The following is a 144,179-nucleotide window of genomic DNA, read 5'->3' as shown; positions in this document are numbered from 1 at the left end:
ATATTTATATATTGCATCAAACTTTGAGTGTAGGGGAACCACAAAATATTCTAGACCAATATGTATTCCATGAAACTAGACTACTTTACACTGTACGTGTATTGGATTGTCAAAACATTTAATGTGATAATTTGAGGATAAGTTAAATTTGATATGGGCCAGTGAGTTTTATTTGTCAGCATTATTTTTAAAGTTTCATTCCTGTAATATATATATTCTACAATTTACACCTTTTTAGTGTAATTGTAACAGTTTTTGTACTGAATAGTAACATGATAACAAGAGACCACTCCTTTCAGCAAGCAACATCAGTGATTAAATTAAATGAAGACTTTATTTACAAATAACACTGACCTTTGGGGAATATCATCATTCTTTTTTACTACAAATAGTTAAGTATACTTGTTAAATGTTTATAAACATTTGTATTATAATAAGTATTATTTTTTATTTTCTTAATCTTATTTTCAGAGATGACTTCGGAATGGGAATGGGCATGGGTGGCCGCAGTGGAATGCGAGGCGGCAGAGGAGGCATGGGAATGGGGGGTATGGGCGGCATGAGGAGCGGCGGCATGGGAGGAATGGGAGGAGGGGGAATGGGGTTCGGTGGACGAAGTGGAGGTGGCGGCGGCGGAGGAGGCATGGGAGGAATGGGGGGAATGAGGTGAGTTTGTTGACAGAAATACATCCACAAATAGATCCACAAATTCAATAACGACCAAACAACATTTTCAGTTCCCAGTTTTGTATGCATCACAGTGTTTTGATGTGATATTACTTTTTCATTGTGTGCATGGACAGCCACACTTTCATTTTGTAAAGGTGGTTATCGTGTACAGATTTTGGTTATCCTTGCAAAAAAAAATTAAACACTATTTTCTTGTAAAATCTGTTACTCTACAGTTGGGTCCTTATTGAATTGTGTTGCTAATTTTTAATTTGTTATCTGGCTTTGATTAATCTATACTTTGTGGCAGCATTACCTTTCTCTCCATATATGTATTATTTAGTTTTGGATATAAGCAAATTTTAGATTAGGCATTTTAGAAGAAATTGTAAGCGGGTTCTTGTACAACTTGTCAGGTATATAATGTTTGATGCCATGGTATTGGAGGTGTGGGGGTAACGCTTAAAATCTAATTTAAATGACAGGGTTTTTTTTTGTCCTGATCCCTATGTCATATTTTCAAAATATCAAATTTTGCTCAAAGAACTGGAATCCAATCGACGAGTCCAAACAAAATGGTAAATTATGATTATACTTGAGAGAGTTGTGGTTTTGCAGTACTTCACACCAATCTGCTTATGGATTGAACGACTGTATATTTACTTTTGTGTATAAAATAGTTTGCCCAGCAAGATCTGTTTTAGCAAAAGTTTATCATTTTATTTTAATTGCACCAAAATGTTTATTTTTTAATTCAGTTCAATTTTAAATGCTTATGTTGTTGTTGTTTTTCAGAATGAACAGTGGTGGAATGGGCAGAAATCAAGGTAAGAGATGACCCATAATAATTAAATTTCTGTTGCATTCATTACATCGTCATCCCATTGGTCCAGACATAGCAACGGGAGTTTGTTCATTTTCCGATGAATGTAAAAATTATGTCGTCGGGGAACGTCATATCTGATAATGTCATTTTATATGGGCAAGTTGTCGAGTGTTATTGTTTATGGATAAAAAATAATTCAAAATAAAGTATGATGTTTTAGTGTTGTTATTAGCGTGTATGATTCAAATTTACTTATAAGTATTGTCTGTTATTTCTTTTACGTTCATCTGGGTATGAAAAAATAATAATAATCCGCAAAGTTATGTGAGAACGGCTTCTCCGATTCACACAGTTTGCGGATGATTTTTTGGTATACCCCGATGAACATAAAAGAAATAACAGACAATCCTTAAGTAAACCAAATGTTTTTGCTTTTTTTTAGGTGGTTTTTTTTGTTATAATTTTAATTTTTTAAAAGTTATTTAGAGATTTTCATTGTAGTCTTTGAAAAAATGATATCCTGCAATTTTCCTTTTGAAGTTGTTGGATCTAAATGATGTGTAATGAGTGTCTTTTGTAGTAAAAAATTGATGATTGATTGAACATCTTTTTTATTGCATTCATGTTATATAAAAAGGCTGTCTCCTAGATGATTAGATGGTATTAGATTCTCTTTTCCTTTGTTTCAGGCATGGGTGGTGGTGGTTTTGGACAGATGGGTGGAATGCAAGACTTTGGTGATGACATGGTAAGGTTTGAGGAAATGTAGTAGTAGAATATAACATGGTACTCATTCAGAGCTGCATAGATTTTGTTTCTTCTTCTTCTTCTTCTCTCTCTCTCTCTCTCCACCCCCCTCCCCTCCCCCCCCCCCCCCAAAGAAAACCCGCACACAAAACAAACACCAACTTTTTTTTAAATTAATAAATGTTTTGGATATGTTTTATTACACAACAGCCTTTTAGCATGTAGAGATTCAAAACGTTTAGTGCTACATGTCAGAATATTTTGGTGCATTCTTTGCTTGTTGGGATTAGTTGAATCGCTGAACTATTATAGTTATTTCTGGGATGTCATTGATTGTTTGTTTTGGTGTTGGGGTTTGTTTTGTTTTTGGGGGGGAGGGTATATTGATGTTAATCACTTCATTTACACATTTACTTTAATTTGTCACCCAACAGCTGATGTATATTTTGTGCTGGGATGTTGTTAACATTCATTCATTGTCATTAATGTTTTTAACAAGATGTGCGGTTTACCTTGCTATGTTGAAAGACTAAATTGGTGTAATTCTTGTTACAGGGAGGAATGGACCAGGGTATGATGTTTGGAAAGGAGGAAGATGAAGAAGTAGATTCCACTCAAGTTACCATTCCAAAAGATGTAAGGTTACACTTGAAGAGTTCATTTCTAAAACGCTATATAGGCCAATTTCCAAATTTGAGAGTTATCAGTCACAGTATACTGATGGTAGTACAACTCGCCAGTGTGACAGTGTGTCTGTGAAAACGCAATCTATCCATTGAACAGGGTCTTAAAACTCATCTCAAAATTATGTAAATGGATAGATCGTGTTTTGGAAATTAAGTCTTCACTTGCTTCCTTCGTCAGTTACAAATATTTTTTGTATTCAGTTGGAAAGTTTTTTTGTTTGTTTTTTTATAGGGCTTCATTGTTATTTGTTACTTAGTTAAGAAACATGGCTACCAAATTTTAAAACATACTTATTTGTGTTTATTGGAAATGAGAAAAATATTGTATGGTAGTAAATGTAAGATTAATGGGTATTACTATAAAAATGTATTAGTTGCTTTAGAATAAAATGCTATAATTTAGAAGAAAATAAAAAAACACTTCAACATAATGGTTAGTGTTTAAATTTGTTTTTATTCCATTCATTTATGTAGGCTAAATACGTTTTTAACTTGACAGAAAAATGTCAAAATCTCACCACTGTTTTTTAATCGTACATTGATAACCTTACCAGTATTTAGTTACAAAATATTACTTCACTTTTGAGGTTGTGTGCAAAGTAACAGTATGCTAAAATATTCATAAATATTTTACTTTGTCCCAGGGGAAATAGTTTGGACTTGATTTTCAGATCTGAAGTATATATTTTTTTTTTTTAAATGTTAAAAAATTTGCTAATTTGCACAAAATTTTATTAGCCAAGTACTAAATGTTATAGCCACTTATTAAAAACAATTTGGCAATTGACTAATTTGCTATGGGCCGGGAGAGCCCTGTAGTGAAAACAACTTGGCAGTTGACTAATTTGGTTACAGGTAGGGAGAGCCTTGTTTTCACTCATTACCTCATGTTCTTCATCTTAATGGTTAAATAATATCATTGACAGTTGGCTGGTGCAATCATCGGTAAAGGTGGGAGCCGAATCACTGAAATCCGCAGACAGTCGAACGCCCAGATTGTGATCGACGAACCACTGCCGGGATCCTCGGACCGAATAATCACGATAACGGGGACACAGCAGCAAATACAGAATGCTCAGTATTTGCTACAAATGAGGTGAGCCCCGCTATCCTATGTCAAAGTTACACTTCCAATTTTTTTTTACATAGTTAGGTGCCAGATGTATTTCATTCCTGCCAACTTGAAAAATAGATCGTTTAAAACAGATTTTTTATCATACCGGTTCTTCCATATATTTCTTAATTATTAGTTTTTTTTGTTTTTTTTGTGGCTAAAATGTCATGTCTAGTAGTGTTCTGCTTGTGAATATTAAAAACAAAATTAAAGTTCTGAATTTGCTTCTATTACCTAATATATACGGGAATAATACTGAATTCACAAATAACAATTCATACTAACATGTTTAGAAATGCTTTATATTTAGGCGAGTTCAATAAGTTGTATAGATGTAGCATATCTCGAAAAACCTCTCAAATTTATTGAGTTAAGATATTCAGTTGTTAACAGTGAAAATTGTCTCTGAATATCAAAAAGTTAATGCTAAGCGATAGGTTAACAAGTATAGTATGTTTACAGTTACACAGATGCTTAGAATTAACACAAAGAGATGGGAGACAATTTGTTTCAACAACATTTGAGTTTGATTGAACTTGTTATACACATTGTGACAGACCGTTTGGGTAAAGATGGATCAAATCGAGTTGGATTAAACTAAAGTGTAATGATGAAAACCGACTCAGTCTGCATGCCTAGTATGGGCTGAGGTAGCTAGGTAACTTTTAGCATGTCAACGGTAACGGACAGTTTGCTTGACTAGAAGATTGGTTTGGCTTGAGTTGATTTAAAATGTGCATGAAGATGGACAATTTGTTTGGTTGGTGCTCAGTTGAGTTGGGTGGAAATAACATGCAGACCGAAGATCCCGTTTTCAACTGCAGATATAGATTTGTATAAACGGTTTTCAGTTGCAGCATGTGAAAAAAGGTAATGGTTGATTCTTTGCACTTTTTATTCCAATGATCTTATAACCCTTAACCCGCTAACTACTAAATGCTGTATATACATATATTTAGAGAGAGCTTTAATGAATGGTGGTGGATTGCTTCTATATTAACCCTTTCAGCTCCGGTCTGGAAGACTAGTGATTTTGTTGTTTTTGTGTTCGTTTAACAATGAATCACATTCTTCCATGACGGGGGTTGAGTCTAACAGCTTGCAGCACTCTTTCCTACCTCGCTAACATGACTGGACTGGTTTTATGGCTTCTTTGCCTACATACTCTTAACTTCTCCTCATTTTACCAGTTTTAACACCAATTTCTTACAGGTCTTATCCTTCATGGCATGTCAGAGGGAAAACATTTTAAGAGGTGGGGGAGTGAGATTTAGAATTGAAATCTGTCGGTGGAACCGGAACCGTTTTTTTTTTTCCTGTCCCAAACAGTGCCCCATGATTGCTATATCAAAGGTTGTGGTATGTGCTGTCTTGTCTGTGGGAAAGTGCATATAAAAGATGCTTCGCTGCTAATGGAAGAAGTAGCAAGGGTGGATGGGTTGGGTTCGTTTGGGATTTTTTTTTAAACTAAGTTTGAATTTCATATGATTAACATCCATTAGCCGATTATTCATTAATCACTATGCTCTAGTGGTGTCATTAAACAAATTTTGATAGATATATATATATACTTCTTTATTGTATACAGGCACGTAATAAATTTCTTGGACTTCTCTACTTTAAAAGTATGATGCAATCCATACAATTTATTTGTGGTTTTTTTGTTTTTTTTTAATTGGAATGTTCAAGCAGTTGTCCCGTTTTGATTAGTCCTGCATGCCATACTGCTTTGCAGGTACATGGCTAGACTGTTTGCTAGCAGCTTTGGGGTTTTACCTGGTCCTGGTGGATCAGGTGTCTTGAAAATGTATGTAATTGGTTTGGCAGCTGCATCATAAATATTAAACTGCATGTTTCAGTTTTATGATAAATTTGTCAATAAAATATCAAATTTAAGCTTGATATTATACGTTTTAATGTAGCAAAAAGAAGACATTAATTTAATAATGTGGAAAAGTTGTTTTCTGATATACATTTGGCACCTAACTATTTAAAACTAGGTATTAGAAATATGTTTAATAGTGTATTGTGTTTGTTGTATTTTGATGTATTCAAACTGTATGCCCTGTTTGTAGTTAATAGTTTGTGGATTACTAATGTCCTCAAAATTAAACATTTTCTTAAATCATTTAAATCATGCTAAGAGTTTTGGCTGCATCAATGGGTATTATTTGATGAAGACAATTAAGTCTTCCTTGCTAGACCAATTTAACATGAGGCATCGTGAATTACTAGAATTACTACATCTAATTACAAGGGGATTTACGGCTCTTCGGTTTTTTGTTTTCGGTTCATATGAGGATTATCTTTCGACATTGATTAGCATCACATAACCTGGAAATTTTCTTTTATAAAACTGGTAGCACAGATTTGTAAGTTACTTCGCTACTTCTTTTTGTCTGAAAATTATAATGAAACTTGAGACTGTCTGGAGTGGATGCATCATGAATAATGGGGGGTGGGGAGGGGATTAATCAATCATTACATGGTAACATTAGAATTGTATTGATTGAAATTGTTGGGGGTTTTTTAATAAAAATTTTTAGCTTAAACTACAGACGTTATTGGACACAAATTAGCCAAATTATTAGTCCCTCTTTTATAAGTTTCAATTGTTCATAGTAGATATAATAGTTGGGTTAATAATCTTGCTACAAATAAATAATAGTTGGGTTAATAATCTTGCTACAAATAAATAAACGTATCTCAGTAACGTGATTTTTTAAAGATATGTTTTTTTGTGTGTGGGCTGGTTCATTATAGAAGTCGTGCTGCATATTGTATTATTATTTTGACTGAATGTTGGTATCGGTATGGTTATGCAGTACATATTTATTATTTTTCATGTCACCAGACTGAAGGGGCTCGCCAAATATTGATTTGATTGATGGTGAGTATTCACGGTACTTTTAAAACTTGTTTCGCATCTCAGCTGTACAAAACAGGGATTATGTTGTCCTTGGGGTAAAATGCTTGGTCTAAATGTCAGCACTGTGGCACACAAATTCTGAATGAACATAAGGTGTGCGTTTGGTCATTGTGCTCTCCAGAGATGAAAATTCTGTCGAGTTTTTCAGAAATTTTATATTTTAGCACTGTCTAAAAGCTTGTCATGTTCTTGTTCTTTGAAGAGCTCACAGTAACCCTGCCTACTTTTCAAGAAGCTTCAGTTTTTTTAGATACCACCCCAAACCATGTATATTATGTCATGGCATATCTGACTTGGCTTGGAGTCGGGATTGTTAGGTTCCTGCAGAATGCTTGATCAAAACAAGGTGCATGCTATGTTCTTCGCACAATCCGATAGTTAAGACAGAATTGTCATTTGGAACTTGTGCATTTGGTTGCAGTATTTTCATTTCAGTGTCCATGGCAGAATTGTCAGTCAAAATGTATACATTTAGTCACATGACTGAATGCAGTTTCCACGGCAGAATTGTCAGTCAAAATGTATACTTTTAGCACATGACTGAATGCATTATCCATGGCAGAATTGTCAGTCAAAATGTATACATTTAGTCATGTGACTCAGTGCAGCTTAAACACCCCAATTTTATATTTTTTAACGGCTTCATGATAACACACAAGCTAGTGCTGCAACGATAAACCGGTATACCGCGATAATTGATCAGCTCGATACGAACCGCGGTACAGTTTTGCGTATCGCGATTTTTATACGCTATTTTTTTTCCTTGTATTTTATTTGACTTGAAATAGGCAAATAAACAAACAAAAACCACATCATTTTATTAATTGGTGGTGACAGGAAGTGTAACTATCACGTTAAGCGTAGTCGGCTTACTTGTTGGCATACGAAGTGATAGGTCGGTTATACTTGGTTCTGACTTCTAAACAAAACGTGTTTAATGTCCATTGAAAATAACCAGTTAACGATAATTACAAATAAATGTTTTGTTACTTACACATTATCATTCATTGTTCATTTACGTTGGAATACAGCTACGGCTATCATCTTCAAAGAAATAAACCAACAAGTGAGAATCACACTTCGCTGTTTTTCACTGAACTCGGAATACTTCAGCCGATCGTTCAAAATACCTCGGCTCTGGTTTGGTCGATCTGCCGAAACATAGCGACTCAATACGTACATTTCCGTGTTAAGCGAGCAGCAACAGAAAAGCTCGATAGTAAGGATTTCCGAATGTGACAATTTATAAATAGTTTGACACCGTCACACCGGTGTTCTAGTAGACAAGTATTGTGTTAAAAAATAAAAATATGGCCTAAAACATTTAGCCTGACAGCTGAAACTAATAAAAATCATTAAAAAGTTATGCCTTCTGTTTTCATTAAAAAAAAAGACCCAACCCATAAATTTAAATTATATCAAGTATATTGCAATACATATTGCAGTACGGTTTCTTATATCGCAATACGGTTTTGACCGTATCGTTGCACCCCTAACACAAGCCATTAGTACAGTTTTATTTCGTCTTGAACAGGAATGCCAATCTTTTTTCTTTCTTAATATTTTATGTCAGAAATATTCTTGAATGAATGAATGAATTCTAAACACTACTAATTTTTGTTGTGATTTTTATGTATATTTAAATTACTGAATAGGTTCTTCCCTTTCTCCCCTTCCTCCCCCCTTCCCCCCCCCCCCCCCCCCCCCCCCAGTAATTAGTATTCTAATTTTGTTGCCATTAAGACATTTGTGTGTTGACTGCTACGGCAATTACAGATGGTTTGGTATTATGCTAGGTATCTTCATAATGAACCAGCCTGCAACACGGTTAGACTACCGTTAAATAGACTAGGTTGTGCAACAATCTTCTATTATAGATGTATGATGGGGTGTAATGGGAGGTTGGGTGGGGTGGGGGTGAGCAGGGAAAGGCACTCTTTTTAATGTAGAAGTACCCTTGTCTAGCTGTAGAAAACACTGTTACTGTGCCCCAATTCATCTCTTTTTTTTTACTCCGTTCCTGGGTTGTATTTTAGCTAATATATTGAACATTGAAAGTTAATACCATGAAACTTCGTAACCAGTACACCTGTCACACTCTTAAGTTTTTGTTGTCATCATTGTTGTTGTTTTGGTGGAGGGGAGGAGACTGGCCCTATTTAAATTTCTTGTGTATTTTAGTAAATTTTATTATTTTTACAACATGCATAACTGGAGAACTCATGTCTTTTTAATGGCTAATAAATGATTTATGTACACAATGGAAGCCTTTTTAATGGCTAATAAATAATATATTTACACAGTGGATGAACTTTATTTTTAAAAGAAGCAAAATATATAACAAAAATATTCACAGGTCTGGTTTGTCATTCAATTCAGGTCTTTCTGACGTATTTTCATGGTATCTTTGTATAACATTCAGCCAGTGCACCATGACTGGTTCATCAAAGGCCGTGGGAAGGTGCATATAAAAGATCCCTTGCTGCTAATTTAAAAGAGTAACCTATGAAGTGGCGACAGTGGGTTTCCTCCCTCAAACCGGCCTCGGTGGCGTCGTGGCAGGCCATCGGTCTACAGGCTGGTAGGTACTGGGTTCGTATCCCAGTCGAGGCATGGGATTTTTAATCCAGATACCGACTCCAAACCCTGAGTGAGTTCTCCGCAAGGCTCGGTGGGTAGGTGTAAACCACTTGCACCGACCAGTGATCCATAACTGGTTCAACAAAGGCCATGGTTTGTGCTGTCCTGCCTGTGGGAAGTGCAAATAAAAGATCCCTTGCTGCTAATCGGAAGAGTAGCCCATGTAGTGGCGACAGCAGGTTTCCTCTCAAAATCTGTATGGTCCTTAACCATATGTCTGACGCCATAATCGTAAATAAAATGTGTTGAGTGCGTCGTTAAATAAAACACTTCTTTCTTTTCCTCCCTCAATATCTCTGTTGGATGCCATATAACTGTAAATAAAATGTGTTGAGTGCATCGTTAAATAAACCATTTCCTTCCTTCCTCCTTTGTGTAACAAAACAACATGCCACACACTATTAAAATAAGGCTACGAGTTGAAACACATACACACACAATCTATTCTCATTGCACATAGGAAATTTTTGCATTTAAATAAATAATTAATACTCAAAATTGTAATTTTAGTTTTAAAATGTTCTGATTAATGGTATGTCATCATTAAAAGTATGTTTGTACAAACTAATAATCTACACTTCGTGTAATTTCATTATTTTTATGATGCATATACTCCTAATGTACCTGTTTTGTTTATTCTGAACTGTACAACATTTTCGCTAGAAATCTTAAAACTGTGTTCTTTTTCATTTCAGCATCAAGAGTTTTGCCAAGTATTAGAACAAAATCACTCTTGTCTCAGAATTTCTTAGGATTGGTGAACATTCGACACATGGTTTCTCCCATTCAGTGTGCACTATGTTGATGAAGATAATTATTCTACAAACCTCTATGTTGGAGGTAGTTTTGGGTGATTAGCAGCATGGTGTCACCTTGGATTGGACGCTTCCATGTTTTAGACTCTTAGATCAAAAATATTCACAGTGTAGAATCCTCATCAGTATACTACTATAATATATTTCATTTGAAATGTTAGCCTTTTATTCTGTTACATATGCTTATCCATGAAAGATGATGGGGAGTTTGTGAACTGCATATTGATGTAAATTTTCCTACGTCTAGTACCTCATCATTCATATACCACTTACGTTCATTACAAATGTTGACATTGTTTTCTTCTCTTCACAAATATGGCTTTAACGAGAAATATAAGCCATTTTAAAAATATTTGACATGATTTTTGTTTTTTTAAATCTATTGATGGCATACAGAGAGGAGAACGTTTCTTTTTCTTTACTTTTTTTCTTTTTAACATACCTTATGTTAATTTAAAGATGGAATCACTCATTTAATCATGGTTAAATTCATTGTATGAATTAAATGGCAGCACAGTTGTAGCATTGTTTGGTAAATTGATCATCTGTTGTCCAGAAATAAGAAAGATCAATAGTTTTTTAATGTAACTCTTAAAAAAAAAAAATCTTTTTTTTTTTCTTTTTCATTATATCATGTTTTATTTCATGTTTTTATTGATACCACATGTTAATGACTTGTGTTTGTACAATAAACAGTTCCTATGATTTATCTTTTATTGTTATTTTTTCAGTACTGTAGGTCTTCAGACATATCTACTTGGGAGGGATGAAGGGGTATTTTTTTTATTCTGCCACTGTCTACAAAATGAAGAAAAATTCAGCAAACACTATTAAGCATTTGAAATGTTTAGGTTTTGCTCCTTTCCAGTTGTTTGGATGGTGCATATAAAAGATCCCATGCTACTAATAGGAAAAAAATGTGGGTTTCCTCTCAAACTATCAGAATTACTAAATGTTTGACATCAAATAGCCGATGATTACATCTATGTGCTCTAGTGGTGGTGTTTTTTTTTTTTGCCTTAATGAGAGATGACATTGTGTAATGGTCTTGTACTCCAACTGAGTTGAAGCCAGTTCAGAGATCCAAACCTAGAACCTACCCGTCTTGAAGCTGACAAATGCAGTTCTTTTTATTTCTCTCACAAGCAGAACCAGTGGTACAGCCTGTAGGATGAAATGAGCCGTGTTTTTCAGTTTTGCTGTCACCATGGAACTTTGTGTGTAGGGGAGTCTTGATCATAACCTACACCAGTATTCCAATCTATAGAATAAAATTAGCCATCTTTTCCAGTTCTCTACTGTCACCATGGAGCTTGGTGTGTTGGGGAGTCTTGAAGAGACAGTCTGATTGTTTCAGTCCTTGATAGGTTGGGCATGTCTATAGGCTGAGGGGCGAGACGTAACCCAGTGGTAAAGCACTCGCTTGATGCACGGTCGGTTTGGGATCGATCCTCGTCAGTGGGCCCATTGGGCTATTTCTCGCTCAAGCCAGTGCACCACGATTGGTACATCAAAGGCTGTGGTATGTGCTATTCTCTTTATGGGGTGGTACATATAAAAGATTCCTTGCTGCTAATCGAAAAGAGTAGCCCATGAAGTGGCGACAGCAGGTTTCCTCCCTCAATATCTGTGTGGTCCTTAACTATATGTCTGACGCCATATAACCGTAAATAAAATGTGTTGAAGAAACCATTTTCTTCCTTTGTCTATAGGCTGTGGTAGTGCTCGGTAGTTTGGTCTGTCAGACCACAACTGCAAGTTGGTGACGGTGCTGGCTTCAAATTTTTCAACATGTGATATGTGATTGCTAGTTTGTTGTGGTTTGTACAGAGTTTCAACAGTGCGACTATAAACTACAATAGACTTAACTTTTAACATGTGCATTGCAAAGAATGAATGGAAAAGATATTTGATATCTACATGTATTGATGGGGATTGGGGAACACAATTTTTATCAAGATTTAATTGAATAGTTATGCCTGTATGAAAAACAGAGATATAATGTGACGCACAAAATCAGTACTGTGGGATTCATTGCCAGTAACATGGTTAACATATTAATACCCTGTTGAGGCTTTTGGTTGTCACGGTTTATGTGTTCTCTTCATGCAAGTTTTAGAGTGCATATTGCATATATGTAAATTCTGAATGCCATGGTTAAAGGGACACCCTAGTTTTTGAACACTGTCATATTTTTCATTATTAAAGCCATTTATGATCACTGAAATCAAACTACTTCAATTAACTGTGTTTCTGGTCATCCTGGTGTTTTTAATACATTGTACCACAAAATGCATTTTTCTTATTTTAAAAACGCACATTTGTCTGACGAGTAATAATTATGGAGTCATGGTACGTCACAGACTTGTTTCACTGTGTTGTATCCAAATTTGTTACAGGTTTGTAATTACCCAGATTTAGTGTCCATTTTTATGGGTTGAAACTAGGGTCTAGGTGAAAAATATGCCTTAGTGTTTACAAAACTAGGATCTGTCTCTTTAAGTCTGATACTAATTCTTAAAATGAGATGTTACCAATGAATTAATGTTTAATGACATCTCGGCACAAAAATATATTGGGTTATTGGGTGAAGAGATTTTGCAATGTTGACATGGTTACGGTGTGACACCATCTACACTTATGATGAATAAATATTAAAATATTTTCTGTATAATAAACATTTATGGTTTCATCTCTGTGAATAACTGTCAAATGGTGAAATAGTAGAACAATATTTTGGTTGTACCATCTGAGAAATCACCCACCCCCAAAAACCACGAAGATTCCAGTTACGACAAAAATCAAAAGTTTGATACAATTACACATTCATCCAATTAAACCTGCAAAAATAAGAGAATACGGAATGAATATTTATCTAACAATACCTCGACACATTGAAATTATATTTATTTATATACATGATCAATACCCTGATGATAAGATGTTATGGTGTCGACATACTTTGCTTTCTACCGGCCTCGGTGGTGTCGTGGTTAGGCCATCGGTCTACAGGCTGGTAGGTACTGGGTTCAGATCCCAGTTGAGGCATGGTATTTTTAATCCAGATACCGACTCCAAACCTTGAGTGAGTGCTCCGTAAGGCTTAATGGGTAGGTGTAAACCACTTGCACCGACCAGTGATCCATAAGTGGTTCAACAAAGGCCATGGTTTGTGCTATCCTGCGTGTGGGAAGCACAAATAAAAGATCCCTTGCTGCCTGTTGTAAAAGAGTAGCCTATGTGGCGATAGCGGGTTTCCTCTAAAAAACAGTGTCAGAATGACCCTATGTTTGACGTCCAATAGCCGATGATAAGATAAAAAAATCAATGTGCTCTAGTGGCGTAGTTAAATAAAACAAACTTTACTCTTTTTTTTTACTTTGCTTTTTCTTTCAACAAAAACTAAAATATTTTATATATGATGACATTTACCGATTCAGCTTTTTAAGAAACATCAAAGAGCAAATTAGCATGAAAATATTTCAGTTGTTTCTATATGCAACACCAAAAAAGCAACACTGCTAGTTGCCATTAAAATTGAATGTTGGATATATATAGAATACTAAACAAGCTTGTTTCTTATACATGTACCATTTTTATAAAATGAGTGAACAGTTTGGTATCTTGACGAGCAAAAGCGAGACAGATCCCAACACTATTCACGAGTTTCATAATGGTATGACAGGCAAGCAAGTTTAGTATTTTATTTATTACAAACCCAACTGCAAACAAGCTGCAATGCAGAAGTAAACGGATGTCGAGATCTACATGTTATTTTTTTATGAATTGGGGTCAGCAGGTGATCTATATCGCACTCATGTCACGCTTATATTACACTAGTTAGATATTGAGTGATTGTTATGACATGAGCGATATCTTACACTGGTGTGTAATAAACAGGATACTCCCCGAGTGTCTTGTCGTATCATAATTTATTAGCATGATTTGATAAAAGTATGAAATCTGAGACTTGCCATTCTTTTTATCATCCATTATTATTCTTTTCATTTGCGACAATTGTAAACAATGTCAGTAATATGGTTTGAATGTCACTATGTTTGGCAGTGTAGACTCATTAACTAGCAGAACAACAGTCGCGTGATGTCATTAATGTTAGATTTAGCGCTGAAACATACACAATGAATGAATGAATGAATGTTTAACGACACCCCAGCATGAAAAATACATCGGTTATTGGGTGTCAAACTATGTTAAATGCAAACAGTGAAACATACATGTTGACGTAACAAAAAGAAGCAATATCTCCTGGGAGAATATCACAGGAGATATTGCAAATTATAATGCCAGTGATATCTCCTACAAAAGCCTTTAATGGATGTTAAAATTACATGTTCAGTCAATTAAATGACTAGGACAATAGGAGTGCAAAGCCTTTAATGGATGTTAAAATTACATGTTCAGTCAATTAAATGACTAGGACAATAGGAGTGCAAAGCCTTTAATGGATGTTAAAATTACATGTTCAGTCAATTAAATGACTAGGACAATAGGAGTGCAAAGGCCACCTCATCACATTTTAAAGTTATTTCATGGCTAACATATTGTTAAGAACTACATCCCACCTCTCCACACTAAGAACTACATCCCACCTCTCCACACTAAGAACTACATCCCACCTCTCCACACTAAGAACTACATCCCACCTCCCCACCCTAAGAACTACATCCCACCTCTCCACACTAAGAACTACATCCCACCTCCCTACCCTAAGAACTACATCCCACCTCTCCACACTAAGAACTACATCCCACCTCCCTATCCTAAGAACTACATTCCACCTCCCCACCCTAAGAACTACATCCCACCTCTCCACACTAAGAACTACATCCCACCTCCCCACCCTAAGAACTACATCCCACCTCCCCACCCTAAGAACTACATCCCACCTCCCCACCCTAAGAACTACATCCCACCTCCCCACTCTAAGAACTACATCCCACCTCCCCACCCTTAGAACTACATCCCACCTCCCCACCCTAAGAACTACCTGTACATCTCACCTCCCCACCCTTATAGCTACTGGTACATTCCACCTCCCCACTCGTAGAGCTACTGGTACAATCCACCTCCCCACCCTTAGAGTTACTGGTACATTCCACCTCCCCACCCTTAGAGCTACTGGTACATTCCACCTCCCCACCCTTAGAGCTACCTGTACATCTCACCTCCCTACCCTTAGAGCTACTGGTACATTCCACCTCCCCACCCTTAGAGTTACCTGTACATCTCATTTCCCTACCCTTAGAGCTACTGGTACATTCCACCTCCCCACCTTTAGAGTTACTGGTACATTCCGCCTCCCCACCCTTAGAGCTACTGGTACATCCCACCTCCCTACCCTAAGAACTACCTGTACATCTTACCTCCCCACCCTTAGAGTTACCTGTACATCCCACCTCCCTACCCTAAGAACTACCTGTACATCTCACCTCCCCACCCTTAGAGTTACCTGTACATCCCACCTCCCTACCCTAAGAACTACCTGTACATCTCACCTCCCCACCCTTAGAGCTACTGGTACATCCCACCTCCCTACCCTTAGAGTTACCTGTACATCTCACCTCCCCACCCTAAGAACTACCTGTACATCTCACCTCCCCACCCTTATAGCTACTGGTACATTCCACCTCCCCACCCGTAGAGCTACTGGTACATTCCACCTCCCCACCCTTAGAGTTACTGGTACATTCCACCTCCCCACCCTTAGAGCTACTGGTACATTCCACCTCCCCACCCTTAGAGTTACTGGTACATTCCGCCTCCCCACCCTTAGAGCTACTGGTACATCCCACCTCCCTACCCTAAGAACTACCTGTACATCTTACCTCCCCACCCTTAGAGTTACCTGTACATCCCACCTCCCTACCCTAAGAACTACCTGTACATCTCACCTCCCCACCCTTAGAGTTACCTGTACATCCCACCTCCCTACCCTAAGAACTACCTGTACATCTCACCTCCCCACCCTTAGAGCTACTGGTACATCCCACCTCCCTACCCTTAGAGTTACCTGTACATCTCACCTCCCCACCCTAAGAACTACCTGTACATCTCACCTCCCCACCCTTATAGCTACTGGTACATTCCACCTCCCCACCCGTAGAGCTACTGGTACATTCCACCTCCCCACCCTTAGAGTTACTGGTACATTCCACCTCCCCACCCTTAGAGCTACTGGTACATTCCACCTCCCCACCCTTAGAGCTACCTGTACATCTCACCTCCCTACCCTTAGAGCTACTGGTACATTCCACCTCCCCACCCTTAGAGTTACCTGTACATCTCATTTCCCTACCCTTAGAGCTACTGGTACATTCCACCTCCCCACCCTTAGAGTTACTGGTACATTCCGCCTCCCCACCCTTAGAGTTACTGGTACATCTCACCTTCCTACCCTAAGAACTACCTGTACATCTCACCTCCCCACCCTTAGAGTTACCTGTACATCCCACCTCCCTACCCTAAGAACTACCTGTACATCTCACCTCCCCACCCTTAGAGCTACTGGTACATCCCACCTCCCTACCCTTAGAGTTACCTGTACATCTCACCTCCCCACCCTTAGAGCTACCTGTACATCTCACTTCCCCACCCTTAGAGCTACTGGTACATTCCACCCCCCTACCCGTAGAGCTACCTGTACATCTCACCTCCCCACCCTTAGAGCTACCTGTACATCTCACTTCCCCACCCTTGGAGCTACTGGTACATTCCACCTCCCTACCCGTAGAGCTACCTGTACATCTCACCTCCCCACCCTTGGAGCTACTGGTACATTCCACCTCCCTATCCTTAGAGCTACTGGTACATCCCACCTCCCTACCCTTGGAGCTACTGGTATATTCCACCTCCCCACCCTTAGAGCTACCTGTACATCTCACTTCCCCACCCTTAGAGCTACTGGTACATTCCACCTCCCTACCCGTAGAGCTACTGGTACATCCCACCTCCCCACCCTAAGAACTACATCCCATCTCCCTACCCTTAGACCTACTGGTACATCCCACCTCCCCACCCTAAGAACTACATCCCATCTCCCTATCCTTAGACCTACTGGTACATCCCACCTCCCTACCCTTAGACCTACTGGTATATCCCACCTCCCCACCCTAAGAACTACATCCCACCTCCCTACCCTTAGACCTACTGGTATATCCCACCTCCCCACCCTAAGAACTACATCCCACCTCCCTACCCTTAGACCTACTGGTATATCCCACCTCCCCACCCTAAGAACTACATCCCACCTCCCTACCCACCTCCCTACCCTAAGAACTACATCCCACCTCCCCACCCTAAGAACTACATCCCCCTACCCTTAGACCTACTGGTATATCCCACCTCCCTACCCTAAGAACTACATCCCACCTCCCCACCCTAAGAACTACATTCCACCTCCCCACCCTAAGAACTACATCCCACCTCCCCACCCTAAGAACTACATCCCACCTCCCCACCCTAAGAACTACATACCACCTCCCTACCCTTAGACCTACTGGTATATCCCACCTCCCCACCCTAAGAACTACATCCCACCTCCCCACCCTAAGAACTACATCCCACCTCCCCACCCTACTAGTAGTTCTTTTTCTTGTGAGATCTGTCAGTACTTGTGAGATCTGTCCGAACTTGTGAGATCTGTCCAAACTTGCGAGATGTGTCCGTACTTGCTCAAATGATGCGGTTAACTGTCCGTCCCTTGTGTAAGAATTCCGTCTCTGTGGTGATATGCTCCTGTTGTTGCCCATAACATCCTCTATTGATACGTGTTTATCGACGAACTCGCTCCATTCCATTCAATCCGCTTGGAAGTGTTTAAAGTAATAACAATGCCTGCGCTACAAGCCATGCATAATTAATACAAATCGTTCAGTACCTTCCATTGTCCTATAAAACATCCCATTTAGTGCCCTTGATGACTCCTTGCTTGACACACAATAATATCACAAAGTAGGAGGCTTTTTGATCCCAGAGTGACATTTTACATGTAGTTCCAGAACAGATTAACAATTGTGATCACTTCAGTGCACAAACATGGTCGGGTAACAAACAAGAATTGTCATGGTTTGTTGGTACAGTGTGTAACTTAACTCTTTTGATGTATCCAGCTCTGAGGATGGATAACTGAACAATGCATTTGCATGTGATAGTTTAGACAACTTGGAAATCAAATTGAAAATTGGCACCAGAAAACTAGATGTTACCCTTTTTTCTTTTCTTTTTTCTCCTTAAAAAAACAAACAAAAAAACAAACAATAACAACAACAAAAAAACCCTTCCCAAAACCCCTTTTATAATAAAATATGTAATCCCAGTATTGAGCCTTAAAATTTGAAGATTTGTTTGTTAAAGTTTGATGTGGAAACAATCAAGGGTCCAACTTGGACATTATAATAATACAAGGGTCTGTTGTGTACATTAACATAAAGCAACCTGTTTTGTAGATTGAACAGCATTGAAAATGTCATTCCCTCCAGTGCACCATGACTGGTATATTAAAGGGTATGTGCTATCTTGTCTGTGGGGTGGTGCATTAATAGATCTCTTGCTACTAATAGAAAAATGTAGTGAGTTTCTTAGGTGTCCTCTCTAAGACTACATGTGTATGTCAAACTTACCAGATGTTTTGACATCCAATAGCTGATGATTAATAAAGCAATGTGCTCTAGTGGTGTTGTTAAACAAAACAAACTAAAGAAAGAAAGACAGAAATGTTTTATTTAACGATGCACTCAACACATTTTTACTTTACGGTTATATGGCGTCAAACATATGGTTAAGGACCACCACACAGATAATGAGAGAGGAAACCCACTGTCACCACTTCATCGGCTACTCTTTTCAAATAGCAGCAAGAGATCTTTTATATGCACCATCCCATAGATAGGGTAGTACATACCACGACCTTTGATATACCAGTCGTGGTGCACTGGCGGGAACGAGAAATAGCTCAATGGGCCCACCGACGGGGATCGATCCCAGACCGACCGTGCATCAAACCAGCGCTATACCACTGGGCTACGTCCCACCCCTCCAAAACAAACAAAGTAACTATTGAAAATGTACCATCCAATTTTCAGTTATTACTGCTGTCAGGTGTGTGAGGTTACCATAAAACATAGTTATTTTTTCATTTTTGTTCTTATATCCAATTAGTTTGAGATTGATCCCTGTCAGTAGGCCCATTGGGCTATTTCACTCAGACATTAATTTCTGTACATCCGATATGTTTCTGGTCATCCTGGTGTTTTTATTGTCACAAATTGCATTTTTCATATTTTTAAAAATGCTTGTGCGTCTGAAAAATGACAGTTACGGAATTGAGTTTTAGTTTGATTTCTCACGCTGACCATAAAATTTAAGGGGAAAAGCTATTATTTCTGTTATTTCAGGCACATTGTACAATGACCTAGAGGTCAAATGAGCGATTTTGTAATGTAGCTATGCGTGACATCAAAAGTCATGTCCTGCTAGTAGCAGCATCATATTCTGTCATGACGGGACGTAGCCCAGTGGTAAAGTGTTCGCTTGATGTGCGGTCGTTCAAGGATCGATCCCCGTTGGTGGACCCATTGGGCTATTTCTCATTCCAGCTATCCTGTCTATGGGATGGTGCATATAAAAGATCCTTTGCTGCTAATCGAAAAGTGTAGCCCATGAAGTGGTGACAGTGGGTTTCCTCCCTCAATATCTGTGTGGTCCTCAACCATATGTCTCACGCCATATAACTGTAAATAAAATGTGTTGAGTGCATCTTTAAATAAAACATTTTTTTAATGTTTTTTCATATAACATTTCCTTTCGAGTGCATCATTAAATAAACCATTTCCTTTATTTCCAATTAGGTTCAAGCTATCTGGACTGTCTGTCCGAGACCGTAGATTATTGATTAGTGAGAGGGTGGGAGCTGGTACTGGGAGACGAACTCAGGACATACCAGCCTCATGTATGATGGCCACTACACCACCGAGGTCAATACACAACATAACATGTGGAACATGGTGTATTAAAACAATATGTGCTTTCAAAAAACTTGAAAAATATACACCAAGGTGAGTTGCATATGTCACATATATCATTATGGTATTAAATGAGCTCAATAAAAACTGACCATAGATCACATTTAAAGGCATTAAAGAGACATTCCTGAGTTTGCTGCATTTTTAAAGATGTTTTCAACTAACCGAGACATTTTAACGATTGTAATTACATATCAAACATATTTTTCTGCATAAAATATTAGTGGCTTTATATTAAACATGTTTTTGATCGTTGTAATATTTATACTAGGTTAAATTTCATTTTATTTCCTAAAATGTGTTTTTTCATATGTACAAAATTATTTGAAGACAAAATCCAGTTTGGGCTTCTTACAAATATTAAGATGACCGGAAACACATTGAATATTCTAAACAAAAAATATATATTTAATATGGAAGTTTAATCGTAGAAATATTTTATTAGTCAGAAACATCTTACAATGCAGCAAACTCAGGAATGTCCCTTTAATGTCTATAACGGTAAATACCACTATTGACACCCCAGGAGTATGAATGAATATATTGGCATGCATCACAGGCTGGAATGTGAGATAGCACTACAGTTTGGGAGTCATCATTCAACAATAATAAGACGGGTACATTACCATGAAATTGCAGAACTTAAATATCCTCTTATTTTTATGCAGAGATGAAAGCAGTTATTGCAACAGCCGAAGTAGACGGTTGTATCTGAATGGGTACTGTGTATTTCATGGTCAAAGAAAAAAATAAAGAAATGTTTTATTTAACGACGCATTCAACACATTTTGTTTATGGTTATATGGCATCAGACATATGGTAAAGGACCACCCAGATATTGAGAGAGGAAACCCGCTGTCACCACTTCATGAACTACTCTTTTTGATTAGCAGCAAGGGATCTTTTATATGCACCATCCCACAGACAGGGTAGTACATGCCACGGCCTTTGGTATGCCAGTCGTGGTGCACTGGCTGGAACGAGAAATAGCGCAATGTTCATGGTCATACAAAACACACACACACAGAGCTACATCCTGCTGAAAAGAACCGGCCTCGGTGGTGGTGTGGTTAGGCCATCGGTCTACAGGCTGGTAGGTACTGGGTTCGGATCCTAGTCGAGGCATGGGATTTTTAATCCAGATACCGACTCCAAACCCTGAGTGAGTGCTCCGCTCGCGACTGTCTAGAACCCCCCCCCCCCTGCTAAAATTCCTGGACACACACACCTGTACAGCAAGATGCAAAGTTGTAAGAGTTTAGTGAATTACGTCCCAGAAAAGGATTTAAGGAGTGCTGTAATGGATAAAAATGGAATGGAACCCCCCACCAAAAACCCAGTTGGTACACTGAGTAGGACTGATCCTATACCCGACTACACCTCAAGCGTTTTACCACTCATCCATACTGAACGACCGGCCTCGGTGGTGTAGTGGTTAGGCCATCGGTCTACAGGCTGGTAGGTACTGGGTTCGGATCTCAGTCGAGGCATGGGATTTTTAATCCAGATACCGACTCCAAACCTTGAATGTGCTCCGCAAGGCTCATTGGGTAGGTGTAAACCACTTGCACCGACCAGTGATCCATAACTGGTTCAACAAAGGCCATGGTTTGTGCTATCCTGCCTGTGGGAAGCGCAAATAAAAGATCCCTTGCTGCTAATCGGAAAGAGTAGCCCATGTAGTGGTGACAGCAGGTTTCCTCTCAAAATCTATGTGGTCCTTAACCATATGTCTGATGCCATATAACCGTAAATAAAATGTGTTGAGTGTGTCGTTAAATAAAACATTTCTTTCTTTTCCATACTGAACAGCACTGAAAATGCAACATTAAATTTTGTTCTTTTTGATATTAATATTCAGTAGCTAAAACTTGCAACATTGAAATTTTTTAGCATTACACTAGAATACAGAATTAATGTTTTAAACAAATAGTTAAAAGTTTGCTTTGTTTAACGACACCACTAGAGCACATTGATTTATTAATCATTGGATGTCAAACATTAGATAATTTTTAACATAGTCTTAGAGAGGAAACCAGCTGCATTTTTTCATTAGTAGCAAGGGATCTTTTATTTGCACCATCCCACAGAAAAGGATAGTACATACGATAGCCTTTGATATACCAGTTGTGGTGCACTGGCTGGAACAAGAAATGGCCCAATGAGCCCACCAACGCATATCTATCCCAGATTGACCACACATCAAGCGAGCACTTTACCACTGGTATCCTGCTGTGAAGACCCCCAAAACATTTGTTTGCATAGATTATGACCGAAGCACAACACTGGTGTGTTTTATATGCTGTTCAGTATATTACCCAGGTTGAAAAGAGTCATCAAGTACACTAAATTGATGTGATCTACAACAATGGAAAATATTGAACGATTTTCATTAACAATGCACTACTGGTGGCACAGCCATTATTTACTTTCAACAGCGTGTGATACATGTATATTTTAAAACATAGAAACGGTCATTGTTTATTTTTAATGGACAGATCAAGTCTTTGCATTTCAAGGGGTGGGAAGTAGCCCAGTGGTAAAGTACTTGCCTAATGCGCAGTCGGTCTTAGGATCGATTCCTGTCAGTGACCCATTGGGTTATTTCTCATCCAGCTAGTACTCTACAATTGGTATATCAAAGGCCATGCTATGTGCTAACCTGTCTGTGGGACGGTGCATATGAAAGATCCCTTGCTACTAATGCAAAAATGTTAGTTCGTTTTGTTTAAAGACACCACTAGAGCATATTGATTTATTAATCATTGGCTATTGGATGTCAAACATTTGGTAAATTTGAAATATAATCTAAGAAAGGAAACCCACTATATTTTTCCATTAGTAGCAAGGGCTCTTTAGGTTGCACTATACCAATTAATTTCCGGCTGGGTCGAAGTTCGAGGTGCACCGAACTTTTGAAAGAGAAGTTAACACCACAAGTCCTGTGATTGGTTATAAATGTGAGTGTGTTGGTTGTAAAAAAAATTAGTTTCATCTGGGCTAAAAATGTATGCAATTTTATTTGATGTAGTACCACCGTGTCAAGTAGCCTTGTGCTTGGAACATGTATGGGGTACCTGTAAAAAAAAGTACTCAAATTTTGTGCGAAACTAGGGGTGTTGCAGAAACATCTGGTTATACCGAAAATGAGCCATGAAAGGTACCATTTTCTGCAATTAATACTTTGAGGTAGGGGTTGTAGTACTGATATTTATGGGTCACAGTTTGGTTGATATATTGCATATAGTGTTTTTAAACACAAACGTTAACATGGTCGCCTATGGGATTTGAATTGGTATAGTCCAACCTTTAATATGCACCATCCCACAGACAGGATGGAAAAATGTAGCTGGTTTCCTCTCCAAGTTATTTTTCGTGCTGGGGTGTCATTAAACATTCATTTATTCATTCCTTTCTAAGACTATATGTAAAAATTATTAGATGTTTGACATCACAATAATCAAATATTAATAAATCAATGTGTTCTAGTGGTGTTGTTAATGTTAAACAAACTTTAATTAAATTTCAATGTACAGCTTGCATGTGTGTCGGAAGAGCGATGGACATTTACTCTTAAACTAACATAGCATAGTGAAACTTGTCTCAACTCGATCACGCTGGGGACCTAATATTTAGTAGATCTGGGCCCATACTTATAAAACGTTTAGAGTCCAGACTCAATCACTAATGACATCACACCGGCCTCGGTGGCGTCGTGGCAGGCCATTGGTCTACAGGCTGGTAGGTACTGGGTTCGGATCCCAGTCGAGGCATGGGATTTTTAATCCAGATACGGACTCCAAACCCTGAGTGAGTGCTTTATTTAACGATGCACTCAATACATTTTATTTACGGTTATATGATGTCAGACATATGGTTAAGGACCACACAGATTTTGAGAGGAAACCCGCTGTCGCCACTACATGGACTACTCTTTCTGATTAGCAGCAAGGGATCTTTTATTTGCGCTTCCCACATGCAGGATAGCACAAACCATGGCCTTTGTTGAACCAGTTATGGATCACTGGTCGGTGCAAGTGGTTTACACCTACCCATTGAGCCTTGCGGAGCACTCATTCAAGGTTTGGAGTCGGTATCTGGATTAAAAATCCCATGCCTCGACTGAGATCCGAACCTAGTACCTACCAGCCTGTAGACCGATGGCCTAACCACTACACCACCGAGGCCGGTCGTTCAGTATGGATGAGTGGTAAAATGCTTGAGGTGTAGTCGGGTATAGGATCAGTCCTACTCAGTGTACCAACTGGGTTTTTGGTGGGGGGGGTTCCATTCCATTTTTATCCATTACAGCACTCCTTGAATCCATTTCTGGGACGTAATTCACTAAACTCTTACAACTTTGCATCTTGCTGTACAGGTGTGTGTGTCCAGGAATTTTAGCGGGGGGGGGGGGGGGGGGTTCTAGACAGTCGCGAGTGGAGTTTATGGGGCATCAAGCTATGCTCTCCCAGAAAACATATTGAAATTAGCTTGAGTAGGGAGGGGTTTTGGCCACTGAAACCTTCCCCCTGCACACGCACCTACAGTACAATGCAAAATACTGTCAAGGATGCTGTTTAAACGGTGTTCTTATTATGCAATTAGTCACACCAACATCGCATGTGATTTGTTGGCCCTATAAAAATTAGAACATCTAAGACTGAAGTAATTCTGATTTAGATGTTCTCACAGTACAATTCGATCTCATGCGACTAATCACATAATAAGAATACCCCTTAAAAAGTAAAGTTTATTTTATTTAACAACGCCACTAGAGCACATTGATTTTTTTTATCTTATCATCGGCTATTGGACGTCAAACATATGGTCATTCTGACACTGGTTTTGTTTTTAGAGGAAATCCGCTGTCGCCACATTGGCTACTCTTTTACGACAGGCAGCAAGGGATCTTTTATTTGCGCTTCCCACAGGCAGGATAGCACAAACCATGACCTTTGTTGACCAGTTATGGATCACTGGTCGGTGCAAGTGGTTTTACACCTACCCACTGAGCCTTGCGGAGCACTCACTCAGGGTTTGGAGTCGGTATCTAGATTAAAAATCCCATGCCTCGTCTGGGATCTGAATCCAGTACCTACCAGTCTGTTGACCGATGGCCTAACCATAACGCCACCGAGGCCGGTGAATACCCCTTTAAGACAGCGCTCTTGCAACTTTGCAATCTTATAGTGCAATGCAAGGAGACTTACAAAGACAATGCAATGTTGCTCATTTCATTTCACTTCAACTTATTGTCGTGCTTATATCCAATTAAGGTTCAAGCATGCTGTCTTGGGCACACACCTCAGCTATCTGTCAATGACAGTGGGTTAGAGGTTAATTGGTTAGTGGTTAGTGAGAGAGAAGAGGGTGTAGTGGCCTTACACCTACCCATTGAGCCCTCAAGAACTTGCCCTGGGTTGGCGCCGGTACCGAGCTGCGAACCCTGTACCTACCAGCCTGTAGTCCAATGGCTTAACCACTGCACCACCGAGGCCGGTGCAATGTTGCTCAAGAGACCTTCAAGATCTCCTTCAGTAACACCGGTCTATGAGGTGGAAGTGGGTTCCTTCTCGCATTATCGGCTGTTAGATGTCAAACATTTGGTAATTATGACTTGTCTTAGAAAGGAAACCTGCTACATACCCCAGACTTTGATATACCAATCGTGGTTGCCTGGCACTTTTTTAATATCAGCATAGGCCTGTGGATCTTTTTTAATCATGGTTGCCTGGCTGGAATGAGAAATAGTCCAATGGGTCCACCGACAGGGATCGATTCCACACCGACAGTGTATCAGGCGAATGCTTTACCACTGGACTATGCCCCACTTCTCTCATCACCAAATACAAGTATAGCAATCATCATTATGTTGGATCCCAAACAGCTGTAATGTGTTTTAAAAATGTACTACGTGTCATTAAACACCTTTGTTTAGCTTTGGATGTCACATGTATGGCATTAATTAATCGATGGTGTTTGCTGATTAAAAATGTTAAGGCAGAACCTGGTTGACTCCAGATTTAATAGGGATGGAGAGTAAATATTTATGAGAGTAAATATTTAATATCTCCGAGTTTTGTCTTCTAAGGACGGTGTGTTTATCTCTTATATTGTGCTTCCCACTGATGGCAAGAAAAACTAACTGATAGCACTGGTGTAGCAAGGAAGAAAAGAAAGAAATGTTTTATTTAACGACGCACTCAACACATTTTATTTACGGCGTCAGACATATGGTTGGAACCACACAGATTTTGATGTCGCCATTCATGGGCTACTCTTTCCGGCAGCAAGGGATCTCTTATTTGGTTCCCACAGCAGGATAGCACAAACCATGGCCTTTGTTGAACCAGATATGGATCACAAGTGGTTTACACCTACCCATTGAGCCTTGTGGAGCACTCACTCAGGGTTTGGAGTCGGTATCTGGATTAAAAATCCCATGCCTCGACTAGGATCCGAACCCAGTACACACACACACAAACACACACACACACACACACACACACACACACACACACACACACACACACACACACATATATATATATATGTATATATGTATAAATATATAAAATCATCACTGCTGCTACAAAGTGTGGGGCACATTCCCCCTTGCTTCCCCCTTGCCCCCACCCCCGCTTCCTATGCCAGTGTAAGATATAACAAGGAAGGAAGGAATGTTTTATTTAACAACACACTCAACACATAATTATAGTTATATGGCATTGGTCATTGGTTAAGCACCACACAGATTAAAACATTTATGAGAGAGGAACCTGCTGCCACCACACAAGCAAGGGATCTTTTATATGAGCATCCCACAGACAGGATAGTACATACCATAACCTTTGATATACTGAGAAATAGCCAATGTTAATTGGTATTTGTCAAAGCTCTGCCAAGACATATAATGATGAACTAGATGAGGTTAATATTTTACGTATTAAAAAACATGAGTAGCAAATTCTATTTATCCTATAACACATTTAAAATAACATTTCCATTCAATATTTAGTAAATCATAGTGCTAAAGTCGCCTCCATCAATAATGTGACGTCATCACAATTAGCACAAATTAGTTTGACGTCAGACATTTTAACTAAATATTTGAAAACATTACATTCAGATATACAGGTCTTGTTGGCATGTAAACAAATGATCCAGTCACAGAACCACTTTATTACTTAGACCGTACCAATTTGCCAGATTGAACACATTGCTATAAGCACTACGATGGGGCTTCTTGCGTGAGATGTCAACATTGTGCATCGCCTGTTTTAGTAACCGCTTTTACTTTTTTCTACTTTTAATGTTAGTTTTTAACCAATATAGAACATTCTGCTTTTTTCTCTGTGTAATTACAATTGTTTCTGGTAAAATATTAAAGGTTTGTGGAACATTTTATGATGAAATTTTCTAGATTTTGTTGGTTTTCGTATACAATTAACCGATGTTTGTCTTGATAAAGCTATTCAAATATGCAGCATAATTTGTACTGATTTAATGTTAAATGGTTCTGTGCAGCCGAATAATATGCAAATAACCAATTTATGCTATAATCTGATATGCAATAAAGTGGATTCGACTGCATACTATTGTTACACGGATTAATATTCTATATTATCACATGGGATTATGACGTGGATATCATAGGTAAGTTATAGGATAAATTTCTATACAGGTTATAGCACTTTTTTAATATCAGTATAGGCCTGTGGATCTTTTTTAATGCTCCTTTGCCTGTCTGAGGGCAAAAAAAACCCTTAATAGGACAACCCGTTGTCCAGCTTTCTCCCAGGATTTTGGTTCAAGTAAATAACTGACTAAACGTGACTGGGGTACACTAAAGTAGGCTACTACACTTGCATGGGCTGGAATTACCATAAAGAAATCTTCAGTGTTCACAAGCTGCACACGTTTGCAAACTATATGCACTTCATTGTCAACTTCAATCTAATAGCAATTGGACTGGCACATCAAAGGCCGTGGTATGTGCTATCCTGTCTGTGGGATGGTGCATATAAAAGATCCCTTGCTAATCATGGAACAAAGTAGCAGGTTTCATCTCTAGGACTATATGTCAAAATTACCAACTGTTTGACATCCAATAGCTGATGATTAATAATCAATGTGCTTTAGTGGTGTCGTTAAAAAAAAAAAAAAAAAAAAATAATAGTAATTGCCATTACAAAGCTGTCTGCCATGAAATAATCAGTCAAACAGCAGACTACTTGTGCAGATATATTTATAGATTGTGGACAACCAAATAGGATGATAACTGTGATCTGTGGCCTTCTGTCACATATTATAGCCAAAACTAAATAGCACTCGGAATGTTTATTTGAGTTCTAAAACAACACTAAAATTCAATCGCTAACCCTAGTGTTTGAATTGTATAAATAATTGGAACCCATTAGTTCAGCTACAATGAAATGACATAGCAATCAGAACATTTTATGCCTGAAACTTGGCATCCTTTACATTACAATTAAGCTCACAGACCATAGATTTGTGCATTAATCTTCACTTAGGAAATCACAAAATGAGCTTCATGTTCACACCCTGTATCAATGAATAGCAAAAAAAAAAAAAAAAAAAAAAAAATGTAAAAAAATAAATAAAAAATAAATAAAAAAAGAGAGAAGGAAAGAGTTAAAAACATTAATAAATTTTAATTTCAAACACATCAGTCTGATTGAATTGTGTGCATACATGATAAAGATTCAACAAAATCCAATGGCAGATTATGTCCAAGTGACTTTTCATTTACATTAAAGACAGTGCTGAATCAATAGTTTGCCCACTGAATAGCACAACTTAATTATATTTAGTTAATATTTCCTGAAACATATTTTATTTGACCAGCTACATAGTTGTCATATCCCATTTGTTATACTCATGAAAAGAAATAAGAGAACATATAAATATTAACAGCCAATACTGACTGCAACCAAAGCCTTCATGCACAGCATCAGGAAAATAACACTGTGACTGGAAAAACCAAAGCCTTCACACTGTGACTGGCAATAAACCAAAGCCTTCATCCACTGCATCAGGAAGATAACAGTGTGACTGGCAATCAACCAAAGCCTTCATCCACTGCATCAGGAAGATAACAGTGTGACTGGCAATCAACCAAAGCCTTCATCAGCATCAGGAAGATAACAGTGTGACTCAACCAAAGCCTTCATCCACAGCAATCAACTGGCAATCAACCAAAGCCAAAGCCTTCATCCACCTTCAGCACAGCAACAGTGTGACTGGCAATCAACCAAAGCCTTCATCCACTGCATCAGGAAGATAACAGTGTGACTGGCAATCAACCAAAGCCTTCATCCACGGCATCAGGAAGATAACAGTGTGACTGGCAATCAACCAAAGCCTCCATCCACGGCATCAGGAAGATAACAGTGTGACTGGCAATCAACCAAAGCCTTCATCCACGGCATCAGGAAGATAACAGTGTGACTGGCAATCAACCAAAGCCTCCATCCACGGCATCAGGAAGATAACAGTGTGACTGGCAATCAACCAAAGCCTCCATCCACGGCATCAGGAAGATAACAGTGTGACTGGCAATCAACCAAAGCCTTCATTCATGGAAGATAACAGCTTTCTTTATCAAACTTATCCACGGCATCAGCTATAACAGTGTGAGGCAATCAACCACTGAGATTCAGTCCACTGAAACTTATTTTCATGCTCAACACACACACCACACACACATCTCAGCTATCTGGGCTGTCTGTCGGGACAGAGGGTTAAAAGAGAAGAGGGTGTAGTGGTCTTACACCTACCTACCCATCGAGTCATTCAAAACTCACTCTAGGTGGGAGCCGGTACCAGGCTGCTAACCCTGTCCATTGGCTTAACACACAACACCACTGAGCACGTGCATCTGAAAAATACGTTATGGAGTTGAGTTTTAGTTTGATTTCTCATGCAGACCATATTTCTGTTACCTCAGCCACATTGTATGAGACAGAATGAATGAAAAGTTTAACACAACCCAGCACAGAGCCGGTCACCGGGCCTTTCTGTCCATTGACTGGCAATCAACAACCACATTGCAGCATGATGACTGGCAATAAATAGCATGGACTGAAGTGTTTGACTCAAAGCCCCAGCACAGCCTTCCATCAGCTGCATCAGGAAGATAACAGTGTGACTGGCAATCAACCAAAGCCTTCATCCACGGCATCAGGAAGATAACAGTGTGACTGACAATCAACCAAAGCCTTCATCCACTGCATCAGGAAGATAACAGTGTGACTGGCAATCAACCAAAGCCTTCATCCACAGCATCAGGAAGATAACAGTGTGACTGGCAATCAAACCAAAGCCTTCATCCACTGCATCAGGAAGATAACAGTGTGACTGGCAATCAACTAAAGCCTCCATCCACGGCATCAGGAAGATAACAGTGTGACTGGCAATGAACCAAAGCCTTCATCCACGGCATCAGGAAGATAACAGTGTGACTGGCAATCAACCAAAGCCTTCATGCACAGCATCAGAAAAATAACAGTGTGACTGGCAATCAAACCAAAGCCTCCATCAACAGCATCAGGAAGATAACAGGGTGACTGGCAATCAACCAAAGCCTTCATGCACAGCATCAGGAAAATAACAGTGTGACTGGCAATCAAACCAAAGCTTCCATCAACAGCATCAGGAAGATAACAGGGTGACTGGCAATAAACCAAAGCCTTCATCCACGGCATCAGGAAGATAACAGTGTGACTGGCAATCAGGAAGATAACAGTGTGACTGGCAATGAACCAAAGCCTCCATCCACGGCGTCAGGAAGATAACAGTGTGACCGACAATCAACCAAAGCCTTCATCCACGGCATCAGGAAGATAACAGTGTGACTGGCAATCAAACCAAAGCCTCCATCCACTGCATCAGGAAGATAACAGTGTGACTGGTAATCAACCAAAGCCTCCATCCACGGCATCAGGAAGGTAACAGTGTGACTGGCAATCAACCAAAGCCTTCATGCACAGCATCAGGAAGATAACAGTGTGACTGGCAATCAACCAAAGCCTCCATCCACGGCATCAGGAAGATAACAGTGTGACTGGCAATGAACCCCACAGTACTGAGATTCAGTCCATCATTACTTTCTTTATTAAACTTATTTTCATGCTTATATCTAATTAAGGTTCAAGCACACTGTCCTGGGCACACACACACACACACACATCTCAGCTATCTGGGCTGTCTGTCGGGACAGAGGGTTAGTTGTTAAAGAGAAGAGGGTGTAGTGGTCTTACACCTACCTACCCATCGAGTCATTAAAACTCACTCTAGGTGGGAGCCGGTACCAGGCTGCTAACCCTGTCCATTGGCTTAACCACAACACCACTGAGCACGTGCATCTGAAAAATAAGTTATGGAGTTGAGTTTTAGTTTGATTTCTCATGCAGACCATAAAAATTAAGCAGAAAAGCTATTATTTCTGTTATTTCAGCCACATTGTATGATGACCTAGAATGAATGAATGAATGTTTAACGACAACCCAGCACGAAAAATACATCGGCTATTGGGTGTCAAACTATGGTAATGCAAATAAATAAAGTGATGATCAACATCAATATAAAAATTCAAGACTTAAACAAAAACAGTGTAAAGAACTGTGCAAAAACACAAATATCACAGAATTTTACGGATACTGAATTTTACTCAAAACTTCAATTTTGTGCTGTATTGGCCATTCTCAAAGAGAATGTTACACCCCTGCACCACGGTGAGGTTACAGCACACGCAGGGGATGATGACCTAGAGGTCAAATGAGCAATTTTGTAATGTAGCTATGCGCTATGTCAAAAGTCATGTCTTGCTAGTAGCAGCACATGACTTTGCTTGATCCGTCATCATATTCTGTCAACAGAAACGGTGGTTGCAGAATAAAAGATCCCTTGCTACTAACTGAAGAGTAGTGCATGGCGTATTTTCTCTGATTACCTCTGTGGTCTGTAAGGGTGTATACTACCAAATCAAAACCCATAGACGACAATAGTAACATATGTGGCTAAAACTCCTACCAGCAGCATATCAATCGACATGAACACCACAGATATAAATACTACCACCCCTCACACTTAAAGTGAATCAGAAAAAATTGGGGGTCAAGCTGCTCATTTCTGAGATAACGGGTAGCGTCTATGACTACCCTAGTTCTGCACAAAATTTGAGTACTTTTTTTTTACAGATACCCCATACATGTTTCAAGCACAAGGCTATTTGACACAGTGGTACTAGATGAAATAAAAAATGGATACATTTTTTGCCCAGATGAAACTATATTTTTAAAAAAACCAACACTCACATTTATCAATAATCACAGGACTTGTGGTGTTAACTTCTCTATCAAAAGTTTGGTGCACCTCGAACTTTGACCCATCCGTAAGTTATTTGGTTCAGTACTATCGTAAGCACATATCCAACAACATAGAATCATAGTTAAAATGTGTTGAGAAGACATAAAGTCAAACATTTTTCTTGAAACTATTCTGAGAAACAACAGCAATACAATAATCTCATCACCAAATATTACCCAACCAGTGTCCTGTGATTATTATATCAATGTTACCACATGCAAATGCAGTTTGTTTGTTTTAACACCACCACTAGAACACAAATTTATTCATCATCAGCTATTGGATGTCAAACATTTGGTTGGTTTGTTTTATTTGACGATGACACTAGAGCACATCGATTTTTCATCTTATCATCAGCTATTGGACGTCAAACATATGGTCATTCTGAGACTGTTTTTTAGAGGAAACCTTCTGTTGCCACATAGGCTACTCTTTTACGACAGGCAGCAAGGGATTTTTTATTTGCGCTTCCCACAGGCAGGATAGAACAAACCATGGCCTTTGTTGAACCAGTTATGGATCACTGGTCGGTGTAAGTGGTTTACACCTACCCATTGAACCTTGCGGAGCACTCACTCAGGGTTTGGAGTCGGTATCTGGATTAAAAATCCCATGCATCGACTGGGATCCGAACCCAGTACCTACCAGCCTGTAGACTGATGGCCTAACCACGACACCACAGAGACCGGTCAAACGTGGTTATTCTAATTAATAGTCTTAGAGGAAAAAAAAAGCAAAATTTGTCCATTAGCAGAAAGGGACAGAACAACACATACCAAGGCCTTTAATATACCAGTTGTGATGCACTGGTTGGGATGGGTAATAAACCAAATCAGAGAATGCGTCCACAGAGGGGGATTGATCCTGTAACCAAAGTACCTGAGACAAGCGTTCCATCGACTGAGCTAGATCCCTCACCACATAAAATGAAAGTATAGATAATATATCCCTTTTGACAGTAGCTTAGTGGCAGGTTTTTCTTTTCTCTTGATAAAGTGTTGAAATAACCATTTTAAAGCTAGAGAGTTTTAATGTGCCGAGGTTTCATAAAAAAATATTCCCGTTTAGTAAAGTGTTGTTCAAGAAAGAAAGAAATGTTTTATTTAACGACGCACTCAACACATTTTATTTACGGTTGTATGGTGTCAGACATATTGTTAAGGACCACACAGATTTTGAGAGGAAACCCGCCGTTGCCACTACATGGGCTACTCTTTCCGATTAGCAGCAAGGGATCTCTTATTTGTGCTTCCCACAGGCAGGATAGCACAAACCATGGCCTTTGTTGAACCAGATATGGATCACTGGTCGGTGCAAGTGGTTTACACCTACCCATTGAGCCTTGTGGAGCACTCACTCAGGGTTTGGAGTCGGTATCTGGATTAAAAATCCCATGCCTCGACTAGGATCCGAACCCAGTACACACACACACAAACACACACACACACACACACACACACACACACACACACACACACACACATATATATATATATATATATATATGTATAAATATATAAAATCATCACTGCTGCTACAAAGTGTGGGGCACATTCCCCCTTGCTTCCCCCTTGCCCCCACCCCCGCTTCCTATGCCAGTGTAAGATATAACAAGGAAGGAAGGAATGTTTTATTTAACAACACACTCAACACATAATTATAGTTATATGGCATTGGTCATTGGTTAAGCACCACACAGATTAAAACATTTATGAGAGAGGAACCTGCTGCCACCACACAAGCAAGGGATCTTTTATATGAGCATCCCACAGACAGGATAGTACATACCATAACCTTTGATATACTGAGAAATAGCCAATGTTAATTGGTATTTGTCAAAGCTCTGCCAAGACATATAATGATGAACTAGATGAGGTTAATATTTTACGTATTAAAAAACATGAGTAGCAAATTCTATTTATCCTATAACACATTTAAAATAACATTTCCATTCAATATTTAGTAAATCATAGTGCTAAAGTCGCCTCCATCAATAATGTGACGTCATCACAATTAGCACAAATTAGTTTGACGTCAGACATTTTAACTAAATATTTGAAAACATTACATTCAGATATACAGGTCTTGTTGGCATGTAAACAAATGATCCAGTCACAGAACCACTTTATTACTTAGACCGTACCAATTTGCCAGATTGAACACATTGCTATAAGCACTACGATGGGTCTTCTTGCGTGAGATGTCAACATTGTGCATCGCCTGTTTTAGTAACCGCTTTTACTTTTTTCTACTTTTAATGTTAGTTTTTAACCAATATAGAACATTCTGCTTTTTTCTCTGTGTAATTACAATTGTTTCTGGTAAAATATTAAAGGTTTGTGGAACATTTTATGATGAAATTTTCTAGATTTTGTTGGTTTTCGTATACAATTAACCGATGTTTGTCTTGATAAAGCTATTCAAATATGCAGCATAATTTGTACTGATTTAATGTTAAATGGTTCTGTGCAGCCGAATAATATGCAAATAACCAATTTATGCTATAATCTGATATGCAATAAAGTGGATTCGACTGCATACTATTGTTACACGGATTAATATTCTATATTATCACATGGGATTATGACGTGGATATCATAGGTAAGTTATAGGATAAATTTCTATACAGGTTATAGCACTTTTTTAATATCAGTATAGGCCTGTGGATCTTTTTTAATGCTCCTTTGCCTGTCTGAGGGCAAAAAAAACCCTTAATAGGACAACCCGTTGTCCAGCTTTCTCCCAGGATTTTGGTTCAAGTAAATAACTGACTAAACGTGACTGGGGTACACTAAAGTAGGCTACTACACTTGCATGGGCTGGAATTACCATAAAGAAATCTTCAGTGTTCACAAGCTGCACACGTTTGCAAACTATATGCACTTCATTGTCAACTTCAATCTAATAGCAATTGGACTGGCACATCAAAGGCCGTGGTATGTGCTATCCTGTCTGTGGGATGGTGCATATAAAAGATCCCTTGCTAATCATGGAACAAAGTAGCAGGTTTCATCTCTAGGACTATATGTCAAAATTACCAACTGTTTGACATCCAATAGCTGATGATTAATAATCAATGTGCTTTAGTGGTGTCGTTAAAAAAAAAATAAAAAAAAAATAATAGTAATTGCCATTACAAAGCTGTCTGCCATGAAATAATCAGTCAAACAGCAGACTACTTGTGCAGATATATTTATAGATTGTGGACAACCAAATAGGATGATAACTGTGATCTGTGGCCTTCTGTCACATATTATAGCCAAAACTAAATAGCACTCGGAATGTTTATTTGAGGTCTAAAACAACACTAAAATTCAATCGCTAACCCTAGTGTTTGAATTGTATAAATAATTGGAACCCATTAGTTCAGCTACAATGAAATGACATAGCAATCAGAACATTTTATGCCTGAAACTTGGCATCCTTTACATTACAATTAAGCTCACAGACCATAGATTTGTGCATTAATCTTCACTTAGGAAATCGCAAAATGAGCTTCATGTTCACACCCTGTATCAATGAATAGCAAAAAAAAAAAAAAAAAAAAAAAAAAAAAAAAATGTAAAAAAATAAATAAAAAATAAATAAAAAAAGAGAGAAGGAAAGAGTTAAAAACATTAATAAATTTTAATTTCAAACACATCAGTCTGATTGAATTGTGTGCATACATGATAAAGATTCAACAAAATCCAATGGCAGATTATGTCCAAGTGACTTTTCATTTACATTAAAGACAGTGCTGAATCAATAGTTTGCCCACTGAATAGCACAACTTAATTATATTTAGTTAATATTTCCTGAAACATATTTTATTTGACCAGCTACATAGTTGTCATATCCCATTTGTTATACTCATGAAAAGAAATAAGAGAACATATAAATATTAACAGCCAATACTGACTGCAACCAAAGCCTTCATGCACAGCATCAGGAAAATAACACTGTGACTGGCAATAAACCAAAGCCTTCATCCACTGCATCAGGAAGATAACAGTGTGACTGGCAATAAACCAAAGCCTTCATCGACAGCATCAAGAAGATAACAGTGTGACTGACAATCAATCAAAGCCTTCATCGACAGCATCAGGAAGATAACAGTGTGACTGACAATCAACCAAAGCCTTCATGCACAGCATCAGGAAGATAACAGTGTGACTGGCAATCAACCAAAGCCTCCATCCACAGCATCAGGAAGATAACAGTGTGACTGGCAATCAACCAAAGCCTTCATCCACAGCATCAGGAAAATAACAGTGTGACTGGCAATCAAACCAAAGCCTCCATCAACAGCATCAGGAAGATAACAGTGTGACTGGCAATCAACCAAAGCCTTCATCCACGGCATCAGGAAGATAACAGTGTGACTGGCAATGAACCAAAGCCTCCATCCACGGCGTCAGGAAGATAACAGTGTGACCGACAATCAACCAAAGCCTTCATCCACGGCATCAGGAAGATAACAGTGTGACTGGCAATCAACCAAAGCCTTCATCCACGGCATCAGGAAGATAACAGTGTGACTGGCAATCAAACCAAAGCCTCCATCCACTGCATCAGGAAGATAACAGTGTGACTGGCAATCAACCAAAGCCTTCATCCACGGCATCAGGAAGATAACAGTGTGACTGGCAATCAACCAAAGCCTCCATCCACAGCATCAGGAAGATAACAGTGTGACTGGCAATCAACCAAAGCCTTCATGCACAGCATCAGGAAGATAACAGTGTGACTGGCAATCAACCAAAGCCTTCATCCACGGCATCAGGAAGATAACAGTGTGACTGGCAATGAACCCCACAGTACTGAGATTCAGTCCATCATTACTTTCTTTATTAAACTTATTTTCATGCTTATATCTAATTAAGGTTCAAGCACACTGTCCTGGGCACACACACACACACACACACATCTCAGCTATCTGGGCTGTCTGTCGGGACAGAGGGTTAGTTGTTAAAGAGAAGAGGGTGTAGTGGTCTTACACCTACCTACCCATCGAGTCATTAAAACTCACTCTAGGTGGGAGCCGGTACCGGGCTGCTAACCCTGTCCATTGGCTTAACCACAACACCACTGAGCACGTGCATCTGATAAATACGTTATGGAGTTGAGTTTTAGTTTGATTTCTCATGCAGACCATAAAAATTAAGCAGAAAAGCTATTATTTCTGTTATTTCAGCCACATTGTATGATGACCTAGAATGAATGAATGAATGTGACTAACCGACAATCAACCAAAGCCTTCATCCACGGCATCAGGAAGATAACAGTGTGACCGACAATTCATCCACTGCATCAGGAAGATAACAGTGTGACTGGCAATCAAACCAAAGCCTTCATCCACTGCATCAGGAAGATAACAGTGTGACTGGCAATCAACTAAAGCCTCCATCCACGGCATCAGGAAGATAACAGTGTGACTGGCAATGAACCAAAGCCTTCATCCACGGCATCAGGAAGATAACAGTGTGACTGGCAATCAACCAAAGCCTTCATGCACAGCATCAGGAAAATAACAGTGTGACTGGCAATCAAACCAAAGCCTCCATCAACAGCATCAGGAAGATAACAGGGTGACTGGCAATCAACCAAAGCCTTCATCACAGCATCAGGAAAATAACAGTGTGACTGGCAATCAAACAAAGGTGACTGGCAATCAAACCAAAGCTTCCATCAACAGCATCAGGAAGATAACAGGGTGACTGGCAATAAACCAAAGCCTTCATCCACGGCATCAGGAAGATAACAGTGTGACTGGCAATGAACCAAAGCCTCCATCAACAGCATCAGGAAGATAACAGGGTGACTGGCAATCAACCAAAGCCTTCATCCACTGCATCAGGAAGATAACAGTGTGACTGGCAATAAACCAAAGCCTTCATCGACAGCATCAAGAAGATAACAGTGTGACTGACAATCAATCAAAGCCTTCATCGACAGCATCAGGAAGATAACAGTGTGACTGACAATCAACCAAAGCCTCCATCCACGGCGTCAGGAAGATAACAGTGTGACCGACAATCAACCAAAGCCTTCATGGACAGCATCAAGAAGATAACAGTGTGACTGACAATCAACCAAAGCCTTCATCAACAGCATCAGGAAGATAACAGTGTGACCGACAATCAACCAAAGCCTTCATCCATGGCGTCAGGAAGATAACAGTGTGACCGACAATCAACCAAAGCCTTCATCCACGGCATCAGGAAGATAACAGTGTGACTGGCAATCAAACCAAAGCCTTCATCCACTGCATCAGGAAGATAACAGTGTGACTGGCAATCAACCAAAGCCTCCATCCATGGCATCAGGAAGATAACAGTGTGACTGGCAATGAACCAAAGCCTTCATCCACGGCATCAGGAAGATAACAGTGTGACTGGCAATCAAACCAAAGCCTCCATCCACGGCGTCAGGAAGATAACAGTGTGACCGACAATCAACCAAAGCCTTCATGCACAGCATCAGGAAGATAACAGTGTGACTGGCAATCAACCAAAGCCTTCATCCACGGCATCAGGAAGATAACAGTGTGGCTGGCAATGAACCCCACAGTACTGAGATTCAGTCCATCATTACTTTCTTTATTAAACTTATTTTCATGCTTATATCTAATTAAGGTTCAAGCACACTGTCCTGGGCACACACACACACACACACATCTCAGCTATCTGGGCTGTCTGTCGGGACAGAGGGTTAGTTGTTAAAGAGAAGAGGGTGTAGTGGTCTTACACCTACCTACCCATCGAGTCATTAAAACTCACTCTAGGTGGGAGCCGGTACCGGGCTGCTAACCCTGTCCATTGGCTTAACCACAACACCACTGAGCACGTGCATCGGAAAAATAAGTTATGGAGTTGAGTTTTAGTTTGATTTCTCATGCAGACCATACAAATTAAGCAGAAAAGCTATTATTTCTGTTATTTCAGCCACATTGTATGATGACCTAGAATGAATGAATGAATGTTTAACGACAACCCAGCACGAAAAATGCATCGGCTATTGGGTGTCAAACTATGGTAATGCAAATAAATAAAGTGATGATCAACATCAATATAAAAATTCAAGACTTAAACAAAAACAGTGTAAAGAACTGTGCAAAAACACAAATATCACAGAATTTTACGGATACTGAATTTTACTCAAAACTTAAATTTTGTGCTGTATTGGCCATTCTCAAAGAGAATGTTACACCCCTGCACCACGGTGAGGTTACAGCACACGCAGGGGATGATGACCTAGAGGTCAAATGAGCAATTTTGTAATGTAGCTATGCGCTATGTCAAAAGTCATGTCTTGCTAGTAGCAGCACATGACTTTGCTTGATCCGTCATCATATTCTGTCAACAGAAACGGTGGTTGCAGAATAAAAGATCCCTTGCTGCTAACTGAAGAGTAGTGCATGGCGTATTTTCTCCGATTACCTCTGTGGTCTGTAAGGGTGTATACTACCAAATCAAAACCCATAGACGACAATAGTAACATATGTGGCTAAAACTCCTACCAGCAGCATATCAATCGACATGAACACCACAGATATAAATACTACCACCCCTCACACTTAAAGTGAATCAGAAAAAATTGGGGGTCAAGCTGCTCATTTCTGAGATAACGGGTAGCGTCTATGACTACCCTAGTTCTGCACAAAATTTGAGTACTTTTTTTTTACAGATACCCCATACATGTTTCAAGCACAAGGCTATTTGACACAGTGGTACTAGATGAAATAAAATGGCATACATTTTTTGCCCAGATGAAACTATATTTTTAAAAAACCCAACACTCACATTTATCAATAATCACAGGACTTGTGGTGTTAACTTCTCTATCAAAAGTTTGGTGCACCTCGAACTTTGACCCATCCGTAAGTTATTTGGTTCAGTACTATCGTAAGCACATATCCAACAACATAGAATCATAGTTAAAATGTGTTGAGAAGACATCAAGTCAAACATTTTTCTTGAAACTATTCTGAGAAACAACAGCAATACAATAATCTCATCACCAAATATTACCCAACCAGTGTCCTGTGATTATTATATCAATGTTACCACATGCAAATGCAGTTTGTTTGTTTTAACACCACCACTAGAACACAAATTTATTCATCATCAGCTATTGGATGTCAAACATTTGGTTTGTTTGTTTTATTTGACGATGACACTAGAGCACATCGATTTTTCATCTTATCATCAGCTATTGGACGTCAAACATATGGTCATTCTGAGACTGTTTTTTTAGAGGAAACCTTCTGTTGCCACATAGGCTACTCTTTTACGACAGGCAGCAAGGGATTTTTTATTTGCGCTTCCCACAGGCAGGATAGAACAAACCATGGCCTTTGTTGAACCAGTTATGGATCACTGGTCGGTGTAAGTGGTTTACACCTACCCATTGAACCTTGCGGAGCACTCACTCAGGGTTTGGAGTCGGTATCTGGATTAAAAATCCCATGCATCGACTGGGATCCGAACCCAGTACCTACCAGCCTGTAGACTGATGGCCTAACCACGACACCACAGAGACCGTCAAACGTGGTTATTCCAACTTAATAGTCTTAGAGGAAAAAAAAAGCAAAATTTGTTCATTAGCAGAAAGGGACAGAACAACACATACCAAGGCCTTTAATATACCAGTCGTGATGCACTGGTTGGGATGGGTAATAAACCAAATCAGAGAATGCGTCCACAGAGGGGGATTGATCCTGTAACCAAAGTACCTGAGACAAGCGTTCCATCGACTGAGCTAGATCCCTCACCACATAAAATGAAAGTATAGATAATATATCCCTTTTGACAGTAGCTTAGTGGCAGGTTTTTCTTTTCTCTTGATAAAGTGTTGAAATAACCATTTTAAAGCTAGAGAGTTTTAATGTGCCGAGGTTTCATAAAAAAATATTCCCGTTTAGTAAAGTGTTGTTCAAGAAAGAAAGAAATGTTTTATTTAACGACGCACTCAACACATTTTATTTACGGTTGTATGGTGTCAGACATATTGTTAAGGACCACACAGATTTTGAGAGGAAACCCGCCGTTGCCACTACATGGGCTACTCTTTCCGATTAGCAGCAAGGGATCTCTTATTTGTGCTTCCCACAGGCAGGATAGCACAAACCATGGCCTTTGTTGAACCAGATATGGATCACTGGTCGGTGCAAGTGGTTTACACCTACCCATTGAGCCTTGTGGAGCACTCACTCAGGGTTTGGAGTCGGTATCTGGATTAAAAATCCCATGCCTCGACTAGGATCCGAACCCAGTACACACACACACAAACACACACACACACACACACACACACACACACACACACACACACACACACACACACATATATATATATATATATATATATATATGTATAAATATATAAAATCATCACTGCTGCTACAAAGTGTGGGGCACATTCCCCCTTGCTTCCCCCTTGCCCCCACCCCCGCTTCCTATGCCAGTGTAAGATATAACAAGGAAGGAAGGAATGTTTTATTTAACAACACACTCAACACATAATTATAGTTATATGGCATTGGTCATTGGTTAAGCACCACACAGATTAAAACATTTATGAGAGAGGAACCTGCTGCCACCACACAAGCAAGGGATCTTTTATATGAGCATCCCACAGACAGGATAGTACATACCATAACCTTTGATATACTGAGAAATAGCCAATGTTAATTGGTATTTGTCAAAGCTCTGCCAAGACATATAATGATGAACTAGATGAGGTTAATATTTTACGTATTAAAAAACATGAGTAGCAAATTCTATTTATCCTATAACACATTTAAAATAACATTTCCATTCAATATTTAGTAAATCATAGTGCTAAAGTCGCCTCCATCAATAATGTGACGTCATCACAATTAGCACAAATTAGTTTGACGTCAGACATTTTAACTAAATATTTGAAAACATTACATTCAGATATACAGGTCTTGTTGGCATGTAAACAAATGATCCAGTCACAGAACCACTTTATTACTTAGACCGTACCAATTTGCCAGATTGAACACATTGCTATAAGCACTACGATGGGGCTTCTTGCGTGAGATGTCAACATTGTGCATCGCCTGTTTTAGTAACCGCTTTTACTTTTTTCTACTTTTAATGTTAGTTTTTAACCAATATAGAACATTCTGCTTTTTTCTCTGTGTAATTACAATTGTTTCTGGTAAAATATTAAAGGTTTGTGGAACATTTTATGATGAAATTTTCTAGATTTTGTTGGTTTTCGTATACAATTAACCGATGTTTGTCTTGATAAAGCTATTCAAATATGCAGCATAATTTGTACTGATTTAATGTTAAATGGTTCTGTGCAGCCGAATAATATGCAAATAACCAATTTATGCTATAATCTGATATGCAATAAAGTGGATTCGACTGCATACTATTGTTACACGGATTAATATTCTATATTATCACATGGGATTATGACGTGGATATCATAGGTAAGTTATAGGATAAATTTCTATACAGGTTATAGCACTTTTTTAATATCAGTATAGGCCTGTGGATCTTTTTTAATGCTCCTTTGCCTGTCTGAGGGCAAAAAAAACCCTTAATAGGACAACCCGTTGTCCAGCTTTCTCCCAGGATTTTGGTTCAAGTAAATAACTGACTAAACGTGACTGGGGTACACTAAAGTAGGCTACTACACTTGCATGGGCTGGAATTACCATAAAGAAATCTTCAGTGTTCACAAGCTGCACACGTTTGCAAACTATATGCACTTCATTGTCAACTTCAATCTAATAGCAATTGGACTGGCACATCAAAGGCCGTGGTATGTGCTATCCTGTCTGTGGGATGGTGCATATAAAAGATCCCTTGCTAATCATGGAACAAAGTAGCAGGTTTCATCTCTAGGACTATATGTCAAAATTACCAACTGTTTGACATCCAATAGCTGATGATTAATAATCAATGTGCTTTAGTGGTGTCGTTAAAAAAAAAAAAAAAAAAAAATAATATAGTAATGCCATTACAAAGCTGTCTGCCATGAAATAATCAGTCAAACAGCAGACTACTTGTGCAGATATATTTATAGATTGTGGACAACCAAATAGGATGATAACTGTGATCTGTGGCCTTCTGTCACATATTATAGCCAAAACTAAATAGCACTCGGAATGTTTATTTGAGTTCTAAAACAACACTAAAATTCAATCGCTAACCCTAGTGTTTGAATTGTATAAATAATTGGAACCCATTAGTTCAGCTACAATGAAATGACATAGCAATCAGAACATTTTATGCCTGAAACTTGGCATCCTTTACATTACAATTAAGCTCACAGACCATAGATTTGTGCATTAATCTTCACTTAGGAAATCACAAAATGAGCTTCATGTTCACACCCTGTATCAATGAATAGCAAAAAAAAAAAAAAAAAAAAAAAAAAAAAAAAAAAAAAATAAAAAATAAATAAAAAAAGAGAGAAGGAAAGAGTTAAAAACATTAATAAATTTTAATTTCAAACACATCAGTCTGATTGAATTGTGTGCATACATGATAAAGATTCAACAAAATCCAATGGCAGATTATGTCCAAGTGACTTTTCATTTACATTAAAGACAGTGCTGAATCAATAGTTTGCCCACTGAATAGCACAACTTAATTATATTTAGTTAATATTTCCTGAAACATATTTTATTTGACCAGCTACATAGTTGTCATATCCCATTTGTTATACTCATGAAAAGAAATAAGAGAACATATAAATATTAACAGCCAATACTGACTGCAACCAAAGCCTTCATGCACAGCATCAGGAAAATAACACTGTGACTGGCAATAAACCAAAGCCTTCATCCACTGCATCAGGAAGATAACAGTGTGACTGGCAATCAACCAAAGCCTTCATGGACAGCATCAAGAAGATAACAGTGTGACTGACAATCAACCAAAGCCTTCATCAACAGCATCAGGAAGATAACAGTGTGACCGACAATCAACCAAAGCCTTCATCCATGGCGTCAGGAAGATAACAGTGTGACCGACAATCAACCAAAGCCTTCATCCACGGCATCAGGAAGATAACAGTGTGACTGGCAATCAACCAAAGCCTCCATCCACGGCATCAGGAAGATAACAGTGTGACTGGCAATCAACCAAAGCCTTCATCCACGGCATCAGGAAGATAACAGTGTGACTGGAAGATAACAATGGCAATCCAAAGCCTCCATCCACGGCAGGAAGATAACAGTGTGACACAATCAACCAAAGGAAGATAACAGTGTGACTGGCAATCAACCAAAAGCCTCCATCCACGGCATCAGGAAGATAACAGTGTGACTGGCAATGAACCCCACAGTACTGAGATTCAGTCCATCATTACTTTCTTTATTAAACTTATTTTCATGCTTATATCTAATTAAGGTTCAAGCACACTGTCCTGGGCACACACACACACACACACACATCTCAGCTATCTGGGCTGTCTGTCGGGACAGAGGGTTAGTTGTTAAAGAGAAGAGGGTGTAGTGGTCTTACACCTACCTACCCATCGAGTCATTAAAACTCACTCTAGGTGGGAGCCGGTACCGGGCTGCTAACCCTGTCCATTGGCTTAACCACAACACCACTGAGCACGTGCATCTGAAAAATACGTTATGGAGTTGAGTTTTAGTTTGATTTCTCATGCAGACCATAAAAATTAAGCAGAAAAGCTATTATTTCTGTTATTTCAGCCACATTGTATGATGACCTAGAATGAATGAATGAATGTTTAACGACAACCCAGCACAGTGACCGACAATCAACCAAAGCCTTCATCCACGGCATCAGGAAGATAACAGTGTGACCGACAATCAACCAAAGCCTTCATCCACTGCATCAGGAAGATAACAGTGTGACTGGCAATCAAACCAAAGCCTTCATCCACTGCATCAGGAAGATAACAGTGTGACTGGCAATCAACTAAAGCCTCCATCCACGGCATCAGGAAGATAACAGTGTGACTGGCAATGAACCAAAGCCTTCATCCACGGCATCAGGAAGATAACAGTGTGACTGGCAATCAACCAAAGCCTTCATGCACAGCATCAGAAAAATAACAGTGTGACTGGCAATCAAACCAAAGCCTCCATCAACAGCATCAGGAAGATAACAGGGTGACTGGCAATCAACCAAAGCCTTCATGCACAGCATCAGGAAAATAACAGTGTGACTGGCAATCAAACCAAAGCTTCCATCAACAGCATCAGGAAGATAACAGGGTGACTGGCAATAAACCAAAGATAACAGGGTGACTGGCAATAAACCAAAGCCTTCATCCACGGCATCAGGAAGATAACAGTGTGACTGGCAATGAACCAAAGCCTCCATCCACGGCGTCAGGAAGATAACAGTGTGACCGACAATCAACCAAAGCCTTCATCCACGGCATCAGGAAGATAACAGTGTGACTGGCAATCAAACCAAAGCCTCCATCCACTGCATCAGGAAGGAAGATAACAGTGTGATAACAGTGTGACTGGTAATCAACCAAAGCCTCCATCCACGGCATCAGGAAGGTGTGACTGGCAATCAACCAAAGCCTTCATGCACAGCATCAGGAAGATAACAGTGTGACTGGCAATCAACCAAAGCCTCCATCCACGGCATCAGGAAGATAACAGTGTGACTGGCAATGAACCCCACAGTACTGAGATTCAGTCCATCATTACTTTCTTTATTAAACTTATTTTCATGCTTATATCTAATTAAGGTTCAAGCACACTGTCCTGGGCACACACACACACACACATCTCAGCTATCTGGGCTGTCTGTCGGGACAGAGGGTTAGTTGTTAAAGAGAAGAGGGTGTAGTGGTCTTACACCTACCTACCCATCGAGTCATTAAAACTCACTCTAGGTGGGAGCCGGTACCGGGCTGCTAACCCTGTTCAATGGCTTAACCACAACACCACTGAGCACGTGCATCTGAAAAATACGTTATGGAGTTGAGTTTTAGTTTGATTTCTCATGCAGACCATAAAAATTAAGCAGAAAAGCTATTATTTCTGTTATTTCAGCCACATTGTATGATGACCTAGAATGAATGAATGAATGTTTAACGACAACCCAGCACGAAAAATACATCGGCTATTGGGTGTCAAACTATGGTAATGCAAATAAATAAAGTGATGATCAACATCAATATAAAAATTCAAGACTTAAACAAAAACAGTGTAAAGAACTGTGCAAAAACACAAATATCACAGAATTTTACGGATACTGAATTTTACTCAAAACTTCAATTTTGTGCTGTATTGGCCATTCTCAAAGAGAATGTTACACCCCTGCACCACGGTGAGGTTACAGCACACGCAGGGGATGATGACCTAGAGGTCAAATGAGCAATTTTGTAATGTAGCTATGCGCTATGTCAAAAGTCATGTCTTGCTAGTAGCAGCACATGACTTTGCTTGATCCGTCATCATATTCTGTCAACAGAAACGGTGGTTGCAGAATAAAAGATCCCTTGCTACACTGAAGAGTAGTGCATGGCGTATTTTCTCTGATTACCTCTGTGGTCTGTAAGGGTGTATACTACCAAATCAAAACCCATAGACGACAATAGTAACATATGTGGCTAAAACTCCTACCTGCAGCATATCAATCGACATGAACACCACAGATATAAATACTACCACCCCTCACACTTAAAGTGAATCAGAAAAAATTGGGGGTCAAGCTGCTCATTTCTGAGATAACGGGTAGCGTCTATGACTACCCTAGTTCTGCACAAAATTTGAGTACTTTTTTTTTACAGATACCCCATACATGTTTCAAGCACAAGGCTATTTGACACAGTGGTACTAGATGAAATAAAATGGCATACATTTTTTGCCCAGATGAAACTATATTTTTAAAAAAACCAACACTCACATTTATCAATAATCACAGGACTTGTGGTGTTAACTTCTCTATCAAAAGTTTGGTGCACCTCGAACTTTGACCCATCCGTAAGTTATTTGGTTCAGTACTATCGTAAGCACATATCCAACAACATAGAATCATAGTTAAAATGTGTTGAGAAGACATAAAGTCAAACATTTTTCTTGAAACTATTCTGAGAAACAACAGCAATACAATAATCTCATCACCAAATATTACCCAACCAGTGTCCTGTGATTATTATATCAATGTTACCACATGCAAATGCAGTTTGTTTGTTTTAACACCACCACTAGAACACAAATTTATTCATCATCAGCTATTGGATGTCAAACATTTGGTTGGTTTGTTTTATTTGACGATGACACTAGAGCACATCGATTTTTCATCTTATCATCAGCTATTGGACGTCAAACATATGGTCATTCTGAGACTGTTTTTTTAGAGGAAACCTTCTGTTGCCACATAGGCTACTCTTTTACGACAGGCAGCAAGGGATTTTTTATTTGCGCTTCCCACAGGCAGGATAGAACAAACCATGGCCTTTGTTGAACCAGTTATGGATCACTGGTCGGTGTAAGTGGTTTACACCTACCCATTGAACCTTGCGGAGCACTCACTCAGGGTTTGGAGTCGGTATCTGGATTAAAAATCCCATGCATCGACTGGGATCCGAACCCAGTACCTACCAGCCTGTAGACTGATGGCCTAACCACGACACCACAGAGACCGGTCAAACGTGGTTATTCTAATTAATAGTCTTAGAGGAAAAAAAAAGCAAAATTTGTCCATTAGCAGAAAGGGACAGAACAACACATACCAAGGCCTTTAATATACCAGTTGTGATGCACTGGTTGGGATGGGTAATAAACCAAATCAGAGAATGCGTCCACAGAGGGGGATTGATCCTGTAACCAAAGTACCTGAGACAAGCGTTCCATCGACTGAGCTAGATCCCTCACCACATAAAATGAAAGTATAGATAATATATCCCTTTTGACAGTAGCTTAGTGGCAGGTTTTTCTTTTCTCTTGATAAAGTGTTCAAATAAAAATTTTAAAGCTAGAGAGTTTTGTGCCGAGGTTTCATAAAAAAATATTCCCGTTTAGTAAAGTGTTGTTCAAGAAAGAAAGAAATGTTTTATTTAACGACGCACTCAACACATTTTATTTACGGTTATATGGTGTCAGACATATTGTTAAGGACCACACAGATTTTGAGAGGAAACCCGCCATTGCCACTACATGGGCTACTCTTTCCGATTAGCAACAAGGGATCTCTTATTTGCGCTTCCCACAGGCAGGATAGCACAAACCATGGCCTTTGTTGAACCAGTTATGCACTGGTCGGTGCAAGTGGTTTACACCTACCCATTCAGCCTTGCGGAGCACTCTCAGGGTTTGGAGTCGGTATCTGGATTAAAAATCACATGCCTGCCTCGATTGGGATCCGAACCCAGTACCTACCAGCCTGTAGACCGATGGCCTAACCACACCGCCACCGAGGCCGGTACAAAGCAAAGTATGTCAACACCATAACATCTTATCATCAGGATATTGATCATGTATATAAATAAATATAATTTCAATATGTGTAGAGCTATCGTTAGATAAATATTCATTCCGTATCCTCTTGTTTTTGAAGGTTTAATTGGATGAATGTGTAATTTTATCAAACTTCTGATTTTTGTCATAACTGGAATCTTCATGTGTTTTTTGGGGTGGGTGATTTCTCAGATGGTACAGCCAAAATATTGTTCTGTTATTTCACTATCGGTATCTGGATTAAAAATCATATGCCTCGACTGGGATCCGAACCCAGTACCTACCAGCCTGTAGACCGATGGTCTAACCATGATGCCACTAAGGCCGGTGTGTTGTTCAATTGCAGAGTACTTGATAGTGGTGTTACAAGACATAGGATCGATTGCTCCCCTCACCCTACAGATTTAACTGGGGACATTAAGTGCCCTAGCCGGGGTGTAACAAAGCCCAGTGATAAAGCACTAGCCTGATGCACCACAATCAGTCTACGATTGATCTTCATCAGTGGACCTGTTGGTTTATTTCTCATTCCAACCAGTGCATATTGCATGGTGTATCAATGACCATGGTATGTGCTGTGCTGTCTGTGCAATGGTGCATATTAAAAATCCCTTGCTACTAAATGGAAAAATGTAGGAAGTTTCCTCTTTAAGACTATGTCAAAATTACCAAAATGTTTGATAACGGATGATTTACAAATCAATGTGCCTAGTGGTGTCATTATACAAAACGAACTTTCAACTTTTCAATACTCTAGCCATGTGTTGCAATGCCCTGAAAATTAAACAGTTTCATGGTCAAAGTGGCCATGTCATATTTTGCATGTTAGTACATTGAAACTTCTCAAAATCGGACCCTTTGTAAACCGGAATTCCCTCAAAACCAGACGTTTTTCATGGTCCCTTTTTAAATATCTGTGTAGAAGAGAACCTCTGTAAACCGGACTTTTTACTTGGTCCCGAGTGTGTCCAGTTTAGAGGAGTTTCACTGTAATTGTCATCATTCTAATAACACGACTCCTGAAAGTTGTTTTACTTCAAAACCATGAAACTGTTCACATTTATTTCTATTGAGAGGGTGCCGTCATGTTATATTGAAACATTTGTTGAAATTTGCCCTTTTGCCCTGCATTCTGGCCATAATGTTCCCTAAAAACATTCATCAATTTAAGCCAAATGGCCTTGCCCTCTGATTTTCCAAATTCAAGGCGTTCGAGTCCAATGAAATTTTCCTATTCCAACCAGTTCACTACAACTAGTATATCAAAGATTATCATATCTTTGTAAGTTACCTGCAAGGATTCAAAGTAAAACAAAATCAACAAACTCTTCTTTTTTTTAATAAATCTTTAATCAGCATCATCATAATGCTGTATGTACATATTCATTATGTCTGCGACAACCATTGCTGGTTTCATTGTAATCATCAGAAAACTCCTGGAGAAAAAGCTGCTAACAAATTAGTTATTACATCCACCTGCCTGAGTGGAACCACCTGTGTAGCAAGACCACCAAACACCCTCCTCTATATACCAGATAAAGAGGAGTCCCTCAAACAACAAGTCTACACTAGACAGCCATAGGTACTACACTAAATGATATTATCAACTGAAGAAACTGGGGCAGATAGAGTTTATTTGTAGAGGGGGTGCAACTTAAAAGTTTGGGGAGGGGGGCTATAACATTCCTATGTACACTAACATGCATTAATAATTATTAATATGGTGAACCCTACTAAAAATAAACAGTCAAGTGATCAAGATAATACATCACCCACCCCCCCTCCCAGCACCTCCCTCTGAATCTTTGCCCAAGAGGTGTCTACTTGGCATATTTTACTGTCTGACGGCCCACTTTCCATTAACGCAATTTCGTGTGTCTTTCTGCATATCTGTTTATCGATGTAGTGCCTGTTCCACACGTGTTTCCCGCATGGGGAGAAAAAAAAAGAGAAAAGATGATCGATGAGTAATGTCTCTATGCGTTGATGTCATAACACAAAGTGATGTGACAACACAAAGTGATGCGACAACACAAAACGACGTCATAACACAATGTGATGTCACAATACACAGTGATGTCATAACACAATCTGATGTCACAACACAATGTGATGTCATAACACAAAGTGATGTCATAACACAAAGTGTTTGCTAGAGGCTTAAAAGTACACCTTTATGATGTCAAAATTTTGTATGGTAATCTGTGTATGGAATCATGTTAATTGAAAGTGAGCCTACAGATGTACGTCCCACTTGACCACGATCAAACCACTTGTCACACTTGGTCATATACGGGTGTGGGTATGTCTTAGATGGTCCTGTCCTGTCATGAGAAAAAAAGAGAAAAGATGATCGATGAGTGATGTCTCCACACGGTGATGTCACAACACACAGTGATGTCACAACACACAGTGATGTCATAACACAAAGTGACGTCATAACACAAAGTGTTTGCTAGAGACTTAAAAGTACACCTTTATGATGTCAAATTTTGTATGGTAATCCATGTATGGAATCACGTTAATTGAAAGTGAGCCTACAGGAGATGTACGTCCCACTTCACCGCAATCAAACCACTTTTAACACTTGACGGTCATATACGGGTATGGGTATGTCTTAGATGATCCTGGTCAGCTTTCACATGCAATGGCTAAGTTATATATATATTCATGGGCCCTGCCCACAGTATGAGAAAGTCAATATATACAATGGTCATTTAACAATTCAACACATCGATGCATAAATGGAAAAGTGAGAGCTTAATTTCATCTCATGGAATTTAATTTTCAATATAATTATCACCTTTACATGCATTTCTTGACTAAAAATCTCTTAAAGGTTTCAATAAAGAAGTGCATCCATATATAAATCTTTGTTTTATTACAATATTACTTATTGCCAAATGACTATGTTTTCCTAATGAATATGTACACTGCTCGTTATGAGTCTTTGTGGAACAATTGAAAAAACTAAATACATTCTATATATTTGCTACGAAAAAGTTTCCTTCAAAATGCACAGAATAAAATTTATATATCAATTTCTGTGGGTTTTTTTTTGTATATATAATTAGTCATATTTATATGAATATTAAAGTTTATTAACTAAGAAAATACAAGACTTCAATAAATATATCTATTCTTATTCTGGGATATCTAGAGTTTAAAAATATAACATTCCCTGAGTTTAACTGACAATATTAACTCAAAGGTTTTTTACACCTTGATATTATTTGTTTTTTTAAAATGTTTCTCAGTTATTAGACTCATGTTGTTGTTTTTTACATTTATGGAAGAACTGCAGCATTACACACTGAATGAATGGCATAGTGCACCATTGATGCCGAAGTGACGCATGCATACTTCCTTAAACATAAAGAGTTATCTACCATAGTTCAATTCTTATTATTCTGAGTGTAAAATAATACTTCCAGTATAATCTACTGGTATGTTAAACTCTTGTGGAACAACAATCACAATATATTCTACATGTTTGTTTATTTTTTTTAAAATTAAGAATTAATACTCAGCATCACAGGAATTTGTATTCTAAAGGTTAAGGGTTTTTCTGTGAATAAAATATGTCAAAACAACAACCAAAATAAATGGAATAATTGACTTTTATTTCTAACATTTTTAAATCTGTATGTTTATTTATTCTTCTCCGTTAGTGAAAATCTCAATTAATTTTGGCAGGCTAAAATAAATACAACAAAGTTAAATATCATTAAAAAAAACAACTTTCTGCAGATAATATTTGCGTATTCTGCTTTAGCAGACAAAACTATGAATATTTAAAATTCAAATTGTTTTTAATGTCTGCAAGACAAATGAAATAACCTGTTTTAGTCATAAGATATATTGACATCAAATCATTAATTTGTCACTGGTCATATTTGCACCAATATTTCCTTAAAAATCTCACTGTTTTCAAGTATTTATGACACAGAAATATTTACTTACAAATTTAGTTTGTAATGACTATGGCCAGGTTTGGATTAAGGCTATTAGAGCTAGGCTATTGGAGATTTAATTTTATTGAAAATTATGTTATATCCACCCCACCCCACCCCCCCCCCCCCAGTTTGGTATTAACTAAAGTTCTATGATTAAAAAAACCCTGGTACACTGCTTATTGCACTATGCAGATTAGCAACAAAGAAGGTGGTGATAGAAGGGGTAAAATACATTAAAAAACTGGGCCATAGTTAACACTGATCAAGTTCTAAATTCAAGAAAGGGTCAATATAATAAGGGGCCAAGAGGCGTAAGGTTACAGCCTTGCTAGTCTGTGGTTTCATTTCATTAAATGACTATAGAGATCCATTCTAGTTCCAATATTTTTTATTTCTTAGTGGCAGTAACAAATACATCATAAATGTCTCCAATTCTTCCCTGATTTTCTAAACCCTGAATCCCTGATATTCCCCGATTACAACTACATCAAATTCCCTGCTTGGAATATATTTATAGATTATTTATTATTATTCATTTATTTGCAGAGCCCCATTGTGAATTCTGTATTCGTTACCATACTGATATTTCTTAGTAAGCCTAGAACATCTACAAATTTAAGATTATCACATTTTGGAATTGTTTTTATTTATTAATTTTTTTTGTTTAGCTTTTGCAAGTAAAAGTTTTATCAATCAAAACCAATCTTTAGCGAATTGAATTATGCAGACACCCATACCACTATTGTTTCAATACACTACACAGTCAGACTTAGGAAACAAAAACAATTACACCACAACATTTTCTTTTTGAGCAAAATTGTATGCATCATTTTAAAATTCAGTAACTCGTTGACAAACAGAACAGACTCAAGACGATTTTATATTTAGCCGTGTCAGAACTCGATCAAAATAACCATCACAGTTTTGAAGATTCATCATATCTCAACCACAGGATTGCAGTCCTTTTTTTTCTTAGAGAAATCACATGTTTCCAGCCAATAAAGCATTTTTTTAAATTATTAAATTTGCATAATTATTCATTATTTTTTAATTTTATTTTCTTGCATATAAAATCAGTGTATGTATGTCCAACATGACTTTGATCATCCACATTTTTATGAAAGCTAAGACTGGATTTCACACCCCAAATATTCTGTCTGTATTAAAGAAAGAAGTAGGAGTTAAAATCCAGTTTGGATTACCATACTACTACTACAAACATTTTGGGATGGACCAGAAGCATGACAGCATGTCAGCTTGAAAATGTAATTGATATTATTAAAGATTTTTTTTTTTAATATTTAACATTAACATTTAAAATTATACATCAATTTAATATGTAATTTTAAATGTTAAAACAAAATCTATTACCTGGAAACATGCTACAATGGCTGCAAATCATGTGTACAAAACATTTAAAAAACTTAACAGAACTTTGTTATTTTGTTATAACCATCTTCCTCATTTCGACTACCAACCCAGATCGCAGGCTTTGTTTAACTGACACGCGTCCACCCACATTACAAAACAGGAGGACAGATGATATGTGAATTTGACAACGAGTCTCCATAACAATCCGAGAAGACCCAATTAATGACAGATGATGACGTTGTGGATTACACATAATTTAACATTTGTGGACAATATGCAAATGCGGATAATGGAAAACTGTAAATAATATACACACAATTTGTTTTAGTAAATAATTCAATTGCACAGATATGTACAAAATGGAAGTATAAGTAAGAGTAAAATAAAATTAAAAAATCCCCTTGTATTATATATATAAAAATAACTCTAATGAACTTATTTGACACAAAAATTTATGAAAATAAAATACAGAAAACAAAAGTACATTAAAAAAAACAATTTCTTAAAAATAATTTTACAAGCTACAAAAAGGAACAAAAAATATAGACCTCATTGTGGGGATATAAAATATTTCATTTCAACAGGACACATGCATGCTATGAAATATATAACAGTGAAAACAACATATCACATATACCATACAAAAAAGGTTGTGTACACCTATCAGTTAACTTTCATTTATTCTATATTCCTCTTTTAATATCACCAATTTTCTTTTATTCATATACTGTATAACAACCAGTGTGCTCCAACTTTTCTGATACCAACTTGGCGCAATGCAATGGCTGAACAGGAAAACATCCAATTGTTAGCATGTAGCTCCTGGGGCAAAGGTGGGGATGGGGATGAGGGAGACAGCCTTACTTAAAACTTTTTAAAAATGGTATACCTGTAAATAGCCGATGTTATGAAACAAATTATCTATAATATAATATAAACATAATGTATGTGAGAATTGTTGAGATCTGAAGTGAAATACTAGATTCTGTGTTCATAGCAGTATCATATTTGGCAGGGTGAACATGCTTTTGAAAACCACGAGAATGCATGGTGACAAGTGATGCCAGCATAGCAAGGCACCAACCTGGTTACAGATCAGGGCCCTGTTCCAAGAAGCGATCTTAGGGCTAAGATCACCTTAAGTGCATGCTCCAACCATAAGTGCATACGGTAGTTACGCACTTAAGGTGATCTTAACACTAAGATCGCTTCATGGAAAGGGGCTCAGGAGAATACCGATGGTAACATACATGCACTGAATACAAAAAACATTTTCTTCTTACTGTTCCAAGGAATGTTTATGTTATTCTTAATTAGAATGATTTGCAATATTTCATTTCAATAATAAAATCATTATAAAATGTTTTGTAAAATAAAAGAAGACATATTCCAAGAACAGTCATATTTTAAATCTGCAATGAAAGAAACTCAAGTGAGATAACTCCGGTGACATATTTGCAGTCAATATATATTAAATGGCCGATTCTTCTCACAGCTTATGTTAAAGGGAGATAATTCATGTTCAGTTCACCATTACACTATACAATTCACACAATAAACTTACTGAATTTGTTTTTGCATGGACACTGTATGAAACCTTGTCGATAATACACAAAGAAAAAAGAGAAAAGAAAATGACTTACTTACAATGATGTTCATTCATACGTGTTTGTGTTTTGTCTGTTACTTTTGTACAAATGTTTACACAGTATCTTTTGAAAAAATTCCAATTTATTTTAATCCAGTATCATAATACAATCATATGGAGAAGGCCTAGTAAATTGTATAACTTGTACCTAATCCATTTGCTTTTTTCCATTTATTCCAGTAGTATCAGAATACATGAAAACTCGGTGAAAAGAAACTTGACAAAGCCTTAAATGGATATTTCTCCTTCACAATTACTATACAGAACAAAACAATGTTATGTAATTACAATATTAATGATGAACAATTCTAAACCAAGTGTGATAATATTAATAAATATGAACAGAAATATCAGTAACAGTCAACAGATAGGTAAAATAACCTTTGTATATAGTAAGAATCAACAAGAACACGAAAAGCAGTATTGTCCCCCAACAACAAGCAAATCCCAAACAAATAAATACTGCCAAACAGGAATGGACGAGCTACACACACACACACACACACACATTAAACGTCCAGTCTTAGGAGACAAGACTATCAAACGATCATCAGTTATTTTCCACCTTAGAAACCAGAGCACCAGAATTCATGATTATAAAGCTTTAATAATAATAATGATGGAGAGTTGTAGACCGATCTCATTCCTGGACACCAAGGATGTATGTATGCATCTAAGGACTAAACAAAGAATCGGTACTCGTGGTTTAATCCTTCTCTTATCTCTTATATACAGAACTGCATATTAGTATGGTATTAAAATTTAGTTAATCCTAGTCTTATATACAGAACTGCATATTAGTATGGTGTTAAAATTTACACTTACAAGTCTTTAGCTTGAAACTTTGGCAGACTCTAAATGCTTTTGGGCATTTCCACAGTGACTGATGACACATTTAAAGCTAGTTTTAAATGAGAAATACCTGAATTCTGATTGCTACTGTATCCAAATACGTCTTGTTGAGTACTAGATCCTCTATCAGATGACCATATGCTACTTAATGCCATAATAAAAATCATCAGACTCCCTTAAGTAGTTTTTGGTAGCCATTTAACTGATCGTTTTTGTCGAATGTGCAAGTTGAATCCAGTGCTCAACAGACAAACCTGTTGACAAGGGCCTCACAAATGAGTCACACATGCCCTTTCTGCTATTTTTATGTATATGGTAGATTATAATTTAAACTTGTGCCATTCACACTAGCTCCTTTAAAGTCTAAACATTTCTCCTCCAAAATGCTATGGGGATGATCCACAATGGAGTTTGAACTAACCCAGGTCCTTCAATACAATTAAAGCATGAGCAGAAGTTATTTTGAACTAACCCAGATCCTTCAATACAATTAACGCATGGTCAGAAGTTATTTTGAACTAACCCAGGTCCTTCAATACAATTAAAGCATGGTCGGAAGATATTTTGAACTAACCCAGATCCTTCAATACAATTAAAGCATGGTCAAAAGTTATTTTGAACAAAACTGAAAACTGGCAAATTTACCACCAGGAACAATGCTCTTATGGAGGTGTGCATCAATAGTTAAGGATAATAAGGATCTTTAAATGTCAGTAACATAAAAACAACAACAATTAATGCCAGGCACCAGGCCTGGACATCAGGTTCAATTACAAACAAAGGTATGCATAGCTAAAAAACAAAAAAGGTAAAAAAAAAACAAAAACAACAACAACAAACAGATAGAAAGAAAAAACAAAAAGCCTTCAGTGAAATATCAAATAAACCCGAAATACTTGAATTTAAACATGCAAAGATCTACTAATACAACAAAGAAACCAGTTTCAAACCCTCAAAATATAATATCATAATGATAAAACAGCTACCTATCTTCTACAGGCTTCTAGGCTTCTACTTCACATGGAAAGTTACTGCTGTCAACAATCTTGTCCTTTCCACTCTAAATTCTAATGACATGCATATATCAATTTAATGTTCAGGCACGTCTGTCCCAAATGCAACTGGGCTCGGGACATATTATTTGTCTGGATTTCTAGCTTATTTAATATGGAAAGTCATTGCAGTCAATTTAGGGTTTAGATTCCAAGCATATTTAATATGGAAAGTAATTTTTCCTCATCTATTTATTCTAGATTCTCATTATATTTGATTATATTGCTGCCAATTTAATACAGGTACATAATTAAATTTTCATTACATTCATTACAATATAATGTGATCCCTTTCATCCAGACGTAGCAACGGGAATTTTTTCAATTCTCGATGAACGAAAAAATTACGTTGTCAGGGAATGTCGTATCTGAGGACGTCATTTTATATGGGCCAGTTGTCTTATTGAGCGTTATTGTTTTAAACATGCTTTTCTTTCCACTGAACATTAATAAAATGGTTTCCAACAGCATTATGAAAAACAGCATATTAATCACATTACGTAATTGTACTGTGAACACGTCTACAGTGATTCCGTGACTACGTAATACAGCTATTAATATTCCTTGGAGTATCTTGTACTGAGATATGGTTTTAAACGTGATAATGGTCACACGGTTTTTGTCAGATACCTGCACACTGGTAACTGTGATCCTAAGAAACATGTCCAACATTCTTCATACTGCTTGTTTTTAATCACCATTCTTCTTTTTCTTGGCTCTTTTGCATTGATACGTGCACACAAAACATTTTTAAAATCTCTGTGGTTGTTAAAGAGAATATTGAGAAATAAGACAAGAAAAACAATTGTTGTCAGCAATCTCATTCCATACCAATCTAGCATGTTACAAGCTATCTATCGACTATATCGTGTGTATGATCCAGTCCTTCCAAAATGTCTCAAGCTGCAAGCAACACTATCTATAAGTAATACATTCTAAACAAATATTATACATTTATCACATGGTGATGTTTCGGAAACTCCCGAAAAACTAAGATTTCATTTATCATATGGAATGCACAAACTGTATCCAATATGACCCTCAAGTTAGAAGTAATGCTACTAGAGGTCTCTAGTAATGGTACTGAGAACCAACCCTGCATAGTGACAATATCAAATTTATAAACAGGTACATACAATCAAGCAGACTTTAACAAAAACCTATCAACATAAACATCGTAGAAATAATTTGTAATATACATTTCAGGTTATACTTTAAAAAAAAAAATTCTAAGCACCTTAGTTTGAAAGTAGCTTTCAACATCAGGGCCCGTGCTTTTAATTTAAAACTTAAAGTCTAGACTTTAACGTAATGCTATTTGAATGGCATTACCATGACGTTAAAGTCTGGACTTTATTAAAGTCTAGACTTTAATGTTTATAAGCACGGGGCCTGGTATCTTATATTTAATATACTAGTAATCTTCTTTTTTTGTTGCCCATGATATAAAAAGTACTTTCTAAACCTTTATCAACATTTTGCTAATCAAACCCACATTACATTTAAATAATAACAAAAATGAATACTGCTGCTTGAAAGTTAATTTCATATTTGTTTTAAAACACTTTTCCCCACGGATATCCCAAGCTGTCTAGTCGTTCAGCTTTTCAACGAGAAACAGCCAGCACTATAACGGCACGACGACCTTGACGTAGTTGACAGGGAAGTAGCCGACGGCACCGTGAATGGAACCCTCATACCAGTTCTCGTCAATCTGGTTGGTCAGAGTTATCATGTCGCCCTCACTGAAGCCGAGTTCTCCGTCGTTCTCGGGAACAAAGTCGTACAGCGCCTCCGCACACGCCTCTTTCTTGTGAGCTGTTGCTGAAAGAAAGAAAGAAAGAAATGTTTTATTTAATGACGCACTCAACACATTTTATTTACGGCTATATGGCGTCAGACATATGGTTAAGGACCATACAGATATTGAAAAAAAACATACAATGGAAAATTTTTTCAATATAGTGCACAGCAAAACGTGCCACAGAGAATTAAAAATTCCACAGCAATCTCTACAGCATTGTTGACTACTGTGGGCAATTGTAGGGTTTGCATTTCAAAGAAACAAAAAAAAAGAAAAAAAAGAGAGAAAAAAAAAGTAGAAAGGAAATAAATTAAACAAATAATCTGAGTGTCATTATGGGAAACTTAAAGAAAAAACTATATATAAGGTGATGAATAAGGGCTCCCCAACACTGACATCACCTACTGGTATGTTTTCAGAAATAATAAACAATTGAAAAAAAGAAAAAAAAGAAAAAGAAAAAAAAAAGGAGGACAATTATCATTATCCCACTTTCTTAAAAGCATATTAAAAATGTTAATTTTATAAGGTGTTTTTTTACTGACATTGCTTTTGACACTAAACCCTTTCCCTTCGGACTACACATTGTAAACTTGTAAATATGTTGAAAAAGAAATAGCCCCACAATATTTTATATCCATATTCTTTCTTTCTTTCTCCTCAAAACTTCTCAACAACCTACACTATTCTAAATAATGCAATACTATACACACCAACCTGTATTAAGAACCTGATCAAGTATCAGCCTACTATTATCTCAAATTATTTAACACCATAAACTACAATTGACCTGTATTAAAGGCACTGTGCTGTGTTTGTAGCCACTAAAATAAACCAGTGCACTGATATCTGGCTAGTGCCAACATTTTATAATGATTACAGTTCTTCTTGAAAACAATTTGGTTTGTACTAACATACCATTTTAGTTGAGTCATTAGGAAATGTTCTTTTTCTCTTTTAATAAACTTGAAAACAATTTACAGAAGAAAGAAGACCCTCTCATCCCTCTCCCAATCTCCCCCAAATACAACAAATAAGAATAATAATATTTAAAAAAAAAAAAAAAAAAAAAAAATATATATATAATAATAAAAAACCATGATGAAACCCAAAGGTATTGTTCGTGAAAAACTATGTAGGTAAATTGGATTGAATGTTTTTAAATTTTAATAACCAGGTTAAAGAAAGCAACATATTTCTGAATCTGGCCTAGCAGGGTACAAGCATTTAACACTTTAGCAGGCTCTCTATATGGGCAAAACTTGTTTCAGGCTTGAATCCAGCCTTTACATTTCTACAGGTATAATAAACATGACGCCCCAAGAAACAAACTGCATCAACTTTGGACTATTATTAACCAAAGGTGACAAGATGTAGTCATACTTATGTTATCTAGTTGTATCAAGTGATCATATTATGTTATAAGGTTTCATCTATACATACTTCTATTTCTGCAACTACACCTACACAACATGCACTAAATGTTGCTAACTACATATTACATGGATGGCAAATGCCCACACAGCTTACTACTACTGTCTGCCTAGAACACATACAATGTGGCACTTCAGATACCTATACCAATGCAGAGAACTACAACTATATTGCCTGTCACTTATACCACACTGGGGCTAATACTAGTACGTACTAATTCAGACAAAACTATTTTAAAAAATCTACAACAAAACTACTATAGATTTGTCTGTGAACTATCACACAGAATGCAAAGGAAGCCGATATATCCCAGTGTCATGCATTGTCAACTACATGCAGTATGGGTCACCTCTTCCAGTTTACGACAACGTGTGTACGTACAACATACAGTCTCTAAGACTAAGGTACAAAATGTAAACATGATGTTTAATTTGAACGGCAGCCATCTGGGATTGCTGACAAAATGTACATTTGTTTTTACAGTCTAGAGATGTTTCAAGTACAGTCTTGAATATGTGTATTTTAATAATATTTACTGGACATTAAATTAAAAAAGATAATAACAATAAAATGTACACATTTATTCAGCAACCTATGGTATTTGTTCAAATTACATGTAATTCAGTCAGAGCTGTTCCAAATAATGCTGGGAGGGCTAAAAAAAAAACCACAACCCCACCCCCCTACTTTTTTAAATCTTCCCTACCCCCAATCCTCTGTCCAATGGTTCAGCTGAAATTTGCATAAAATCAGACTCCATTTAATTAATTTTTAAATGTGATACCCAATTTAAAAATAACAGCTGAACTGATTTTTAAAAAGCTCAAAGCTGTATGTACTTAATTTTTTTTTTAATGTTTCAGCATTTTAGATCAAATCCGGTTTACTTTGTGAAAACTGTTACATGCAAAATAGCTGAGATCCTTTACCCTTTTTACCCCCCAAACACCATAACCCCGGTAATCAGAAATGGAACAGCCCTGATATAATTCTACCAGAGTCTCAGATCTCACCTTCAACATCCTCTACAGCATAAAATCCTTCGTATCCTGCCGCAAGGGGAGACAAAGCAAGGGTGGTCATAGGCAAGTAACATCATTTATAATCATATGAACAACATGCTTCATAGGTCACAGGCAAGGAGTATTATTTATAATGATATATAAAACATGCCTAATAGATCACAGGAAAGTAGTATCATTTTTAATCATATATACAACATGCTTCATAGATCATAGGCAAGTACATGTAATATCATTCACAATCATATATATACACAACATGCTTCATAGGTAGAACCAATTTTCAATCAACTATGACATGCTTCAATGAGTCAAAATCAAGCACAACTGAAACCAGGATTAAAAAACATCAAATTTGGTTCAGCCCAGAGTTCAAAACATCAAACTTGGTTCAGCCCAGAGTTCAAAACATCAAACTTGGTTCAGCCCAGAGCTCAAAACATCAAAATTGGTTCACCCAGGGCTCAAAACATCAAACTTGGTTCAGCCCAGAGCTCAAAACATCAAACTTGGTTCAGCCCAGGGCTCAAAACATCAAACTTGGTTCAGCCCAGGGCTCAAAACATCAAACTTGGTTCACCCAGGGCTCAAAACATCAAACTTGGTTCAGCCCAGAGCTCAAAACATCAAACTTGGTTCAGCCCAGAGCTCAAAACATCAAACTTGGTTCAGCCCAGGGCTCAAAACATCAAACTTGGTTCAGCCCAGGGCTCAAAACATCAAAATTGGTTCAGCCCAGGGCTCAAAACATCAAACTTGGTTCAGCCCAGGGCTCAAAACATCAAACTTGGTTCAGCCCAGGGCTTAAAACATCAAACTTGGTTCACCCAGGGCTCAAAACATCAAACTTGGTTCAGCCCAGAGCTCAAAACATCAAACTTGGTTCAGCCCAGAGCTCAAAACATCAAACTTGGTTCAGCCCAGGGCTCAAAACATCAAACTTGGTTCAGCCCAGAGCTCAAAACATCAAAATTGGTTCAGCCCAGGGCTCAAAACATCAGACTTGGTTCAGCCCAGGGCTCAAAACATCAAACACTAAGGAATCCAAGGGTCAAAAACATCAAACATAATTGAACCCAGGATTCAATAACATCAAACTTGGTTTAACTCAGGGGTCAAAACATTAAAGACTATTGAATCAAAGTTGAAGCCAGGATTACAAAAAAACATCAAACATGTTTGAACCCAGGGATTAAACCATCAAACACCCTTAAACCCAGGACTAAAAAACACCAAACTCAACTGAACCCAGAGTTCAAAACATCAAACACCATTGAACCCTGAGGTCAAATCTTCAAATCTGAATCCACTATAGGAAACATATTCCTGCACTGAAATCCCACCTACCTTTGTTGTTAGCTATACAGTTAAATCGTACATGTCGAATACCTTGCAATGTAGAAATATCACCGTAAACATTGTATAACATTGTTTAACAAGACAGCAAAACATATCTCCATCTATTTAGTTAAAATTAAAGGGGCATTCTCATTATGCAATTAAGACACACCGACTTGTTGCATGCAATCAAATTGTACTGTGAGAACACCTAAATCAGAACAACTTTAGTCTTGTATGTTCCGATATTTGTAGGGCCAACAAACGGCATCCGACAAGTCAGTGTGACAAATTGCAAAATGATAACGCCACTTTACACTATCATATGAAATTTAAAGTAAGTAAAATGCTTAATTTGGGTGGATCTTGAATTGTTTTTATCACCTACTAATTACCATGTTTGTTAAAGTTTTCCTTTACTTTTACCTTTATCAATAATCATACAATTTTAATAATCTGATGAAAAGTGTATTAACTATATTTATATTTATAATTACTGTAAATGATAACTCACTGACATTATTCTGGGCTTTAAAAAAAACCCCAAATGTCATACTTTACTTCACATTGTTATTTATTTGAACAGATCCATCCCTATCCCTTCCTGTCTTGTTCATTAAGTATGAATAACCAAACTGCTTGAAGCACTGTATGAATGGCATGGTGCATTAGCGCAAAACCATTCATACGTGTGTAAAATGGTTCTGTGGTGAATACGTCCACAAACATAAAACATTTCATGTTCAACTTTCATCATTCCAAGCATACAACTATTGCAATCAATACAGAATACTATGAAATAACAATTAAAATCTTTCTTCAGGAAATTAATATATGGAATAAGGGAAATCCTCTGTTTCCGTCAATAGCTGGACGATGGAATTCTCACATTCGGTCAGATTTTAATATAATTAATGATTGTCGATTATTTCTTTTATGTTCATCCCCAAACATTTTTTTATTCATGCCCAGATGAACGTAAAAGAAATAATAGACAATACTTATAATTAAACTTAAAATATACTTACTAATAATAACGCTAAAGGTTCATACTTTATTTTGAATTATTCTTTTGGTTAAAAAACAATAACACTCAATAAGACACTCAATAAGACAAAAATATGTATATAAAGTGACGTCGTCAGATATGACATTCCCTGACGATGTAAGTTTACGCTCATAGAGATATGAACAACCTCGCGTTGCTACCACTGGACCAGTGAGAGGACATTATATTGTAATTAATGTAACAGAAATTTAATTATACAGTTTTAAACCAGTAACAACATTTACGAACTGAACATTAACAGACAATGTAAACAGTTCCTTTATCAATCTAAATAAAAAAAAAAAAAAAACCCACATCAAATATCAAATGTAAATGAAATGATACCTTTGAAGTTAGTTTCATGCAGTCTCACTATAGAAATACAACTGCAACGATCATTACAAGATTATATCAAACACATACAGATAATGCACTAGATGCAAGTAACTGATGCCAGACATATTCAAAACATTTCATCGCTAGAACTATGGAGAAAAATGCACAGGTCAGGGCTCGAAATAGGAAGTAAAATCTGGCCTGCTGGAAATAATACAGCACGGGGTGAGTGGAGGGTTTGCGACAGCGTGTGAAAAGTTAGGACCTCTGACATGTAATTGAGAGCATTATAAAATCAGAATGTAACAGTCACGAGCTCAGCCTCAGCTAAATAAAATATGAGATGATCGTACATACAACTGTTTCTTGAAAAATTACCTGTAATTTTGGTGTAATTTAGCAGTTGAAATTAGTTTTTTCCCACCTCCTAGGTCTAAAAATGGACTGTTTTTTGCAGACTGCTATTTCAAGCCCAGAAAGATGCAAATATTACAAGCAAATTCTCCTACTGCTCTAATATCGCCTTACCAGTTTGGTTGTTAGATGTCTGGTTATACGACGACCCTCCTCCAATACTGTAACTTCCCGTTTTGCCAAAGTCCTCTTCGTCATTACCATCAAACATGGGCGACTCACTTCTCCGGAATGAGGCCACCCGTTTTGGTACGTGTTCACTCCTTGGCCGACTTGCGGCTTCATTTCGTCTGTACAACAAAAACACACAGTTAGTTCTCACGAAGAACACCCCATCCAATTCATTCCAATTCAATTTATTGTACCAAAGTTTGTTTGTGTGTTATGTTTAACGACACCACTAAAGCACATTGATTTATTAATAATCAGCTATTAGATGTCAAACATTTGCTAATTCTGACAGTGTTAGAAATGAAACCTACAACATTTTTCCATTAGTAGCAAGTGATCTTTTTTATTATCCATATGGTTCAACACAATAAAGTTAATAATAATCATATGAAGCACACGTGTAATAACAAGTGTAATGACGTAATTTTGGGAAGCGATGTCAAACCATGATGTTGCTTCTCCAGTCCTAGCTCAGAGTGTGCATTTGAAATATGATGTCATTTCGTTGTCTCCTTCTAGTTGTGGCTAAAACATTTTTAGGTGGGTCTTGTTATTCATAAAGAAAACAACAATAATAATATGTATAATAAAGAAATTATTACACTCGTGTGTGAGTCGTACTGATTTTACGAAACTCGTGTCAAGATTCATGTATTACCCTCGCTCTCGCTCGGGCAATACAAAAATCCTGACACTCATTTCGTAAAATCAGTACGACACACAAGGTCATATAATAATCTCTATATATGCACCATCCAACAGACAGGATAGCACATACCATGGCCTTTGATATACCAGTTATGGTGCACCGACTGGAATGAAAAATAACCCAATGGGACTTCCAACGGAGGTCGATCCTAGACTGACTGCACATCAGGTGAGCACTTTAACACTGGACTATGTCTCGCCCCTTATTGTATCAATACATCCCTTTGGAACAACATACAATACAGATAAATCATACAACATAGTGATTTCCATAGAAGCTTGGCAAGGCACTTTTGGGGCCTTTTCATCATTTTCAGAGCACTTGTTTTTCATTAAAAATACACAAAAATTAATTGAAATAAACATGAATGTAATTTATGTGCTTGGTTTAGTAAATGAATGGCAAAAGATATAAAAGGCATATTTTATTAATTAATAATACCTTTTTGGGTGTTTTATAAAGGCAATTTTAGAATTAGTGAAAAAGGCTTGTTTAATCTCAGGGCAGCATGGTGCTGATTAAGGCAAGATGGTGCTAGACTACTGAGGCATGGTGCTGCACCATGCTAAAACAACACTACAACATAAACACTGCATTAGAAAAAGGTAAAAATACATATACAATAACAAATAACTTTAGGTATCATATGTACACATAAATAACAAAAGAAATGTTATTAATATGATGAAGAAGCAACAGTTTTGTTGTCAAGTTATTTTATCATCACGGTGTAAATGCTGATGATGTTGGCTGAAATTTTACTGAAAGCTGTCTCAGCTGGAGTCTTTTTCCACTTTGATATTAAGATGGCGATATAAAATCAAGTACTTAAGATGTGATGATATATTTGGGATAAAAAATAATAATCAAGTAATAAAGGGCATCTACGAACCAAATAGATGTACTAAGCTGACTGTATGGCAATTCATGAGCAAAACTACGCTAACAATATGAGATGAAAGATAAATCATATAGCAATTTATGAGCAAAACTACGCTAACAATACGAGATGAAAGATAAATCATATAGCAATTTATGAGCAAAACTACACTAACAATATGAGATGAAAGATAAATCATATAGCAATTTATGAGCAAAACTACGCTAACAATATGAGATGAAAGATAAATCATATAGCAATTTATGAGCAAAACTACACTAACAATATGAGATGAAAGATAAAAACCCCAAAAACTACCTTGGTAGTATGTGCTAAAGAACTGGAAATTGTAACAGTATAGCCAATGATATGGATGTTAACTAACAAAGAAAGAAAGAAATGTTTTATTTAACGACACACTCAACACATTTTATTGACGGTTATATAGCGTCAGACATATGGTTAAGGACCACACAGATTTACAAAGGAAACCCACTGTCACCACTACATGGGCTACTCTTTTCGATTAGCAGCAAGGGATCTTTTATTTGCGCTTCCCACAGGCAGGATAGCACAAACCATGACCTTTGTTGAACCAGTTATGGATCACTGGTCGGTGCAAGTGGTTTACACCTACCCACTGAGCCTTGCGGAGCACTCACTCAGGGTTTGGAGTCGGTATCTGGATTAAAAATCCCATGCCTCGACTGGGATCCGAACCCAGTACCTACCAGCCTGTAGACCGTCAACTAACAGAAATTTTAGCTGAATCCAAAAAGTATGACAGAACAAGCTTATGAAGAAACCATAAACTGACATATTACTTTTTTCTAATTGGTTCCTGTGCTTGTGAATTGGCTGAATCTGATTATACACACAAGATGAATAACAGGAACAGTAATTTGCCATCTGAATAATGGCTACTGGCAATTTTTCAAGCATTTTTTTTAAATAATAAAATTACAGATTTTGTCATTTTTAGACTTACTTTTCCTCCACCACCTCCAGCAAACTCTCGAGTGCCGTCGCGGCCTGCTTGTGGTAGTCGAGTTGAGCTTCCACGAACGACTGCAGCTGGGCTATGTGTTCCACCTTTGTGTTAAACAGACACGCAAATAAGCAAGAAAAGTAATGAAAAGTTAAGGTTTGTGTTGTTTAAAGAGCACATTGATTTATTAATCATCGGCTATTGGATGTCAAACATTTGATAATTTTTACATAGTCTTAGAGAGGAAACCTGCTACATTTTTTCATTAGTAGCAAGGGATCTTTTATATGCACCATACCACAGACAGAACAGCACATACCACAGCCTTTGACATACCAGTCGTGGAGCACTGTCTGGAATGAGAAATAGCTCAATGGGCCCACCAATGCGCATTGATCCCAGACCAACCACGCATCAAGCGAGCGCTTTACTAATGGGTTATGTCCCGCCTCGAAAAGGAATGATGTCCAAATATATTTTTTCGTCCACAGCTGGTAGGAGCCATTCATGAGTATCCACATTTTCATTAGCCTACAAACCGTATGTCAGGGGTAGCAGGTTAACACCATCATAAGCTTTTATTTTAACAAAACGTAACAGGCCAAACTGAATAGGGCTGAATTTACAAAGCCTGTTTATGTCTTAAACGTGTGTAACTACATAAATTTACAATGCTTAAACACCTGCATCTAAGAAAAACTGACTGTAAATTTGGCCCAAGATGTTTCTAAAAGTATGTTTACAAACGCAACATTTTTCAAGTACACTTCTATAAAGGGTGGTGGGTACAGGGTTTCTGCCAGAGAGTACGAAGGGTAAAATTATGTACCCTAAAATCTTAGAAATTAGTGGATACATATTTTTAATTTTCAGATAAATTATAGTTAGAGGACTGCTGTTTAATATTTGTCAAAGTAAATGAAATGCAGTCTCCAACTTCAAAACATTTTCAAAACCCATATCCATCTGTTAGGGGCACTGTTTTGTTTTTATTACATACCCTCAAATTGTTTTCTAGGAGGGGTTTGGCAATGCTTGTGAAAATGTTGATAATTATGAATGCTCCCCCCCCCCCCCCTTAAATATGCTAATTATGTCTCTTGGTAAATGACAAATTAGAAATGAAACCCACTGTCACCAACCACATGGGCTGCTATTACTGGGAAGCGGTAAACGATGTTTTATATGCATTTGTCCACTTGTGGAGCACTGACTGGAAAGCAAACATATGAGCTTGTCCACTGGAGGGGGTCAATACTATCATGCTATGTATCCAAAATAAATAAATACAAATATACTAAATTAAAAAAATACAAATAAACTCTACATGAGCTGTTGGTGAAGGAAAATAAGTTTATTTCCTTCCAAATTACTGACAAGAGCACCACAAATCAAGCCTTTTGACCATCCATTGGTCTCCTTTACCAAGAATTACAATGGCTCCAAATTATCTAAAGGATTGAATACCAGCTTGTTTTGGATCCATAATTTTAAAATATATTTATATTTAGGACTGCCCGATCTAAATTTGCGTTACAAATTGTTAGTTGTTTGCTGTATATTAAATATTGTTTGGGAAAATAACGCACAAAATTATTTATTGTAAAGTCCTTTTTCCCTGTTTGTTTAAATATCAAAATTGCCCCAGTAATTGTTCTGTCCCAGGTTGGACTACTGGCATCCGGTGGCCGAACCTGGGATAGACATACTCGAAACCTTCGTGGTATAGGAGCATGTAAATACTTTATTGATTGATTTTGGATCCTCATTTAGACTTACTGTACACCAGTTCTGACCCGTGTTGGGTCCGATTACATGGAAAACACTGTTCGGAACTATTAATAGAAGATCTAGCAATAAGAAAATTTTAATTGATGAGAGACCAACCACTCCATAAAGAATATACCACTATCACCGTGCTCAACCTATACATAATATATTATATAAACTATTTAAAAAGTAATACAAATGTACAAGAAGTTGATTATGTGTTTTTACCATGCCGATGAAAGCAAAAAACCTCAAACCTCATTTTCGAGAAGATTGTTCATAGCAGTCTCTGTTAAACATTTAGTTTCTTCAAATTTGTCCTCCGCTACACGAAGTTCCTCTTCTGTGACGGTAGAGCCTGACAGCAGAAACAATCAAAGTGAAAATATATATATAAAAACACACTTGTAGAGAACTACAGTGCAATTAAACACAGAACCGTGAGATCTGGTATATGGATAAGCAGCAGATAGATCTTAGCACTTTGTACTGTGACATCAAATACAAAACACTGATGATGACAATGATGATGGTCACGATGATGATGATGATGGTGATGATGATGATGACAATGATGATTGTGATGATAATCATAACAATGACAATATTGATGATGATGGTAATGACGATGATGATGGCAGTGGTGGTAATGATAATGATGATTGTGATAACTGTGGTTTCAAATTTCACTTTATAAATACAAAAAAATATAATAATAATAATAAATAAAAAAAATGAAGTAACACAAACTTTTTGACACTCCCATTTTTGACTTTTTATCCGCATGGGTCTTTCACCCCCTTCCCCCACTTCCGTGGGTTATTTGTTTAAGGAAAAGTGATGGAATTTTGAGACGGTCCCTTATACACAAGGTTTACTGATGCATTATGTAAAAGCTGTTCTAGATACAATGATAAATGAGTGGGGGATGGGGGTGGCACCCATTAAATAACACTAAATAATATAGCTATATTTGCATTGTAGTCTCACAACCTTTTAGTTTAAATTAAAAAATGTTTTTTTTTTAAACCACCAACCACCCCCCACCCCCAAAAAACCCCAAAGACCCTAAAACAACCAATATTATAATCCACAAAAGTAAACAACAATATGACCCATTTCTGAAAAACGCTTGTCAGTTTGTTTACCTATGTTACAAATTAAACAACTTTCTAATCAGGAAATAACTGGAATTTAAACATGTATCATAATGAAATATATACATATACAGTAGAATCTCTTGTTGGGTCGAACTCGGAAGGGTCGAATACACCGCAGCGTTCGAACTAAAAACGAAGTCCTGAATTACACTGACATGATGTTGACCGAATGGTTAGGTCGAACTAACCGATGGGTCGAACACATTATCAAGCACCGACAGGGTTCGAGTCAACGGAATTCAACTGTATGTTAAATTACCCATTATTACGGGACATTTATATCCAAATGCAGGTGAAAGAAAAATGATGTCCAGTGTAAAGCTTATCATCCATGTCAAGAATTTCCCATGAAAACAAAGCTTGTAATGATTCCTGTGTGTGTGCGTATGTATGTTGCCATATGAAACATGATATCATCAACTCATGTTACTATATACATGTAATCATGCATGAAATACAATCATGTAAGTACATTGTAATACCAATAAGTTTAATCTGTAAATGAACAAAATATAAAATGTCACTTTCAATACACTCTAACATTTTGTTTTGTTTAACACCACCACTAGAGCACATTGATTAATAAATCATCAGATATTGGATGTCAAACATTTGGTAATTTTGACAGATGAAAGTTTGTTTTGTTTAATAAAACCACTAGAGCATATTGACTTATTAATCAATGGTTATTGGATGTCAAATATTTGGTAATTTTGACGTATAGTCTTAGAGGAAACCTGCTACATTTTTCCATTAGTACCAAGGGATCTTTTATATGCATCATCCCACAGACAGGATAGCACATACCACGGCCTTTGATATACCAGCCATGGTGCACTGCTGGAATAAGAATAAGAAACTTAAAACTATACAACACAGCAATCTGCAAGACACTGAGCTGCATGACAGTGGTTGAAAGTAGTCACACACATCAAGCAGACACCAATAGGGTGACATGGGAGACATTCAAAAACAAAACAAAGGGAAGGTTTGGTTACCAGCACCCCACCCCAACCCCACCCCACCCCTAGCAGCAGCTGCTAAGGGTAAGTTCTGCCAACAGTTTGTTGCTGACGCTTGCTGGACTGAATTTCCACTTTGAGAACGAGTTGAAATAGTTTGCAAATGTTTATTAAAAAACGGCTTGCTAAATGCAGAACCATGTCTAAAAGTACAGTGAAACCTCTCAGAACCGGACCTTCTGTGAACAAGAATTCTCAGAACCGGACCTTCTGTGAACAGGAATTCTCAGAACCGGACCTTCTGTGAACAGGAATTCTCAGAACTGGACCTTCTGTGAACAGAAATTCTCAGAACCAGATCTTCTGTGAACAGAAATTCACTCAACATTGGACATTTTTCATGGACCCTTTTTAAAATCGGTACACAACTTAACCTCTCTAAACCAGATACATTGTGTATCTCTTAAAAACGGACATTTTACTGAGGGTTTAGAGGGGTTTCACTGTATTATACATTTTTGAAGAACTATAACATTTTCTTCCTAGCTGTTAGGATAAGAGAATGGTAAACTGAAATTAGTAAACAAAAACACATACATATTCAATACACACATACATATTCACAATGATATGGAAGTATATTTCAAAACAGAATAATATTTAATTCAAAAAGAAAACAGATATGGTTTTAATGACACACCGACCTACATGGTCTACATAGCAGGGAATGAATGAATGAATGAATGAATGAATGAATGAATGAATGAATGAATGACACTGCAGAGAAGAAACCTGTCATGTAGGCTACTCTTACTGGTTAGACACACAGGATAAGACTTGAACTCTATTTTGAAAAAATGAGGAGCAATCTATGCTTCTCACATTTTAATGTGGAAGCAATTGCTAGAAATTGAGAAGCAGATCGACAATTTGTACTGATGTAAACTCTACTATCATTTTAGGTAAATTTAAACTAATCTTCTTTTTCTTCTTCTATTCTTTCTTCTTTTTTTTTTTCTTTTTTTTTGGAGGGGGTGGGTGGGTGGGTGGGTAGGGGTCATGACAATTAATTTAACAATGGTTGTCCTAGATTACTGTAAAAATTTTGGACTATGTTTAAGATGAAAAAAAAAGGCTGCTTGTTAAACTGATTATTAGAATGCTTATTGTGTTTTGAGTGGAAATTGACTGTCTATTTCATGCCTTGCAGAATAGGACATCCCATTGCAACATAGAACATCCTGTTGCAGAATAGAACATCCCGTTGCAGCATAGGACATCTTTTTGCAGAACAGAACATCCCATTGCAGGATAGGACATCCTATATTTTTAAATTGGTACCAGTAAACTTCCTAAATTTCTGATACTATATAACATATTTTATAACACATCATAGCTGTTCTTGGATTTCACAAAAATAGAAATAAAAGAATACAACAGCATCATAAATGAGGAAACAATATTTGATCAGCCTTTTATATACTAGTATTATTCTAATGTTCACTGAAACACAGATACTAGACATTTCTGAGGGTTTTTCTTTAAAAATAATTTTAAAAAATAAAGATATAGCCACTAAAATAAAGTACAAAAAGTGAAGCCCTGTAGATTTTGTCTACAATGTATTTCATCATTGGCTGAAAAATAAAGGTGGCATTCTTATTGCCCACTTACCTGACATCAACAAACCTGACATCACCAACAAGCACACTGTATTTTGTAGTTCGGTCTAATCAAATGTTAAATATATCACAATCCAGTTCACTGTACCAGCGAATACTTCATCAGTACAGATGGACAGACAGTAGAATGATGAATGGATAAATGGATGGATGGATGGAAGGATGGGTAAATGGATGGATAAATGGATGGATGGATGGAAGGATGGGTGCGTGCATAAATGAATGAACTAATTAATTAATGGATGGATGGATGGGTGAATGGGTGGATAGGTGGTTGGATGGATGGGTGGATGGATGGATGGATGGGTGGATGGATGGAAGGATGCATGGATCGAAGGATGAAAGGATGGGTTGATGGATGGATAGATGAAAATGTTGCAGAGTACTTTACTCAACAAGCTTCTTCTTTTTTTTAACAATAATTTTTAAATAATACATAAAAAGCATCTCCCATCACCATTAAAACTATAACTGCTGAAGACAATGTGATCATCAAAGCAGCAAACATACACACAGGCAGGTATCTTGTCATGCTACACACTGGTATGCTGGTCAAAAGAATTTAGGGAACACAAAATAACCGACATGTTAAAAATGATGTTGCAGACCAATTTTGCAACAGCTTTTTTTGCGCGGCAGCCCTGTTGACTGCTGTTGCAATTCTCAAGGGCTACAGCTGCTGAAGGCAACTCGAATGTCCCAGTCATACATAATAATATTCTTTCATTCTGGTCTTTGTGCAAGTCAGCTCTTGAAATTCAAAACATTTTGCAACAAACAAAATAATAGTATACTACTTATAATAATGTAAACACCCAATAATCAATTTACAAAGCTCTCTTAGGCTCTTTTAAACATCCTTGCATTGATGTAAAAAAAATGTTTTATTTAACGAAGCACTCAACACATTTTATTTACGGCTATATGGCGTCAGACATATGGGTAAAGGACCACACAGATATTGAGAGAGGAAACCCGCTGTCGCCACTTCACGGGCTATTCTTTTCAATTAGCAGCAAGGGATCTTTTATATGCACCATCCCACAGACATGGTAGTACATACCACAGCCTTTGATATACTAGTCATGGTGCACTGGCGGGAACGAAAAATAGCCCAATGGGCCTACCAACGGGGATCGATCCCAGACCGACTGTGAATTGAGCGAGCGCTTTACAACTGGGCTACGTCCTGTCCCTCTCCTTGCATTGATGTTACAAGACTTCTTGCATTGCACTGTGACATCACAAAGCTGCGAGACTTTAGTGAATTAGACCATGCATTTTCAACAGCTGACAAGATGATTACAATACCACCCTATCCAAGCATTATGTACAATGTCCTAAAACCTTGCATTACAACCACCAGATAGGGCAATCTTGTTAGGCATATTAGGTATAATTATCCAAAATATATCTTCAACAATCTGCACATTGTCTAACATTATGTAACTATAGAATTTAGAAATCTGAGATAAAAACAGATTAATAAAGCAACATCACTTTTCAAACAGTATGGTCTTCAATTGTCAGTATTTTCATCTGCATACCACTGCAGTAAGACAGTAAAACAGCAAAGCATGAAAGGAAGGTAAAATTAAAAATCACACTCGATGACAGGTATTAGAATTCACACCTTGTCCAAATTATTATATGTTCCCTAAATTATTTTTTAGTACATGTATATATAAAGCATGCTATTCAGCAATAATATTCATAATTTCAAAAGCACATTTTTTTTTTTTTTGCAAGACAAACAAAACAACATAAAAGATTTTCATAAATTGAGGTACTTCGCATACCATGAAGATAAATAATGCTTTGCCAATTCCATACTGTTTATAATGTCATGTTTTAAACATTTCAGATGCTACATTAGTCTAAACAAAGGCTCTGTTACAAGCAAAATCTGGCATTTAAACTGGTATGAACTGCTAAAGACACAGCCTGGATTCAGTAACAATCTAGAATAAATTGCTTTCTTCTAATATCAAATATGAATTTTGGAGAAATCATAAAAGTTCACATTCTAACAAACTGGAGCCCAATGATTAAAACAAATAATAATAAAAATGTAAGATTTACATTTCAGTGTGTAAAATGTACATTTCCAAATATAAGATTAAAACAATTATGGCAAATAACTGGTTCCTAATCTTGATTATAATGGCCTAGCTAGAAGCGTCCTACTTCAAGCTCTACAAAAACCTACAGGTGACTTCACCTTTAAATTATAATAGTCCAAGAAACAGAGAATAGAAATTTATTGTTTTAATTTAAGTCTATATGGACTAATAAACCAAAGGCCTCCATCTCCTTCAACTCTGTACCTTTATTTGTTCATTACCTCAAAAACACCACAAAGTAAAAGAAAATGTTTCTTTTGTCTAACACCAGCACTAGAGCAAATTGATTAATTAATCATCAGCTATTGGATATCAAACATTTAGTAATCATGACACATACTATACAGTCTTAGAAAGGAAACTCGCTAAATTTTTCCATTTGTAGCAAGGGATCTTTTATATGTACTTTCCCACAGACAGGAAAGCACATACAACAGCCTTTGACCAGTTGTGGTGCACTGGTTGGAAAGAGAAAACCCCCCAATCAGTTGAATGGATCCACCGAGGTGGTTTGATCCTGAGACACAAGCACCTCAGGCGAGCACTCAACCGACTGAGCTAAATCCCTCACCAAGTAAAACAAAGGATGGTTTCATCAATGACATCTTGGGACATTTTAAATGACTTTCAGGACATTGGTGGAAGGTGGTATTGATCCTACGGCCCACTGTACTGTAGGCAAGCACTTTACCGCTGAGTTACATTCAGTCACTTCTAGAAAATATCACTTATCAAAGAGGGTGTAGATCCTCCAACCCACTGTACTGTAGGCAAGCACTTTACTGCTGAGTTACATACAGTCACTTCTAGAAAATATCACTTATCAAATTGGGTGTAGATCCTCCAACCCACTGTACTGTAGGCAAGCACTTTACCACCGAGTTACATTCAGTCACTTCTAGAAAATATCACTTATCAAAGAGGGTGTAGATCCTCCAACCCAATGTACTGTAGGCAAGCACTTTACCACCGAGTTACATTCAGTCACTTCTAGAAAATATCACTTATCAAATTGGGTGTAGATCCTCCAACCCACTGTACTGTAGGCAAGCACTTTACCACTGAGTTACATTCAGTCACTTCTAGAAAATATCACTTATCAAGGAGGTAGATCAATCTTACAAATCATCTACTGCTGAGTCATCCTGAACACTTGTAAATATATCTTACTGTCATCCAAGTGGAGACAGGGAGGAATCAACTTCAAATGGTGCAACAAACTACAGGTAGTTTTCATGTGGTAAGGGTGTGAACTAACATGTAACATGTCCTTTCTCAAAACTACTAAACATTTTAACTACCCACTGTGCAATATGAACTATAACTCCCACACCCAATATTAGTTTGTTAAACAATAACTAAGTGTATGTGCAAGAACATAACTCAAAAACATAACTAAAAGTGGCAAACTAGTACACTGTACATGCCATGTCCAATTCTATATCAAAGTGGCAAACCAGTGCACTGTACACGCCATGTCCAATTCTATATCAAAGTGGCAAACCAGTGCACTGTACACGCCATGCCCAATTCTATATCAAAGTGGCAAAGCAGTGCACTGTACACGCCATGCCCAATTCTATATCAAAGTGGCAAAGCAGTGCACTGTACACGCCATGCCCAATTCTATATCAAAGTGGCAAAGCAGTGCACTGTACACGCCATGCCCAATTCTATATCAAAGTGGCAAAGCAGTGCACTGTACACGCCATGCCCAATTCTATATCAAAGTGGCAAACCAGTGCACTGTACATGCCATGCCCAATTCTATATCAAAGTGGCAAACCAGTGCACTGTACACGCCATGCCCAATTCTATATCAAAGTGGCAAACCAGTGCACTGTACACGCCATGCCCAATTCTATATCAAAGTGGCAAACCAGTGCACTGTACACGCCATGCCCAATTCTATATCAAAGTGGCAAACCAGTGCACTGTACACGCCATGCCCAATTCTATATCAAAGTGGCAAACCAGTGCACTGTACACGCCATGCCCAATTCTATATCAAAGTGGCAAACCAGTGCACTGTACACGCCATGTCCAATTCTATATCAAAGTGGCAAACCAGTACACTGTATATGCCATGTCCAATTCTATATCAAAGTGGCAAACCAGTACACTGTACATGTCATGTCCAATTCTACATCAAAACTTACAACAGGAAATTGCTGTGCACTATGTATGTTTATGTACTCGTAATCTAGATCTTAACCAATGATCAAATTTGGAATTTGCATATTTATCAGGTGCTATCTGATTCTTTCATATTCAATTATTTATGCTTAAGTCAGAGTTTTAACAAAATATCCATTAAATATAATAAATGTTATCTGAATATGTAATCCTGTTTTAGCACCGGATAATGCAATTACAAATTTAACAAAACAAATGAAGGAAAGCCATCACCAAATAAAAGGACCATCCAAAATAGTTTTTTGAAATTCAAATTTCTGGAAACAAATCATCCTTTGAAGTTATTTTCTTGAACATGGCCAATATTTCTAAGACTTAAATTTATAGTTTACACATAATGTGTTTACAAAATACCTACAAATACATGTGTATTAGAAAATAATTTTAGTAGACAGGGCATGGAATTCCATGCAAAATAAGACTTCTATTGAAATTACCCATGGAAGAATTCACACAACTAATCTATCGATTACACCGTGCACAGCTAGTAACAAGTGTTACTGTTTTTAAAACTTAAGTATTAAATCACCAAATGACAGCATTTATTCCACAATCCTCGACACCAATGGGTAATTATAAACCGATGACTTCATTTCAATTAACACAGCAAGAATTCAAGGACTTTACAGATCACTGAATGGTTTCTTTACAATTAATATGATAGACTACAACAAGATGAATGACTTCGTGTGGCTAGAACAATTACAAATCCCCGAGTGTCTAGAAAAGTGCTTAGAAAAATACACCTCGGAAGATGAAACCAATTGTTAACCCATTTATAGTGTCACTGTATCAGTCATCTTGGACCATAAATCTGCTTTTGGTATATGATTGAGCTTAACCAACACAAGCATACCAAAAGGATACCAAGTACTCTGGAAAATTGTAAAATGCATAGTGGACATAACAAAACGGATGCACAGCATATATAAAAGTGTTTGGTACTTTAAATCAGTGACTACCAAAAGGCTTTTATAAATAGAATTAAAAATTTACTATAAAAATTATTAAAAAGAAAAATGCAGTAAATCAAAGAATCAGTCTTCTTGAAAGTTAAAAAAAACAAAACAAATGATACTATAGGTTTTCTTGAACCAAATCAATTCTCACTGGTGGAGACCCAGCACTGGTTTCAACCTCTTAACGCACACTGCATAACAACTGCTAATTAATGTCACAAAATACTGCCAATCAGAGTCAAAACTGATTTTACACCATAAACATTTGGTGGTGCACCTCAAACTTTGGCACACAACATTCTGATTTGGTACAACATAAGCCGTAGCAACGTTTGCTTTTCCTAAAAGTTTCAAGTGAAATACGTTCCAAGTTGACACCACAATTGTAGCAACCTTGTTACAACTTTTTAAAAAAACCATTCATATACTTTTAAGTAGCACAACTGCAAAGATGTCAATGGTAAAATAAAAAAATAAACACATAATACCTTCTCTTCAAATGCCTGCTAATGCGTTAATATAAATACAATAAACTGCCACCAAAATCAAAATTGAAAGCTTCAAGTACCGTCTATAAAGTTAATAAAAAGTGTTTAAACTTTCCATCTCACTATCAATATTTAAGCACTTCATGGAAATATGTAAAAGAAAACAAATACAAAAAAATACACCAAACCAAAGTTCACGTTACTGGCTGATTAAACAAATATATTTTCAAAAGAGATCTGAAAACTAATGTACGTTTAAGAAACCACAAAACCAGAAAAGAAACCCAAATAACCAATTTCACAGACCTGTGTCAAAACCCCCCCAAAAAACCTATTTTAAAAACCTCCGCCAAAAACAACAGTTCTGGAGATAACGACCGATATCATTACATACCTGCACAGAAACATCTATTCAATTAAGTGATCAGAATTGTAATTTTCAGATTCAGAATCAAATTTAAAAAAATTTGGTTACGGTATGCCAAAGTTTGAATTTTCATGCCCTGATCTGAGTGATTTCACAAGCACCACCAAAACGCCATAAGTGCCATATAAACAAAGACGACATGCGAATAAAAAGGTTAAAATATAATGTTACATGTAGATTATGGAAGCTAAAATTGAACTGAATTACATTACCTGCCGGTGCTTTGATGACCATGCAAAGAAAGAATGACATGAGATAGACATACATACACACATAAAGTCTTAATTTAAATAAACACATCATATTAAACAACCAACATAGTATACTGGAGTGTCCTCTGATAACACTAAACTTGCCAAGGCTGCAAATTCTTGTTTCATTGACAAAGCATTGCAATCTTGCAACAGCTATAATATATAATTATTCATAAAGCAGCAATCTTGAGTTTAGTTTTATTTCTCAATTTAGAATAATCATCCTCTGTAATTTTCTTCTGGTGACATGCGATTCTTCAATATCATTTACTTGCAAATGCTAACCTATTGTCCATCCTATCCTCCTACAAAAATGTTTTTTTTGTAAATAATTTCAGTTTGGTTTGACGTAAGAAGAAAAGTAAAAGTGTTTTTAAAACAACCCCCCCCCCCCCCCCAACTATGTGTGCAATTTAGAAACCAATCAGCTAAAAAATAAATAACTTGTAGTGAATTCCATAGTATAAAAAAAGTCGGACTATAGGTCAAGTGAAAAATTTAACATACCAACAGAAAGAAATAAGGGATCACACACCAACACAACAGGAAAGAGTGACTGCAACCAAAACCCCCATCCTTATAATGTCAGGAAGTTAACCATGTTATCGAGATTCAATCTCGAAACACCGACTTTAATCTCACATTGCATCTGTGTACTTTATACAGACATTATGACGCGAATAGTTACTGAAATTTGGTCTACAGTACCTTTATTTCTTTCTCTCAGCATACATGCCAGTTCAGTATTCAAAAGACATCATGCTTCTCCATATTTAGTCTAGTGGAGCAGGGTATTTAAAAAGGAAAAGGACTCAGAATTGTATCATGACAGCTTGCCATATCCGTTGACAGACAAAATACAGGCTTATTAAACATACCAACGTCCAAAAGAAACTTTATGAGGCTTGAAATTGAATTATAGAAAACCAACAATGTAAATAGTGTCACTGGCATGCTTTACAGGTGTGTACATTTGCAGACAGGGTCAAAATGCACAATGTAGGAACAACGTAAAGTATTTATCTCGTGTCCAAATATAAAACAGGCAATTTAAGTATTATTTCAGAAAAAAAAGTTTCTCAGTATTATTATCTATTTACTAGCAGAATGCATATAACATAAAACGAGGCAATAATCCAGACAGCAAAATGGCATTTTTTATGTTTAAAGTTGACTCAAATCCCCATATTGTCAGTAGTCAGAAGTCGAAGGAAGGAAATGTTTTATTTAACAATGCACTCAACACATTTTATTTACGGTTATATGGCATCAGACATATTGTTAAGGACCACATAGATATTGAGAGGAAACCCGCTGTCGCCACTTCATGGGCTACTCTTTTCGATTAGCAGCAAGGGATCTTTCATATGCACCATCCCACAGACAGGATAACACATACCACGGCCTTTGATATACCAGTCGTGATGCACTGGCTGGAGCGAGAAATAGCCCAATGGGCCCACCGACGGGGATCGATCCCAGACCGACCGCACATCAAGCGAACGCTTTACCACTGGGCCAAGTCCCACCCCTAGTCAAAAGTCGAAGTCACTATAATGTATTGGACTTAATCCGATTTTTAAAACAAAAATCACACAACAAATGTCAAAACATTGACTTGATAAATGTCATAGGTCCCATGTTTTACTTTAATGTGAGATAGGACATCAACAAATGTTGCAGTATTTTCAGTTGTTAAGTCGAAGTGTTGCTCAGTTCTTGGCTGGATCATTTCAGTATAGCGCCAGAAAATACTAATGATTACTTTCATTTTAATAAAACAATGACACGTTAAATATCAGTTACTAAATACATACTACCATGTTTTAATTCGAAGTATTCTGTTGTTTTGCTTTAATTTTATTACAGAAAGTAGTAGAGGGAAGGAAGAAGCAACTTCTTTCAATATGCCACAAAAATCCATGTTTAACATATTAAAACCATCTTTTTAAAATCTTGGTGGTTGGGTATTTGTCGGCAAAATTGTCTGTACGTTACTGTAATAATGTAGGTGCTCTTTTCTAAAAAGACATCTGCCCCTGAAGCTTATCTATTTTCCCAATCTAAATCTAATACTGCTACTAGCACTGACTGCAGAATGCAGCGTGACGAAAGCCCATAGCCCACGAGAAGAGAAAAAAAAGTCTTATCACAAATCATTAATCTATAATAGGCCCGTCGTTAACGCCGCTCACTCTTGGGTTTTAATACCATTAATTTCTCAGAAGGAAGTCCGATCCTGTGATATAACAATTAGCCATAAATATGTCCGAGTCTGTGCATCTTCCATGGCAAACGGTGCTGCCGCTGTTTTTCTATTCAATTTGTCTCGCTCAACACAAGACGGGCCACACATAGTATTGATTCCCGACCCTGCTGTTTTCTCCGAGAGACGAGGGAAACAATTCAAACATTCATTAGCCAGCCACAGGATCTAATATAATATTACCAGTTCACAATAACATTTGACGAGCGAGTACCTGGCATGTTAGGCAGTAATAAAGAAAGTAAAACAACAAGACTGTTGCATCATGGTATTGGCATGTTAGGCAGTAATAAAGAATGTAAAAGAATGAGAAAATTGTATCGTGGTAGATACACTGCATGAAATGGTAGATACATTGAATGTGTGCATGCATGGAATGGTAGCTACACTGAATGTGTCTATGCATGGAATGGTAGATACAATAAATGTGTTAATGCATGGGATGGTTGATACACTATGTGTCCATGCATGGACATTAAATGTGTTCTTGCATGGAATGGTAAATACACTGTGTTCATGTATAGACATTTAATGTGTTCTTGCATGGAATGGTAAATACACTGTTTGTGTTTATGTATAGACATTGAATGTATTCATGCATGAAACGGTAGATACATTGTATGTGTTCATGTATGGACATTTTACCACTGGTCCATGTTCCTCAATGAAAAGATTCACTGGGGAAACCAGTCTACATTTTTGTTAGGTATACAACTACTCATTTCAGTCAAACCTGTGCTAAACAGCCACCAAAGGGAGTATCAAAAGGTGCCCTTTTATGACAGGTAGCTGCTTTATACTATATCAGACGATCTAGGAGAATATAAAATGTGTGCTCGTAACACAGGTGGTTGCTTAATACAGGTGGCCACTAGAGCAGGTTTGATTGTACTACCGGCCTTTGTGGTGTCATGATTAAGCCATTGGACATAAGGGTGGTAGGTACAGGGTTCACAGCCAGCTCCCACCCAGAGCAAGTTTTAACGACTCAATGGGCAAGACCACTATACCCTCTTTTCTCTCACTAACCACTAGCAACTAATAAACTAACCCTCTGTCCTGGACAGACAGCCCAAATAGCTGAGGTGTGTGCCCAGGACAGCATGCTTGAACCTTAATTGGACATATGCACAAAAATAAGTATAACGAATAAATGAATGATTGTACCACCATCTTATGCAGTGATGGGTGACAAGTACTACCACCATATGCAGTGATGTGTGAAAAATGGAACAATAATTATTTGTGAGACATTTACGATTCAACAGTGCATTAAAGTGTGAAATGAACATGCCAATCTATGAAGCAGCAGACTAACAGTAACGCGTTCAACAATTCAGCTCTGTGATCAGCTACTAAAAGAATCTGTTAACCTGACATAAAACATCAAGTGAACATAGCGAACAATGTTCAGATATTTGTTAGTGAACGACACACATTGCTCCAAGCAGTGGTGTCTTTATATGGGGTAGGGAAAGATAAGCAACTGCCATGTTTGTTTTTATTTTTAATTTTTATTTATTTTCATGCTTATGTCCAATTACGGTTCAAGCATGCTAGCCGGGGAACATATGGGACATATTTTATTTTATTTTCATGCTTATGTTCAATTACGGTTCAAGCATGCTGGCCTGGGCACACATGGGACATATTTTATTTTATTTCCATGCTTATGTTCAATTAAGGTTCAAGCATGCTGGCCTGGGCATACATGGGACATATTTATTTTATTTTCATGCTTATGTTCAATTAAGGTTCAAGCATGCTGGCCTGGGCACACATGGGACATATTTCATGTTAATTTATTTTCATGATTATTACCAAATTAAAGTTCAAGCATGCTGGTCTGAGCACACATAGGGCATACATGTATTTGGTGTTAAATTATTTTCATTCCTATAACTAATTTAGATTCACGCACACTATCACGGGCACACATGGGACACATTTCATATTAATTTATTCGCATGCCTCTTATCTAATTACGGTTCAAGAATGCCATCTTGGGCACACGTAGGACATATATTTCAGAACATGAACCGAGTACTTGCCAACTTTAAATCTGATGACTTATCCACTAAATTACAGCAGCTAGTTGAAATCTTTGAAACTGTACAAGTTTTAGTGGACGCTGAAGTACACAGTAACTAATTGACCGATTTCTAATTTTGCTGTGTGTTGAATTAAATATGACATATGCAAGGTTTATAGCCAGTATTTTTGACGAGGCAGCGAGAGGGCTTTTTGATTTTGTATTGCGTTTCTCCAATAGATGTATGGTACATATTGTTGGAACATCCCTGGCTGAGATCTGTTAATTACCCTAAGTTCATGAAACATGGGAAAAGGTGTAGCCAAAAACATAGAACATTTGAATGTAACGAAAAGTGTGGGGAAAAAACAGAATGTCAAAATGTTTAGGTTTTTTTAATCTCACCAGTCCTATTCCAACATTGATATCCCAATAAAAACAATATGCCAATGACTACTAAAACAAATCTGAAGTATATCCATATTAGCAGGATTCGACACTTCCACTAGCCCTCGGGTCCTGGCTAGTGAATGTTTGGTCACGGCTAGTGAAAATTACCAACTGTATTACTAAAATACATGAAGCACTAGCCAAAGCTTCTGTGAGGGCTAGTGACTTTCTCAAACATTTGTCGAACACTGATATTAGTCAGAGCAACTTTAAATAATTAATGCAACAAATGTCACCCATGTTTATGTGAAACATTTTATTTGTCACTGACAGAACTACCAAATATAAGACTTAACTATGCAGTATAATTATAAGAACAAGAGTACCGGTGAGGTACATGATACGCCCATTAGAAGTTTGATAGAAAACCATATCTATATTAATAAATATGTTACGGGTATGATTCAATTCGAATTATGTGAAATTTTTGCAATGGGATGCATGAAAAGTTTGTTTTGGACCAACCACCATTCCAAGTTGCTCCTACATGTGGTTTGATGGTCCTGTATGCAAGATATGGTCCGGACATGGATTTACTGTTATGTGCAGTAGACCGTGAAAAGTAGGTCACAGTGACCTAATAATAGTACGTGACACGCCACTATCCCACAGACTGACGTATGGGTGGACGGACAATGTCATACCATAATACGCCCCATCATAGATGGGCGTATAAAAAAGAAAGAAATGTTTTATAATTTTGTTGTGGACACACTACTGTACTCCATACTTTTGTATAATCTGCATGTACATGTATGTGCATGTTTTTTGTGTGTTTTTTTTTGTGTGTGTTTTTTGTGGGTTTTTTTAAAGAGAAGCAGTTTGCAAGCAACCAATCAGTCGAACATGACTGTATGCAAATTCAGCTGGTGTTACTATTTATACATACCTAGTTTGTCAATTGAAATATGAAAAACACTAACAATACCATGATTTTCACCACTGTAAGTCATACAACATACATTATGTGAGACATCTTAGATTATGTATTATGTATGTTACATCAAGCAGAACCAGGTAGGATAACTGTGGTTCCATATTATTAACAGTCAAAACCAATTGTGTGTCTAAATGTTTGTATAAGAATGCATACATTTTAGCGACAATATATGTTTTAGAATGCTATAGTTATATAGATGAATATATATATATAATTCAAAAGTTAAATAGCCAAGAGCCATGCGAGCTACTTAAAGCAAAGTAGTATTCTTTTATGAATATACAGGAAATAATCAATGTGAAAACAAGACATATGTATCCCAACACCAGAACATTGCAAAGCAGGTCAGTATATAAATGAAGACAATACTTTTCCACACAAAAAAATGTATAAACTAAATTATGTATCCCAACCAAAGAAAGAAAGAAATGTTTTATTTAACGATGCACTCAACACATTTTATTTACGGTTATATGGCGTCAGACATATGGTTAAGGACCACACAGATTTTGAAAGGAAAAGTAAAGTAAAGTTTGTTTTATTTAACGACGCCACTAGAGCACATTGATTTTTTATCTTATCATCGGCTATTGGACGTCAAACATATGGTCATTCTGACACTGTTTTTAGAGGAAACCCGCTGTCGCCACATAGGCTACTCTTTTTACGACAGGCAGCAAGGGATCTTTTATTTGCGCTTCCCACAGGCAGGATAGCACAAACCATGGCCTTTGTTGAACCAGTTATGGATCACTGGTCAGTGCAAGTGGTTTACAACTACCCATTTAGCCTTGCGGAGCAATCACTCAGGGTTTGCAGTCAGTATCTGGATTAAAAATCCCATGCCTCGACTGGGATCCGAACCCAGTACCTACCAGCCTGTAGACCGATGGCCTAACCACGATGCCACCGAGGCCAGTGTATCCCAACCAGTTTTAAATATTATAATATGGATTACAAACTGTGTTGCCTAAATTTTCTATTACAGTGAGCGGTTGGGGAGGATTTTAATAAGAGTAAAATGAAACCAATTAGCACATTCCTGTGTATATTAAAACAAAAATGTAGCTAGTTAATTATCAATGAGGTTAATCATACATTAGTATATCTACAGTTAGCTATATTAAAATGTCAAACAAAAAGTGCTGATCAAATCTTTGTTTACCCATCACATGTTGCTGAACCCACTGACATGCATGCAAACTACATATACTGGTTATTAAAATTTTTCTAAAACAACTGCTACCATATTACTAAGGTATGAGGTTAACAAATATCTTAACAGTTTCAGAATAATGGAGTCGTATTCCTTAGATGCTATAAAGATTTCTCTAATTTTCTAATTGGTTTTCTTTGACTTTAAAACCCCCCAAACAAAACAACAACAAAAGGGTTTATTGTATTTTTTGTTTGCAAAAGTACTACCAATACTGTTTTCCCTAGTTTGTTTTATCATGGTATGGCAAAATGCCTTAATAGTCTAGCGCCATCTTGCCTTAATCAGTGTGATGCTGCCCTGAGATTAAACAAGCCTTTTTCAATAATTAAATCTAAAATTGCCTTTATAAAATACCCAGAAAATGAATTATTAATTGAAAAAAATAATCCTGTTATATATTTTGGTATTCATTTATTAAAGCAAGGACATTATTAGATTTGTATTTATTTCCAGGGAAAACACTAGTAGTAATTAGTGATTAACTGCCAATGGACAAACTTATGAAGATAAACTTGACAAATAATATCAGAACCACAGAGCAAATAATACAGCAGTAGAATCGGTTTGGATTAAAGTCAATCAGTCGGAAATCATATCTTACTGGAACTCTTACTGGAACTCTGACTGGGACTCTGTCAGTAAATCTGACACCAAGTAATGTCATGTCTATGTGACCTCCCAAAACAAATAGTGTTTCCAAATGCTTTAGACTATCAGTTTTATGTCAGTAGCATTTTGAATGCATTAAGCCTGGCCATATGCAATAAGACAGTCAGTGTTATGTCAACAGTCTTTGGAATGGTCTAATAAAAGGTCATTTGGTAATACAGTACTGGCTTTGGTCAGATCTAGTGATAAAAGAGTTAAAGTCAGAGCGACCAGTAAGATATAATTTCAATGAAATTAATTTAAATTTTGAAACACAAACATCAAGACAAAGTGACATGTACAGTGGGTACTAATATTAGACCAAAACTAGGTGGACTGTGTTGTAAAGTACATATTGGTGAATCTACAGTTGTTGACAACATGTGAAGAAGATGTTCGTATTGGTGAATCTACAGTTGTACAGAACGAGTGCGAAAGACTCACACCACAGACAAGCAAGCAGTGGTTAACAGAAACAGAACTAAAACAAAAACACAGATGTTAGTCTTCTACAAGAGTATACTGCACGGCAGACTATCATGGACATAATTAGATTTTCCTGACAATTCGTGTTTTACTTTTAAACAATCATCACAAATAAATAATAAAAAGGCTGTAAAGATGTTATGACGGAAAACATGTATAAAATTAGCGTTAAATATATTTTTCAATCAAAATTTTTAATCCTAAAAACTATACTTTAATATTTTGTTTTCATAACTCAACGATGAAAAGTCAACATTTCTAACAGACTGAATTCGACTTTTCCACGATTTGAGTTTTGGGAGATTTTGAAAGCAATTCATGCCATGCCAAATCACCTATGGTAATTTTATAAAATCTTAATAGATAGGACAACTGCATTCATTGTCGAATATAAAAGAAGGTAGTTTTCAATATTTTTGTGATGGTTGAAACTTTGGATCCTTGTTAAACCATTATAACATAACCAAAATACTGAACATTTGAGATGGTCTCCTGAAAATCACTAGTGAGCATGGCCTGGCACAACCCAAGTGTAGTTTGAGGGATTTTCATGACTTTTGTCAAATATTCAATTGTAGTTTTTTTGCGTGATTCTGATTAAAGTTTTACACTAAATATTTTTTATCAATAAATCACGAATAATCAGGAGTGTTTTAATGTCCATTACAACCCACCGCAATACTTAGCTCACACAGATATTAAAGATGTCTACATCTTCCGAGTAAAATCTTACCTCCTGTACAAGTAAAAACATCATCAGTAACAGTAAAAACATCATCAGTAACAGTAAAAACATCATCAGTAACAGTAAAAACAGAATTATGCAAAACAAAGACATACGGCCGAATTACAAACAGTAATTATCTTCTAGTCACATGTAACTTTCCTGAATGGCTACACACATATATATTTATTAATTTATGATAAATTTAGCAATAAAGACACGTTTTATTTTGTCTACGTTTTAGACCTCTGCAAAACAAAAATAAAGTGCCGAATTCACAAAAGGTATTTATCCCTTGGACATGTGTAACTTTCCTAAAAGACTGCGTATATTTAATAATTTATGATAAATGCAGGTTTCAGGCCACATGCACAAGTCCTCAAGTTCTTCCATGTGCATCTGAAGTAAATGCTTTTTACCATGTGACACGAATGATAATAAGTGATATCTGGATCAGTCAATCAAGCACCAAGGGTATTAACTGAACAGTATGCTTGTCAGTAAGAAGCACTGTTAACAGAATTCATTTTATTTTTCATATGCTGCCAAACAAGCGGGGCTGTAAATGCTGCATAATGCACAGCTCTGAGTCATCACATTGTGATACATTCCTAGGTTAATGTATTATTCTCGATCTTGTTATGGGAATAAAACAATTTAATATCCCCGTTACTCATTTTATAAAAATCGTACAGCACACAAGTGCATTCAGTAAACTTAACAGGGCTGCAGACCAGACATGAGGTTTATGATGTCAATGGCTGAACTGTCACTGAAATGTTGAAAATTCATTGATGAAATATATTGTAGAATGCATTCATTAAAAGGCTTATGGGATGTTTAGACCGGTCCAAGAAAGGAAATGCAATACGGGTTGAGAGGTCAGGTTATGGAACAAAAAGATATTTACTTGCTTAATTAACCTTTATAATACATCAGGCGACATATCTTCCTTAATGTCGTGCAAAAGAAAGAAAGAAAGAAAGAAATGTTTTATTTAACGACGCACTCAACACATTTTATTTACGGTTATATGGCGTCAGACATATGGTTAAGGACCACACAGATTTTGAGAGGAAACCCGCTGTCGCCACTACATGGGCTACTCTTCCGATTAGCAGCAAGGGATCTTTTATTTACACTTCCCACAGGCAGGATAGCACAAACCATGGCCTTTGTTGAACCAGTTATGGATCAATGGTCGGTGCAAGTGGTTTACACCTACCCATTGAGCCTTGCGGAGCACTCACTCAGGGTTTGGAGTCGGTATCTGGATTAAAAATCCCATGCCTCGACTGGGATCCGAACCCAGTACCTACAAGCCTGTAGACCGATGGCCTGCCACGACGCCACCGAGGCCGGTTAATGTCGTGCAAGTCGACACACTGAATACCATGTGCAGTGCATTCACCAATTCATATTTCCTGCCATTTTGCACAATGCAGAACAGCTGGAAACAGATTTACTGAAAACATTACTTCATTTACCTTTTTGTTTTCTTGAAAAAGTGGTTTTTAGCGAGTGTTTTCACTTGACAACAGTGGTGGAGTATCTATGGACTTAACAGCTGATTGTTAAGGTCAAAGTCAGACAGTTATTAAATACCTAACTTACTAACAGGTTACAATAATAGGATATTCCACTGAGCTCTATCCTGTGCAAGTTTGGGTTTTCCATGCTAGTGTTGTGTGTGGCAATCCTCTTACAGACAATATAGGAGGGATGAAAAATTCTGTTATGGATATCCTAGGGGAGTGGCAGTCCTCTTAAGGACGAGCACGTGATAGTGGATCATGGAAGCAATCACGACTTTGCCTAAAATTTCGACTCTGCCTTGTGTGAAGATACGACTTTAGTCACAGAATACGTTTTTTCAATCACATGCAAACCTTTATCTTTCTTTCTCTTCTTGCAATCAAAGTCCAACCTTCGTCCTGATAACTTCTTCCGATGGTGCTATATGAGAAAAATAAACAAGAAATTATTAGTACAGACATTTTGTTTCATTTATCAACATTCTTTATTAGGAAGTAATCTTAAAAGGGTTAGCTAAATTTATAGATTGACTGCTCTTTAAAAAACACATTCTTTAAACTGTGACACATAGCCACACTGTTAACAAATAAATAATCACAATCACAATTCCAGGCATCGAAATAAGCATTGTGTCTGGTAACCCATTTACAGGTTACCACAAAATATAGTCTGGTAACCTATAGATTACCACATCTATATGAAAGTTAGAATTGAATTCCTGTTACTACTACTTTTAAGGAGGAAAGAAAGAAAGATGTTTTATTTAACGACGCACTCAACACATTTTATTTACGGTTATATGGCGTCAGACATATGGTTAAGGACCACACAGATTTTGAGAGGAAACCTGCTGTCGCCACTACGTGGGCTACTCTTTCCGATTAGCAGCAAGGTATCTTTTATTTGCGCTTCCCACAGGCAGGATAGCACAAACCATGGCCTTTGATGAACCAGTTATGGATCACTGGTATGTGCAAGTGGTTTACACCTACCCATTGAGCCTTGCGGAGCACTCACTCAGGGTTTGGAGTCAGTATCTGGATTAAAAATCCCATGCCTCGACTGGGATCCGAACCCAGTACCTACCAGCATGTAGACCGATGGTCTAACCACTACGCCACCGAGGCCGGTCTTTAAGAAGGAAGGAAGAAGAAAGAAATGTTTTATTTAACGACACACTCAACACATTTTATTTACGGTTATATGGCGTCAGACATATGGTTAAGGACCACACAGATTTTGAGAGGAAACCCGCTGTCGCCACTACATGGGCTATTCTTTCCGATTAGCAGCAAGGGATCTTTTATTTGCACTTCCCACAGGCAGGATAGCACAAACCATGACCTTTGTTGAACCAATTATCGATCACTGGTCGGTGCAAGTGGTTTACACCTACCCACTGAGCCTTGCGGAGCACTCACTCAGGGTTTGGAGTCGGTATCTGGATTAAAAATCCCATGCCTCGACTGGGATCCGAACCCAGTACGTACCAGCCTGTAGACCGATGGCCTACCAAGACACCACCGAGGCCGGTGACATATGGTTAAGGACCACACAGTTATTGAGAGAGGAAACCCGCTGTCGCCACTTCATGGGCTACTCTTTCCAATTAGCAGCAAGGGATTTTTTATATGCACCATCCCACAGATAGGATAGCACATACCACGGCTTTTGATATACTACTTTTAACATCCTTACATGTGTGCCAGATGAATATTGTAGTATACGTGTATTTATAATTCATTCTTTATCTTATCACTGTTCTGAATGTATTACATGTAATTCTTTACAAGTATGTCACTCATATTTAGTAACTAAATAACTGAATAAATAAATTGATGAAAATAAGTGTCCTGTTTTTTAGTTTTTTCTCTTATGTTATCATACTACAATGAAAGATATTGTTGAAATGTGAAATTTCTAGTGCAAATTGATCACGTTCACATTACTATTCAATCCCTTAGATGTGTACAGGATGTTTAATACAACTAGTAAATTTATTATTCATTTATGACTACTTTATATGTAGGATTCTGAAATTGTATCAGTGCACGCGAACATCAGTACGAAAAACGAAATCCGGAAGTAAATTTATCTAGTGGACGCTGCTTAAATGCAGATTGCCAAAATTTCTTTGCAATTGCACAAGTGTGCACAAACATCGGTGCAATTTCATATGAGAAAACGAAACAAGGAAGTAAATAAATTCATCTAGTGAACGCTGCTTAAACGCGGATTGACTATTAATTGCTTGCAATTGCACAAGTGCACGCGAACATTGATGCAATTCCTTATGAGAAAATGAAACGTGGAAGTCCGGAATGCATTGCCTGGTTTACGTTCATAAACGAAACTACCGTTCGTTGATTGTTTTGTCGAGAATGTGCATGTGGTAACCTCCCGGTAACCTGAACGACCGTTCTCGACTTATTTCGATGCCTGCAATTCGCTAGTTTCAGAGATCCCTACATAATTAAAAAAAAATTACTAGAAAATTTGCTAATCAAGATTTTGACAAAAAAATGTACTCTGAAATTCTGAAATTTGTCAAGATGAAAATAACTTTGGTAAAAAAAAAAAAAAAATTGTTGTGCTGTAATTGGGGGTGGGGGTTTGTATTGTGATCTTTTTATCAGTAAGAGTTTTTGAACGGAATTAAATTCAAGAATTCCGGAAAAATCCACATGTTGGATATCACAGTAATCTGTTGATAAATAAACTTGTTGTGTGTGCATAATACCATGTTGTACATTACTATAAGGTAGCAGGGAAACTGTCTTCACCATCCACCCAGGATATATTCTCATTTGACGTTTGTAGATTTTGCTGGAATCCTAAAATAACGTTCTTTAGTTGAAATACTAAACGTATTAGCCATTCACAATTCTCATTTGATAAAAATAAATCCTTTTATAATTTAGGGTCACTTTTCATGGATCAGCTTATAAATGGGCTTGAAATTAGGGACTTATTTCCAAGATTGACTAATAAGTGAAGATATATGGCACCCTTGCCTAGTATACACAAGGTAGCTGTGTTAGCATAAAGTGACTTACATTAACTTCCTTAATGTCTTTCACCTGTAATAAATGTGTTAAAACAACTGTCCATGACTTACATTAACTTCCGTAATGTCTTTAGTCTGTAATTGTGTTAAAACAACTGTCCATAACCTACATTAACTTCTGTAATGTCTTCCTTCTGTAATTGTGTTAAAAGAAATGTCTGTTCGTGACTTACATTAACTTCCTTAATGTCTTTCATCTGTAATTGTGTTAAAGGTTCTAGAAAGTTCTGCTTGACGTTGTCTTCGAGGTTGTACTTGATCTCTGCAAGATGTCTGTATGTGTCGCCAGCTTCTACAAGGGCTTGACCTGAAGAAAAAGAAAAAAAACACTGTCAATATACTGTCATGGTTTTAGTAGTTAGTAAAAAATCACATTAGACCCAAAAAAATCTGAACAAAATTTGCAGGGTCTTAAAAAATTAGGGCGAGTTGTGGTTTTTGAGCTTTTCGTCAAAGAACAAGTTCAGTTTATTTTGTTTAATGACACTACAAAACCACAATGATTTATTAATCATCTAAACTACTGGATGTCAAACAATTCGCATATACAGTGTACCCTCGATTTATTGCCCCCCGATTTAACGTCAACCTCGCATACCGCCAACTTTCTTTAAAGTACCGTTTTCATTCATGTTTACAACCGTGTCCGGTGTATCGACGCGTCCGGTGATTCGGCGCACTTGGTATTTTGCTTGAGTATGCTTAGAAAGTGTCATTTGTCGGAGTTTTTAACGAATTAAAGTTCAATTCCTTTTTCAATGGTTAATCAAGTATCAACATATTTATTGTTACGGGTGCATTTTTTTTTTTTTTTGAATTATCAATAATTATATAATAATTTCAAAATAAATCATTCACCTGTTTTCGTGTTTATAAATGCGAAGTAGGTCATCCTTATTGATATTAAGAATGTTAAAACCAGTCTAAAAACACCTTTCCCGCATTTTAAAAATTATAGTAAACAGTATAAATGTAATTATTTTTGTTCGGTTATTTTTTTATTTAAACCGAAAAAGAAAACACAGGCAAATGCAAACAAAACGAAAATTTTACACCTTAACTGACAGTCATTCCAGTTCACAACTGTCACATTGTTATAAAAAAATAAAAGCGAAATAAGATCCACGTGTGTGCACAATCTACCCGAGAAAAATAAAATCCATGTAGGCATCTTAGCCATGCATGACAATGAACATGTATGCATCTGCAGTACTGTGCCACTCAAGAAAACGATTCCGAAACTGATCATGAGATGGATCATATGTGATCGTTCATTTTCATAGTAATATTTTTAACAAGACAAAACAAAAAAGTACTAAAATAATTCTGGGACAATAGTGTAGCGGTTATGGGCTAAAAGTGAGGTCATGGGCGGTTTATAAATAGCGGGGTCAACAATCTACATCTACTGCGCCGAATCACCGGACATGCAAATCGTTTTGGATACAAGGGGGTGCCTATATTTATGCACCATTTTAAAATGTTTATTTACTACAGACATAAAACAGTTTGTAGTGTATTTCAGATTATGCACTTCTTCATTGGTGAGAGACACATTTTATTAAATATTTCACAATGTTCACATAGAAAATGGTCCTTGAAAGCTTAGGTGCGCCGATACACCGGACAGCACTGTATTTTCCTCGATATAACGCCACCCTCGGCATCCGCCATCCGCCAAAGACGTTTTTGAACCGAACTCCATTTAGCCATTATAATTCCCTCGATTTTGCCGCCAATGGTCTGGTCACAAAGTTGATTATAGTGACATAATTACTAGCGATCTGTTGAATGGGGAAATCTTAACTCCGTTGTACACTGGCAGTACACACTGAATCTGTTTTTGTTTATTGTGTAGCAATTAACGGATGTAAGTGCTAGAATTGTTTAGGCAGGCGCGGTGTTCGTGTCCAATCAACACTCAGTATAGAAAGAACAGCCGCTATAGTGATCACGTGCCAGAGGCGTGCATTAGATTCATTATTTCAATCGCGGATTGTTCTGTCGGGTCTTTGAAATGCTGGCAACAACGACTCAAGTTTAATTAATAAACAAACTTTAGGTAAGTTTTATTATGCTCAAGCATATTTCGACCATGGCCTCATGTTAAGTTGCTATTTAGCGTTGGCATAAATGCGACGACACCGGTAACGCATTTTATTACAGTCGAATGGATTTAAAGCGAAAATGTATCGTATTAGATGCGGTTAAAAAAAGAGAAATTGTTCAGTACTCGAAGATAAATTCAACTAAAAGTCAACAAGATATAGCCAATCACTTTTCAGCGTTGTGACGGCATTCGTTTTGTGAAACATGCTTGGGATATCGTCAGTGCCACCACCATCAAAAATTGTTGGATTCACACAGGGGTCGTTCCTCGGGACCCTCATTTCCGACTTGCACCAAGCACCAGCCAATGAAACAACAGTGTTGCGAGATCTGGTTGGTGACGTCACGGGCTGGCTTTCAATCGACGAACAGCTGAGAATGGATGTTGATGAGTTTGTCAACATTGACAACGAAGCAGAGACATTTGCTAATATCAGCGACGAGCAGATTCTTGAAAGTGTTAAACAGATTCACGACGAAACGACTGATGACCAGAAAGAAGAGTCCGACGCTGAACTGGAGCCCATATATGTCATATTCTTGACATTCAGCAATTTAAAAAAAAAAATTAAGTTTGGTAGTAAACCCAAGGCACCCTCACTATACCGCCAACTCGATATAACGCCAAAATTATTTTGGAACATTGGTTGGCGTTAAATCGAGGTTATACTGTATATTCTTAAATGCTAAATTTTTTGGCCTTGGTCGTATCGTAGTTAAGCCATCGAACATAAGGCTAATAGGTACTGGGTTCACAGCCCAGTACTGGCTCCCACCCAATGAGTAGGTGTAAGACCACTATACCCTCGTCTCTCTCACTAACCACTAACAACTAACCCACTGTTCTGGACTTTGTGCCAAGATAACTAAGGTGTGTGCCCAAGACATCATGCTTTAACCTTAATTGGATATAAGCATGAAAACAAGTTGAAATCAAATGAATGCTACAATTTTCTATTAGCCACAAGGATTGTTTATAGGTTAACTTGATAATAGAATTATTAACTATGAGCTATCGGCTTTCAATTTAATTTACTCAATAATTTGTATTCCTAGTAACAAAACCGGCCTCGGTGGTGTCGTGGCAGGCCATCGGTCTACAGGCTGGTAGGTACTGGGTTCGGATCCCAGTCGAGGCATGGGATTTTTAATCCAGATACCGACTCCAAACCCTGAGTGAGTGCTCCGCAAGGCTCAATGGGTAGGTGTAAACCACTTGTACCGACCAGTGATCCGTAACTGGTTCAACAAAGGCCATGGTTTGTGCTATCCTGTCTATAGGAAGCGCAAATAAAAGATCCCTTGCTGCCAATTGGAAGAGTAGCCCATGTAGTGGCGACAGCGGGTTTCCTCTCAAAATCTGTGTGGTCCTGAACCATATGTCTGACGCCATATAACCGAAAATAAAATGTGTTGAGTGTGTCGTTAAATAAAACACTCCCCCCCCCCCCCCAGTAACAAGAAAAAAACAATTATTCCTATTTTTAGTTTTATATAAATATCACAAAGCATCTTGCCAAATACTTATGCTAAACCTTCCAAAGTTTATTTGAAAAAAAAGACGGCATCATTATTAATATTTCTCGTTTGCGCCAGTGCACCACGAATTGTATGTCAAAGGCCCTGTTTGTGGGATGGTGCATATAAAAGATCCTTTGCTGCGAAACGAAAAGAGTAGCCCGTGAAACGGTGACAGCGGGTTTCCTCTCTCAATATCTGTGTGGTCCTTAACCATATAACCATAAATAAAATGTTGAGTGCATCATTAAATAAAACATTTCTTCTCCTCCTTCATTATAAATATGTCACGTCATTCTTGTTTTCAAAATGTCACCACACAGCTGCAGTTAGGGAAGATCATACAAATTATGTCACCATTCAACACAGAATTTTCAATTTTTATAAAACTGAAATAGCCTCGAATAGAAATGAAAACATACGCAATGTCATCTACAGATATTTGATCACAACTTGGCAAAACAGTTTTTGCGTATCTGGTTTTAACTTTATTATAAATCTTTAAATGCATTTTCCCACAGACAGAGAATTAATAATAGCCTTTAATAAAGTTATAGTTTGTTTGGTTTAACAACACCACTAGAGCACATAGATTAATTAATCATTGGCTATTGGATGTCAAACATTTGGTAATTCTGACCTGTAGTCATCAGAGGAAACCGGCTACATTTTTCTATTAGCAGCAAGGGATCTTTTACATGTGCTTTCCCACAGCCTCTGACCAGTTGTGATATAGATGTCTTAGTTAGAATGAAAAAAACCACAATCAGTTGAATGGAAAGAAGGAAGGAAGGAAGGAAATGTTTTATTTAATGACGCACTCAACACATTTTATTTATGGTTATATGGTGTCAGACTAAAAGAATCCTTTATATGTGTCCATGTGGGACAGGGCTATTCCACCAAAGGGTACATAATTTGTTAGCTTATTTGGCAAGACTCGTCACTGACATCATATTATGTACCCGAGGGTGGAATAGCCCTGTCCCACATGGATAAATAATGGAGGATTATTTTTCTCCCATCCAGTAGATGAAAAACAAACGTGAAAAACCTACATTTTTTATTTTTTATCTTACAATAAAATAATCATAACCATTGAACAGATCGTACCCAAAAATGGTTTATACTAAAGGTATAAACTGAAAATAATATTATAATTTCATTATGACAACAGATTTCCTTGTTTTTATGAAATATAAAAAGCATTTCTTGCGTTATTTTGCAGTTTACATGAAGTCACCCAATGTTAATATCAGCTCAAACAACAGAAGTCACGTGGTCATGCAAGACTGATTTATTCCGCATGGGCTGATGTAATGGAATACGCCTGTCTTGCATGGCTAGGGACCACACAGATAGAGAGAGAGAGGAAACCTGCTGTCGCCATTACATGGGCTACTCTTTTCGATTAGCAGCAAGGGATCTTTTATATGCACCATCCCACAGACAGGATAGTACATACCACAGCCTTTGTTACACCAGATGTGGAGCACTGGCTGGAACGTGAAATAGTCCAATGGGTCCACTGACGGGGATTGCTCCCACACCGACCGCGCATCGAGCGATTGCTGTACCACTGGGCTATGTCCCGCCCAATCACTTGAATGGATCCACTGAGGTGACAGCCTTTAACATGCCAGTCCTGGGGCACTGGTGGGGATGAGCAACACCAGAGAACTGGTACACCAAGGGTGTTCAATCCTATGACCAAAACACCTCAGGCGAGTGCTCTACCAAATAAGCTAGATATTGGCCCCTCAAAGAAAAAGAAAATTAAAGTTTTCAAGTAGTGCTAAAATCCAGATTTCCAGGTGGGTTTTTTTTTAGTTTTTTGTTTGTTTATTTGTTGTTGTTGTTTTTTTATTTTTAGTCTTTGTCTAGTAGTGAATCTTCTGCAGTTATTTCTAAAGCTTGAAAACAATAAAACCACAACCACATTTATCTTACAGAAAAATGTGTTAAAATAAAGGCACATTCGGTAAATCATCAGCAAATATACATGCTGTTGATGTACTCACAAGGTAACTAGCAATTTTGTCTAAGTCAACATCAACAAAGCAGTCTGTTTAATTTATTAAGAGGCCACATTCTTCATAGTAAGCTACTTCCTCCTTTATCAACTCTGGTTTAGCTGTAACCTGTCAAACATGGCTGATGGCTACATAAATTATTCCACTTACAGTAGATACTGCTCTTATTACATGATCATGTAACTAACGCTGTCAGCAGAGTGAGCTGTAAGATGATGATGATGATGGATGACTTATTTCTGTGATTGTATCCATTAAGGTTAGCTGGGTCATCTGTTCAGTCATGGGTTAGTGATAAGAGATGAAAAACATGCTTGTTTTGTTCAACGACACCACTAGAACACATTGATAAATTAAAAAGTTTGTTTTATTTAACGACACCACTAGAACACATTGATAAATTAAAAAGTTTGTTTTATTTAACGGCACCACTGGAGCACATTGATTAATTAATCATCTGCTACTGGATGTCAAACATTTTGTAATTCTGAAATGTAGTCATCAGAGGAAATCCGCTACATTTTTCCAAATGCAACAAGGAATCTTTTATAGGCACTTTCCCCACAGACAGGAACACATATCACGGCCTCTGACCAGTTGTGATGCAATGGTTGCATGATCCCCCTCACAAAGATTACAGACTTTTGAGATATTGTTATCTGCAAATTTTCACAGAGATAAAACAGCAATTACATTTAAAATGTTTCTTTGTATATATACGAAAGTGGTCATGGTTATTTTCCTGAGTTGGTAAAGTTACAATAAACAGGGTGTTTTAGCTAGCTTTGTGGAACTGTACTTAATGCCCAAAACCTGTTAAATATAATAATTAAAAAAATTAAAGACAAAATGTGAAAATGACCACTGCTGTTTAACAGCCCAGTCATTAAATATTAATTAAAGTTGAATTTGACTAAATTAGTTTGTAATAAATTAAACTAATTTGCATATTTAATTCATCTTTATCTTGTTGCACTTTGTTTGGCAAAGACAAATTGAATTTGGATAGACATGTCCAAACAAAACTCGACAAACTTGTTACAATATTTTTATTTATTTTTTGTCCAGCTTGAAGTAAAATCCTGCCAAAAGAATGTAAAGAGTGAAAAAGACAAATAAAAAACGAACAAAAAACGAACAAAAAACAAACCCACAACGATGTACTATAGGTGAAGTTCAATCATTAATTTACCAGCTGATGTTCTATTAAAACCTTGCTGATTACTCTTTGCACTTTTCTCAGATTTCAAAAAGCAACTTAAAGATTGGGAGTCTATGCATTGTTGACTGATCAACAAATTACACTACTTTTATCTGGCTAACAATCAAACAGTTCTGCTTTTTAACTGAACATCATAAAAATTATGGGCCAAACTTACAAATCCCGTTTTTGTCTTACATGTGTATAACTACACATGCACATTTACAATGCTTACATGTGTATAACTACACATGGACATTTACAATGCTTACATGTGTATAACTACACATTAACTACACATGGACATTTACAATGCTTACATGTGTATAACTACACATTAACTACACATGGACATTTACAATGCTTACATGTGTATAACTACACATTAACTACATATGGACATTTACAGTGCTTACATGTGTATAACTACGCATGCACATTTACAATGCTTACATGTGTATAACTACACATGGACATTTACAATGCTTACATGTGTATAACTACACATGGACATTTACAATGCTTACATGTGTATAACTACACATTAACTACACATGGACATTTACAATGCTTACATGTGTATAACTACACATTAACTACACATGGACATTTACAATGCTTACATGTGTATAACTACGCATGCACATTTACAATGCTTACATGTGTATAACTACACATGGACATTTACAATGCTTACATGTGTATAACTACACATTAACTACACATGGACATTTACAATGCTTACATGTGTATAACTACACATGCACATTTACAATGCTTACATGTGTATAACTACACATGCACATTTACAGTGCTTACATGTGTATAACTACACATGCACATTTACAATGCTTACATGTGTATAACTACACATTAACTACACATGGACATTTACAATGCTTACATGTGTATAACTACACATGGACATTTACAATGCTTACATGTGTATAACTACACATGGACATTTACAATGCTTACATGTGCATAACTACACATGGACATTTACAATGCTTACATGTGTATAACTACGCATGGACATTTACAATGCTTACATGTGCATAACTACACATTGACATTTACAATGCTTACATGTGTATAACTAAGCATGCACATTTACAATGCTTACATGTGTGTAACTACACATGCACATTTACAATGCTTACATGTGTATAACTATGCATGCACATTTACAATGCTTACATGTGTGTAACTACACATGCACATTTACAATGCTTACATGTGTATAACTACGCATGCACATTTACAATGCTTACATGTGTATAACTACACATGCACATTTACAATGCTTAAATGCCAAAGTTTCCAAAAACAAAAAAGCTTATTAAATTCGGCACTAAAACTTTTTATTTTCTCTTAAGGTTGATACTGGTAAATATCAAGGAAGTGATAAAGGACAGGATATATTTTTAGAAGAAGGTTTGTTTAATACGCGAGTGGCATAGATTATTCAGGACATATTAGGTGGTTTAGTACATGTATGTGTAGTACATGGTTAACTACAACACTCAGTCCAGTGAGAAGAAACACACAGTCACCTTTCAATTAACAGCAATAGGCCTTTTACAATCAATTTCCTGTGAACAAACTGGAAGTTTTACAGAGTCCCTTATCAAAAATAAATTTATACAAAACGTAACCTCTCTAAACTGGACATTGTTCTTGAACCCATGGGTGTCAAATTTAGAAGGGTTTCACTGTGTGTGTATGTATATGTATATGTATATGTGTATGTATGTATGTATGTATTTATATGTATTTATATGTATTTATATTTATATATATATATACTCTTCAAAAGAAGAAACGCAAAACCACATTGTCGTAACATTTGGAGAATTGATTTAATTATTGAATGGTGAGTCCGATAATTACCAAATGTTGCAGGATTGTTCACAATTCACTCGTCCATTGTGAGTAAGTGATAGGACACACCACCAAGGTCAAGGTCATCTGGAGTCAATACCGGGTGTGGCCTCCGCGTGTGTTGACAACTGCCTGGCACCGCCTGCCCATTCAAGCAACCAGAGTACGGATGACGTCCCGGGGGATGGTGGCCCACTCGGCCTGCAAGGCTGCTGCCAGCTCGGGCAGGGTCTGGGGCTGTGGTTGTCGCTGTCGGAGGCGTCGGTCCAACTCGTCCCATAGATGCTCAATTGGGTTCAAATCCGGTGATATCGATGGCCAAGGAAGGACATTAATGTTGTTGTTCTGTAGGAAAGCCGTTGTGAGACGTGCTGTGTGAGGCCTGGCGTTGTCATGTTGGAACACTGCGTTGGCGTTGGCCATAACTGGAACGATGTGTGGCCGGAGGATCTGGTCAATGTAGCCCTGTGCATTCAGGTTGCCCTGCAAGTGGACCAGGTCAGTTCTGCCAGTGTGTGAGATGGCTGCCCACACCATGACACTACCCCCGCCGAATCTGTCCACTTCCTGCACGCAGTTTGCCGCATAACGTTCACCACGACGCCTATACACGTGACATCTTCCATCATGACGTCGGAGCAGAAATCGGGACTCGTCACTGAACCACACCTGTCTCCATCGCAGTTGAGGCCATTGTCGATGAATCTGGCACCACTGCAGTCGGAGTCGACGGTGTTGTGGTGTTAAGATGACACCTCGAACTGGACGTCTGGCACGAATTCCTACCTCACGTAGGCGGTTCCGTACGGTCTGGTCGGATATCCTGCGCAAACCTGGTATTGCTGCGGCTGTGGAGGTGGCAGTAGTCAATCGTTCCCGAAGGTGGCGTACCCGGATGTAGCGGTCCTGCCCGGGGGTAGTGACCCGTGGTCGACCGGATCTAGGGAGGTCACGTGTTGATCCATGTTGCTGGTAACGGTCCCACAGTCTGGAGATGGTGCTTGGGGACACATGGAATGCCCTGGCCGTTCTGGATTCGCCTGCGTCTAGTCGGCCGATGGCATTGTTTCTCTGCGGTTCACTGAGACGTGGCATGTCCTGGATTGTCAACTGTCGGCCAGATACAGAGGCCAGGCAAGCGAACACCCTGCACTTTTATACTGTCGGTGTTCATGTTGCACGTGCAGACAACGCACGTGCAGTGGTGACATGGTTTGCACGTGGCTGTGTTTTTGCGAATATTCACATTTTGTAACTTTATTGTACAGTAGCTGCGTTTTATCGAATGTAACCGTGGGAATGTGTTTGGGACATGCAATGACCTTATATTCACAAAGCATGAACCGGTAGGAAACATAAAATCGGAGTTATAACCCATTTGTACCCTTTTGCGTTTCTTTTTTTGAAGAGTATATATATATATATATATATAATATGGCCTTGTTATATATACCAGTTGTGTATCACTGTACACAATGAGAAACCCACTGGAGTGAAGGTAGGAGGTGGGGCAAATGCCTTAGGAAATGGGGTAGGTCAATCCCGTGACCTATTGCATCATAAGAAAAATGTTTCTAGTAAACACTGTACAGGTTTCATTCTCTATCACTCCAATGTATAAAAATTTGGAGCACATTGATTTTTTAATCATTGCTACTGGATGTCGAACATTTTGGTAATTTCAAAATATAGTCTTAGAGATGAAACCCGCTACATTTTTACATTAGTAGCAAGGGGTCTTTTATATGCACCATCCTAGACAGGAAAGCACATACCACGACCTTTGATATACCAGTTGTGGTGCACTGGATGTAGCCCAATAGGCCCACCGACGTGGATCAATCCCAGACCAACCGCGCATCAAGCGAGCACTTTACCACTGGGCTACGTCCCGTCCCTCTGTATAAAAGATACTGTAAGTATGATTGTTCATTAAAAGTCTGGTTGCCATTAGCATTAACAAGGACAGGAAATTTATGACCCATATATTCATCACCATTTGTACCACAGCTTCCAAGTTATTAAGGCCTGCCTTGTGTTCTTAACACACCAATGCAAATGGGAGCACAGGGATAATTATACGCAGGAAGCATGTGCTTACAGTTTAAGCCAACACAATACGCACGCAGACAGGAAGTAGCTGGACAAAGATTAAAGACTTTAACAGGAAATATGTATAGATGTTGGACTTAATTTTCTACTTTTGCTTAAATGCTCAGCAGCTGAGTTTTTTTGTTTGTTTTTTGTTTTTGTTTCATACGCAGGGTTGTCGTCAAACATTCAAGCTGATGATGGGTTTTTTTTTTTTTCAGTAGGGTGGGGGTGGTGGTGGGGGGGGGGGGGGGAGTTTCATGCCTGGATGTTATTAAACATTCATTCTTCTAATCAATAAATTTATGATACATAGAGTTTATTACCAGAGTGTGTTTCGGTATCATCAATATCATACATTAGGAATAAAAATTGTAGTATGCAAGCTTCTGGCACCGAAACACACAATGGTAATAATCTCTTTATCATATAATCTCAAGCTTAATACATGTTTTTGTAAACTGTACACACAACTTTAATTCCAGCCATTACTAGACATTCAAATGATGTAAGAATATGTAGCACAGTGTCTTTTTGAATGGCAATGATGTCAAACTCGAATGAAATCATTTTGGATGTCCTTACATCAAAATAAACTAGTGCATAACATTTTTTGTTTTCTGAACGCAGGACAGCTTTCAGCGTAAAATCGCTATTGAAATGTTTTTATTTGATGAATATGAATGCATACATCAATTATGGAGTGTCACCCTAGTATGTTTGTTTAATGTCAACAAACCTAGTGCCGTGACCTCGATTAATTTACATCTAATTTGCAAAGTTATCAAATTCTTAAAGTATGTGATCTGAAAAATATCACATACTTTGATTGCACTGGAAATGTATGGTATTATATGATAAATATATATACATGTTTATATATGAAGGGTCCAAGGGAATAACCTATGATGTCCAAACAGATCTACAGTCAATATTAGAACGGTCCAAGGGAATAACCTATGATGTCCAAACAGATCTACAGTCAATATTAGAACGGTCCATGGGAATAACCTATGATGTGCAAACAGATCTATAGTCAGTATTATAAAGGTTGTGTAGGTCAGAATAACATAATAGCTTTAAAAAATTAATTATGATAGGCCCTTAAAAGCTGTTGGTAAATCATGCTTGCTTAAATTAAAATATGCCAAGATCACAGAGTTGTAAACATTAAAATTTAAAATATCACACTACCAAAAGTGATATCACAGTTTATTCCCGTGGACCCTTCATGTATATATTAAAAATGACACCGCATAACTAATTAATATCAGCATGAACATATTTTTCATATTTTATCAATATATGTTTGATTAAAAAAACCAACCCTAAACATCATGGCTTCACATTAATTAATCTCAGCAAGAATTTGTTATTTATTCATACTATAAAAAATGCATGATATATAAGAACATAATTTACACTGTATAACTAATTAATTAATATCAAACACGACATTCTTTTTTTTTAATAAACATATTTATGATAGAAAATAAGAAAATACACATTGCATAAAGCTAATTAATACCTGTATAATCAAGAAACTGTCATGCATTTCTTTTGATCAACCAATTTTGCGATAAAGAAATAGGAAAATAATTGGACATTGTGTAATTGAAATCAGCATGATCCCTAATCACATTACAAAAACAGCATGGCGTTATTTCATAAAAGAAGAAACTTCAATATAGATAAAGAAAAACAATCAAGGAATGTTTGACGACAACATGACACATTATTTAATCAGTAGCTATTAAATGTCTCAAATATGATTCATGCGACATAATCCAGAAAATTAAAAAAGAAACCAGGGGTCTAAAGTAAAAGTAAAGTTTGTTTTATTTAACGACGCCACTAGAGCACATTGATTTTTTATCTTATCATCGGCTATTGGACGTCAAACATATGGTCATTTTGACACTGTTTTGAAGAGGAAACCCACTGTCGCCACATAGGCTACTCTTTTTTCGACAGGCAGCAAGGGATCTTTTATTTGCGCTTCCCACAGGCAGGATAGCACAAACCATGGCCTTTGTTGAACCAGTTATGGATCACTGGTCGGTGCAAGTGGTTTACACCTACCCATTGAGCCTTGCAGAGCACTCACTCAGGGTTTGGAGTCGGTATCTGGATTAAAAATCCCATGCCTCGACTGGGATCCGAACCCAGTACCTACCAGCCTGTAGACCGATGGCCTGCCACGACGCCACCGAGGCCGGTCCAGGGGTCTAATTCACTGAACTATTGCAAATTTGTGGTCTCATAGTGCATTTAAAGTTTGTTTTGTTTAACAACGCCACTAGAGCACAGGGATCATGCAAGGGGGCGACGTGAGTGAAATAATCACCCTGTCATACTAAACTTCGCCTAACTTAGCATCCATGGCAAAGTTTTAAGTCACTTTCTTTAAAAAATAATAATAATAATTTAAAAAAACTAAAAATCAAAAATCAAAATGATTTGGGCTTTTTCCCCCTTGGAAGTATCGGTACATTTCACCTCCATTTTGTCCAAAAATCATGTGACAACATTTTGCAATCGGCCACTGGACATTTCGTTCAAATTATAATTACTAATAATACATTGGCGAACAACATAATATTTTATTGCTATTCTTCATTTATTACGTACTGTTTTATAAACGCAAGGGAACTGAATAAATAAATCGCAAACAAAAATAACTTGTTAAAAATAATGTTGCCGACTTTTCAAGATTCATCGCTTTCAACCACAAAGGAGCCTGCCTTTGTTTGTTTGTGAGTCTCATCAGAATTGTTTAATGACAATAAACACAAATCTCCTTGTTACATAATTCAGTTAATTGATACAGACTTTATGTCTGCGACAGAGTACTATAGAGACGGTTGGCTATCACTAGCTAGTCACGTGAAAGGTGATCATGTGACCAACTGTAAGAATAGCTGCAAAAATTAATTGTTTTACTGTTGTGAATAGAGAATGACAATAAACACAGTTCTAGTAAACTTGTACACAAATTAAATTAATTGAGATGGACCTGGGGACATGGTGAATGACTGTACATAATTACATGCACAGTAAATATTACAAACCTATGCAAGTAGGAGAACAAGACTAGAGGTAGTGGGCTGCAAGTAAATGTAAACAAGCAAGGAATCTTTTACACACACTTTCCCAAAGTCAGAACAGCACATACCAATGTCCTTGGAATATTAATAATTATGAAACACTGATTGAAGTGGAAGTTAACCCCCTGGATTGTCTCCTGAAAGGGATTTGTGAGCTTAAAGGGACACACCCTAGTTTTTAAACACTACAGCATATTTTTCACTATTAGAGCCGTTTATGATCACTGAAATCAAACTTTACGTATATTTTTTAGATTATTAATTTCCGTAGAACCAAAGTGTTTCTGGTCATCCTGTTGTTTCTAATGCCACAAAATGCATTTTTCATATTTTAAAAAATGCATGTGAGTCTGAGTAGTACTGGTTATTGATTCGAGTTCTAATCTATTTTTAAGGATATTTCCCTATTTTAAAGTCACAGACTCTTCTTTCACTCTGTTGTAACTTTATCCAAATGTGTTACAGGTTTGTAGATTAACTAAATTTAGTGTCCATTTTTACTTTTTACGAGTTAAAACTAGAGTCTGCGCTTTTAAAACAGAGTAGAACATGAATACCCTAACATAATTGTGTATCGTTCAATTTCTTGTTTTTCCATTACAATGTTATGAAGATATAGACAATAACACTAGTATTATATGTTTGATATATACATGTATATTACATAGAAGTGAGGAACTGCTCTATCAGACACCAGAATGGTTACTTAAGAGAGAAGTGTTCAACTTCACTGGAAGCATTCATGAATGCAGTATGTAGCAGGCATCTGTATTATTCATCATCCAAATTCAAGGTCGTCATGGCATTTATTATCTTCTATAAGTAGAAAGCTCAGTGGTTCAATAGTACAGATACAGATACAGAGCATACTACATGAGTGGCCATTAGATACTGTTTATCTTACAACGAGTTGTTTAAAAACGTATCCAACAAACAAAAGTGAGTTGTAAGATAAACTGTATCTAACGGACACGAAAGAAAGAAAGAAATGTTTTATTTAACGACGCACTCAACACATTTTATTTACGGTTATATGGCGTCAGACATATGGTTAAGGACCATACAGATTTTGAGAGCAAACCCGCTGTCGCCACTACATGGGCTACTCTTTCCGATTAGCAGCAAGGGATCTTTTATTTGTGCTTCCCACAGGCAGGATAGCACAAACCATGGCCTTTGTTGAACCAGTTATGGATCACTGGTCGGTGCAAGTGGTTTACACCTATCCATTGAGCCTTGCGGAGCACTCACTCAGGTTTTGGAGTCAGTATCTGGATTAAAAATCCCATGCCTTGACTGGGATCCGAACCCAGTACCTACCAGCCTGTAGACCGATGGCCTACCACGACGCCACCGAGGCCGGTCTAACGGACACGAATGCAGTATTCTATTTCTTCAGAAAAGAGTTTTAAAATAAATTTAAATGCCTTTTCCAGCCCTAGCACTTATAGTTAACTCGTACGTCACAGACAAGTCAATTTTAGGTTAACTTGTACATCACAGAGTGATCAATTCAACTGTGTTTTGTTTTTTTCATTGGATGGGTATGGCATTGGTGATCTGGTCATCACCTAGGATCAGCCAGTCGTATGTCTTTAAAATGTTATCGCATGTAAGCAATATTCTCACCAACGGGTGTGTAAGAAAATATAATAGTAAAAGCATGTGACCAGTATGCTGGGTGTTTAAAAATAGAAGGCTGATTGAGAAAAGTAGGTGGCTATATTTACTGAATGCAGAGAGTTTTATAACTGAAGTTAAAGTTTGTTTAATGACACCACTAGAACACATTTTATTTATTAATCTTTGGCTATTAGATGTCAAGCATTTGGTCATTTTGACATATATTCTTAAGAGAGGAAACCTGCTACATTTTTTCCATTAGTAGCAAAGGATCTTTTATATGTAACATGTAATTTTAATCATGCAGGATAGCACATACCATGACCTCTGATATACCAGTTGTGGAACAATAGGAGGCAAAAATCGCTGCTTCTTATATATGAATCTTAATAAACACACTGAGCATGGTAATAAAACATAATGCTACTCTTTTTGGCTTAAAGGTCCTTCCACTTGAAAATAAAGGTGAATTTGTTTAATGGCACCTCAGCACATTAAATTTGGAGTTTAATATACAATAATTTGTGAAGATTTTGTTTGCCACAGTGAAAACAAAAGGTATGTAAGATAGCCTTTTTCTCATTGTGTGTAAAGAAGCTATTTTCACTTAACTAAATGTAGACTGTTTTCTATGGGTGTAAAAAAAACCCAAGTGCAAATGCTATATGTACACATAAATACAGCATATATATGAATTTAACACAGGGAAACCAGTCTTCACTGCTTTAAGGACACTGAAGGCTGGTAGATACTGGGTTCACATTCCGATACTGGCTCCTACCCAGGACACATTTTAACGACTTAATGGGGAGGAAAAAAGTTTGTTTTGTTTAACGACACCACTGGAGCACATTGATTTATTACTCATCAGCTATTGGATGTCAAACATATGGTGGTTTTGACAGTCATAGAGAGGAAACCCGCTACATTATTCCATTAGTAGCAAGGGATCTTTTATATGCACCATCCCACAGACAGGATAGCACATACCACTGTATTTGATATACCAGTCGTGGCGCACTGGCTATGACGAGAAATAGTCGAATGGGCCCAGACCATCCGCGCATCAAGTGAGCGCTTTACCACTGGGCTACGTCCCACCCCTACTTGATGGGGAGATGCCAGCTCACTACACTAGCATCTCTCTCACTAGCATCTAACAACTAACCATTAACCCACTGCCCAGACAGCTAAGGTGTGTATCCATGACATAATGCTTAAACATTCATTTGATATACAAACATGAACATCCAGTCAAAAATTAATGAACTCATAAGGCGATTAAATTAGCAAAAATCACAGATTTCAAAGGGTCAGCTATTATCTAGTTAGATGATATGTAACATAATAAAGTATTATGGTATACCAAAGGCTGTTGTATGTGCTGTCCTGTCTATGGAAAAGTGCATAAAAAAAACACCTTGCTGTTAATGGAAAAATATAAGTTTTCTCTAAGGCTGTATGTCAGAATTATCAAATGTTTAACATCCAATGGCCAACAATTAATAAATCAATGTACTCTTGTACTCTTTTTTTTAAACTTTATTATTGTTTCGCCATTTAAAAAAAAAAAAATACTAGGATACTTTGGTATCTGGCATAATTTGTTTTACATCAACATGTAACTGCACAATAGGCTCCCATAATGGTCTTACATGCAATAAAAACTGTTCTTCAAATGTATCACATGGGAAATGCATGCAATTCAATACATTCATTATTCATAAAGGTACCTATGCTATAAACGTTTACACATAAATGCCTCGTTTCATTTCATAAATAACTAAATGAGGAAGTGTTTATAAAGATGTCTAACCATGTAATTAATTAACAGCTTACACCATCACTGACAAACATGCCGTGTGGCTGTGAAAAATGATAAAGTCCATTACCACTCATTTCATATTATTAGGCAATGGGATAACCTCACATTATACATGCATATATATATATTTATTTTTGTGTGTATCTTATTAAGATTAAAAATTACAATAAGGAATTGCAAGGACCTGGAAACTGTTTAGTATGTTTTAATTGTATGCACACATGCAAGAATGCGTCTCCGTTATTTGCAGACATGTGGTCACATGTGTGCTGTCAATACACACATGTTGTAAGAATGCACAGGCACACGTCGTAAATATTTACCACACGGCAAGCATAAGAACACAACTTGATCAATACTCTCTGATACCAACTCAACCAAAATTAAAAGTACTATCATATGGGGGCAGTATTTTAAGTTTTTAATCTATGATCAATGAGCTAAAATATAAATCATTTCATTTTATGTACAACATTTTGTTTTCAAAATCTTGATTAGCGATATTTCTAGTCAACTGTAAATTGATTATCAACTAATGTTTACTGTTTTAAACGTGTGTTGTGGTCTCTGAAACTTGTGTAGCTAATCATGATGCAATACTGAACAAAATGTTCCCTGATGTACTGTAAATTGATTGAGGACCATATAACTGGTATAAATGATCAGTGTTTGTAATAAGCACTTGTCTGTTTTTCCTGACAAATACAAATCTGATCAAACTAACAGTGGTTATCTGGTTGACAAGTAAACAAAATTACAGTGTCTTTCATTTTAAGCAACTATAGACATTTTTGGACAAGTAAACATATTGAAAGATATGTAAATCTTTTGATGTACTTGTCCGGTGATAGACTATACAATATATGTTACACAGGGCTCAAACTTAAGAATTTATTACCCACGGCAATTAAAAATTAAACGAAAATGAAAAAATCTGAATAACAACATTTGTACATATTAGCATTACTACCAAACATCAGGGTTTCTGCCAGAGGGTAAAATGGGTATGGTACCATACCCAAATATTTTTGCAGGATTTGTTTTTTTAAGTTAACTTTTTGACAAAATTAATTACTCTTATCATTACTGTATGATTTTCTTAATGCTAACCCAAAACATAACCCATTTTCTTTCTGAGGGAGGATTTCCCCCCCCCCCCCCCCCCCCCCCATATTTCTGTTGACTGTGGTTGCATTCAATTTCATAGAGCCATACCCAAAATGTTCTATCTGGCAGAAACACTGAACATATATATGAATGCAAACGAATACTACACAATTTTGCATGGATTATAACTAATTTGAGGACAGAATGATGGAAATATATCATAAAAAGGTCTCAGGTTAGGACATTTTGCCCGAATATCTGTGTAATTTTTGCCCGAATTGACACACACACATCCCACACGTCTTGTATGTTTATGGCAATCGTATAATGTAGCTGACAAAACAGAAATAATAGGTTTTTTACACACATTTTTTTTATGGCTTACACAATATTGATAATAACCAGTTAATCATGTTCATGCTGAATGGGTAAACCTCCCACAATTCCCCATTCTTATTGTCAGAGGTTAAAAGTTGTAAAAGTTTGTTTTGTTTATCAACACCACTAGAGCACATTGATGAGAATAAAGACAATATCAAAAACAAGGCTAGCTCTGGCACTTGCCAATTGTGAATTTTAAAAGACTGTTAAATTTGTTTTTAATTTAGCGAAATAATTTCATGGAATAATGAATATTTTATTAAAAAATACCTAGGCTTCTACAATGTTTTAATCTGAATAGATAACTTGGCAAAGTTCTGCTCACCCAAAGCTAACTCTGCAGTATATCTTTAACTAGTTATTCTCTATATAACATTCAGTATTAAAAATATCAGAATTTTTTTTTTTTAAATAAAGTGTAAATTATCAGTCACTGGATGGATAAAAACATTTTCAGTCTACAACTGATATTACCACAATACATCGCTCGACATATGGTACATGAAAAAATGTATATTCCAAGCAGGAAATTACAAGAAACATGATATTTAAGTGTCATATAATGCTATGTGAAATGGAAATAAATATTCAACAGTAGTAACTGCAACATGTGCTTTTAAAACCAATATACTCGTACAAGCATAGATGAATACCAGAATAGCAGCCCTCAAAACAAGCGGTAGTCCACATAACCGATTAGTAGGTTACGTGGTAGTTCTCACTTAGTAACCATTCTAGTTTTGAAATTTCAACTAGAAGGCAAAATAGATTGCCGATCAGAATGAATCAGACTAAAGAAATGTACTTTCAGCGCATCTGGGACCTGTTTAATTGCCATGTGATGACATCCAGTGAGACATTTAAAATGCAATTAAAATTGTGTCAAGAATTTTCAGACCTCAAGAAACAGAATAAACGTAATTAACAACATATTATTTCAATTATTTGTTACAGTAAGTGTTGTCAACTGGGAAAATTGTGAAAACCATGCTTCGCCAAAAAAAAAAATCCATGACTGCGAAAAACAAAACATAACAGATACGAGACCTGACCTGACCTATCATTCGTGACTTCAGGACTTCTAGATTATGGTAGCCCCATTCCCACGGCTAGTAGTTTCATTTTTGTAAAGGCAGTGTATATATTATTTGGCACCCAAGATAAATTATTTTAATGATGACAACTACCTCGTCTGGTTTTTTTATCAGTGGTGATATCCCTTCCAAAATTAAAAGTTTTGAATATTATATAAAGAACTGCTGAATAAACAAATAACAGAAAGTAAAAATGAAAGTACATCTGCAATTGACCACAAAATATCAGACAATAGTCAGTGGACATAAAAGACTGAATGACCATTTTGATCATGTGACAAATTTGGTTTTTCAGTCGGAGATTGCCGAATCGATAAAAAAAAAAAAAATTCATTTCTCAAATAAAATTTTAACTTATTGTGTGTATCAAACATACAAATGGATACAGGTATGGGACAAAACAGATGCTGTTAAAAAATACTGTAATAATTGTCGTAAGCTAGTAATGTTTTTCGTGGGTTGCGTTTTCATACATACCACGGCTTGTTTCCTTTAATGTTCAGTGTATGCAGACAGGCCGATTTAAAAATGTGGAAAACGGTGTGCGTTTGGAAATAACAGAGATAAAATAAAGGAGGGTGGCAGAATGTGAAAGGAGAGCGGAAAAATACAATTGCGGGGCGGGCAGCCACACTTAAATGCAGGGCCCGCACTGTCGGTAGCCAAATAAGCCATTGGCTAATTTTTACAAAAAATGGCTAATAAAATGTGGAAGTGGCTAAAGTTTTGGCTAAGCCATTTTCTGTCTTCTGATGTGAAAAAATGGTTACATAATCTATCCGACACCTTAAACATAATAATACTACCAAATATTCAATTAGCGTAATAGCGATCTCGCGACCGGTAACGAGAAACGGCGTCATGCAGAATACAGCGTAGGCCTTATGATGTTTGCATATTTTAATAATCACGGTTATTAATTTTAACGGCATGCATTCAGCATGTATGACAGCAATGTCTGGAAGATCTGTAGCTTGTTATTTTTACTTTGTAAAATCTTTGAACCAAAGTAATAAAAGCTGACCGACAATGCGTGTCAATTTGAATACACATGCCAGTTCAGGGCCGAAAGACATGTAGGCTATTTCAAGGGGCGAGTTCAGCCAGACCGAGTGAAAACAAAACGTTCGCTAGACTGGTATGCGCTTCATGTTAAACCAAATAGACACGACGAACACCAATCAAATAGTTCGCGAACGTTAGGAAGAACGTTTGTTGGCTGAACTGAGGACAGCTCTCGGGGGAATATATGTCACGCTTCAGAGTCAGCCGACACCCGCGTGTCAAGAGACATCGTTGCGGACATTAAACAATACGATTACGCAAAAGTAAATCTTGATGTAAACTTGTAGAAAAACAATAGTTATTCGCATCAATGAATACCTAACTGCAGTTTTTGTTTATTCCTTTGTCTTTGTTAATTTCGTACCTATGCAGATCGCGATCGCCGGAAATGAACATGCAGTATTTAAATTTTGTAAGCAGAAATCACAACAAGCATTTAACACGACGCTGAAATCAACCACAACATGGCACAAATTATGAAATTGTTTGGGGTGGGGAATTGACGGGTCACTTAAAAAAAAAGCAAAAAAACACAACAACAATTGAAACTAACATAAAGATTTCTATTTAAAGAAATAATGAGCTCTATATAAAAATAAAAAAAAGCTCTATAAATTATTATTTGGGAAAAAAGGAAGAAACCCCCCCCCCCCCCACCATCCAACCCACCCCCATAGTTCTGTATGTTAATTTAATGTCATAGGCCTTAGAAGTAGGGGTGGGTGTATGGGGTACTGGCTTCAAACTCTGAAGATATTGCATAACCCCATCCCAACCGGCCTCGGTGGCGTCGTGGCAGGCCATCGGTCTACAGGCTGGTAGGTACTGGGTTCGGATCCCAGTTGAGGCATGGGATTTTTAATCCAGATACCGACTCCAAACCCTGAAGTGAGTGCTCCGCAAGGCTCAATGGGTAGGTGTAAACCACTTGCACCGACCAGTGATCCATAATTGGTTCAACAAAGGCCATGGTTTGTGCTATCCTGCCTGTGGGAAGCGCAAATAAAAGATCCCTTGCTGCCTGTCGTAAAAAGAATAGCCTATGTGGCGACAGCGGGTTTCCTCTAAAAAAACCAGTGTCAGAATGACCATATGTTTGACGTCCAATAGCCGATGATAAAATAAAAAATCAATGTGCTCTAGCGGCGTCGTTAAATAAAACAAATTTTACTTTAACCCCATCCCAACCCCACCCCTGCTGAAAAATTGAAGTAATATATTAACTGCCCCTACCCCCATTGAGGTTTTGTTATTCCTATTTATTCCAGTTTGTACACAATTAGCTGAAAAAGATACATTTTCATATTCATATATAAATACTCAATATAGTACTGCGTAAAACAAATTTGGCTAAAGCATTTTCAATATGGCTAATAAAAATTCCATTTGGCTAATATCTTGGCTACAGGTATTTTTGATCTAGGGTGAGCCCTGTAAATGGAGCAGTGAGAACACTGATATGGACAGACAACAGTTGCATACAGAGGGACATCAACCAGTCAAATACAGTCCATAAAACAAAGTTAAAGTTTGTTTTCTTTAACGACACCACTAGAGCACACTGATTTATTAATCATCGGCTATCGGATGTCAAACATTTGGTAATGCTGACATATAGTCTCAGAGGAAACCCGCAATTTTTTTTCCAAGGGATCTTTTATATGCACCATCCCAAAGACAGGACAGCACATACCACAGCCTTTGATATACCAGTTGTGCTGCACTGGTTGGAACGAGAAATAGCCCAATCGACCGCACTTCAAGTGAGCTCTTTACAACTGGGCTATGTCTCGACCATATCCATAAAATAATGACAGTAGTAAAATATGTCAACTGACATCCAACATACATATGCAAACCAAAATTCTTTTTAACCCTATCGCCCAATAAATTTCCTCAATGCACCACCCATTCTACTGAGGTTGCCTGATGTAAAGTCGTTCGTGGATGGGAAAGGGTTAACGACTGTCTTAACAGTAACCAAGTGCACAATCTTCCATTTGTGACTTAACTGTGTCTGCGGCACTGATCCAACTGCCTAACTGAAACGATTTCCACAATCAACAGTTGTGACTGCAGCCACAGAGTTATTGATCAAACTGCCAAACCGCAACTAAACCTCCAGTGACCAGGGACTGCACTAAAATATGATTTTCAAATATGCGTGTGATCAAGGTGCAGACCCATGTGGCCAGCGTTTGAGGGGAATAAGCAATGTCAAGCACACATATCGTCAGTGCGCACACTGCCAAGTATGTGGCATTTCTTCCATTACCGTAATAATCATAACGTCAGCTACAGCCCATGTGAACACAGCTCTCTCAGAGGACCAAGGGTGTTTATCACTGTGACAGTTATCCACTGATGGAGTCTTCCACTCATAAACACAGTTTCCACTTATTTGGCAATGTTTCAATTATTTACTTCAAATCTTTTGGGAGGGGGTGGTGGTGGGGGAGGAGGGTGGGGAATAGTTATGTTTTGTAATTATAATGTTATAAAATTTGCTTTATTCTGATTCACTAAAAAGTAAATGTTATCGTTACCATTTATTTTATTGGCAATGTTTTTATTTACTTCTTCTCTTTTTCTTTTTTCTTGGGGCTGGGGGGGGGGGGCTGGGAAATATATGTAGTTATGTTTTGTAATTACAATGTTATAAAATTTGATTCTATGACATCACTAAAAACTAAATAATATCAGTGCCATTTATTTGGCAATGTTTTTATTTACTTCTTTTTTCTGGTGGGGGGAGAAGCGGGGAATAGTTATGTTTTTGTAATTACAATGTTATAAAATTGGCTTTATTCTAATTGATGACATCACTAAAACAATATTTTATCATTTATTAAAATGCAAAAAAAAAAGGAAAAAAAAGGACATGATTATAAAAAATATTTCATTACAGCCCGGCTGAAACAAATGGTTTTACATTTATTTTTAAAGTTCAATACAAGTTGCATTGTTTTTAATTATAACAGCTGTTTTTAATTTTTTTGTTAATTTATCAACATACAACAGTCACAAATTGTATAGAATCGGGTCACTATGCGATGACAATTTAAACAATTCACTAACAATTAAAAAATGTTTTTATGAAATGCCTACGATTTACAGTCATTACCGTGTTATAAAAAAATATATATTTTAATAATTACAGCTTCATATTCCAATACACGTTATCAGAGATTAATTCTCCCACACAAAAAGGGCTGCCATTTGTTGGATTTTTCTGGTCTGTTGTATGTTGTTGTAGTTAGAATCCCTGCCTTGTAAAATAAGTCTAATACAGAGAGATTTTTTAAATAATTAATTTATTTGTATTCCCGTGACAAGATACATCATTTAATGATTCTCCCACACAAAAATGGCTGCCACATATTTGACAGTGCCCTTTTGGTTAATTATAATTTTAAAACTACTGTGTTCATGAAATCATTGCCATGTTATTAAATAAGTAAAATTCAAAACAATCTTTCTATTCACTTTAATTACAAATGATTATATTTTTATTAGCTAAATAAGAAAAGAAAAAAGAGAAAAGAGCTAAAAAATACTAAGTATTTCATTCAAAGTACATGGCATACGTCATTACGTGTAAAATATATATAACAATCGTTTAATATTCACATGTTGTACTGATTTTATCATATTTAATTACACGAACAATTTTACACTAAATCTAAAAATGACATTGACAAACTGTCCTAATTTCTAGCATTGCTTGAACCATTTTGTAAATTGTAAACCAGCATGTGTACTGTATTACTTTGCATCTATACACTTTACGGCAATCTGATTGGTTCAGAGGTGCTTACTTTTTTTTGTTCATAACAAAATGAACCGGAAAAAATTAAGCCACGCCCACTACCCCCCCCCCCCACTCACACTACTTTTGTGCAACAAGTTGCCAGATTATTCAGGCAACCATATTTAGATATTTTGAAGAAAACACACGTGAAAGCTACAAAAGCACTAAAAAAAAAAAAAAATGTATACGATAATTTAATGGAAAATGCTATAGCAGAGTAGACATGTAGATCTATACCCATTGATTTAGAAAAGAAAAAAACTCTTCGCTAATCATGACATGAGACTCGGTCGGTGGCCAGAGAAATCATGTAGGAAACCTCACACCTGTAACTTACTTGTAAGCGATGTGGGCAAAATTCTGATTTTATATGCAGATCAATTGTGATGTAACTAGCAATTAAGGGAAGCCATCTACTACAGAACATACCTTTGCAATGTGTCATTAGAGGATTCTTTAGAAATAAACAACAAAATATTTTGATTAAAAACCATTCCTTGGAAGTGCACTTAAAAATATTTCAGAATGGGGTTTTGTTCAGAATTTTGATTAAAGACATCAACAACAACAAACAACCTGATAATAATAAATGGTGTTTCAAACAAATGCACATTATGCAGATTAAATTTTAAGTAACAATTTTCAAAAATATGTGATTCAAACAAATTATGTCAATGTTCTATAACAGGCATTTAAAAAAAAATAGTTGAAGACAAAAACTCACCAAAGCTGGTTTCTTCACCATAGTCTTTACCATGCTTGATCATGTGTTCTCCCAGAATGCCCTCGGGCTGTGGGTATGGTGCAACTTTTCCCTGGCCACGGAATTTTGATATTGTATTCATTGTTGATAGTTTTGCCCTTGATGCTGACAAAAACAAAATAATGTCAATCTCTAAAAAACATCTTTTATATATAAATAATACAGGGTTCAAGCTGTCATTTATTATGAAGTGAAACTGAAACTGGGGAAGGAATATATTTCTTAGCAAATTCACAAAAATAAAACCCCTAATTTGGGAACTGGCGTTTTTAATCTTTATGATGTTTGGCTACAAATAACTGAATTTTCTACACCTTTTCAAACTAAATTTGACAAATAGGTTATTTGGTATATATTTTCTGGCATTCTTGATATGTTAGCCACAAATTGTTATGTTAATACCCATATGATATCAGGTGCTAAATATTAACCCGGTGTAAATACTGTCCAAATTATTAATCAGTAAAGACGGGTACTTTTTTTTTTGGGGGGGGGGGGGGGGGGGGGGGGAAGAGGTCACCTGATATATAATGTAATGTTTCAAAACTAGTGTTTACCTGGATTGGGCTGGAGGTATTCCTGTGTTCTGATAATGAGGTCATCCACCAGCTTCCCCAGCACATCGATCTTCTACAAAACACGACAGTTGTGACAATGAAACACCAAGCAAAATCCCTTCAACTTCAATAATTCAATAATCAGGGCTTGAAATGAGATGATGACCGGTCTCGGTGGTGTCATGGTTAAGCCATCAGACATAAGGCTGGTAGGTACTGGGTTCGACATTCTCTTCTCTTTCACTAACCACTAACAACTAATAACTAAGTCTCTGTCCTGGACAGACAGCCTAGATAGCTGAGGTGTGTGCCCAGGACAGCGTACTTGAACCTTAATTGGATATAAACATGAAACTAAGTTGAAATGAATGATATGAAGAGGTTCAGGGGCCAATTGGCCCCTATAATGAGTCAAGATAGAGTAAAGTTAGGAGCCATAATGGCATAAATAATTAAAACTGTTTTTCTAGGCATCTACTAAAGTTAAAGTTTGTTTTGTTTAACAACAACACCACTGGAGCACACTGAATAATTAATCATCGGCTATTGGATGTCAAACATGAGGTAATTCTGACTCATAGTCATCAGAGGAAACCCACTACATTTTTTCTAATGCAAAAAGAGAGCTTTTATATGCACTTTTCCACAGACAGTAAAGCACATACCATGGCCTTTGACCAGTTGTGGTACACTGGCTGGAACGGGGGAAAAAAACCTATCAGTTAAACAGAAAAAAAAGAAAGAAAGAAATGTTTTATTTAACAACACACTCAACACATTTTATTTACGGTTATATGGTGTCAGACATATGGTTAAGGACCACACTGATTTTGAGAGGAAACCCACTGTCGCCACTACATGGGCTACTCTTTCCCATTAGCAGCAAGGATCTTTTATTGGCACTTCCCACAGGCAGGATAGCACAAACCATGGCCTTTGTTAAACCAGTTATGGATCACTGGTCGGTGCAAGTGGTTTACACCTACACACTGAGCCTTGCGGAGCACTCACTCAGGGTTTGGAGTCGGTATCTGGATTAAAAATCCCATGCCTCCACTGGGATCCGAACCCAGTACCTACCAGCCTGTAGACCGATGGCCTAACCACGACGCCACCGAGGCCGGTCAGTTGAACGGAAGGCATCTACTAAAAATTGTGGTTACCACTGGCAACCAATTATTTTAACCTTTGAGTGGGATAAACCCAACTACACATGTCCGTAGATAGTTTTAAATGAATTTGAAGTAACATAAGACACTACACCGATTATATTTTCAAGCGTTGCTGATGTTGCTGATTTTATGGGGTGCAATATGTTGGAGATGTCATGTTCCACCTGTAATCTTATAGAACAATGGAGGTTGTCGTAGTGGGGGACTGGCTGCTGGGTGGGGCATTGATGAAGTGATCCAGCCTGTACTTCATGGTTGGCCGACATGGGATGGTTTTCGAACAAGACAACGCCAAAGCCCACAGCGCACGTTTGACACAGAACTTCAATGTGCTGCAGTGATTGAAAACAATGGTGGTCACACATGTTATTAACTTTGTGCTATCTTTAATTAGCGATTTCCAATTAATTATGTGCAAACTGTCGTGTTTGTGAAGTAAACCAATAACTTTGTTTATTGAGCAATTCAATGGCAGGTTTTGTGATGTGATAGTTGACATAATACTTATAAATTATAACTCCACAATTGGACACAATTTCATTATGATTTGGTATCTCGCGTTTCTTTTGCTGTTCAGTATATATATATATATATATATATATATGGCAATGATTTCATGAACATAGTAGTTTTAAAATTAAAATTAACCAAAATGGCACTGTCAAATATGTGGTAGCCATTTTTATGTATATATATGAAGAGTTCAGGCGCAAAACGCGATATAAACCATTTTTTTTCTTGTTTTTAGTTAAGCCATTATTGTAAGTCAGTGAGGGCTGATTTGCCGCAAAACGCGATTGATCCTTATGAAATTGTATTGAGTAAATCCCCCCCCCCCCTTTTTTTAAAAATCAAAAACGTGATGTATGCCAATTAAAAAATCACTTTTACTGAAAATGAATTTTTTTTATATATAGCGTTTTGCGCCTGAACTCTTCATATATATATATATATACAGTAGAATCTCATTGGCTCTAACACTGTCGGTGCATCAAAGTCTGTTCGACCCATCGGGTAGTTCGAACCATGCATTCGGCCGTTGTCGGGTGCTTCTGTAACACAAAAAACAATCGGAACACCTCGCATATTTCCGTAAAAATGGCTTGGGCGAGATGGTCCGATTGACTCATGAGTAACGAAGTCGCCGTCAAATGTCGGATGAGATACATACTTGTAATTATTATTTATCACCGTTAAATAAACAAATAACAAACACATTGAAAGTCTGTATTTATAAATATTAATTAATTTAAAAAATCGTTCTTTATTATGCTGTTGTAGAATATTTTGCGACATATTGACAATGTTGAGAAAACATGAAAGTGCATGAAGCACAGGCGGAGGCCCTTTACCTGTTAGTGTTGCAATCACTACATTACATTGATCTCTCCTGTATTTCAAGGTAAAAACAAAATATGCCGAAGCTCATGCGTAGAGTAGTGATTAAAATTATTAAAGTAAACCGGCGAGGCCTGCCTAGGCTCACCAACTGATTGGTGTTACATGCAAAGTTCATTCAGCTAACGATTATCGTAGGACAATTGTTTGTACTAGAAAGATAATTACCGATGGGTGCTAAATAAACAACATGATAAGCCGGCATATGATCTAGGATTAATTCGTTCCACTTCCGAATTTATAATTACTCACTTTGTGACTGACGTGAATGGGTCGATGAAACATTCATACATAAATAAATGTTTTTTATTTCTTCGGATAGACTTAGTCGTTCGAGCTAAATATGTTTAATTTTACAGTTCGGACCAAGAAACTGGTTCGAGAGAAAGCTTCTGTTCGACCCCAGGGGTATTCGACCAATCAGCACCAAAATAAAAGAGTTTAATAGAGAAAAAAATCAGGACATTGTTCTCGGTTCGAGAATACCGGTAGGTTCGACCGTTGGGCGTTCGAGCCAATGAGATTCTACTGTATATATACACACACACACACACACACATACATATACACACACACACACATACACACAGTCAAGACTGGTCTAAGAGCCACCTGTATATAATGACCACCTGTCCCTTACGGCCAGCAGCCACTATTTTTGGACCAAAATGAATGGTTAGTCCTGCTATAACGGCCAAAAAATACATTGGCCACTAATGAGTTTTTCCCCAAAATGGACAGTTAAACTTGCCATAATGGCCACAAGGTATATGCATATATTTTCCTGTCCCTAACAATGAGAATAGAGATCTATATTATTTTACTTATGTTCGAGACATATGCTCCAATGCACTATCCATCGTATTTGCATCCGAGTTCTGTGTGATGTTGTCGGTCATCTGTAAGGCGACTTGTCATTGGTTACAGTAATGCTAGTATCGAGCTTACATCCGACTCACCCACACTGACAGGGAGTGTATTACAAGGTGTGTGATTGCTGCAAGTCAGGCATGATTGTTATACGATCACGATGTTTGTTCAGCTATAACACATGGGCAAACTTGCCTTTTTGTTAATTAATGTATCATGTTTTCTTCACTGCAAGCTTTGGCGGCTCATGGTCTAATTTAATAGGCTAAATACTGATGAGTTAGATTAGCAGTTACTTAAAATAAAAAGTTAGGGAAATATCAGAATCCCTTGAGTAATATCATAATTCCACACATGCACATGTCCATATGCCACATGTGGTTCGATGCAGTTTATTACCGAGAGCGTTTGTATCTGAAATGCCTCTTTCAAAACGACTTTTTCCAAAACATGAATAATAGAGTGAAGTTCAATAAAACATATTCAATATATGCCTTTATGTAGTAAAAATTATTTATATTATTTTCAACTTCTTGTTTTTTATTTTTTTAATGACTATTGTTTCTTTTATGCATTCCAGTTTAGTAGTAGCCTACATAGTAAACTATTTCATGTGTGTTTTTATTTACCTGTATATAATGGTCACCTCAGGCCTCGAACCTGACGGCGGCACTTAATTGCCGTCGTTGAGATATAAATTGCCGTAGGTAGAGAGCATCACCGATGGCACTTTTGTGCCGTTGGTAAAGCTCCTCAACAATGGCGAAATGTATATACCTGGTGTACATTATCTGCCAATATTTAACATTTGCACATTTAAAAGATGTCTACATTTGCAGCAAATATCACTTTAAAAAAAAGTGTCATAGGCAGGCTCAAAATTGCCATCGGAGGACTGTTTCACTCATTGCAATTCTTTTAAAAATGGCTGTAGGAGACAAGTGCTTAAGTTCGAGCCCTGTCACCTGTCCATAACAGCCACTTTTGCTGGGTCCCTTGAGTGACCATTATATACAGGTTTGACTATATATATATATATATATATATATATATATATATATATATATATATATATACACACCAAGTTTAATCTGAACAATTACTCCCATAATATATATATATATATATATATATATAATTATACTTTGACACACGTTTTCCTATCAAAAGAAACCCTAATAGATGAAGAGTTGATTTTAAAGAAGTGATATATACATTTTACGTCATTGTGAAAATTATTTTATTTTGCTGCAACATGATGCAAAGTATATCACAAGAATAACAGTTTTCACATCTTGTTCAATGGGCAAAGATGACGTTTTGAAGAAAACCCATATTGGTGAGTTGTGCCGACATCAGTATATTTTCACTGCTAAACTCTGAAATTTGTGGAGTGACGTATATCATGTTTGTAAATGAACTCTTCATCTATGAAACTAAGCAAATAACAACATCAACCTATCTATATATTTGATACACATATAATGACACAAGCATTGTTTATCAGTTTGATACTGTACACTCTACATACATCTAATTATCTCCATCACACCTATCATTATCAGATGTATTTCTGATTTGTATCAATAATCTAACCCACAAAAGCAAACTTCATCAGATATACTTATGATGGTGGTAATCTAATCTGTATATTTGTTTTGTATAAGCGTTTGTTTTTATACCCTGACCAAGAGCTATATAAACATTACAGAGCAAAAGCACACAAGGAAATTAACCTGACCAAATGAATGTGATTCATATCAAACAATGATGTAAAAACTTGCAGAGACAGAGACAAAGTCAATTTTAGCTGAAAAAGAGAGCTTTTGTCTCTACAATGATGTTTTTTTTTTTTTTTTTTCAGTTTACCAAGGCCATTTACTGTAATTGTATGGAACTGTTACTGATACAGGCTTTGAGAAAACATAGGTAAGGCATTCACTCAACAATAGAAGTATCTGATTAATGGTGAAAACTGCAGCTAGCAAGCTCTCAAAAAAGCCAAATTAAGCTTGACAACAAACAAGCCACATAACTGTTTGGTATGGGTAAGGGTAACTATATTTACGTGCCCCTATCCACGAAGGTTCAGGCACGCCCACTGCGGAATTAGCCTCTGACTTCGCCAGTGACTGACTCCGGAGCAGGGGGGGGGGGGGTAAGTTTGAAGTGGGCGGAATTTGGAAAAAAGCCATTTAGTTAGCGCGGACCGACTAGCAGACACTTCATAAACAAGAAGTAACACCGAGTGGGAGCCGTGTTCTGATTGGCTGAATTTCGATTCCTCGGTGAAGCCTGTTTTTTACCTAAGTCTACAAAGAGTACTGCATACCGATACATGTCTGGACTCTAAAATTTTAGCCAAAAATGGTTAAGACTGCTCGGCCGAAAAGTTTTAAGGTGATTTTGAGCAATTGAACGGGCGCCAAAATAAAATGCGTTAGACTACTTATAAAAAAATAAACATAAGAATTTAGAACTGCTTCCAAAACGTTTAAAGTCTAACTAGCCCAATATATACTGTTTTGTGTTTTGTAAACCAGTCCTGCATTATATAGCCTGGGCATTATCCACAGGAAATAGGAAAGTAATGGACTTGTAAGTGTATATAAAAGCACAGTACCCATTTATACAATTACAGGTGTTTGAAGATGTTCAATGCCTGTTTTTAAAAAGGTCAGCTTGATTAAGATTAAAAGCCTCTTTCATTGGTGCTTGCTGGCTCATTAAAACAATAGATGTATATTATAATGCTTGGAAAGGAATCAATATAAGCTTGAAGGCTCCTAAAACTACATGACAGCACATACCAGAAAACATTTTGTTTTAAAAATGTTTATTAGCAATAGTTGCTGAAAATGTTTATTAGCAATAGTTGCTGATCATTTGAAAATTGAGCAGCAACTACTATTTAACGTATTATAGAATAATGATGCAATCTCTGACATTTGCGTAGTGAGTCATGATGTGATACTGAACAAAATGTTCCCTGTACACCTGTCATAGGGCACTGGTTGGAACTGGAAATAACCAAATTAGTCTACCATGATATATTAATCCTACAAGCCATCACATATCAGACAAATTCTTTAAACACTGGGCTAGCTTCATCCCATTCTTATTTGAGAATTTCATCCAAAATCACAAAGAGTCCACGAACAGGTGGTAATGGTATGCTCCGTACTGAATAATGAGCCTAATTAGTGAGATAAAACATAGAACACCAACACAGTGGTCAAAGAATAAATTAATATTTATCTCTGAGGCCAATATATGTCAAATAAAGTCTGTGTAAGCCAAATGAAAGCATGTAACATAAACCATGTTCACTCATGTTTACAGAGCCATGTTCTGGGGGCTGAACACTCATGGCCTCTCACTTGCTAGACTGGTTTTTGTACCTAACATTACATTAATGTACCAGTTTAACGTTAACATATACATGTGGTACATGTATATACGTGTTTATAATAAAAACCTGTCAAACTGTTCGTAAAATGCTCTCTGTCTGACATCTTGTTTAACACCTGTCTATAAAGAACACATCAGGCATGTCTTTTGCAAACACAAAGCTATTATTATTATTTTTCAACATCGCTCCTGCAACTTGAATTTAGAGGGGTGGGGTGGAGAGACACGGAAATGGGCTCCTTTGGAAAATAACAGAAACATTATACAATATCAATATTTTCAATTTCAAAGAGTAGTCCCCTGCCACCCTCCTAACCAAATCTAATGGAGAAGTTTATCGCTGGTAAATTTTTCAAATATAATATATGTACTGAATGTATATATATTTTAGTTCAACATGATCTAGATTATTACTGATAGCAGCATTTATCACTGGTTTTGTTTCGTTTAACAGCTAACATGTTTATTATAAATCAAGTTCAATGATACCCTGTACCCTGTACATGCATATATATATATTTTACCACATTCAGAGACCAGACTTTCACAAACATCCCTAAACTGACTGAAGGAAATAAAGAGACCACACAAACAGTAACAGCAAATAATGAAGGAAGGAAGGAAATGTTTATTTAATGATGCACTCAACACATTTTATTTATGGTTATATGGCGTCAGACATATGGTTAAGAACCACAAAGATATTGAGAGACAAAACCCGGTGTCGCCACTTCATGGGCTACTCTTTTTGATTAGCAGCAAGGGATCTTTTATATGCAACATCCCACAGACAGGATAGTACATACCACGGCCTTTGTTACACCAGTTGTGGAGCACTGGCTGGAACAGGAAATAGCTCAATGGGTGCACCAGCAAATAATGAATGCAGCCAGAACCCTCAATCCATAGTGTCTGAGGCTGACCATGTTACTGACTTGGGTATGCATTTAAAGCCGAGTATTACAAAAAATACTGCTTGATATCAGTATCGGTATTGTGTCAATATAGAATACTGTACCAATACTGAGGTAAATAAACCCCAAAATACTGATACTGATACTGAACCTGAAATTTCAATACTGCCGAGATCTACAAGCAACTTTCCCCCCAGCCTAATGCAAACTTAATAGCAGCTTTTAAAACAAGTACTCACTTTTGTTTTTTACTATCAACAGGTATCATCATCTGCCTTGGTGCCATTTACAAGTATCATCGTCATTTTTTAACACACACGATTGGTATATCAAAGGCCGTGGTATGTGCTATCCTGTCTGTGGGATGATGCATATAAAGATCCCTTGCTACTAATGGAAAAATGTAGCAGGTTTCGTCTCTATGACTGTGTTAAAATGACTATTTGACATCCAATAGCCGATGATTAATAAATCAATGTGCTCTAGTGGTGTTGTTAAACAAAACAAACTTTTAACTTTACAATTATCATCATCATTTTTTAAAACAGTGTACTAAACCTGTATTTCATCAGAATTTTAAACTATAAATTTACAGGTTTTCATCTTGCCTACCCAGGTTGGCTACTTCAATATTTTGTTATTAATAAACATGATAAAACACCAAATATCACTTAAAGGCACATTCCCGAGTTTGCTGCATTGTAAGATGTTTCCAACTAATAAAATACTTCTACAATTAAACTTACATATTAAAAGAAAATTCTTGGTTAGAATATCAGTGTCTGTATATTCAATGTTTTTCTGGTCATCTTAATATTTGTAAGAAGCCCAAACTGGATTTTGTCTTCAAATAATTTCGTACATATGAAAAACATATTATTTTAGGAAATGAAATGAAATTTAACCTAGTACAATATTAGAATGATCACAAAAACGTTTATAATACAGCCACTAATATTTTATGCCAAAAAATATATTTGATATGTAATTACAATCGTTAAAAAGTCTCTGTTAGTCAATAACATCTTAAACATTGCAGAAAACTCAGGAATGTCTCTTTAATGCCTTTATGACATTTTATGAATATCAGCAGCAAACTGATAAACAGCAATGCAAGATGCTCATCAATCTGAGATGTAGACAGACCATATCAGATATAACTAATAATGGATATAACTGAAAACAAAAGTGCTTCTCTGGGCCATTCACAAGAATCAATATACTGACAATAGTACAAAGCATACTCCTTTTTGCTACCCTCAACTACAAATGCACACCATAAATGTTGATTTCATAACAAATATTTTAATCAATATTTTTTTTTAAAACTATATGCTGACATTTCTACACAAAAACAGAGCACACTGAATGCAATGCGAATAATTGCAAAGTCACATTTATATTTTTGTCTAATTTAATCTCACTGAAGCATGTTTATTGGTTTGCAACAATTTAAGAAATGTGTTGCAACAAGATAAGCTCTTTAGTACTAATACTTACTCTTTCCATTTCCGTGAATTCATCGTCAAGTTCTGTTCCTTTAGCACCACCAATCTTTTCACTCATATACTGGAACAAAGAAGAAAAAGTATTAATAGTAATTTACAAGTACACATAATTATGTATTTCACATGAATGGTTAGCAAATTACTAGTAATATTTATCACTTGAAAAACTCATGTCGTGTCTGATGGAAAGAAAGAAAGACATGTTTTATTTAACGATGCACTCAACACATTTTGTTTACGGTTATATGACATCAGACATATGGTTAAGGACCACATAGATATTGAGAGAGGAAACCCGCTGTCGCCACTTCATGGGCTACTCTTTTCGATAAGCAGCAAGGGATCTTTTATATGCACTATCCCACAGACAGGATAGTACATACCACGGCCTTTGATATACTAGTCGTGGTGCACTGGCTAGAACGAGAAATAGCCCAATGGGCCCACCGACGAGGATCGATCCCACACCGATCACGCATCAAGCGAGCGCTGTACCACTGGGCTACATCCCCCCCCCCCCCCCAATGTCTAATGGATCATCAAACAAAATAACAAGAATCTGACTGCATTAAATATCTTGCCTACCATAATCCTTTTAGACGTAAACAACAGTGGCATCCAGAGATGTTCATCTGAATACATGTTTTTAAAGGACAAAAAGAAAGAAAGAAACAAATTTAAATAAAATTTGAATTTATTTTTAAAAAATAAGGTTTTTTTGTTTGTGCATGATGAACATTCATATTCAGTAGTCACAAGTTAAGTGCCAGTATAAATTTTTACCCTACTTTTTTTTTTAAATGTGTAAAAAATATCAGGGGCTGACAGATAGGTTGATGAAAAGTACATGTAGGTTAGAAACGTGGTCATAACATTACAGATTGCATGTGTAGCAAATTGTCCTTTTACTCACAGCTTGTTTGGTTGCCAGAAAAAAGTGTGTTGCAAAAGGATAACAAAAAACAAAAAATTTTTCAACTTCTTAAAACTGTTTTTGCTGACTAAGCAGAGCATCTGCCTAAAAACTGCACGATGCATGTGAAACTCCTTGTTTATGTTAACACTTTTTCTGTTTAATTAGGATTGGGAGGGTCTTTTAATATAGTTTCAGATAACCATGCCACCAAGACATAAATAGAGCATTCTGGACTGTAGCCGAGCCTTGTCATGGCCGAATGATGGCATATCCGTGAGACAAGTAGCAAGATGCCTGCAAGTGAGCCATTCCATCATCCACTCATGAATGTTTCCATACCACTGGCAGAGTGAAAGAGCTACCCAACTCTAGACGCAGTGTCCATACAGCCCTTTACTTATTGTGACTAGTAATGTCTCCATACCACTGGCAGAGTGAATGAACTACCCCACTCTAGATGCAGTATCCATACAGACCGTTACTTCTTGTGACTAGTAATGTTTCCATACCACTGGCAGAGTGAATGAACTACCCCACTCTAGGCGCAGTGTTCATACAGACCTTTATTTCTTGTGACTAGTAATGTTTCCATACCACTGGCAGAGTGAATGAACTACCCCACTCTAGGCGCAGTGTCCATACAGCCCTTTACTTCTTGTGACTAGTAATGTTTCCATACCACTGGCAGAGTGACTGAACTACCCCACTCTAGACGCAGTGTCCATACAGACCGTTACTTCTTGTGACTAGTAATGTTTCCATACCACTGGCAGAGTGAATGAACTACCCCACTCTAGGCGCAGTGTCCATACAGACCTTTATTTCTTGTGACTAGTAATGTTTCCATACCACTGGCAGAGTGACTGAACTACCCCACTCTAGGCGCAGTGTCCATACAGACCTTTACTTCTTGTGACTAGTAATGTTTCCATACCACTGGCAGAGTGAATGAACTACCCCACTCTAGGCGCAGTGTCCATACAGACCTTTATTTCTTGTGACTAGTAATGTTTCCATACCACTGGCAGAGTGACTGAACTACCCCACTCTAGACGCAGTGTCCATACAGACCGTTACTTCTTGTGACTAGTAATGTTTCCATACCACTGGCAGAGTGAATGAACTACCCCACTCTAGGCGCAGTGTCCATACAGACCTTTATTTCTTGTGACTAGTAATGTTTCCATACCACTGGCAGAGTGACTGAACTACCCCACTCTAGGCGCAGTGTCCATACAGACCTTTATTTCTTGTGACTAGTAATGTTTCCATACCACTGGCAGAGTGAATGAACTACCCCACTCTAGGCGCAGTGTCCATACAGACCGTTACTTCTTGTGACTAGTAATGTTTCCATACCACTGGCAGAGTGAATGAGCTACCCCACTCTAGGCGCAGTGTCCATACAGACCTTTATTTCTTGTGACTAGTAATGTTTCCATACCACTGGCAGAGTGAATGAACTACCCCACTCTAGACGCAGTGTTTATACAGCCCTTTACTTCTTGTGACTAGTAATGTTTCCATACCAGTGGCAGAATGAATGAGCTACCCCACTCTAGACGCAGTGTCCATTCAGCCCTTTACTTCTTGTGACTAGTAATAACTAGAACTTACAATTAGTGTGAAATGGAGCTAAACATGAAACTTTAATACAGTAAATGTAAAATGTAAAAACTGATGAGATTTCTGCTGCCACCGTCAAAAAACTAATACTTATACCTTTTCACTTTGTAAAGCCGAGACAAAAATTATCATAAATAATTTAATTAAACAATTCACAGGGTGAGTGACATCTTGTTAGAAAATAGCATTTAAAAAACAACTTGGTTGCTGAGAAACATTTTTTTCTAATCCAATATATATAGTGTGAGGTTTTTTGAGGGTTTTTTTTTTTAATTTCTGCTTTCTTTTACATGGTATTTGTTAGGTCATATTATTTGATAGATGAATTAATGACACCCCAGCACGAAAACCACATCAGCTGTTGGGTGTCAAACTATGGTAACGGTAAACAAGCAGTCACGGGAGGACCCAGAGGATGTATAAATTTGAAGAGAGGTGTACAATATACTTAGTGCACAGGAATCTGAAACACGTGTGAAATATTTAGTGTGCTAAATGAAGTAAAATTGATACTATATTTTGGACCAAAAAATCTAAGAATTATATTGTAAGTCAACCCTCACCCCACCACACTTCATGTATACCTGTATCTTCCTATGGGCAGTACCCATAATGGCATTTTTTCAAACAGTACAGCATGGCTCAAACTTAACGACAGCACTGACAGCAATTGCTGTAGTTGCAATATGAATTTCTGTTTATCAGGGGATTGACCAATGACATTTATTTGCCGATGGATAAAAATGATTGTCGTTGGTTTAAGGACCATTTCTTGATTTTTATATTTGTTTATATAAGTTACAGGTTTAAAATTACTATACTCAGGGCTCAAAAATACAGTCGGTAAGCAATTTGCCTACGTCAAAAACATTTGAAAATTGTCGTAGCTAACAAATTCTTAAGTTCGAGCCCTGGTACAGAGATGCAACAATACATCACAATACTGAGTAAGATAGACTTATATGTATATACTGATAATTTAACAAAAACATACGTGGACGACAACAAAAAAAGACTAACAGGGTCTCTGACACAACCCCTGCAATTAAGAACATGTCCACGGCAAATAATCTGCAGTGGAAAAATAGTGTCCACCGCATTTTCCATGGCAATGTTTTCTGTTAACATGTTTGTAAATATATTTTAAAGATTAATTTGTTATTTGTGTTGTTTGCCAATATGCTGTAAGATTTATTCATGCCAGTGGCGGTATTCGTTGATTAAAAGTGACATAACAGTTAACACGCCAATGACACATGCACATTCAAGAACAATGGGGTAGCAAGGGGATGACAATTTATCAATATACAGCATAGTCAGTCCGCAGTGACGTGCCAGTTCAATCTTTATATTTTAATTATATTACATCGAAGTGTCAGAATATATTTAATGTGATATAGAATTAAAATAATTTTCATTAATAACAGCATAATTTCTGCAGGAAATCTGTCACCAAGACCAAATGTCCACCTTTCAAGCCCAAGTATATCGGTAAAGTTTCTTTTGTTTGTTTGGATTAGGCCAGTCGGCATCAGAAAAGGGTAGCATATTTTGCCAATATAAATGACTGAGAAATTTTTATTTATATTAAACTATCAGAATGATATCTCTCTATATATGTATTTCTACAAATATCTCATCATCAGGCTGATCATAACACTTCAAGTGACTTGTAGGAGTGTATGTTAAATATTTTACTGAAAATAAAACACCCGTAATGCACCATAGCCACGGCTCAACGATGTATAAGCTGTCACCCCCCTGCAATCCAGTGGTCCTTGCAATGCATGTGCTATGAACAGTCAACAGACTTCAATGCAGACCTGTCAACCTTGAAGGTAGTACTAAACCAAATAACTTCTGGCTGGGTCAAAGTTCGAGGTGCACCGAACTTTTGATAGAGAAGTGAACACCACAAGTCCTGTGATTGGTTATAAATGTGAGTGTGTTGGTTGTAAAAAATAATAGTTTCATCTGGGTAAAAAAAAAACTGCAATTTTATTTCATCTAGTACCAATGTGTCAAGTAGCCTTGTGCTTGAAACATGTATGGGGTACCTGTAAAAAAAAGTACTCGAATTTTGTGCGAAACTAGGGTAGTCATAGACGCTACCCGTTATCTCAGAAACGAGCAGCTTGACCCCCATTTTTTTCTGATTCACTTTAAGTGTAAGGGGTGGTAGTATTTATATCCGTGGCATTCATGTCGGTTGATACGTTGCAGGTAGGAGTTTTAGCCACATGTTACTATTGTCGTCTATGGGATTTGATTTGGTAGTATACACCCTATAGCACATATTCAGTGCATAATAAAAAATATTATGATTTTGTCATTTTATTTAATTAAACTATACTGGTTGATTAATTAGCCATCACTCGATCATGCAAGTTCACAATGACCTTGACCTTGACAATAATCTCTGTACATGGCTCTGAGTGGAGTTTGAATCAAAGTTAGCACTGAGGAAAAGTTGGTTTTGGCCTATAATTCATACTGTAAATATTTCAATAATTTCTTTTTACATGGTATTTGACTTGCTCTTAAATATGGTGTTATATATAGGCAATCTGAATTAAGATTTTAATAGCAATTTATTTTTATATTAAAAATAACATGTGTCAATAGTGGGTTAATGTCTTTAGTTTCCATTAACATAGTTAATTTGTCATGTATGAAATTCTGAAAACTCAAATTTGTAAAGAACTTTATTTTTATTGTCATTTTGACATATTTATAGGGTGCTAAGTTATATTTTAGACAAATTTGTAGTTTTATGCTAAATTTAAAGTAAATTTGAAGAAAAACTTTACCAAAAACATAATTAAATTTGTTGTCACTATTGTGCCTTCTGTTGTTATTTGTACATAACAATAAGGTTCTTAAACATATACTTAGATCTCCAGATAAAAAAATTTCTCTTAATAATCACTTAGTTAGCACTCATGAAAAGCATTTTGAGTTTATACTAGATTCAGAACCAATTTTTTCAGATTTGATTATCTGCCTTGGATTAAGTTGATAATATAGTTTTATTGTTAAAGCTGTATTACCTAATGTTACTAGCTAAATAAGATGCTGGATTACAGATTGTAGGAATACATCTAATGTACATATTGTATTCATCCGGATTAGAAAATAATGCAAGAAAATAGATGTTTGGGTAATTTTGTCATTTAAAAATAGTTTTTGTTCAGTAATTAATCAAAAATAAATGTGTTAAAGCTGCATGATTATTCCAGATATCACAACTATTAAAACCTCCAACTACAGTAGGCTATAAATAAAATATAGTCAGGAATATTGGTGGCTGCCAATAGTTTTGATGGTTCATTATGAAAATCAGCATGGCCGATGGATTTGAAATTCCCACACCTGGTAACTTGAAGACACCCACACCCAGCATACAGGATTTCCTCCCAACACTAATGTTCAGGACATTAAGTCATTACTTCATACAAGTACAGTCATGTTTGTGTTTCCTTCCTCAGGCAGTGTATTTTTTTAATACTGATATTTCTTTGAGGTGCCTGTTAAGGTCTTCATAATCTAGGGGTCAATCAAGTGCATGTGTTTTAATGGAATTCTTTAAAGGGGTAGAGGTACTCTGACTATCTCTGTTGTCTCTACATATATACCGGAGTACACACATCCAACTGAAAGTAAATATCTTCAGGAGTTTTATTTTAGAACATTTTGTTGTTTAATATGACATATTGCATTTGTACAAAACTATATGCAATATATATGCTTTTTGAGGTATACATTATATTAGGTTGCACTGTAGAAACAAGAGTTTCAGTGAGGTTGTCAGTTTATGTCAGAATACACCAGATCCTGGTTGTCATAAAGACACATAGCTGGACACTTTTTGAAAAATGTATGTTATCAGTATAGGTAGTACTAAACCAAATAACTTCCGGCTGGGTCAAAGTTCGAGGTGCACCGAACTTTTGATAGAGAAGTGAACACCACAAGTCCTGTGATTGGTTATAAATGTGAGTGTGTTGGTTGTAAAAAATAATAGTTTCATCTGGGTAAAAAAAAAACTGCAATTTTATTTCATCTAGTACCAATGTGTCAAGTAGCCTTGTGCTTGAAACATGTATGGGGTACCTGTAAAAAAAAAGTACTTGAATTTTGTGCGAAACTAGGGTAGTCATAGACGCTACCCGTTATCTCAGAAACAAGCAGCTTGACCCCCATTTTTTTCTGATTCACTTTAAGTGTAAGGGGTGGTAGTATTTATATCCGTGGCATTTATGTCGGTTGATACGTTGCAGGTAGGAGTTTTAGCCACATATGTTACTATTGTCGTCTATGGGATTTGATTTGGTAGTATACACCCTGAAAGCAGGAGGTGTGTGTTGAAAAAGCAGGAGATTTTGTCAAAAAGCAACAGATTTTTTAAATACACGTGAATTAACACGTGTTTATATATAATTGACATATTCACATGTATTTATACTATATAGTGAAACCTGCTGAAGTAGACACCTATTCAGCAAATAGTGAAACCTGTTGAAGTAGACACTTATTTAGCAGATAGTGAAACCTGCTGAAGTAGATACCTATTTAGTAGATAGTGAAACCTGTTGAAGTGGACACCTATTCAGCAGATAGTGAAACCTGTTGAAGTAGACACCTATGCAGCAGATAGTGAAACCTGTTGAAGTAGACTCCTATTTAGTAGATAGTGAAACCTGTTGAAGTGGACACCTATTCAGCAGATAGTGAAACCTGTTGAAGTGGACACCTATTCAGCAGATAGTGAAACCTGTTGAAGTGGACACCTGTTCAGCAGATAGTGAAACCTGTTGAAGTGGACACATATTTAGCAGATAGTGAAACCTGCTGAAGTGGACACCTATTTAGTAGATAGTGAAACCTGTTGAAGTGGACACCTATTCAGCAGATAGTGAAACCTGTTGAAGTGGACACCTATTCAGTAGATAGTGAAACCTGTTGAAGTAGACACCTATTCAGCATAGTGAAACCTGTTGAAGTAGACACCTATTCAGCAGATAGTGAAACCTGTTGAAGTAGACACCTATTCAGCAGATAGTGAAACCTGCTGAAGTAGACACCTATGCAGCAGATAGTGAAACCTGCTGAAGTAGACACCTATTCAGCAAATAGTGAAACCTGTTGAAGTAGACACTTATTCAGCAGATAGTGAAACCTGCTGAAGTAGATACCTATTTAGTAGATAGTGAAACCTGTTGAAGTGGACACCTATTCAGCAGATAGTGAAACCTGTTGAAGTAGACACCTATGCAGCAGATAGTGAAACCTGTTGAAGTAGACACCTATTTAGTAGATAGTGAAACCTGTTGAAGTGGACACCTATTCAGCAGATAGTGAAACCTGTTGAAGTGGACACCTGTTCAGCAGATAGTGAAACCTGTTGAAGTGGACACATATTTAGCAGATAGTGAAACCTGCTGAAGTGGACACCTATTTAGTAGATAGTGAAACCTGTTGAAGTGGACACCTATTCAGCAGATAGTGAAACCTGTTGAAGTGGACACCTATTCAGTAGATAGTGAAACCTGTTGAAGTAGACACCTATTCAGCATAGTGAAACCTGTTGAAGTAGACACCTATTCAGCAGATAGTGAAACCTGTTGAAGTAGACACCTATTCAGCAGATAGTGAAACCTGCTGAAGTAGACACCTATGCAGCAGATAGTGAAACCTGCTGAAGTAGACACCTATGCAGCAGATAGTAAAACCTGCTGAAGTAGACACCTATGCAGCAGATAGTGAAACCTGCTGAAGTAGACACCTATGCAGCAGATAGTGAAACCTGTTGAAGTAGACACCTATGCAGCAGATAGTGAAATCTGCTGACGTAGACACTTATTCAGCAGGTATGTAACGTCAAGGGATTGATTCTCCTCACTCCATCCAATGGCTCATAACTAGTATATCGAAAGCTGTTTTATATTTTATCCTGTCAAGTGTCTCTCATTTTCCGAGGATACATATCAGACTTCAACAATTATGTAATTCTCTGGAAGGTGGAGAGGGGTGTCATAACATAATAAGTAGTTATATTACATTGGTTATGTCCGACCGGCCTCGGTGGTGTCGTGGTTAGGCCATCGGTCTACAGGCCAGTAGGTACTGCGTTCGGATCCCAGTCGAGGCATGGGATTTTTAATCCAGATACCGACTCCAAACCCTGAGTGAATGCTCCACAAGGTTCAATGGGTAGGTGTAAACCACTTGCACCGACCAGTGATCCATAACTGGTTCAACAAAGGCCATGGTTTGTGCTATCTTGCATGTGGGAAGCACAAATAAAAGATCCCTTGCTGCTAATTGAAAAGAATAGCCCATGTAGTGGCGACAGCTGGTTTCCTCTCAAAATCTGTGTGGTCCTTAACCATATGTCTGACGCCATAGAACCGTAAATAAAATGTGTTGAGTGCATCATTAAATAAAACATTTCTTTCTTTCTGGTTATGTCCGATATATTACAATAATAATAATAATAATAATGGTACTTACAGACATGTATAATGTGTGTATAGTAATATTATATATATGTAATGTGTGCTACTTATGCGTATATATGGTTCAGTAATGTAAAATCGAGACGATTGTAAGTTCGAGACTTGGCAATTTTCATGAAATTCACGAGCATGCTTGCACTTCAACCATTGTTTTTGCTAATAAAAATAGCAGAAGAGACACCAAGAGGTTATGAACAAGTTTTACAAAAATAATGCAATACAAACAGGTATAACCAGAACAAAATGTTTGTTAATATAATTTTCACTTTTCACAAATTCCTGTTTTTACCCCGGAAATGAAACCCAGGATTATCAAAAATACGGAAGTAGACAAAAATGGTTTGGGTGATTGCAAAAATTACAGCTTTCGGTCATATGACACATTGGACTCAGTAAGGCCATGATGAAGTAATTAAATGGCTACTAACAGAGTTGGAGGTCTTATCAAATAAACAGCAAATAAAGCACTGACAGATTACTTGAGAGTGGGTTACAATGCCAGAAATTCTGCTTTAAATGTACTGCACCAAAGAAAGAGTGATCAGGAGAGATGATTGATTCGTTTACCCTAAATGAAGGTCCAATAGTCAAAACAATGTATGTTCCATATTGATTTTCAGCTTTTCCACAGTTGTCAGCATTTAAAATGTTACTATGTTTCATTATTCATTGTTTTATGAAATGTATTGTCGTTTTCATCAGTTGGTTAAAAAAGGGAGGTTTGTTTTAAATACAAAACAAATGTACCCAGGAAAAAGAATGTTCCAGAAACAAAACATTTCTTTTTAAGTGACCAAAATTGAATGTGATGTCATAGAAAGTAACACTGTGTTTACTCCTGACTTTACAATACTCTAACAGAACGCCATTTGTTTTAGGGGGAGTGTGTTTGGAATGGTATTTATTATATCAGCAGTGTTTCAGTGGATTTTTTTTCATTTGACATTACTATAAACATATTTATGTATAGGTAAGTAACATTTTTATTGTTGTCAGTTTCAAAGTATGGTCCTTCCGATCAAGTCAAACCTTAGGGTCTTGAAATTACAATACTCACCTGTAATAGCTGTATACATGGAATGTGTGTATGTGTTATAAACTAAACATGTTGGACCTACCAAACATATATATAATAATATAGAGGCCTATGTAGCACATCAAAACAGTCTTAGTACCTCTAAAATGGCATGTCAAAAATAATATATTAAAACACAATAACACAGATTACTTCCTTTGTGCCATACATTGTACTTCCTGAATATTAAACAATCTTTTGCACTCATCGAGTCATTCATTCCATGAACTGTCAACTGTTTGCATCACTGAACACACATTCTCAATATTTTATAGGTCACACCATAATGAAAATAAGTAACTACTAGAAACACTTATATGTCCAAACCGTACCCAATGAGTTTTAATTAAACTAAATAATGACAGACGAACGTTCAGGTCTTGACAGGCCGGTTTTCACTAAAATAGAATGTGAATGGGTGGAGGAATTGACAGCCGATTTCCTAAAAGCGGACAGTTTACGCTTGACACACAGATATAATATAATAATATCACAATCAGTTAAATATTTTCCTATAACCGGTACCTGATTGGCTTTGTTAAACTGTTTCTTTAACCCCGCAAAAGACATTGTGTCAAAGATTTTCAACGTATGTTCCACTCTCGTGACTGATATGAATTTCCTCCCACCAAACAGGGCATCCCTGATGACGTCACAAGGGTGCTACTCACTTGACAGCGAATGATTATGACAAGCCAAGTGCGACAACATAAATTTAAAGGTGCATAATCGTACTTGACATTGACAGATATGGGTATATTTTTACATTTATTCGCAATAATAATTTTCAAACAAATAGATTTCGTGTATTCAATATATTTCACCCGAATAACATATAAGAAAGTTATTAATTAAAATAATGTTATGTATTAGGTACGTGCACATGTAAAAGTCATTTTTTGTTTTTGACACATATTATTCGGTTCAAAACCCATCAGTGTACGGATTCTGAAGACTGTGATGTCGTGTACCAGGGACGAGTCACGGATTTTGTAAAGGGGGTCACAAAATTGTAAAAAAAAGACAATTTGAGTTTGTCGAAGGTAAATGTTTGAGGACTACTCTCCGAAATTAAAAAAGAAAGAAAAGATACTCAGAAACGCGTTTTCAGGGCTATTGTTGATGTTGAATTTAAACACCATCACCTTCACCCCAAATGGGCGTGGAGGGGAGGTGCCCCGGGACCCCTGTGATTCTCTCTCTCTCTCTCTCTCTCTCTCTCTCTCTCTCTCTCTCTCTCTCTCTCTCTCTCTCTCTCTCTCTCTCTCTCTCGCTCTCTTTCCCTCCCTCCCCCCCCCTCCTCTCTCTCTCTCTCTCTCTCTCTCTCTCTCTCTCTCTCTCTCTCTCTCTCTCTCTCTCTCTCTCTCTCTCTCTCTCTCTCTCTCTCTCTCTCTCTCTCTCTCTCTCTCTCTCTAAGCGAATGATGTACTTTTTTAAGAGACTTCTTAACTATCAAGATGATCAATGAATAAGTTATTACATATCAATCTGCGTGAAACGATCAAGATATTGGGGTTAATCCTGAAATTTTTTAGATTGTAGATTCCATTTGATGTATCTTCTGTTCAAGACATTTCAGATTACATAAAATTATCGTTGTAGGTACTCTACTTCAAGGTCTATAAAATGTATTTATTAATTAAAATAAATAAAATTGCTAAACGTAAAGAAAAAGATGTCAACGATTTTAAAAATGAAACAAAACTGTAATATTGATAGTTATGTATAAAATGTCACATTAATAACATTTTAAAATTCGCGAGTGTATAAAAATAAGCTTGTCTATGACGTAAAATTTGTATATCTGCGCAAGATGAAAACCACAATTACGTTTTCAGTTATCCAAAGTTCAAACACCACCCCACAGAAAAACTTCAAGTGTTTTATCAAATGAAATCTTCGGGCAATGAAAACTTTTTAGGCTGCTGTGGTTCTTAGAACAACCAGTTATGGACTTTAGACCTTCGTCATGAACCTTCGTCTTCTTTTTTTGTGACATTATGCGTCTCGAAGTATCAGACTGATGTCATTGGAGCACATTAATTTATTAATCATTGGTTATTGGATAACATAGAGTCTTAGAGAGGAAACCCGCTACATTGTTCCATTAGTAGCAATGGATCTTTTATATGCACCATCTAGACAGGATAGCACGACCTCTGATATACCAGTATGGTGTACTGGCTGGAACGAGAAATGGACTAATGGGTCCACCGACGGGAATCGATTCTAGACCGACCGCGCATCAGGCGAGGACTTTACAACCTCTAAGGCTGGTAGTAGTCACAGTGAGTTCGCTTATCTGTACCCACTACTCCATCTTAATTCATTCACACTTAATTTTAACTCATAAGGAGAAGCTGTAAGACCATTACATCGACATCTCTCTGAATAACCACTAACAACTAACCATTAACTTCTGGCCTGGAGAGACAACCCAAATAACTGATGTACCCATAAAACGTGCTTGAACCTTAATTAATTACGAAAATTGGATAGCATTAATATCATAGCTCAGTCGGTAGAATGTTCGTCTGAAGTGTTTGCGTTGTAGGATCAAATCACCTCAGTGGACCCATTCTCTGTTTGGGGTTTTTCCCATCCCAACCAGTGAAGCACAACTGGTATATCAAAGGCCGTGGTATGTGTTGTCCTGTCTGTGAGAAAGTATATATAAAATATGTTTTGCTATTAATGGAAAACATGTAGCGGGTTTCCTCTCTTACAGGCATAGCGGAGCAGGGGACTGCACGCCCCCCCCCCCCCCCTCCAATAATTCTGAATACAAAAATATTATTGGTAGTAAATCTTAAGGTAGCGATGATTTTTACTTGTAGAATGCAGGAAATTGCATTTCAGATCATTTAGTTTTCAGACTTTTATGGGGGTAGCATACCCCTCGAACCTCCTAGAAATTTGGCTTTGCGCCCTCGATCTGAGTCAACCCTCGCCCCTCCCCCAATGTCTACTTTCTTCCGCCGTGCCTTTCTGAGACTATGTAATATCAGAATTACCAAATGTATGACATCCAATACCAAATGATTAATAAATCAATATGGTCTAGTGGTGTCAATGAATGAATGTTTCCTCAATACATACTTTTGCGGATTAAATGAGACATATAGTAATACTAATGATGGTAATGAATATTATATACATGTAATGTGTATTATGTACCAACGGGGCTTAACCCAATAATAAAGCACTCGCTTCATGCGCGGTCGGTCTAGAATCGATTCCCGTTAGTGAGCCCATTGGGCTATTTCTCGTTCCAGCCAGTGCACCATAACTGGCATATCAAAGGCCGTAGTTTGTGTTATCCTGTGTGTGGAATGGAGCATATAAAACATCCCTTGCTACTAATGCAAAAATGTAGCGGCTTCCTCTCTAAGTCAAAATTACTCAAATGTTTTAGTACTAAAAAAATCAATGCGCTCTAGTTGTGTCTTTAAACAAAACAAACTTTAACTTTTTAACTTGCACTGTAAACGATTCGTGGTTGGAATCCCGAAATAGAGATTAGATGCGTTGTTAACACAAGAATATAATAGAACAGATGTTAACGACATCCCAACACGAAAAAAATATCGGCTATTGGTAGTCAAACCATGGTAAATTCAAAATAAAAGTGACAAGAATACACTTATAACCCAGTCAGAACCCATAACTGTTCAACGCCTATGCCATACTGGATATCAAACATTTGGGGGTTGTTTTTTTTTACTCGTAGTTTTAGAAGAAACCCGCCACATTTTCCATAGCCAGGACAGCACACATCACGTCATATAATATACCAGCCATGGTGCACTGGTTGAGACAGGACAATAAACCAATCAGAAAATGGTACATATTTGGAGACTAAATACGATATGCACCACTGACCAAAATGATGGCCGATGCTATATTCCATATTTTGAACTTGTGCATACCTTTTCAACTCTTTTATGAAACTCGTGCAGATTTGTTTTTCCATCGTTTTAGATGAAGTGACAGACTTGACAGCTGTAGTGGCAGTACTCATGACGGGCAGGATATGCTCAACTTTCGCGGACAGCAGATATCATCACTGTTTTAACAGCTGTATTTATTCAACTGAGCTCTGTCCTGTGCTAGTTTTGATTTAGTAAGCTATAGTCTAAGAGTGGCAGAACTCTTTGTGGCGGTCAAAAGAATGCATGTCCAATGAAGTATCTCCTCTGGAGTAGCTATCCTCCTATAGACGGGGTACTTTATAGAGATTCGTGGAACCAGCCACTATTTTACCAAATACCCATTTGACTCTGCATTGCGCAGAAATACGGTATTGATTACGTATTGATTATTGATTTAACGGTTTTGGACGTCGTTCAGATCCACTGCTTGTTTAATCTTATGACGCAAGCACCCGGCTCTAGCGAGCACTCTACCGACTAAACTAGATCCCAGCTTAAAATTGTGTAGTTCATTGAGAGACAATACGTTTTTAAAGAGTATATATTTGTGGTAGTATTTTGAATTTAAATATTTATATAGCCAAAAGTGTTTTTCTTCTGGTTTCTCTCTCTCTCTCTCTATCTCTCTCTCTCTCTCTCTCTCTCTCTCTCTCTCTCTCTCTCTCTCTCTCTCTCTCTCTCTCTCTCTCTCTCTCTCTCTCTTATTATTATTATTTTTTCATTTTTGGCACTTTTCACATGTAAGTTTTGCTACTGTAACAATTATCTAGGCTAATATTTAGAAAAATTATGAATTAACTATTTTAATTTTTTTGTTATAAGCTAAAAAGTCGATTTATTGTATTTCGGGTTTCGTAGTATTTTGTTCAACGCCATACTTTAATTATCTCCTGTGTGATAAATATGAAATGTATCGTTACTAGACAAGTCGTTTAGATAATAGTTTCAGAATAAAAAATAGAAAGACCGCATCGCC

The 144,179-nt window shown here is 37.0% G+C and overlaps 3 protein-coding genes across 6 annotated transcripts in view; 2 read left to right on the top strand and 1 right to left on the bottom strand.

The window, feature by feature from the left end:
- The window catches only part of LOC121384357 (heterogeneous nuclear ribonucleoprotein K-like), a 65,242-nt gene extending 54,109 nt beyond the window's left edge, over positions 1 to 11,133 (top strand). For all 3 annotated transcript variants that reach the window (XM_041514724.1, XM_041514730.1, XM_041514739.1), the window contains 7 exons: positions 472 to 666; positions 1,465 to 1,496; positions 2,185 to 2,243; positions 2,798 to 2,878; positions 3,855 to 4,024; positions 6,897 to 6,932; positions 10,307 to 11,133. In XM_041514724.1, the coding sequence (XP_041370658.1) occupies positions 472 to 666; positions 1,465 to 1,496; positions 2,185 to 2,243; positions 2,798 to 2,878; positions 3,855 to 4,024; positions 6,897 to 6,921 (562 nt within the window). In that variant the 3' untranslated portion in view covers positions 6,922 to 6,932; positions 10,307 to 11,133. The remainder of the gene's footprint in view (positions 1 to 471; positions 667 to 1,464; positions 1,497 to 2,184; positions 2,244 to 2,797; positions 2,879 to 3,854; positions 4,025 to 6,896; positions 6,933 to 10,306) is intronic.
- LOC121388319 (extensin-3-like) lies at positions 10,410 to 15,401 on the top strand. Its single transcript, XM_041519616.1, has 2 exons — positions 10,410 to 10,451; positions 14,997 to 15,401. Exons 1-2 carry the CDS (start codon positions 10,410 to 10,412, stop codon positions 15,399 to 15,401), a joined length of 447 nt encoding a protein of 148 aa, XP_041375550.1.
- Positions 15,402 to 54,100: 38,699 nt separating this feature from the next.
- On the bottom strand, positions 54,101 to 139,913 carry LOC121384344 (endophilin-A2-like). Of its 2 annotated transcripts, XM_041514703.1 has the most exons (12): positions 139,797 to 139,913; positions 129,129 to 129,197; positions 119,864 to 119,936; positions 119,268 to 119,411; positions 93,868 to 94,001; positions 90,980 to 91,047; positions 80,285 to 80,295; positions 70,333 to 70,433; positions 68,306 to 68,409; positions 65,672 to 65,847; positions 62,413 to 62,448; positions 54,101 to 59,985 (listed from the first exon to the last, which is right to left on the bottom strand). In XM_041514703.1, the coding sequence occupies exons 1-12, from the start codon at positions 139,839 to 139,841 to the stop codon at positions 59,789 to 59,791; spliced, it is 1,158 nt and encodes a 385-aa protein (XP_041370637.1). In that variant the 5' UTR covers positions 139,842 to 139,913; the 3' UTR covers positions 54,101 to 59,788. The 2 variants fall into 2 exon arrangements, with proteins under 2 accessions (XP_041370637.1, XP_041370645.1); XM_041514711.1 differs by lacking the exon at positions 62,413 to 62,448.
- Positions 139,914 to 144,179: the final 4,266 nt, after the last annotated feature.

This window comes from Gigantopelta aegis, chromosome 2 (genome assembly GCF_016097555.1).
Source record: "Gigantopelta aegis isolate Gae_Host chromosome 2, Gae_host_genome, whole genome shotgun sequence".
In the NCBI taxonomy this organism is placed as follows: domain Eukaryota; kingdom Metazoa; phylum Mollusca; class Gastropoda; order Neomphalida; family Peltospiridae; genus Gigantopelta; species Gigantopelta aegis.
The sequence above is the reverse complement of the archived record's forward strand: the minus strand, read 5'-3'. Positions and strand labels throughout refer to the sequence as shown.

Coding starts and splice junctions, on each gene's coding strand:
- LOC121388319 (XM_041519616.1), top strand. CDS start 10,410: ATGTTGATGAAGATAATTATTCTACAAACCTCTATGTTGGAG. Junction 10,452..14,996: donor TACAAACCTCTATGTTGGAG/GTAGTTTTGGGT, acceptor CATATTGTTAAG/AACTACATCCCACCTCTCCA.
- LOC121384344 (XM_041514703.1), bottom strand. CDS start 139,841: ATGTCTTTTGCGGGGTTAAAGAAACAGTTTAACAAAGCCAATCAG. Junction 91,048..93,867: donor AAGACATTAAGGAAGTTAAT/GTAAGTCACGAA, acceptor TTTCTCATATAG/CACCATCGGAAGAAGTTATC. Junction 62,449..65,671: donor GACATCTAACAACCAAACTG/GTAAGGCGATAT, acceptor CCCTTGCGGCAG/GATACGAAGGATTTTATGCT.